The following is a 144,179-nucleotide window of genomic DNA, read 5'->3' on the forward strand; positions in this document are numbered from 1 at the left end:
CAATAATGGGTTTCAAGGCGAGATACGCCAGCTCGAGGGCAGAGTGTCACATTTAGAGGGTGAGCCTGCCCCTCCTAGACAGCCCCCAGCACAGCCACCTTTGCGGCTGTTTTGGTGCAGTGGTGGCTGTCCATGACTGGGGAACTCTGTCCTACTGTTTCCATCTGGGGTCTCATGGGCTTGTGACTGCCGACCAGCCCTCCCTGTCTAAGGTGTATCCCCCCGCATGTGTCATATACTGACCCTGTATGCTGTCTTGTCTGTCATCCTACCCAACCTATCCTCCACGAGCATACCTACTCTCCTTCCCCCACATCTCACTCTCACCCTATGGAAACAAAAGGCCAATCTATTCCTAGAACAATATTTGCCCCATACATAGCTGTCCATTTCACACACATGTCCACTGGACACATGTAACCTTTTTAATTTGCATCACAACATACTCCAGTTGTCCTCACCCCTGTCTCTCAGACACACAATCCTGGTATGCACATGACTCCTAAAGTTTCCGGGTCACGTGATGCAGATGACCCCATTGTACACACAACACTATCGTCCCTCTATGGTTACCCCATTTACCTTTTTCATGATGATGATGTCGCACACAGCACCTTTAAAGAGTACTGTTCTCACATAGTGACTGGACAGGAACTGTTGTGTTAATGCAAATAAAATGCACAGAGTGTATTTGGCCAATGTACAAATGTTTGCGTGTATTAATGACACATGTCTATCTGAGGGAGTCTTGATATTACATAGGACAACACCACTACATAATACAGGTGTTGCAGGTGTTTCCCTTTTCATTCCTTTGTAATGTTTTGTTGTCACATGGGATGTTCTTGATATATCTATTTATGTATGTATCTATATCTGGACATAAACACACACACATACATCTACATTATGGAATACATTTCCTATAATGTTGAATGACTGTGCTGAATGATATGTTTCTGATAACATCCACTGTCTGTATATCTGCCATGGCTTAGTGATAAATCTCATTGGCTGTGGTGTGCAGGGTCCTGGTTTCGAGCCTTGCAGAGGCTGTTTATTTTGTTGCAGGGCAGAACAAGGCCGTTGGATACGGAGTGATTAAGGCACATTAAAGCAGTTGTGAGCTGGTGTGCATGGGTTTGTGTGGAGCTAAGCAATGCTAACCTCCGGTTACAGTTTCTTACACTCAGTTAGCCTCTACATTGCTTCACCAGTGTGATACTTGCATACCGGTGGCCAAACAGGCTTACACCCGCTTGCTCCCACACTTGCAAATGCACTGCATTTGGTGTTTGTATCTGACACTCACACCCCTGGGTGGGTGTGAGGACTACGATACTACAATGCGATGCCTATTAAATCGGATTACATGCCTACAGTATCGGAAATGGCTGCCCATTAGGCGAAAGCATGCCATTCAACTGTACGGAATCTGCGGCCTGTCTAGAGTTTGATTCATATTATTGGTGCATTCCTCCTACAATCTGCACCTGTCTGGCTAATACAGGGGAACTGATGCTCTTCAATACATACAAGTAATTGAGTTTTGGAAACCACATCCTTCAGCTGAGTCATGCTACTGCATAGCTATTATTCTATCATCTTTCTAAGGTTGTAAGTGGAATATGTGCTTTCTGCCCTATCAGACCTCTCAAATGATTGGGGATAAATATCAACTGAATCAGAGACACATCATAACAACATCAGGGACACATTTAAAATATTAGTGCTATTAACCTGACACATTGACAGACTCAGATCATGTGAATTATTACACATTTTCTTAGGTAAATGATGTTTATAACTCTTAATTGTTGTCATTATTCATTACGTGTAATTCACCACCTTTCCTCCAAAAGTCACTAGTTTTTGGAGGGATTAAGTGGGACAGAGTTAGAATTTGAGTCAAAATCAGGGACGTTCCTGGAAATTGGGGACAGTTGAGAGGTACGGTCCCTATTTGTTCCCACAATGGTTTATGTCCTGTCCAGTGGATTTTCTCTTAGGGGTTGAGAGGTATGGGCGTAAGCAATGCCCATTTTGGAATATTACTTACATCCCCGGTGTGGTCCTAATACAACTACACCAGCCAACACCTGTATGCCTAGGCCCATAATTGCATACCATAGTTCCCCCACCTGCACCTCCTCTATAGCACTCATCCTTACTGTGGGTGCAGGTGGGGTATAAACACACCACTACACACTGCCCACTCTCCGTATGTCGGGACACATGTTGTACGTTGTGTCGACCCATGGGTTATCAGGCTTGCACAACCTACTGGTCCGTGTACGTCTACTGCCTGGTTTGATGAATCATTACAGGGACTGACTCCGATGATCAGTAATTTTGGGTGTCCCACAAGGGACATTGATGTCTTTGTTTCAAGATTAGACCTGGCAGGTCTCTCCCACTGGTAGTATCCTGCCGGTGGTCTGGGAAGCAGTGGTGTGTTTACTTTTATTGTGTGTCTGTACGTCTCACCGGCCTAGCTGGGGGAGGGGGTTGATGCTACGTGTTACACGTTTGTTTATTGGACCCCTCACCCCCATATGCACAGCCTTTGAACATATGTAATTCGTAACTGCTGTATCATATCCTAGCTATACACGTGTGTATATTTACAGTCACATATATGTGTATATATATATATATATATATATATATATATATATATATATATATATATATATATATATATATATATATATATATATATAAAACACCATATGGGTTTATGGGCGTATGCATATGTATATATCTATATGTGGGTATGTATATGTATTCTGTCTCTGTATGTATACATTTGTACTACAAAGAGGGAGAGGTTTATCTCTATGTCGCTATTGGTAGATATACACACACATACCTCTACATGTATACATTTACATCTGGTTATTCCATTCCTTGCCATATAGATTACACTTAGCTGCAGTGGGACTCGTAGTGGGTGCGGCTGCTCATTGGGCGATGTCCACTCTCTACTTCATGGGACCCATGTCATACAGTTGTCTCGCCCCATTGGTCATCAGGCTTTCCCACCCTTGTATTCTGGGTATGTAGACACCCCTGTCAGAATGCTCAGTGTATCACCTTCTTTTGATCTTGTCAATTTTTGGGGCGTCCCGCCAGGGATGCTCCTGTGTTCCAAGATTAGATTTCATGGGTGCACTGTGTAACCCCCCCTCCCCGGTTGCATCCTCCCTGTGGTCTGGGGAGCAGTGGACTATTTACATTGTTTGCGGGTTGTGTGTATGTTTCCTGTGTCCGGCTGGGGGGGTGTGGAAGGTCATGCTATGTGTTTCATGTTTTTTGCTTGGGCCCCTCACTTCCATTGGCATAGCCTGTGAACATATGTCATTCTTTGTGCTGTTTCCTATCATAGCTGTGTATCTGTGTATATCTACGCACATATACACACACACACACACGCACACACACATATATATATATATATATATATATATATATATATATATATATATATATATATATATATATATATATATACCTGTATATATATATATATATATATATATATATATATATATATATATATATGTATATATATATAGTTATTTATATATATATATATATATATATATATATATATGTGTGTGTGCGTGTGTGTGTGTGTGTATGTGTGTGTCTGTAAAGCAATGCATACCCAGCGCAAATGCACTTGCACAAGCTTACTGATGTTTATATATGCTTAAACCTGCTTACTAGTGCCTTATTCATTATGTAACTGACACTTCGTTTCAGTTCACTTTTAATTGTTATTTTGCAGGATATACAGCAGACAAATGTTGAAATATGTTCATGTACAGATTACTGATGGTAAATGGTATGTGAAGCAGTGGGATTTGGAACGGGAAGTCTGTTCGTTAGGAGGTTGCTCTAACCAATACACAATTGCTGTGCTGCTTCATTTGCATATATACCCATATACTCATGACTCCTGGATCCCAAACTCCCACCCCAACGCCTCCCTAGCACTGCAGTCATCCATTCTCTAGTTGGATTTGTGGTGTATCCACACCATTACACATTGGCTACTCCCTACTCCTGTAGACCGATCCCATTGGTTGACTCACTCGATGTATCCTCAGAACTCCCAAACTTTTAGTCCACAAACATTGATGACATGAGTGGCCAAAAGGACACTATTCGCAATTTTTGGGTTGTCCCACATGGGACATGCATGTCTTTATGTCAAGATTCGACTCTATACTTCATTACATCCTTACTCCCGTTAACATGACACTACAATAAATTAATAAGTATGACTATGTGGTAACACACACGTTACACATGAGAGCCTAATTAAATACATGTTTGGTGTATTTCTTTTACAAATACACCGGTTTAGTAATTGGCGTTGCCATAGCAGGCAGATCACAGGAATGATTCCATGTGTGAGAAAGTCCTCAGATTTGATTTTTTTAGCACAGCACTGACTTCGGACATTGTACACACTTCTGCGTTTTAGCAGTTTCGTTCCTTCCCTCTTATGCACAACCTCTTATTCTATCTGCTGTCGAGGTTTGTAAGGGCACATTCATGTTATTTATGTTTGCAAATGGAATGAATGTGTTACAGAGAATGTACGTCTACATATAGATGTCTGCATGTGTGTATGCATATACTTATAATGAACTCGCTGGCCTCCACGAGGTGGTCCAATTAGAACCAGCCCATCCAACCCTGGCACGCCTGGATCCATAATTTCATACCCATAGTTCCTCCACCCCACCGAGTTCAACATACACGCATACCATCCAATGTCCAGTTGCTATCACAGCCATGACACACCTCCACACATTGCCCTCTCCCGAGCATTAGGGGCCCTACACGTATGTTGTCCCAACCCATGTATTCTCAGGGTCTCCCACCATTTAGTCCTTGAACATACCTGCCATTGATTGTGTAATGGTCAGATGGCCAAACATTCTATCAATTTTTGGGTAGTCCCACCAGGGACTACCCTCTGATTTCGACAATGTTACTCCCACTGGTAATATCCTGCCTGTGGTGTGAGCAGCAGTGCTTTGATCACTCCTGCCCAGCTTGATATGACATATGCTGACAGTGCTATATAATACTGGGGGTGCTCTTGATTCCCTTCTCATTCCTTTTGTATGCTTTATGTTACGTCGTTCATTCCTTATATATATATAGTTCCCCTTCACAAGATCGAATGGATGGAAGCCCGAAACCAGAATCTGGAACTTCCATTCACTCGAAATTGTGAATGGTAGCCTGAGGTTTAAAAAAATAAAAATTTAACTTCTTATTGCAGGGGGCCAGGTCCCCCTGTACCCTAGCAGTTTAAATGTGAATGTTCCGTGATCGCGATCGCACTATAGCGGAGGAATGGAAAATCTTCCGTTTTGCGCTTACACGAATAGCGTGGAATGGGAGATTTCCCTTTCCTTCACTATAGTGCGATCTCGGAGTAGGCATATTTAAGTAGGGAGTGGGGGGCACAGGGGGGTGAAGCCCCCCTGTCAAAACATTTGAAAGGTGTTAATTTTTTTTTGCCCCTTTTATATGTTCGAGTTTCTCTAAATTCGAGATTCTGGTTTCGAGTTTATGACTTTCGAGTTTAGAGAAATTCAGTCATATGAAGGGGAACCATATATATATATATAGATATATATATATTATATATCTGTACATACTTATATACATTTCCTATGCTGGGCACTGCTTAGACACACACAAGCGCACTCAGACTTGCTTACTTGTACTTATATATGTTTACTGCTGCTTATTTGTGCTTACACCTGCTTACTAGTGCCTTATTCATAATGACAGTGCCACTTTGATTGAATGACATTTAGTTAAACATCTCATGTGATACTCATGTCGGTTTTACAGCAAATGACATTCATTCCACATGGAAAATAATATCTGCTATTGTTGGGCTCGAACTGTGAATGTCTGTTCTTTAGGCAGATACTCTAAACACTACACTATTGACGTTTACATTGCTTCCGCATGTTTTTTTCTATTTGAATGATTTTGATGTGTAAGCTATGCTCGGCGGGGGGCAGCAATGTGCAAACACACTCTGCTTTTCTTACGCCTTTGATATTACAGCAATACAAATGTATAATAGGGACACGGGGAATCTAATTGTGAAAGTTCAAGGGACGGGGCTCAACATTCCACTACGTGCTTGTGTGTTTACTACTTCGATTGTATTTCACTGCTCATGGACACTTTTGTATGCTTAGTATACATTTCGGTATCCACTGACACTGAATTACTTACTTAGTATTAGAGGCGTGCTCTAATAGTAAGCATAGTAGGTTGTGCAACTGTCGGGGCATGTTTACGACTCCATAGAGCACTTGTACACAGCCCCTGCACTCGCATACATTTCCTGTGCACGTTGAGGGTGCGGCGGCACACCCTCATACAAATTCATATGGCGCTGCTGCACCATCTGTACTGAGAACACTCAGTGCAAGGCTAAAACCGTCCTTGCACCAAGCTTCTTGAATCCCGGGGAGGGTCTTGGTTGAGGCCTGTCTGAATGCCAGAAGTTTACAAGTGACAATATGGAAGAGAGAAAGAGGGAGGGATATGAAACCAGATGAAAATAAAACCACACAGATCTATTGTTATGGTGAGTACATAACTTTTGTATCTGATGTTGTCTATTTTCATCTGATTCAGCTTGTGGGACAGATTGCCAAGCTGCCTAAAATGAACCCAGGTGGTATCAAGGAAGAACATTCCTAAGAATGGTCGAACCAATGGAAGTGTGAGCTCTGGATTGCACATCCAGTTTGAAGTAAGATATAAATGCAAGGACCTTTGCCCAAGTTCCTGCTGCACAAAAGTCAGCAATGGGAATGCTTTTTTATGAATGCTGTAGAGACAGCCATTGATCTAGTGAAATTTGCTTTTGGTATTGAATGTAGGGTTAAACCCCAATCCTAAGGTTGTTTGTTTGCAATAACTTGTTGAAGTTAAACTCTTTTTTCTAGAGGCTCTTTTAGCTGTTTAAAACTTTCATTTAAATGCTCACTGCTGCTTTTCAGGTGTGAGAAACATTTCTGCAGTTTGTTTCCTACCCTCCCTCCTTGTTGGTATAGTGTTTTTATAGTTGGTGGCTTTGCAGTTGCCCGCCCCTAGTGTAAATTTGATCTGGGACCCTCCTCCCAGTCTAGTGTCATTACCTCATTCTACCCAGTGCAGGGAGAACATTTGAGAAGGCCAATCAGCTTAGTTTCTGCTACTCCTTTCTCTCTTTCCACTAAAAAAAAAAATTGTATCTGCTTTTACTGTATTTGTGTTTCTTCCTACTTTATTTTGCTTTTGCGTCATCTTAAAAGTACTCAATTGTATTTATTACTGCTTGGTGTAACTCATTCTAAGCATTTTCATTAAAGCACTTGGGCTTCAGACCAGTTGTTTTACATTAAGAAGGTTTGTGGCCTGCACTGTGGTGGCAGGACTGGTAGCTTACATCCTTCTAAGTTGGGAACTGCTGATTGAGGGCTCAGTGTCTGTTATTCTAAAAGTGTATTAGTTCTGGTTTAAGCACTTGGGCTTCAGGCCAGTTATTTTACATTAAGAAGGTTCGTGGTCTGCACTGTTGTGGGAGGAGAGGCTGGACTCTGCCCTTATGAGCTGGGAATTTCTGGTTAAAAGCTTATAGTGCCTGCATATTTGAACTGTTTCTTACTGAAATTGGTACACCTTGTTTGCTGTAGTATAGACTAGATCCAAGCCTGCTGAATCTAGCTTTGTTTGTATGCTTGTTGTTTGTTTGCTTATTTCCCTGAAATGCTAATTTCACCTAAAACAAAGCTTTTCAGCGTGTCTGTGGATCCCTAGTGATATCTGCATTGCTTACTGAACTTATTTCCTTGTTTCACTTGAAAGAAAGTTACTGTTTGTCATTTTTGCATTTAAGTTTCCTGTAACACATTGCATTTAAGTTACCTGGCACTTGCTCACTAAGTCAGCACTAATAAATTAAAAGAACTACACCCTCACAATCTCCCCTTGAGTACCTTGTTCCCCATTGGCCCTTTTTTTCAATTATAAAGGAATTCCCAATACTATTCTAGCATGTCCAAAGGTCAGTTGTCAATCTCCTCTCCGTTCCAGCTGGTGAATCTTGGAATCTTGAGGCAATGTTACAACTGCCTCATGTACACAGACAACCCTCTCCTCCTCCCAACAAATTCCAGCACATCTGAGAGATGCAACCATATAGCCAAACTGGAGGCTAAGCTCTCTCAACTCAGTACTGGTGTAACCAGTCAGGAGGAGAAGGAAACCACACTCACTACTATTCCAGTCTCACATAGACCTACCACGACAGCAAACCAAACACATAAACACACAAAAACATACTCGGAGGCTCTAAATAAAAATCTGCCTAAGCAGCAGAGACCTCCAAAGCAGACACCTAAGCAACCGCTACCCCAAAACAAAACGCGTGCAACACATAGCTCACAAAGCCAGTGTGCCGAGCAGTCACAGCCCTTAAGGCTAAACAACACACCTGATACACTTGTAATAGGTGACTCTATCATCAGGCACACTGATGTCCTGCTCACCAGGCTGAACAAGGAGAAGGTCACAGTGAGCTGCCTGTCGGGCACTAGGATCCGCCACATAACACAAGCACACAGGTCACTCCAAGGCAAGTAAAAATATGACTCAGTCATTGTCCATGCTGGTGTGAATGACCTGAGACGTACCTCCCTGAACTACATGAAAAGAGACATAGAGGAGCTCTCTGAGCATGTAACCCAGGCCGGTATGACCCTGATCTTGAGTAGCATCTTACCCTCACCAAGAATGATGCCACAATATGAAGACAAGGTGATCAATTTCAACAACTGGCTAAAGTATTGGTGTCATTCAAAGGGGATCCAATGAATGTCAGCCTGGGATGACATGCTCGACAAGCCACGATGCTTCGCTAGGGATGGCTTGCACCTGTCACCCCTGGGCTTTCAGATATTGGCAAAGGCTCTTGCTACCCCCATAGTGCCTTTGCTAGGCAAGGCTCAAAAGACAAACCCACCTCTATAGGTATCACAAGGGATAAGAAACTAAGAGTAATGCTACTCAACGCCAGAAGTCTAAACCTCAAGATGCACGCACTCGAAACTCTCCTTAGCATGGAGAACATCGATATCTGTGCAGCAACAGAAACCTGGTTCAAGGCTCCCAAGAGCACCCCAGCACTACCAGGTTATACCTCATACCATGCTTTTCATCCCCAAAACTTGGACCGAACCCCAAAGGAGGGGGAGTATCAATATTCGTCAAAGATACCCACACCTCCAGGTTGGTGGCACAGCACGAAGCATCAGAGACTATCCATGTGCAACTAACAGTGGGTAAAACTGCCTTCCAGTTTATAGCCTGCTACAGACCACCCTCCCAAACCCAGGAACCCCACTCGGCCTTCCTGAGAACACTGAAAAATATGAAGGTCTCTCCAAACACCATTATATTGAGCAACTTCAACTACCCAAACATAGACTGGGAGCATTACTCTAGCTCCAACACCCTAGCCCAAAGGTTCCTAGAATTTATAAACTCAAATGCTGTGGAACAACTTGAACCATATGAACCACAAGAGGGGAAAACATACTGGACCTGATCATCACCAACATGGGGACTCTATGCTCCAGACCAGAAGTGTATCCCTCACTGGTAAGATAAGACCATAAACTAATCTCACTGGATATTCACATCTCGACCCCACCCCCTGCCCAGAAAACCACAGTGAAAAACTTCTCTAAAGCAAATTTCACACTCCTCAAAACCGAGGTGGAATCCTTCAAAGCCCCAGGGGAAAATACGGCCCATACTGCAGAATCCTCTATAAACGCATTCTATGAACACCTTCAGGAATGCATGGATCTTGCAATCCCAAATAAAACCAAGACCCAATCCTCCAAAGGCAGACATCCTGTCTGGTGGACTTCAGCCATAAACAAACTATACAATAGAAGGAGGAAGCTACTACATGATAGAGCAAAATCCCAAAAAGGGAAGGCATCTCTGATCAGTATTAGCAAAAAACTACGGGCACTCATAAAATCGTCTAAGGCCAGCTTCAAGAGAAAAATTGCACAGGACACTAAGGATAATCACAAGGCTTTCTTTAGTTATGTTAGGAACCTGGGTGGGAATTCCCAGATATGCTCAGAATTAGTCCAAAATGACAAAAAATACACAGAACCCACAGACATTGCCAACATCCTAGCTGACAGGTTCAGCGCAAACTTCTCCCCCCTCCCACCAAAGGGCAAATATCTATCCCAGCAGAGTGCTGCCCCCCTGACATCTCAGATGCTCAGGTAAGAGCTGCCCTCTCCAAAGCAAAAAACACAGCATCAATGAGACCAGACAGTGTCCTGGGCTGCATCCTACATGAACTCCAACATAAAACTACTGTTCAATCTCAACCTTACTACAGGATATGTACCCAAAGAGTGGCATACAGCAACAGTGGTCCCTCTCCACAAAGGTGGTGCCTCAACAGATCCTGGATACTATTGCCCCATAAGCCTGACTAGCTTGGTCTGCAAAGCTATGGAAAGGATGATCATGGACCTCATAAATAAAGATATTGGGGACCTACAGACACTGGATCCTACGCAGTTCGGCTTTGTTAAGGGCAGATCCTGCCTCTTAAACCTGGTTGATTTCTTTGAAACAGTCACCAAGGCCATTGACGAGGGGAAGGTGGTCCACACAGCCTACCTGTACCTCGCAAAAGCCTTCGATACAATACCCCACTCGGGCATTATAGATAAGCTCACCAGCTTAAATATAAACCCCTATGTCACTAGATGGGTTGCAAACTGGCTCAAGGACAGAACCCACATGGTTAGAATTGCTGGAGCCATGTCAGACTCCAAACCAGTTACAAGTGGCATCCCACAAGGCTCAGTCCTGGGACCTCTCTTGTTCGGTATATATTTCTCGGAGGTACAGGCCAACACGGAAGGACTGTGGCTGATCAAGTTCACAGATGACTGCAAACTGGCCGCCATAATCGACTCTCCAGCTGACACAAGCATCCTCCAAAAGGCCCTCATAGAAACAGACAACTGGTGCCAGAGCCATGGCCTTAAGCTAAATGCCAAAAAGTGTATAGTCATCCCCTTTGGCAAAAACAAAGTGCCCACAAATTACCACATAGGTGGTAATCCATTAAGTACAGAAGAAGTAATTAGGGACCTGGGGACCCAAGTTGATAGCAATCTCTCATTTGACAACCACGTGGCCAAAGTGGTTAGAAGAACATTTTATATAGCCCAACTAATCATGAAGGGATTCACATCTAGATCAGGGGAGGTCATCGTGCCTCTTTACTCATCCCTCATCTGGCCCATAATTGAGTACAATGCCCCTTTTGGGATGCACCTTACCAGACACCTGCAGCAACTGGAAAGACCCCAAAAGTACCTCACCAAGAGGATCAAAGGACTCAAACAGATGCCATATGCTGCCCAGTTAAAGAAACTCCAGCTCTACTCAGTGGCATAATGCCTGCTCAGAGGCGATCTGCACCTGACGTATAAAGCCATGTCCAGCTTGGAATTACTGGACATGCTGCACCTCAGAAAATCCAAATCCCATTGAGCTACGCGCTCGAGAGACTTGAACCTCAGCACTGAAATAAATAGGACATGCTGGAGGGACAGATTCATAACCCAGAGGCTCCCTTCACTCTGGAATAAAATCCCAGTCCAGGTTAGGCAGAGTCCCTCATTGACTCTCTTCAAGAGGAATCTTGATGAGTGGATGGGAGATCGTAGGTTTACCCTGGGTATCACTTCTGTGCCACTGTTAGACAGAGGCACAGTATACTAACCTCGAAAAAGGGCATAACAAAATTAATTTAAAATGGGTGGCGAAAGCCAAACACACTCTGGCTAGGCTTATAAATGCCCTAGGGCAGATAACCTAGTATGAACCTATGAACCTATGAACCTAATATATAAAGGAAATACAGTCTGAAATCGACGTAGAAGTTGTAAGTTTTGGCACATGACATCCCAACTGTGCTTTAGAAAAGGAGACAAACAGTTTGTCTGACTTTCTAATATCTTTGGTATGGTGTAAGTAAAATCTGATTTGTTTGCAAACATCTAGGGTATGGAGCAGGTGCTCACCTTTGTTAGAGAAATTGGGAAAGAAGACTGACAAACCAATGCTTTGATTTAAAGTTGCTTTAGATGATACTTTTGTGAGAAATGTAGGATTTGGTCTCATTGACACTGTCTTTGTGAAAAATGGGGAAAGCTAGCTTGCATGAAAGCTCTTGTAATTCAGAAATTCATTTAGTGTATAGAACAGCGAGTAGAAAAACAGTTTTCCAAGAAAGATATTTAAGATCTGCTGATGCTGCTGGTCCAAAGCTTCTGATTTAAAGACTGAAGCATGTTTGTGACATCCCATGGGAAATGGATCCTTGGCTGGAAACCTCTGCAAAAAGGCTCCTTTGAGGAAAGTTTTAGAGACTCTAAGTGAAGCAATAGAAGTGTTATTATGACCTATGTGAATATATAATATAACAGCCATTTGTACTTTGATGATAGAAAAACTAGATCCTTGATGAAAAAGTTCTGAAAAAAAATCCAAAACTGATGGAAGGGGAATAAAAAAGTGATCCAATCCCTTTGATAAGGCCAAAATAAAAAATCTTTTCTACTTACTTTTCTAAATTTTTTTAGTTAACTGTTTTTGAGAAGAAGTAATTATGTGAACTTCTGGTGAGGACAGCCTGGCATATTTGGCTATCATTAAAATTGGGGAAGCCGTGCAGTCAGTTTTACGGCTTGTAGATCTGGTAGAGGCACCCTGGATGGATGAATCAGAAAATCCAGTCTGGTTTCCAGCTCAAAAGGTGGATGTAGCAAATTATGCCACAGGAAGTGGAACAAACCCGGAAGGGTCAGAATGGAGCAATGAAGATCATCTTGGTCTTATGCATCATTGCTTACTGCATGAATTTTGTCAGGAGGGGTATTGGTGGGAATGTATAGAGGAAACCTGGTGGCCAGTTGTGGACTAGAGCATCTCCAGGTGACTGTCTCTGTGGAGGGATGAGGGAATAGTAAATGCTAAATTTGTTTAGGTAACAGGCAAAGAGATCACAGTAAGGTTTTCTTCAGCAGTTGAAAATCTCCATTGCCACTATCTGGTTGAGAGACCATGCATGATAAAATAGCATTGACCATCTCAATTTGTCTGCTAATATATTTGCGTTATAAAATGCTGGGAAGACATTGCCCACTACCATACTCTCATGGACTCATGGCAAAGAGGGTATGATTGTGTTCCCCCTTGTTTGTTGATGTACCATACCACTGAAATATTGCCTGTCTGGATGGATATCACACAGTTGGGTAGACATTCCTAAAAAGCCTGCAATGCAAGGAAAACTACTCTCATCTCTAAGACACTAATGTGAAGATTGACCTCTACAGCTGACCAAGTCCATAGTTACTATGCCTTCTGGAGCTGGTGGAGAAAAGGATCTCCCCTCTTTTAATGACAGTGAGATTATCCACCACTTTATATGTTCTTTGCAGACTAGAGTGAGATAAATTTTGGTATGGAGGAGTTGAAGACTCTGTAACCACTACACTAGACTGAGATAGACCACTGTAACACTCTCATGTTCATCTCATTAGTGGAGCTAAATTGATGGTAGAAGCTATCAGACCTAACAAACAGATATTAACTTTGCTTGTGGATGTGGCTGATTTATTACCTGCAAAGCCACCAGTCTTAAGACGTGCACCCTTGCTTCTGGGAGTTTGTCAAGTTGTAGAGCAATGAAAGTATGATAACCTATAAATTCTATCTGTTGAGAAGAAACAGCTGGGTCTTTGCAGGATTCATTGTGATTCCCAACAGGTCTGCAAGAGAGAATAGTAGTGCCTTTTGTTGTAGCAATAGATACCTGGAAGTAGCAATCAGAAGCCAATAGTCCAGGTATGGGAATACCTCTATACCTTGCAGCTAGAGATGAGCTACTACAACCACCGTGCACTTGGTGAATACACTGGTAGCTGTAGTGAGACCGAATGACAGTGCTCTGAACTGACTGGATCATAGTTGGAAATGGAGACATTTCCTGGATTGTCTCAAAATCATTGTATGATAGTAGGCATCCTGGAGATCTATAGAGCACATGTTCTCATCCTTCCTCAACAGAGGTAGTGTGGACTGTACCATCTTGAGCTTCATCTGTCTCACAAATTGATTGAGATGGCTGAGATATAATACTGGCCTGAGATCCCCTGTCTTCTTTGGAGCTAAAAAGAACCTGGAGTAGACTCTGGATTCTAACTGGTCTTGGGGAACCAATTGGATGACTCTTTTTTCTAACAACTTTGAAACTTCTGTTGCTGCAGATTCCAAATGATCAGGTGGAATGTCGGTAATCTTTAATATTTTCTTTGGAGGATACTGAAAGTGAATGGTATAGCCTCTGGTGATTATACATAACACCCAGAAATTTGAAGTAATATTTTGCCAGGCTTGGGTGTGTAAGGTTAAACACTCCCAAACTGCCACTGGAGTGTGACAGTTGGGCAACCCTTCAAGGGTATTGATCGGGTTTCTTGGTGAAAGGTCCACAGAAACACTAATTATGCATTTCACCTCTGCCTCTAAGGCAGTGTTCATTTGAGTCCACCCCACCTTAGGGAGGGGTCTTCCCCAGGAGTGCCATGATGAAAACCATGTGATTTTCTGAAACACATTTTCTTACCACCTCTTTGACTCCTGGAAAGGGATCTTTGTAGGGTGGCAAAATGGATTCCTATGGCTAACAGGGTCTTACCATCTTGCTTACTCTTAGTAAGAATCTCTTTAACTTTGGATCCAGCTAGAGTGGAACCATCAAAGGGGGCATTAATAAAGGACACCTTGAAGCTTTCCCCATAATTTCATGCAGTGTCCAGGCATGGTGATGCTTGATAATGCCTGTGCCAGCTGTTGCTTTGGATAGCATGTGCATGACTACATTAGAGGGTAGACATTTGGGTGCCCACTGTGTTTTGAACATCTGAAGACAAGTTACCTGAAAGGGACTTGGGAATCTCCTTGGTAAGGTTCCTCTGAAAATGAGTTAAATGTGTAAGGTAGTTCAGCACACTGAGTGTAAAAGTTGCTGAAGCATAAACTCATTTCACTAATCTGTCAAATCCACTTATGCCCCTTTTAGGGGGATGGACAGAACAACTCTTCTCAGATAGTTCTTTCTTCGTGACTACTGCTTCTACTACCATGCATCTACTAGGGGTCTTTTTGTCCAGTGCTTTCTATCTTTTGGGGTCTACTAAAATCTTGTCACGTTTTTTGGGAATTGGTTTTGTAACATTAGGGTCCTTCCATGCCATCAGTGCCATACGATCAGTGAGACCATCTGGAAGGGAAAACACCCAGGATGCATATAAGCCAGTTGTGAAAGCTTTGAGAAGCACAGATTCATCTGAGAAAGGAGTTTCACCAGACCATCCCCACTTCTGCTTCATCAATTTGTGTTCCTTATTCCAAAGGTGACATTTTCTAGAGGGGATCCTTCACCCCCATCCAAATCTGTGTCCTAAGGAGAGGAGTCTATGTGGTTTTTTTTGCACATCTGCTTCCTTGGAACATGCCTCTGGGGTTCTGGTGGAGACAAGTCAGAATCAGAACTGGGAACTCCAGTGCTGAGTAGTTGCAAAGCTTATGGGCTCTGACTGTCCCTATTGATCCAAATGAGAGGTATAAAGAACAGGTTTTAGTGGGTGTCAGTACATGTCTGCACTTGGTGAATGCACCTGCCTTCCTGATCCAGCCAATGTTCTTTCCATAGCCTAGAAAGCCAATGCTGCAAGTGAAGCTGAGGAAGCATTCCCTGTGTCAACTGAATCAGGAAGTCTCTCCGCTCCAATCAATGTTGGTTCTGAGGAAGGCCTCAGAACAAGACTGTTGAGTGCAGAGGCCCCGAGAGGAAGAAATGGCTTCAAGAACCTCAGAGTTGATTCCACCACCAGGAACCCCACACTAGTGCTTTGACTTTGGGACTTGTCTCTATCTGACAGCATCAGAGTTAAGAGAGTAAAGGACAGAGTTGATACCAACATACCCTGAACTGTCAGATCTGACTGAGGTGAACTGGAAGGGTTTGGACCCATGGGAACTGGATCTGAAAACTTAACTGGCATTGGAGAAAAATGTGATGGGTTGATGGGTCTGTGCCTGGACCTCTCTTAAGGGATGGCACCAGGATGACTTCCAGTTCAGTCTGTATCCTCAAGAATTTCCTCATCATTTGGTCATCATCCATGCCAGAAGACTTCTGGTGAATCAGAGTGACCTAGATGATGATGCTATAGAAGAGGATCTGGAAGGGTGTTTGTCTTGTAAGATTGGTGAGTGGATCCAAGGGCTCACTGGTTATGGAGAAAAGGTCTCTCAAGTGGAGGGAGTTGATTAACAGGTGGATCCAAGTGCCTCAATGTTTTGGGTACTGGAAACAAGATGGATCTGGAGACCTTTTCCTCAACTTTTTGAATCATTGTTCTTCTAATTTCTTTTCCTCAGACCTTCTTTCTGAAGACTTATCCTTCATTTTGTGTGTCTCTTTAGGTTTATCCTTATCCTTCTCTTTTCTGTTTTCTGTGCTGGGAGAAGCTGATGGTGGCCTGGACTCAAAAGACAATAGCTGAAACAGAAGACCCTGTCTGTGGGAGAAGCAAACCTTTTATAATTAGTTTCCTCTTTCTTCCTTGTATAGCTCAAGAACCAAAAAACACCACAATTGTCACAATTTACCTGTGCAACACCTGTGCAGTACACACAAAGGGAGGGTGGGTCTTAGGGATGGATCTTGTGTCCACAAGATGAATACTTTTTAAAACCTATAAGTTTGTCTGAGATCAAAAGGCTATCAATAATTCACATTATTGACTACATAGCAATTCAGATAACACACTTCTATGAAAACTATCAGTAAACTGTTATCGGTAAGTCACATTATTACTACATTGACGTAATTATGCTAATAAGAAAACTATAAAAATATCTAGAAACACACAAGAACACTCAAGTTAACTATGAGAAGAAAGTAATAAAACCTTAAACACCACAGTAGTCTAGCTTTAACAACTAAAACTTTATTATACAATGCTACAAAAACTTAAGAGGAAGAGGCGCAAGAAGGATAATATTGAAATTCTTTCACTTATTGTGAGTGATTTGTGAGAGCCCTCAGATGCACATCTGGATGGGACAGGTGGCAAACAAGAACTGATGTAAATTAGGTAGAAGGAGGGAATTATGGGTAGGGGAGGAGTCAGAGCACTGGATCTAAAGCTCTGGAGGGAGGTGCTGAAGTCAGATTTGATGGGATCTGACAACTCACAAGCTGAATTGGATAAGAATAGATAACATAGATCAGTTATTATGCTGAAGCCTGGGCAGATAAAAGGGTTGGGGAAAATGGACAGCCTATTAAGTCTGCCCTTTAAAAGCATTGATCATTCTACCTTCTCTCTATTCATATCTTTCCACTTTCTCTTTTCCATCAATCTTAATCTCTTGAATTCCTTCATGGCCGATCTCTCCAGCACATTATTATATTTTGGTAGTCCACTCTATGGGTCTTCTGTGAAAAAGTAATTTCTGAATTTCCATGACATAGTTAGTCCCTAGAGTCTTCTGACTGTCACTCTCTTCTTCCTGCTGTAGTCTTTCTGTTCAGAATGACACTTTCACATCTTCACTCAGTCTGAAAGCTGTAGTTAGGGTAAGGTGACGGTGGGCAGGTGCTCTCGGCTCATCCTTTTAGGGAGCATTATCAGCAATGTAAAAGAGGTGCAGATCAGTCTCTCTGAGTCAGTTGCTAGAACAAATCTGTTAAGTACAAGTACCAATGACCATTTCTTCAGAGCTGCTTAAATAATTGATAGACTGCCTGCCTGTTAACAGCTATACCAGGGAGCCTAATCGGGAATTGCCCAGGGTAATGGTTGTTACAGCTCTGTCCAGTCTCTTCTGCTTTGAAGTAAGAAGAGCACCAAGTCCTCTAGTCTCTGGTTACTACCCAATAAAACAATAGCCATGGAAAAAGTATCAAGTATAAAAGGTGATACAGGATTTATGATGTTAGCACTGGTAAAACAGCTGATGGCTCTCACCATAGTAATGTAAGATTTAGAGATATGGCTAATGACATACTGCTAATCATGACACTAGATAAAGACTGCAGTTAATGTTTAATTATAGCATAACTCATTATAGGTTCCAACTTTGTAAGCATTGATTACCTTACTGACTTTCAATTACATGAGCTGAGAATGTCAATAGCCAGAAACATACTGTATGTTTTAAATGCAAACATACACAATTCTGAGGAGGGACGTTCCCTTTTCCCTAAGGATATACAAGCAAAAGTTAGAATATTTAAATAAGGTAAGATGTGGTGGCAAACTGTTCATATGTTTGGCGCAGGGAACTTGCCATCATGACAAAAAAAATAAAAAAATAAAATTCTGTCTTGTTTCCATTTGTTGACTTTCGTAATTCATTCAGAATCATCAATGCATTGATCAACAACTATATAAACAGCACATTATTAGAGCTGAAGATTGCTGATTGACCAAATTCGTGAAACAGGGTTACTCATCCTTCATCTGCCGACCATGGTGCAATACTCAATTAATAAGCAAATGATAGAATAAGTATTACAGAAAGTACTTTTTCAGGAAGAGTTTTATGGACCCAAAGCATGGACTACCAGAATGTATGCTGGAGAGAAAAGTTACAAATGATTTCAAGAGATTATGAGACAAATGGAAAAAGAGAAAGCAGAAAGATAGGAATAGAGAGTAGGTGGACTGGTTCAATATTCTGATTGCCCAGTCACAAGCTGTGCACATGTGCTTTTGCAAGCAAATGGCAGTTGACTGTGTTGTCATTATGAATGCAGCTTTGTCCAGATCTTATTGGCAACAAATTCAGGGTAGAGTGTCTATGGTGAAAGGGATTTATAGCGGTCCAAAAGATGGAGGATTTATTGTGTGACCTGGTTACTGTTGGTTTTTACAATTAATGTGATAAGGATAGAATCAAACCATATAATAACACCAAATATGTGCTTCGTGGATACATTTGGGGAATGTATGTAACACAAAATGTAACTTTTGTACTAAGCACACATAGAATATTTTAGTAGTGCCAGGGCTGCACATGTAAGGGTTGAGTCAGCATATTGACCAATGCTAATGAGCTGGGCAGCAGTATGAAGTTTATTTACAAAAATATTGAATAAGAGGGGGCCTAAAACTGATCCTTGTGGGACACTGACAATGACAGGAAGGAGTAGAAATGTTGCATTGGACTTCTTGCTGCCTGTCAGTCAGTCAGTCAGTCAGTCAGCTATGGAAGCATGAGAGTGTGAGGGCTTTGGTGAGGCAGGGGGGAGAAAGGTCAGCAAGAAGATGTTGGTGGGATATGGTGCTAAACACGTCTGATAAATCTAAGCATTGTGAGGTTCCTGTCATTCCTGTGTTGGTTTAAGATATTGGTGAAGTTGAGGAGAGCAGTGTTGCTGTGGTGAGGTCTAAAACCATGCAGGTTTGGGAGAACGGGTAGCTAGAGTTAACGTTCTGCCTACATTGAGAGTGCATGCATTTTTTTAATATTTTTGACAGAGGTGACATGATAGCAGTAGATGTATAGCTGGAAAAGTCTGCTGATCTGCCACATTTGTAGAGTAGCATTACACAGGATATTTTTTCAGATGAATGAAACATATCTCTCAGATATAGATCAGTTTATCAGTATGGATACAGGAAAACCCATGGCATCAGCTGAGATTTTTAAGTATTACATATTAAAATAGATGGCAGAAAGTTTAATTTAGTTATGATAACCTGCAATATAATGTACTAGTGACAAATAGTACATTGATTAATAGAACCAAAATAGAGGGGTGCGATACTGAAATGTTCTGTCTTGCTACTTTCTGGGAGGTTGCAATACCTCAGCATGAATGGAATAGCTGGACTTCCACCCACATTTTTCATATACAAGACAACATGATCTCCAAGATAATCTTCTTCTTTCAGTTTTTCCAGGTTATGGGTCACCACAGCAGATCACCTGTCCACTCATGATTGGCAGTGGAGTTTTATGGTGTTGAGTTGCCAGGCGGTGTCCAACCTTCCACAGAAGGCACACACATGCACACACTCACACCTAGGGCCAATATGAAAGTATCCAATCCACCTACAGCATGTCTTTGGGAGGAAACCGGAGCACCTGGAGGAAACCCATGTGACCACAGGGAGAACATGCAGACTCCACACAGAAGGCACCTCAGCTGAGGATTGAACCAGAAAACCTCTTGCTGTAAGGTGTCAGTGCTAACTGCTGCACCACCATGGCCACCCATAATCTCCAAGATAATACATTTTAGTATTCAGAGGTGTGACAAGTGAGGTTGCAAATTCCTTAAAGATGCATCCATATAATCATAATAGTATCTAGTTTTATGCTTTATAAACTATTTTGAAAATTTGAGGTTTGTAACTTTAATAATATGGATTCAGGTATACACAGTTCAAAATTGCAGGTCTCATTTACCTCATAGTCATCCAGACTGTGTTTTATGTAATAGCTGTTCCCATCCAGCAGTTCTATACCCCTGCTCCTGCTGCTGTGGAGTCACATCAGACACTTTGTAAGGAACAAGAAAGCAAACAGTCAGATAAATAGACAGATAGAGGGATAGATTACCCTCCCACCCAGTTACAGTTGTCTTGTTAAATACCACTGTCTTTCTAGTTGCCTGCCTCTTATGTTAATCTGACCATATATCTCATTTCCTCTCTGCTTTCACTGGCTTGTGTGAGTAATCACAAAATCATCATTTTAGAAATCCCTCCCCTTCAACTATTTAAATTTATTGGCCATCCTACTCTATTCCATAGTACCAGAATACAAAAGTGACCAGCCCTTTCAATCCATCTTGCTGTTTTAAAAATATTAACTCTCCACTAAACCTTAACTTTTTAAACAGGTAAAACTTAAGTTACTTACTTTCACATCTAACTTCTCTAGTGCACACTACAGTGTGCATTTTTTTCATCTTACCTTTAAGCATCCCTGTGACTAGCACTTGCTCTAATACCTGCTGGAAAGCACTAGGAAGCCTTAAACTGATACAAGCACTCAACTCTCCTTGTTAATAAGGAGAAATTAATCGTAGGCATTAAACAGCCTATAATTGCAAAGTACTTTGCTAAAGTAAGGGAAAACAGCTCCTGTACTTTACAAAAAAAAAAAAAAAGCACCAAACCAGGCATGTCCAAGGGTCAGCTTCCAGTGATTTCTCCTGTCCACCTGCTGAATCAGGGCATACTGGGGCAATGCAGCAATTGCCTCATGTACACAGACAACCGTCTCCTCCTACGACCCAACACTACAACCTGTGAGAGATGCACTTACATAGCCAAAATGGAAGCAAAGCTCTCTCCACCCAAGATTGTGCTAGGCAGTCAAGAGGAGAAGGTTAACACCCACACTACACATCAAGCAACACATAGCCCTTCTAAACCCACACCACCAACACCCACATATAGCAACACTAAATCCAAATATGCAGAGGCCCTTAACTGTAACCTGCCCAAGCAACAAGGACCTCTGAAGCTGAAATGCAAACAAACACCAATCACAACCAAAGTGTCACATAGCTCACAACACCAGTGTGCCACCCAGCAACAGCCCCTATGGCAAGACAATGTACCTAACACTTTAGTTATAGGTGACTCTATAGTCTGGCACACTGATGTCCCACTCACCAGGTTGAACAAGGAGAAAATTACAGTCAGCTGCCTGTTGGGTGCCAGGATCCGCCACATAACACATGCACTCAAGTCACTCTACAACAAGTACAAATATGACTCTGTCATTGTCCATGTTGGAGTGAATGACTTGATATGTACTTCACTGGACTACATGAAAAGAGAAATGGAAGAGCTCTCGGATCATGTGGCCCAGGCAGGTATGACCCTAGCCCTGAGTAGCATCCTGCCTTCGCCCAGAATGATACCACAATATAAGGACAAAATGATTGACTTCAACAATTGGCTAAGCTTCTGGTGTCTTTCAAATGAGATCCAGTATCTGTCTGCCTGGGATGACATGATCGACAGACCACAATGCTTTGCCAGAGATGGTCCGCATCTGTCGCCCCTGGGATTCAGGTTACTGGCTAAGGCTCTTGCCACCCCTATAGTGCTTTTTTAGGCAAAGTTCAATGGACAAAACCACCACTGTAACAGGTACAAGCATGCACAATCTGAAGGTAATGCTACTCAATGCTAGAAGTCTAAACCTCAAAATGCACTCTCTCAAGGCACTCCTAAAAATGGAAAACATTGATATCTGTGCAGTAACTGAGACCTGGTTCAAGGCTCCAGAGAGCACCCCTGCAATACCAGGCTACAACTCTTACCACACTTTTCGGCTACCAAGCCAGGACCAAAACACTAAAGGTGGAGGAGTGGCAATATTCACCAAGAATATTTACACCACCAGACTAGTTGCCCAACACAATGTGTCTGAAATTCTCCAGGTGCAACTAACACTAGGTAAGACTGCAATCCAAATTATAGCTTGCTACAGATCCCCCACCATGCCCCAAGATTCTCACTACACCTTTCTAAACATACTGGAAAATATTAAGATAGAACCAAACACCCTAATACTGGGTAATTTTAACTACCCTGCCATTAACTGGGAAAACTACTCATGTACCAACACCTTTGCCCAACGGTTCTTGGAATTCATAAATTCCAATGCCCTGGATCAACTAATCCATATTCCCACCAGGGTTCCAATATCCTAGACCTGGTCATTACCAACATGGGAATTTGATGCTCCGCACCTATGGTCACCCCCTCGTTAGTCAGGTCTGACCATAAGCTAATCACCCTTAACATCCACATCCCACCCCCACCCCCAGTAAGGAAACCTCCATAAAAACCTTCTCCAAAGTCAACTTCATGCTACTCAAGTCAGAAGTGACAAACTTCATGACACCCATGCAGATGGGAACTGAAAGTTCAACTGCTGAATCCTACACTAAGGCACTGTATGAGCACATCTACTCATGCATGAATCGTGCCATCCCAAATAGAACCAAGATGCTCTCATCCAAAAAAAGGAAGCCAATCTAGTGGTCCCCTGCCATAAACAAACTTTACAACAAAAGGAAAAAACTGTTGCAGAAAAGAGGAAAATCCCAGGATGCAAAAAACTCCCTTACCAGCCTCAGTAAGAAACTGAGATCCCTCATAAAATCCTCCAAAGCTAGTTACGAAAATAAAATTGCCAAAGACTCCAAAGACAACCACAAGGCATTCTATAACTATGTCAAGAATCTAAATGGCAAAGCTCAGATCTGCTCTGAGCTAAAACAGAATGGCATTAAATATACTGATCCTAAGGATATTGCCAATATCCTGGAAGGTCGATTCAGTGCCAACTTCACCCCCTCTCACCCCCTAAATGGCCCATCTCAATACCAGAAGATTGCCAAATTCCGGTAATAACGGCCACACAGGTAAAAAACGCACTCTCCAAAGCTAAGAATACAGCATCCATGGGACCAGATGACATCCCAGGCTGTGTACTACATGAACTACAATATGAACTGGCACCTCACCTAAGTGTCATGTTTAATCATAGCCTCACCTCAAGTTTTGTGCCCACTGAGTGGCGCAGAGCTACAGTTATCCCACTCCACAAGGGGGGATCCACCTTGGATCCCAGAAACTACCGTCCCATCAGTCTGACGAGCCTTATCTGCAAGGCCATGGAGCGTATTATCATGGAACTTATAAACAAAGACATTGGCAACCATAAGACACTGGACCCCACCCAGTTTGGGTCCGTGAAGGGCCGATCTTGTCTCCTGAACCTGATTGACTTCTTTGAATCACTCTCCAGAGCCATGGACAAGGGTAAGGTGGTTCACACAGCCTATCTAGACCTTGTCAAGGCCTTTGACACCACCCCCCACTCTGGAATCATAGATAAACTTACTAAGCTGGGCATTAATCCCTACATCACCTAATGGGTTGCTAACTGGCTTACTGATAGAACCCACACTGTAAAAGTAGCCGACTCCAAATCCAGCTCCAGACAAGTGACAAGTGGAGTACCTCAGGGTTCAGTCCTGGGACCGCTCTTGTTTGGCATCTACTTCTCTGAAATACAGGCCAGCACTAAGGGACTCTGGCTAACAAAGTTCGCAGATGACTGCAAACTGGGAGCCGTTATTGAATCCCCAAATGATGTGGATACTCTGCAAAAGGGCCTTACAGAAACAGATACTTGGTGCCAGAGCCATGGTCTCAAGCTCAATGCCAAGAAATGTATAGTTATCCCCTTTGGGAAAAAACATGTACCTGTGAATTACCATATAGGTGGCATTACACTAAACACTGAAAGTGTGATAAGAGACTTAGGGACACAGGTGGACAGTAGTCTCACCTTCGATAACCACATCACCACAACAGTCAGGAAATCCTTCTACGTAGCACACCTTAACACTAAGGGCTTTTCATCCAGAAAAAAGGAGGTTATTGTCCCACTGTACTCATCCCTCATTAGACCCATTATAGAATACAACGCCTCTTTTGGTATGTACCTCTCAAGACATCTGCAACAACTGGAAAGCTGCAGAAATACCTCAAAAGAATCACAGGCCTAACACAGATGCCCTACACTGACCGCCTTAAAAAACTCCAGCTATACTCTGTCGCATATCGTCTACTCAGAGGCAATCTTTGCTTAACATACAAGGCCATGTCAAACCCAGAGCTGTTGGACATGCTACACTTAAAGAAATCCCAATCCCTCAGAGCCACACGCTCCAGGGATCTAAACCTTGTCATCACAATAAACAAAACATGCTGGAGGGATAGGTTCCTGACCCAGAGACTCCCCAGACTCTGGAATAGATTGCCCATACATGTCAAGCAGAGTGCCTGTTTGGCCCTCTTCAAAAGGAACCTTGACGATTAGATGGGAGAAAGGAAATTCACCCCGGGGATCACGTCAGTTGCTCTGCTAGACAGGGGTCCAGGGAAGTAAATAGTGTGGGAAGAAATAGCCAGGGAATTGTTATGGCTAGGTTTGTATAGGCCCTAGGGCTGATAGCCTAGTACCAACCTATGAACCTATGAACCGGTTTAATTTCCAAGAAGTGCGTCACAATAATCTACTGCACTGAAATCCTTACCAGATAGGCATAACTCTTAAAAGTCAAAGTGAAACAGCACCCTCTATCATGTGTAGCATAATCATAGACCAACAAATAAATAAGAGTCTGCACATTAACAGTAGTAAATGGACCAAGTTGAACACACACACACAGTGTACTTGATTGATGGAAGCCATAATATTTCAAAATTATCATAATTTCAAATGTTGTTCTCTCTCTGTCAACAGCTGCTATCCATTTCTTTCTTAGAAATATGACAGGAACATCACACCTACTCACAATTCTCACAGGCAATTTATCTGTGCACATTATTTTATGCCATCAAATCCTCCCCTCCCCTGTCCATATTCCTATTAATATGCCGCTGTGAAAGAGTAATGTTCAATCACTTCACTCAAGTATTTTCGCTTCTTTTGAAATAAATATCATGATTTTATCTGCTACAGTTCTCATCATTACTGTTGTCATTGGATTCAAGGCCTGGCTTATTAATCTGTTGTCTAGTTCTATAACTCTGTAGAAATCAAACAAACTTTCCTTTTTAGATGTGGACCACAAGCCTATAAGTGTTATGTGATTTGGTATAATTCTGACTGTGCACTGAACATGTTTTCTTGATTTAAGTCATATTGCTTTACTAGACTTGAAATCCTAAAAACAATACAAATATGCAAAATGAAGAGAAAAACAAAATGTGGGTTGCAGTGTTGCACTTTATCTCTCTGTTTCAAATTTCCAGAATGTAGTTTATATACATTTCTCATCAACGTTTAACGTTTTCACTTCTCCCATCGTAACTTAATACCCTTTCACTTTTTGAGAACACCCACTTTTATTTTATTTTGCTCTTTTCCATGGTGATTTGTTTACAAACTTCCACTGCTGTTTTTCTTTCCATTATCTGTGTTTTTTGCCTTTAACCATCACATTTAACCTCTCAGGTTGATCATTTCCAGCCTCATCCACAGTTCCATCTTGTGAAACACTACAAGGATGACAAAATTTGTACTTGTTCCTATCTCCTTGCCCTCCCATCATGTTTAAAGTAGGACCTTTATGACCATTGTTTTAATTGCTTCAACATTCCTCCTGCATATCCTTGATAATGTCTCTAAACTGAATTCTTAGTTCATCAATACTGAATGTTTCTCTGTACCTATAATGTAATATAATATAAAATAATTTAGAGAATGGGTGACCTGTACATCAGCACCCTGACTGGAGCATGAACGTTCTCTAGCAGGGTGTTAATGCACAGGAAATGCCCACTGAAAAGCAAGTCTGCTGCTTCATGGCAGCATATTAAGCTGCTGTATAGCTCAGACTGAATGAAATGCTAATGGCAACCATATTTTACACTCACTAAGCAGCAGTTTTGCTGTTTAGTGGGTGGAAAGAAATAGAAAAGTGTGCATGTGTGTTTATGTCTGTATGTGTGTGTATGCATGCATGAAAGTGAGAGCGAGACCAATCGAGCTCATTTCATACTCACAAAGGAGTACTTTTGCTGTTTAGTTAGTGAAAAATTAAATGAAACATAAAAAGGAATAAAAGAAAAGTGTGTGTGTGTATGTGCATGTGTATGTGTGTTTATGTTCCTGTCTGCATGTGTGAGCGTATGAGTGCTTGTGTGCATGAAAGCAGGTGTGTGTGTGTGTGTGTGTGTGTGTGTGTGTGTGTGTGTGTGTGTGTGTGTGTGTCTGCGTGAGCATGTGCGTGTGTGCACATGTATGTGTATGTGTGTTTATGTTTCTGTCTGCATGTGTGAGCGTATGAGTGCTTGTGTGCATGAAAGCAGAAGGGTGTGTGTGTGTGTGTGTGTGTGTGTGTGTGTGTGTGTGTGTGTGTGTGTGTGTGTGAGTGAGACAGAGAGAGAGAGAGAGAAATCAAGAAGTGGCATCAGCAATTAATGGGTTTGCATATCTCTTGACTTCGTACCTCAAGAAATCTGGATAAAATCTTAATAAAAGGGGGAAACCAAGCCTCAAAAATAGGAACAGATTTTAAATATTGCTCTTATAAAACTAGAATGTTGCTTGAATAACAGGTTTTGCGTTACCTTGCATTTTCTGAAGGAAATAAAGTCTGAAACTTAAATGTATGTCATTATTTAGTGCCGTCAACCCCAAAAATTGCCAAAAAAAAACAAATGTTAAGAGAAAGGGGCCAAAAAATGAAGCAAATATCTGCATATTTTTTGAAAATGTTATATTTTGGATGCAAAATATTTCCTCTAACATTTACATATTACAGCAAGTTTGAACTATTATGAGAAGAAATATTTTACATCAAAAATATATTAAAAAATAATGTAGTAATAAAAAAATAAGTAAGTAAAGCAACAATTTTACAGACAGCGCATTCTCTAAACACAGTAATGTCCTCCAGGGTATGTAAAATAATACCCTTCCAGGGGTGTAGAGACCTGATGTTGCAAGCGTTGGTCTTCATAACACCCCTGGACAGGCATTATTTATTTATTTATGTATTGCATTTGTTTACCGGGATGGTCCACTGGGCCAGAAGTGCCCATTTTCAGTGGAAGCCTAGGGAGAAAAGCTTCACATTTAAGACAGTACACATACTATATAGAGTATATAAATGAGAAAAAGTTGGTACATATTTATAGCAATTTACAAATATAATCACACTTAACATACAGTACACATAGTTACATCTAGCACAATATACATGTTATACAGAGTCTATAGATGAACAGTCATTTTATATAATTATTAGCTTACATGTGTTTATGCTGGCCTTTTTGCAGTGGGAGTAGTGCAGTCACATAAGTCATTAATAGAGGCTAAACATTATAACATGTTTATGTGGAGATCAGAGATTTGGGCTAAATGTTTAATGTACACAGTAACACACATCCTGTTATGCATTATTGCTTGCATAACATGCTGAAATACATTGTGCACTGAGATTATGTTCTGAATTTGAGGAAAAGATAATTTTGTTAAGCACCTTTCTGATGTAAGAAAAGTACTGAAGGTTTTGTTAAGCACCTCTCAGTACTGTTAAGCTACATGATAACAAGCAAAGAGGTTGACATAATGTCTAAGCTCTTTATCTCACAGATACAAAGTACAGAGTCTAATTCTTAGTTTGAGTTTAATTGTTGACTAGCCTTGAAATTGTCTATAGGCTCATATCCTCATATGAACCTATACAACAAATCCTTTTTCTACTTTCTTCTTTTACAATTCCACTTCTCAGTTTAAACAGTAGTAATATGTGACATACCCTACTAATACTGTTCTCTCTGTGAACTATAATGCATACAGATTGTACTTACTTGCACTATTCTTTTATATAAAACTGTGAAATGTTAATTAATTGTCTTCTTGTTGCACTTATTTGTATTCTGACAATGTAAATATTGATGTACACATGTTTATTGCGCATGTTTATGCAACTTAAACCATGCTCTACCTCTGCTGATAACCTTCGACCTACTTACCTAAAACTAGCAGGTTACTCTATTGCTTACTCTGTCAGCATCCTGATAAATCGATCCATAGCCGAATCTAAAGTACCTAACATCTGGAAAATGTCCCATATCATTCCCATTCACAAAGGTGGTAATTTCACAGAACTTACAAATTTTCATCCCATTGCCATACTTTCTCCTTTATCAAAAATAAAGGAAAAAGGTATCCATATTCAACTTTTGAAATACTTACAAGTTAGCAAACTTCCTACTAATACACAACATGGCTTCCATCCTTGTCACAGTACTACTACAGCCCTCTTAGCCTTCACCAATCACATAAACAAAGCTAGAGACTCAGGACGCTACTTCTCTGCTGTCAAAGGTTTTTGATACCGTGTCACATTCTTTACTTTTGGACATGTTATCTAACCTAGGAGTTTCCCCCTGACACACTAATTGGTTCCATAGCTACTTAGATAATTGTAAACAGGCTGTAAATTGGTCTAATGTTATTTCCCCATTTCTTGCTAACCCTATCGATGTACCTCAGAGATCAGTTTTAGGACTCCTACATTTTAATATCTGTTTACAAATGATCCACACTTTGCTGCCACTAGTGAAACTCTCATTCAGTATGAAGACAACTCCACGATAGTCAGTACCTGTAACACACTACCCCAACTTCTCTCCAATATTCAGTTAACTTTTTCCTCTGTTGAATTCTGGATCACTGAATTTCAACTTTTTCCAAACCCTAAAAAGAGCAATCTACTTCTCTTTCTATCTAGAACTGTTCTACTAATCAAAACATCTTCAAAATTCTCTCATCTGATAACATTACCACTGAAATTGTCGATCACACTAAGCTACTTTGATCTCCACATTTATTTTATTTATTTATTTATTTTTTATTTTATTTTACATTTGTTGACCGGGCTAGTATAACTGGATATATGTCCATTTTCAGTAGAGGCCCGGGGAGAAAAGCTCCAAGACATATGCAAAAATACAATGTAAAAAGAAGTACAGTAAAGATACATACAAACTGAAATATAGAAAGTAGTAGCAGTTAGGAAATAAAACAAAAAAGAAAAACCTTTTTTTTTTTTTTGTAATAGCAATAGATAAACATTCTTATAACAATACTAACTTCAATAATAGCAATAGATAAACATTCTTATAACAATACTAACTTCAATACTACAACTCGCTTCACAAGGACCGTAAGGAGGTATACATACATAAAGATGAATGGTTGTTATTAATGAGACATAGGAAAGTTAGTCTGGATTACTACAGGAACATAACCAGTGTGTATTGAGATATAATTTGAGTTTCTTTTTAAATAATGTAAGAGACGACAGAGAAGTGAGATCAGTAGGTAGCAAATTCCATAGCTTTCCAACAGTATTAGAGAATAGGGTATCACCTGCTGAGTTGTTGGATCTGCAAGTGTTAAAAAGAAGTTTGTTGGATGAGTGTAAGTTTATAGGATTACTGTAGGGGGTGAAAAGACTTGAGAGTATTGGAGTATTTGAGGGTTGATAGAGGGTCTTGTGGACTATAGTAAGCTGGAGAAATTGTAGATGGTGCAGAAACTCTAGCCAGCCAAGTTGTTTTAGATTAAGGCAGTGATGAGTTCTGAAAGGAGAGGCAGTAGCAAATCTGGCAATATTGTTATAGGATACTACTAGTTTGTTGAGGTTGTTTTTAGAAAGATTTGTATAAATGGGTGAGGCATAGAGTAGAGTAGAGATTAGGTGAGTTCTAGTTATAGCAGCCCTAGCTACTGGTATAAGAAAGGGTTTGATTCTATAGAGGGATCCAAGTTTCTTGTTGACTGTTTTTATAGTATTGTTAATATGCATGTCAAAATTGAGGTTATGGTCAATTGTTATTCCTAGGAGTTTAGTAGTGGGTCGGGAGAAATAAGAGTACCATTGTTAGATGTGAGTGTGAAATGTGTGGGTGTGGACTTACGGGTTGGTGAGAAGAGTAGCATTTTAGTTTTTTTGGGGTTTAGGAGGAGGCAACGGTGTGTGAACCAATGTTCAACAGTATTAAATGCTATCTGGGTAAGGGTTTGTATTATAGTTTGAGAAGTAGCTGAGCAGATGATAGTAGAGCCATCCGCATATTGAATGCATGTAGTATGTGGAATTGCTAACTGAAGAGCATTAATATAAATGTAAAATTGCAGTGGACCTAATATGGAGCCCTGAGGGACACCAAGGGAGATGGGAAGGAGATTAGATAGGTTGTTGTGCCAGAGTACTGCCTGCTGTCTGTTTTCAAGGTAAGATTTAAACCAATTAATGGCTAAGGGAACAAGTGATAGAGATTTCATTATATGTAAGAGGAGTTGCTGATTAACCATGTCAAAAGCTTTGGATAAATCAAGGAATACTGCAGAGGAAAGAATACTTTTGTTGCATTTTTTGTTAATACAATCTGTGAATGATAACAGGGCAGTGGTGGTACTGTGATATGGTCTAAAGCTGTGTTGACAGTTGGCAAGTAAGTCATTTTGGAGAAGGTGATTAAGCAGTTGCTTATGGATACACTTTTCCATGATTTTTGCCAAAGGAGATAGCAGAGCTATAGGACGGTAGTTAGAGAAGTCATAAGAATTACCACCTTTGTGTAATGGAATAATGTGAGAGATTTTCCAGATGGGTGAGATATTTCCTTTGTTTATTGTTCTATTGATTAGAATGGATATGGGGTAGGCAATGGCTTTAGCACCTTTTTGAAGGTATTCTGCTGGGAGTCGGTCAGCTGAGGGGGTGGTAGGTTTTAGTTTTAGGAGAAGGGAGCATATAGTGGAAGTAGAGACAGGTTGTAACTGAAATGAAGGGGTAGTGATTGAAGATGAAGTAGGAATATTAGAGGTATCAGGAGATAGGTGGCTGGCAAGAGACTGGATGGCATTAGTGAAGAAGGAATTAAAGGCATTGGCAATGTGAGTGGGATTGTCGGGGATGGAGCCTAGTGGGTTAGGAGTGATAGATTGTCCTGGGTAAAGAAGTTTGTTAATGTTGTTCCAAAACTTTTGTAGTTTATTATGATAAGTCTGCTGTGCTTGGTGGTAGAAGTTTTTTTTGTCTAGTACAATGGCTTTTTTTAGTACTGTTTCTAAGTTGCCTAAAGGTTTGGTGATCTAATGGATTCTTCGTAGTTTGCCATTTTGTCCATGATTTGTTTCTCAGAAGAATTTTTTGCTTAGTGTCATTAGAGAGCCAGGGGGCTGATTTAGTTTTACATCTAACAGAGCGTGCTGGGGCATGGTGGTTCAGGATAGCTAAGAACGTGGTATTGAAATAGGCTACTGCTTCATCTAGTGGGAGAGATTTTAGTGGTGACCAGTTACATTGAAACAGTTCTGTCTGGAAATGTTCAGGATTAAATTTCTTACTGTTGCGTACACTTCTGACAGTGTTAGGGTAAGCTAGGTTAGTTTTATATCTAATAATATAGGTGAGGGTGTGGTCACTTAGGTCATCAGGGAGGGTTTCTACTTTGTACGTTTGATGAGGATTATTAGTAAGTATCCAGTCCAGGGTGCTTTCTTTGTTGTTAGGTTTATTAGTTCTGGTGGGGGAGATGATAGTTTGTGAAAAGCCGTATAAGTTAATATGGGTGATGGGGTGTACATTACTACAGGTCTGCCAGTCTATGTTAAAGTCTCCTAGGATTATGGTTTCTTGTGGGTGATTAAAAGATGTCCAGTTAAGAATATTTTCAATGGTATTTATGTTATTTCCTGTGGACAAGTATAAACAAATAACATTTATGGCTTTGCAAGTGTTGATTTGAAGTTTGGAGATAAGTATTTCAGCTCTATTGTCTAAAGGTGGATTAAGGTCTATAGTGCTAACTTGCAGTTCTGTTTTATATAGGATTGTGACCCCTTCTCCCTTTTTGGTAGTGCAGTCTTTTCTTATGATATTATAACCCGGAGGGGTTAATTCATTGTCTTTAACAGTAGGTTTTAGCCAAGTTTCAGATAAGCATAGAAGATCAAATTGGTGGACATCTAAGAGGGCGTGGAGGTGAGGAATTTTATTGTTAATGCTACGTATATTGAGATGTGCTATGAGGAGAGAGTTCTTAGGCTTTGAAGGGGCTATGGATCTAATGGTGTAAGTATTACATTTTCCAGAGGTGGGGATATCGTTTGGGCCAGGGTTAGGATGTATGTCTCCATCTAGTAGGGAGTGAAGGTATGTTATGTGTTTAGGGTAAAGGTGTTTACTAAAATTGCCAGGTAGGATTATGATATTTAGATAGGTATATTTGATGAGTGTAAGTCTATGATATTTAGGAAGAAGGTAGCTGGGTTTGTATAAGATATTTAGGAAGTTTAGAGCGGTAGCTAGTGGAGGTGTGGAAGTGTATTTGGAGGGGAAGAGAAAGGAGGAGTGTAATGGTTGTTCAAAGGAGGTTAGGAGATATGTAGTTGTGAGAGAAGGAAAAAGTAAGAGCAAGAGAAGTGAAAGGAAAAGGTATGGGGTTGGTGATGTGGACATGGTGGGAATAATAAGTGGGAGGAGAATTAAAGGTGGGGAAAATAGGCAGGTATAGGGAAGAATGTGTTGGAGGTAATTTGTAGGAGGAGGAATGGGAGGTGTGGTTTGGTAATTAGATGATTAATGTGATTGGAGAAAGTGTTGTGGGGGTGTAGCCTTGGAGGAATAAAGCTAGGAGTACTGGGGGCAGGTGGAATTTGGGGGCAGGGTAGGGGAGCAGAGTGAGCCCGCAGGGTGAACGGAGCGGGAAGAGACTGAGTAGTAGTTTGTCAAGGAAGACAATCAGTGAAGTGAGGAGAGTGCAGGTTAGTCTGAAGGTAGGAGGTATGGGAGAGAGATAAGAGTCTTAAGAAGAGTGGATTTTGGATGTTAGAGGAATAGACGGTGATTTAAGATGCCTTAGGACAGAGAAGATAGGGAAGCCAGTGAGTCAAATGAAGCTGGGAACTTGGTTGGGGAGATAGAACAAGGAGGGTATGATAAAGATCAGAAAGCCTATTTAAAGAAATATGGAAGAGAAAGGTGTAGAATAAAAGGGCAGAAAGCTAGTATAGAGGTGCCACCTAGTGGTCAGCTACCTAATTGCAATAAGTAAGTCAGCTAAGGGGATATCTGGTTGAGGGAGAAGGGAGATAAACTGGTGTGTAAAAGAAGGGTAAGAAATGAACTAGAGTGGGGAAAGTATGGGGAAAGAAAGATAAGGAAAAGAATATATAAGTAGGGGTTAGAGGAATGCTAGAAGAGAGAGGTAGTTTGGCTGCTGGCTGACCTGACTGGGGTCTTGCCTAACCTAGCAGTATATTAAAAATGCGTTACGGATACAGTCTTTCAAGTAGCAGAGGCACCACATACTTTCACTGTCTTTTTCAGGGAGGTCACACAGGGAGTTGGTAGTGAAATACTTTGCACAGGATTAATTCCTTGGGCAACAAGCAGAGTACATTCAGATGGTCAGGCGTAGGGATGTGCAGGAACACAAAGGTTTCACTGTCTTTTTCAGGGAGGTCACACAGGGAGCTGATAGTGAAATACTTTGCACAGGATTAATTCCTTGGGCAACAAGCAGAGTACATTCAGTTGGTCAGGCGCAGGGATGTGCAGGAACACAAAGGTTTGACTGTCTTTTTCAGGGAGGTCACACAGGGAGCTGGTAGTGAAATACTTTGCACAGGATTAATTCCTTGGGCAACAAGCAGAGTACATTCAGTTGATCAGGCCCAGGGATGTGCAGGAACACAAAGGTGTAGCGGGAAGCTCCGGAGCAGGGTGCACAGCAGCCAGGTACGGGGTGAAAGAAGAAATATAACATAAAGAAAACCTATCAGAAACTTGGCCCATTATATAGAAATAAACACAGTCTCACCTCATCTTCCAAAGTCATGCTCACCAAAACTTTCCTTCTCCCCTCACTTATGTACGGAGCACCAATACTCACCAATTTAGAGGGCACTTCCAGATCCAAAATGGAACAATACTTTAATAAGATTGCTAAGTTTGTCACCAACTCAAAAAACTAAAACCTGTCACTGGCTCTAAAAAAAATAAACTGGATAGAATTCCCTAACTACTTACTCTATACCCAACTTATAACATTCCATAGGAAGGTCTACAACCCCTAGTCTGCCCAGCTCTAAACAACATCATCAAGCCTTATAAACCAAACAGATCACTTAGGTCCACAGACAAAGATCTTCTCACTATATCCAAAACCTCTAAGTCAGCTGGACTAAGCCTCTACTCCTACTATGTTGCAAAAGCCTGGAATTCTCTCCCACTAACTGTGAGAGCTACTAGTAACTCACTTGCCTTTAAATCCATACTGAAACAACACATGATTAACTCCTGGCTCTGCCATTGTGACAATCCAGGCTTACCTTTTTATCCAGATTAGGCCATATGGAATGCCTTTGTAGTCTTATGAACTTCATCAAACTGTGGGGGAAATTTAATAAAAACTACACAGTCTTTTTTACCATGTAGGCATTGTGCCGCACTGCTTACATGAAAGTAAGCAGGTTTTTAAATTCAGTAAACACTGCTGACTGGCCCACATCCACTCACCAACACAGGAAGTTCCACGGCAAGCAAATCACCTCATAAGCAGGTGAATCTCATGCAAATGAGGCAGGTAGAGTGATCCAGCAAGCAGAAAGGCAGCTCTGCAGACCCCATGTCAGTGTCCATAGTGTACATGGAAAAATTCCATGTACAGGAATGTAGACAGACAAAAGGGGCTGTAAAAATATAGACAGAGGGACAGAAATGGCATACAACATGCAGATATGAGCAAAACCATCCTCTGTGTGTCTGAAAAATTAAAGGAAATAAGTTAAATTACATTTTTTTAATAATCTGGGTATGTTTGAGCCATGCACCACAGTGCACAAACATGCTTTATAAAAAAAGAAAAAAGAAAAAAAAAAGAAAAAACAAAAGTAATATTATGTGACAGAAATGTATTACAGGACCCTGCACGTAGTATCTGCAATGGTGCATTGGTGCTGTTGCTAATGTGGTAGGGCTTTGAGGCATGTAGTTTCCAGGTTGTGAGCATAGATCCTTATGCAAATAAGGTAGAGTTACTGAATAGAATAAATGGGTAATCATATCCGAATATCACTTCCATGTAGGCAGAGAACCATGTTGGTGTTTACAGAGAAGGTAGCTGACATCAGGGGAGAGTGTGTCCAATAACTTCTAAGCTTATTTCAGCTTAGCTGAGCCTGTTTGTCTGGTGTGCACCTGTGCTGAGCGTGCCCTTTCAGGGGGGTGTGTGCACTATCTTCTAAGCATTATTTAAATAAGGGGAGCATGTTTCCATGGGTTTACATGGTGCACCACTATGCTAAGCATGGAAATCTAGGGGCTGTGGGTGCTAAGTGCTAAGCTTTGTTTACCTACGGGGCACGTGTTTGCAGTGCTGAGCATATCTAAAAGCCAATAACATATTAATAAGTTCTGACCCCTGTTGAACTTAAATTATGGCCATTAAATGATGTTAATGATATACTAGGCAGATGCAATGCATCATAGATAGCCCATCACACAGTCAGCACCTACAGTAGAGTACTGTAAAGTATGCGTACACCTTACAATCTGACTCCCCCCATACTCGGCACCATTAGAGTACAGACTTGGGAATGTTAACTGAGAGAATGCTAGGGGCTGCTGCAGGTCTGCTACATCTGTATGTGCTAGATGCTGAAGTCAGTGCTGCTGCTGCTGACAGTAGGCCTAGACAGAAAAGGAGAAGAGTGTTCAGGCCCAGGGTAACTTTCCAGGGGCTACATGAGCTGGAGATTGTCGAGTCCTACAGGGTGGACAGGGACATACTACAAGAACTCACTGAGCTCTGCCACCCACAGCTCAGACCCACAGCCGAACGAGGGGAATCCATCCCAGTGGAAACAAAGGTGCGTGTAGCTCTTAGGATACTAGTTACAGATCCCTTCCAAATACCAACTGGGGACATGATGTGGGTCTCTCAGGCATCAGCATCCAGGGTACTTCACCAGTACCTAGCTGCCATGCTACCACATGCCAGTGAGCACATTTCTTTACACCTCACCTTTCAGATCAGGGCCAGCAATATGCAACACTTCTACCATGTCGCACACTACCCTGAGTTACTGGTACCATAGACTGCACTCATGTACACATCAAGTCACCACCTGGAGAGGAGGGTAGAATCTATGTCAAATGCAGGGGGTACCACTCCATTACTGGCAGGTATTGTGCAATGCCCAGAGCATTATCATGAATGTGTGCGGTGGCAGCCCTGGCAGTTATCATGACTCTCATATCTGGCATGCATCACAGCTGTACCAGATGTTTGCTAGGGGGGGCATCCCACATGGCCATTTACTGAGGGATACTGGCTAGCTAAAGTGTCTTCTGTGTGGAGACATGCGTGAATGGGCGTACCTGCATTGAAGGTTGTGCATCAGAGCTGGCAACTCGGCACGTAAAAATCTACTGCCAATCATTAGCAGACAGGAGTTCTGCTGTGGTGACCCCTAACTGGGAAAAGCCAAAAGACACAACAACAACAACAACAACAACAACAACTGGCTATGCACTGAAATGGTGGATGATGACACCCATCAGAAATGCACACACACCAATGGAAGAACGCCATAATGAGGCACAGGTAAAAACTAGGAACATCACAGAGCATATGTTTGGGCTTCTGAAGTCATGAGTCTGGTGCCTCGATATATCTGGAGGAGCCCTCCAGTACCCTCCAGCCACATGTGCACAGATATTCACAGTATGTGCCATGCTACACAATATGATCCTGCAGAAACAGATGCATCAGGATCAGCAAAGGGAAGGGATACACAGCCCCACACCAGTGTCTAAGTCACCATAGGCACACTCACAGGAGGACTTGGAGGAGGATCTCCCTGATGATGTCCCTGTAGGCAGACGTAGGTGTACCCAGTGCACCCTGGCTTTGGCTAAGAGACAACACGTAGCACATTCACTGACAACCTAGGGCCCTAGGGACTGACACCTTATTCCTATTCACATACATATAGTAAAGTTGTTGATGCCAGGTGACCCACACAACCTGTACATATCCATGTATTCACTGTGTACTTCTTGCATCACACAGAGTCAACCCTGAACTACAGTTCTGTCAACTGCTGCATTTGCAAAGTAAGTCTCTAACCGATATACTACTTGTCAGGATTAATATAATAAATTATCATATGTACGGATGTGTCGTATTTATGAAAGGAAATATAGTGGGCTATTTGGACAGCTGTAACATCCACATGGGACTACAGATACCCAGTCCAATAGTATGTGTCCCCTAATAATCACTAGGCCTCATGGTTGGAATATTCACTATATCACTAAGGGAGATGTTAAACACTGGGGTCACATGATATTCAGACTAGTGTCTATCCCAGAAGATCATGTGCTGTTGTTCTCCCACACCCAACACAGCAGTGTTCCCATATACCTGCTTTAACAGTAAGTCAGCAATGGTATATCAGCAGACCAGGCAATCTTTGGGCAGTAACATAGTTCTCTAACACACATTGTATGTCCCACATAAAACAGAAATAACACTGTACATATTGATGCTGTTGACTGTGTGATGAATGATTCCTTTCTTGTCCGGAAGCCTGTGTGCCTCAGTAGATTAGGGAAGTTAGCATGGGTAATGGTGCAGATGGTTCTGATATGGCAGTATTCACATTTTTTGCACATGAGGTATTATTATGTTGGTGTTTTCACATACTGTCATTCTGTTTGTGGTGTAACATTATGAACCTCAGTCACATATTAAGCACAGCAGACAGCTGGGGAGTGTCGTAGAAATTTTGAGTGAAGTGCAGTATTGCAGAAACAGGGACAGATGTCAATGTCTGCAACATACCTCTCAACCTCCTAGTGCAAGAAATCTGGGCAAAGCCAGACAAAATGGGGGGACAAAGGTCCACAAATAGGGGCATATTTTAAATACTCCTCTCATAAACTTAGTCAGAAATTCAAATATATGTCATTATTTAGTGACTTCAATCCTCAGTTTATCCAAGTGATTTGCCAGAAAACCATACATTTTATGTGGAACAGACCAAAATTATGAGCCAAAACTCTGGGCATTCTATGAAACTCTGGACAGTTGAGAGGCATGGTCTGTAACATACCAAATCCCTGACTGGTGTACAGGTAGGTGTGGCCTGGAGTCACTGTATAATTACTGACAGTCCCACTGGGCATGCCCAGACACTTAGTTAAAATGAGCACAATTCTGTTGACCTGTCATCAGAATGACCTGTTATGGTCGATATGTCTATACATACAGACATATACATATACATATCCGTTTGTCACTATCTCTATCTCAAATACATAGTATTTGTATCACTATGTAGTGTCAAATAGATATATACTGATGTATATAGCTATATATATCACAATGATACATAGACTCTCTCCATATATCTACATAACACATATACATATCATACACACACACACACATCTACATTTATATATACATCCCTGTTAATTACATAAACATGTGTGTGAATGTCTCTATTGTCCTACATACTCTAATAATGGTGAGTAAATCTGCACTATTACACATTCATACTGTTGCTCAAAGGATCCACACTAAGGGCCCAACAGTACATAATCCACTTACCTACTGATTCTGTGCCTGCTGAATGTCACCACATAGAGAGACGCAGGTGGACAGGTAGTGTAATGTGTATTGTTGTCAACACATGCATGAACAGGGCACATTGCTCCTGCCCACAGGTTTGCCTATTTAATTGCAAGCAGCTACATATGACCATACTGGTAACTGTACACACATTGCTAAGATAATAACAGTTATCCCACTGCTAGGATACTATATGCAGAAAACAGTATGAAGAAGTATCACTCTGCAGGCCACAAATGCTGTTCAACACAAGCCAGATTTGTGTATTGCACAAGTACTGTGCCTGCAAATACATATACAACAGATTCAATCTGTGGTGTGTGTGATAAGTACTGTGATCTATACTGACTAAGACTAAATAGGTTACTTGTTGCACATCTGTATGTGTTTGGTGCATTGCCCTGCAGAACAACTGATGTGCTCTCCTGGGCTATCCACCTGCAATAGTTATAGGTTCATAGGTTCATAGGTTCATAGGTAGGTACTAGGCTATTGGCCCTAGGGCCTATATAAGCCTAGCCAAAAAATGTACCCTGGCTTTTGCCACCCAAGAAAATTATTTTCCTGTGCCCCTGTCAAGCAGAGCCACAGAAGTGATCCCTGGGGTAAATTTCCCATTTCCCATCCAATCAAGATTTTTCTTGAAGTGTGCTAATGAGGAGCCCTGTTTGACATAGATAGGTAGTCTGTTCCAGAGTATGGGAAGTCTCTGGGACAGAAATCTATCCTTCCAGCATGTTCTGTTTATTGTGGTGACAAGGTTTAGGTCCCTAGAGCATGTAGCTCAGAGGGATTGGGATTTCTTTAAGTGGAGCATGTCCAACAGCTCTGGGTTTGACATAGCTTTGTATGTTAGACAGAAATCGCCCCTGAGTAGGTGATATGCAATGGAGTAAAGCTGTAGTTTTTTGAGACGGTCTGCGTAGGGCATTTGTTTGAGGCCAATAATCCTCTTTGTGAGGTATTTCTGTGTTTTTTCCAGTTGTTGTAGATGTCTTGTGAGGTACATACCAAAAGGGGCTTGTACTCTATAATGGGTCTAATGAGTGTAAGTAGAGGGGAACAATGACCTCTTTTTTTTGGATGAGAATCCTTTTGTGATGAGATGAGCCACATAGAAGGATTTGCTGACCAATGTGGCGATGTGATTATCAAAGGAGAGACTACTGTCCACCTGTGTCCCAAGGTCTCTTATCACATTTTCAGTATTAAGTAGACTACCAGCTATGTGGTAGTTCATGGGTACAGAGTTTTTACCAAAGGGGATGACAATACACTTTTTGGCATTGAGCTTCAGGCCATGGCTTTGACACCAGGTATCTGTCTCAGTGCACTTCTTGGCCCTGTAACTTGCTGCTAGCTTCCAAACTGCCCTCTTCTACAAGGCCTGATGATGTCATCCACCTTTAAGACTAGCAGCTGACAGCATAGTATCAGACTTAAGTTGTGGCATGTGTGATGTATACTGTGAGCTACTGTGTAAAGCTAGATAGGTAGGGGTTCAAATTTAACTCCAGGCTACTTGGTGTGTGTATGTGTGTATACCACTGCAAAAACACTGCCATGCCCTCAAGGTCTATCTACCTTCGATGGTTATGCACATTTTGGTCCCATAACTTGCTGCTGGGTTCCAAACTGTCCTCTTCTACAAGGCCTGATGATGTCATCCACCTTAAGACATAGGTAGGGGTTCTAATCTCACTCCAGACTACTTGGTGTGTGTGTGTGTGTGTGTGTGTGTGTGTGTGTGTGTGTGTGTGTGTGTGTGTGTGTGTGTGTGTGTGTGTGGGTGTGTGTGTGTGTGTGTGTGTGTGTGTGTGTGTGTGTGTGTGTGTGTGTGTGTGTGTGTGTGTGTGTGTGTGTGTGTGCATATGTGCATGCCAAATAGCATAAATATGCTCATTTTGGAAATTGGTAGGGTTTTGCAGTATTTTATTTGTAGCATGTGATGTGGCCCCTCCCAAAGGACTGATCACAACAAGGCCTGCTGATGTCATCAAGCATAATATGTCCTGAACTGATAGTATTATTATACATGAGGTGTGTTGCGGGCATCACATACTGTGATCTGTAGGGTGTACCACTGCATAGGTAAGTGTTCTCATCTACATACAGTCAACTGTGTCCTTGCATATCCTGTATGCAGTGATTGGAAATGGTGCGAGCCTCAATGTAGCCATGTTTGTATGTGAGCTTGTTAGAGCAGTTTACATCATGTTATGGAATCATAGGATATTTGAACTTTACTAGCATAATGGGCACACAGCCCTCACAATCATAGACATCTTTATACCCACAGTTACAGGATCAGCACATACTGCCCCAGTCCAAAAGGGACATGGGAAGATGCCCTGTGTTGAGATGATTGTCACCCAGCCAGTCATACAGATGGCACGTGCTGAGGTGCACTGAGGTGCTCTGTGTGCCATTAGGCATGGTTCTGTTTCAAGAGTATATTTAGGTCTGCTAGACAAATCTCTCCAGAAAAATGTAGTACTAATGTCACATATAAGGTCAATGCCCTCACAGTGAGTTAGCCATTTACTATGCCTCCAACAGATAGTCAGCATATGCAATCAAGCACAGTCACACATTACCCCATATGCAAGACAAAAATCACCTCTGAGTACTCTATATGCCACAGGTGACAATGACACTCATTGCAGATGATCCCCATTGAACACATACTGAAGATGTGAAGTGCCATTGTAAGAGACCATACTGTTGTGTGCAATTGCCAGTACTGCTTGGAAAGGTACATCACCAAATGGCCATTGCACTCAGATAATGGCATGCTGAGGGAAGAATACTTGGAGGTTATGAGAATGCCACTTACAGGTGACTGTGGCCTCAACTATGCTGTATGATTCCTGCCATACCACTGTAAAGACATGGTGATCTGAGGCACATTATGTGTAAACCTGTGTGGCCAAGTCTGTGTCCCAAGTTCGTTCACCCCTTGTATGTACATTACATGCTGTGACTGATGTGCTACATACCAGGTACAGAGGTCTAACTGATGGAAATGATACTACATATATATTTCCATGGAGCTTATGGCCATTAGTATGCCAACAGGCATATGCTCGTAATACCCTCTTGCAAGATAGTGACATACCACAGAGACTCTATCAGTGCTCACAATTTGCAGGCATCAGCCAACATTGGTAGCCACACTTGGTCAGTAGTCACGTGTATTGTGGTTGAATGAATTCCAAGCAGTAGAGGACCCAGGACTGCACCCTGTTGATCACTGCTATTCACAGTTCAGCTATTGGAGGTGAATGTCCCTATGCTGAGTATGTGTGTCGGCAATAGGTCACTTAATGAGCCCTACAATGACAGTATTTTTGATGCCTAAGTGGGTGCTTTGTAAATGTTGCCTGAGCGTGGGATATAGTCAGATGGATTGGCTTAGTCTAGGGGTTTGTATGCCCTGATGTACCCTCACCCAGGTCCTTGGTGACTGCCTTGGAAATGTCCACCACATGTAACAGTCATGCTCCTCCTGTCACACATCCAAACTGTATGCAGTCAACTTTGTGTAGAACACATATATGTGTGTTGATCAGCTCCATGATGATTGTCCCTATGGGCATACATATATGGATAATCCAATAAAGAGGTGTATAGTTATATTGGTCAGTAGATGCACCACCTCTGTGCAAGGATATAACAGTTGCTATTGTCCACTCAGCGGGTATGCATCCAGTAGTTTTGGTATGATTGCAAGGGTTTCCCAGTGGTATTAGTCATCCTTGTAAGATCACATGTGGGATGTGGCCTGGAATGTTATCATGTGCAATAGATACTGTGTATCTTCAAATGAGAGGCCAGTTATGAACTGCTCTGTAAATATGGAAGTATTGGGGCAGGTTGTATTAATGTCATGTGTCACATGAGGTGGGGACAAGGGAGTGTAGTTGATGCAGACAATGTGCATGTACAGGTTAGGTATGAGTACAGACCCATCATATGTGGCATCATGATGTACGAGGTCACTGACAATCTGGACCTGTCCTTTGAGGTCACACATGTAACTACACTATGTGTTGTGGTTCTGCTTTGTGTGGGTGGCTACTTTTATCATTTACCATGTCTACACAACATCACAACAACACTATGTGCTTCTTTTAGTTGAGGAGGTAGTTCCTCCATGTTAGGGGGAGCACCCTCAACCCAACTATTGCACAGCACTGTCTACCTGTTATTGTACAGACTGCTAATGGCAATTGTCCACTAGTCAGGTTTCATGATAAGAATTAGCATGGATACGAGCAATGACACTGCTATACACTTACTAACACAGGACCAAACACTGTTACTTTTGCTCCAGACCAGATCATGCCTACTGACTGTATCCAGTGGAGCCCATTGACTGTTACACTATGCAATGGATATCGGACATATGTCTCACTCCACCAACCATGGCCTGACAAGGTGTATGACAATATTAGGCCAGCAGGCCTTGCTGGAAACTGTGTACATCATGTACAGAGTGTTATGTCAGCTGATGGATAGGCAAGTGTCTGGCAATCATACTCTGTGAAGATAGCATTGGGAGATCTATGCCACAATGATGCCAGTCACCAGTGGAATTCACCATCCTTCGTTACTGGCATACCCCATCTACTTATTCCCTCTGTGCAGTCACAGCCACTGTCAGTGACCTCTGACCGAGTACATTAGCAGGTGATTGCATATCAAGAGCTGTCATAGAAGCCCACACAGAACCAACACTTATCCAGGATGGCCTAAGACACAGTCAGTTGTACTCTGAGGCACTGACAAAGACTAATTGCCAACAACTGCACAATACTATCCTATGGAAAATCATCCATCCCTGCAAATTAATGTGTTGTCTAAGCACCACACACAGTTGAGCCATTACACATGGGGTTATGGACACAGACAGTAATGTAGCCTTTGACTCTCACTGATCGGTAAGATGTGGGGATGCATTCACTGTTGTATAACCTATACCAACAGGTTTGGGAATTACATCCCAGTCTGTCACTGCTATATTGAATATGGCAGTCATCACACCTACCATTGTGTGCAATGGCATCCTTGCTATGTTACTACACAGGCATAGCGTACACCTGTAGCAGCCACACAGGTCTCATGGTACACCAATACACAGTGTATATAACCTGTCCTATGGAGTCCATGTCTTGATCATACATGTGTAGTCTGTCTCCTAAATGATTTGGTGAGGATGTGATGTGTATGGCTCCATAGAGGGAGGTGTCAGATTCCACTGTCTACCTCCCGCATATCCATGACAGGATTAACACATGTCTCACCTGTTCTACACACCTACAACATCACTGTCGTATACATAGTACATGATGGAGAGACAGGTATGTAACACAGACAGTACAGCCTACATGAAACAGGACCTCACATGCATATGAAGCACACATCTGCTGTGACACAACATGTGTAGGTTACAAAATGGGATGCAGAGCAAACCAAACATAACTGGTTTTAGGCAACTGTTTGTACTGGGCACAGGATATTTGTAGTTGGGCCATCTCTGTCAGCACAGCTAGTAGCTGTGTCTGTTCCCCAAACCCTGGTGACACTTATCAAGGGTAGCAGACCTGTTCACAGATTAGGGATGCACAAGTACACCTGAATGCCGCCATTGTCCTTGTTAGCCTGCTATACACTTATGAACCTATGGAGCCATGTATTTATAGTGCTGTACCTTGCTGAAGATGTATTTGTGCTGTGCTGATATGCCATGCTGTGCTACTTTATTGCCACTGTGTATCCATAGGGTATCCCAACAAACTCCTGAAACAGAAACATAAACAGATCCATGACACACCTATCATTGTGTAACTATGCAGCCATTAGAACATAATACAATATAAGGTACACAAGAGTATGTGGTGTACTCAAGATGAATGGCAGCATCCAGTATCTGTCATTAACTACTACATGTGGCATGTCAAAACAACACTACATTACACAAGTATATTTTACCTAATGCAGTCATCCTGTGCATCAAACACATAGCTTCATTTCCCTGCATTGATGGCGAGGATGACAGGGATGTGGCACTGGTATCATCACTTGCACAGGGTGCTGTCTGGGGGTGCATGAGGCTTATACTGACCCAAAATGTTGACAGCATTTGTGTGAGTCAGGAAGGGAAGCAGGTAAGATGGACCATGGAAAGGTGCTGTATGCGTTTGTAGGTGACCTGCATTTGACACGGATGTATGAGTGCATGCATGTACACAGACAAGCTCAGTGCTAGCCCTACATGTATGTGTGTTGCACAGCTTCGCACCGTACATAGTAGAATTGACAACTCACTTTCTCCAGACCGGAACATGGGAACTGGCTCTGCCAGAGTTGCACTGCCACCTCCATGTCCAAAGTCAGAAGCAGTGCTAGCACCTGATGGTGAATGCTTTCTGCTGGGGACCATGTCCTCCATGGGGTCACCCAGGATCACGAGCCCATAACCTGCCTCATCATGGTGTGGACAGCACCGCCATCTGTAGCACTGGATAAACTGCCGCTATGGGAGCATCACTCTGCACAGCCATGTAGACTCTCAGCAGATGGGGTTGCTGACCTACATCCATGAGTCTGACTCTCAACTCAAACCACATGTTCCAGCACAAACAATGTGCAGTCCAAGAGAGACACTGTCTCTGCTTACCTTCTGTCCACTGCATCAGTCAACCATTCCAGGGTGTGCCCAAAGCGGTAGAGGAAGTCATGAATGTTAGACTGTGCTGCAACCATAACTTTAAGCATATATCTGGTGTTCCATACAGAATGTACCTGTGCCTCCATGATGCCCCGAAACATGTGCCAAGTGACCTGTAATGTAACACCTGCAAAAGGTGGTGGATGGACAGCATGCCTCCTACAAGCACCCTTGTCAATCCAACTGTGTGGGCCCTTACCAGCTCTCTGGCTATGGCCAGTGTCTACACTCACTTGAGTCATAGTTGCCACACCTTCCTGTTCAATGTCCCCACCCTCTGACTGTCCAATATCTGTGGCCTCTAGTGACAGGGTATGTGTGGGCATACTGACTGTGTGCTGTGACAATGAAAGCAGAAGAGGGATGTCTACCTCTGGGACAGATTCAGCCCCTGACACCCACACATGTGCCTCACTGTGGCCACCATCATCATCAGAGTCCAGAGAAACACTGACATCAGGTTGTGTAGGAGACAGACATCAACCCCCCTGTCACCTGTGATAAGAAAGAAAGAAAAAAAAACAGTACATGAATACCTGCACTATTGTGTATGCAAAATCCAACAATACTCATAACAAAGACCCACAACGGGATTAGCTGTAAAACATTTTTCTTTTCCGCTTTCACCCAAAATAGACTTCCTCAGAGCAAAATACATGCTCAACTCAAGACCTTTATAACAATCACTTCAAGTAAATTAAGTAAAACGTGACCAGTAAAATTTGCCTTTTAATTAATCAGTATGAAACTATGCTTAATAAAACAGCACATAAACACCCAGTACACCTATCTTAACAAGTATATTGAAATACACGTTCCACTGCCTAATTTATTTTCCTTTCAACCTTTTTGTTGTTTAAAAGACATTTTAGAATAATTACATCATTTACACCAAGAGGCTTATCTGCTCTTAACTGTCACTGCCAAGGGGATTCATTTTGTTCAGCTACACTCTCGTGATTACCCCCTCTAAGATCCTTAGGTAATGTTCCAGACTGGAAAATAAAAAACATTCTACTCTGTTTACACATGAATGTATGTTTAAAAGGGACATTATTCTGACCCTTAACTTTAACAGAATATAAATGTTCCTTAACAAAACAGTGTCATGCTTACCAGGAGCAGGAACACAGCCATGGCCAATACCTGACGGACCTGTGAAAAGTTGAGGGTACAGTAATGTCAGTACCCATGCATGTTGCAGCACAGTAAGGTAATACACCCATATATCTAACATTTACAGTAGTTACTGTGTTACTCTTTATATTGGTCACATTCTGAGTATGAGAGTACAAGTCAGGTTAACCCCCCCCCCAAAGAACAAAGACCTGACACTCTCATAAAAGTATGCACAGCCTGACACACTGTTACAGTATTACAATGCTGATAACAGTAAGCCTACCTGCATGCTCCTCTGCTGTGGAAAATGTGGCACCCACCTCCATGATGTATGGTGTGATGGATGCCTGGGTGCTGCCGTGTTTGCCTGGGTTCACCAGGAATTCCTCAGTGGCCAAGAGTAGTTGTTCCACTGCAGGGCCTCCACTGGTGATGGCACAATCCCTGGCTACAGCTGTTGCCTTTTGTCGTGCAGCATTGATCATGTCTGTTGCATGGTGTTGAACTGCTCATAAGTCCTGCCTGATGGCTCATGCCATTCACATCACATACAAGGTCTGCCCACAGTGCACCCCACTGTTCCCTGTTTTGCCTCTTCTAGACAGTAGGATGTGATGATGTTGCCTTAGTCCTTCCAGTATAATTTCATTTTCTGCATCAGAGAAGGGTGCATGGCATCTAGGGTACATGATTCCTGTGAGACAACAAAAGGGGAAGACATTACAGGATCACATACGTGGAAGTACACTATGTAGATATACAGCAAGGACAAAATGGCTGTCAGTATGCATTGCTTGCTCACACATGTCATACTCCACAGTGTGCAAGCATACTAAGTGTATGGATACAACTGAGATAGTAGCAATATTGAGGTATTCCCATGTGTGTCATGACCAATACTGCTATAAGATCATACACCCAACACTTGAATCTTCTGTGATGTGTCCCCTATGGGCAACCCCCAGATAATATGCCATACGAACAGTGCCAGACAAATAGAGGTGTGCTATTACAACCACTATAAAGGGACAGTCCAACGAGACCAGTATGTCACAATGACAAATGACAATGCCCCCTTGATGTATTCTACATCTGGTGTAGGTGTAAGACAACAGGATATCAATGACATGTCATTATCACAAGTATAAGACAGGCTTAATGCTGTAGTACCTATTCCCTGTAAGTCTGTTCACCCATCTGCATCCTGATGTACATACCTGATGGAGTGCAATACTCCTGTGTTGATATGTGGTGACAGTAAAGTATTCTCAAGGGTGTGCTCTGTGTGAGGAAAGTCTCATACAGAATGATTCCTTATAGCCAGATGCTTCCTTCTAAACATACTTCTCATCAGCAGGTGATTGCCTCTAAACCAATCTGTGGGTCTCAAACGCTAATTGCAGGCAACACAGTTGATTTGGAGTATCATCAGCCAATGACATGCAACCACTGTATAATATATAAGACCTTCATGTAGATTACGGCCCCTTTCTGATATGTTGTGCTGGACATTACTGGGGGGAGGAGACTACATCATCGCAGAGGGTAGGTCTGTAGAAAAAAACCTTTACATAGAGATGTGTATGCTACAGGCTGCAGCTGCTGCTGCAGGTAATAGATATAGGCAGAGAGTGTGAACACTTTGGAGGACAACAAGCTATAAGACTATCTGTGGGAGCTCTGTCAGCCTTGTTGTAGAGACAGAGGTAGAGTGAGGCTACCCTTTCCACTCCAATTAAGGCATATGTTTAAGGTAGGTATGTTAGTTAAAGGTATCACTAATATAGTACTAGGCAACATGTTTGGTGTGTCCTTGAGTAAGATGCAGTATAAATATAAGAATATGTCCACCATTTAGACAACTGCCAGGCCATGTGTTACAATCCGGTAGTAATTTGCAGCATGTATGAGGGCAGGTCTTGTTACAAGTAGGGACTTCCAATGTGAATGTTAGCTGTGCAGCTGTGATAATCTGCACAGTGACTTTGGAAGGATCGCATGGTGGACTCTGATATTAGTGACCCTGATTTGCACTACCTGCATTCAATTTCTCTGTGATTGCATATCAATGCATGGTGTGGCACTTTATGCGCATATAGTTTTGCTATAGGGATATGCAAAGTGTGTTCCTACCTGCAGGCCTATGACTTCCATCAGTGAAAAGCAGACATGTCATTTGAAATGCATTGTGTGGATAAAGAGTGCTTGACTCCGTCATTAATTGCTGCCTTCACAATACTGTACATTCACTTCTACACATCACTAGATTTGAACCCAGGACTGTGTGTGACAAAATACACTGTTTGCAAAGCAATTAACAGACTTAGCTACTGCTACATCAGGCGTATTTTTAAGCTATATGTGCACTCATACAAGCTGTGACATACATTTTCTACAAGCAACAGTGTGTGCACGGCTTTATATGGATGTATGTGTGCACCAGGATCCCAGTTGAACATGTATTTTGCCATTAATGCCTTAGCAGGTGTCTTTCTACATATTGCTGCTGAAGGGCACATTTACCTGCTATCACAGTCCTCACTTACTTCCATTATTATGTCTTTGGCTTTCTAGTGGTGTACTATTGCACCAGGGTCCAATGTACACTTTAATTTTTTTCCATTACTATTTAATCAAGTTTGTGCGGCACGTACATCGCACAGCTCTGCTGAAACATGCTTAATGACTGTAACTGGCAATTACAATGTTTTGTTTAAACCATCTGTTTGAATTAAGAGTTGTGCAGTATGGCAAGTTAATGCAATCATCTGCAAGTGCAATGGTCTTGGGTTCAATATATGGGACAGGTGTTTATTTTGTAAGTGTGTATTACAAGTTTAGTTTAAAAATACATAGTCAATTCTTCTTCTTTCAGCTTTTCCCAGTTAGGGGTCGCCACTGCAGATCACCTGTCCGCTCATAATTGGCAGTGGAGTTTTTTTTTACGGTGTCGAGTTGCCAGCGCAGCACCCAACCTTCCACGGAAGGCACACACACATACACACACACACACACACACACACACACACACACACACACACACACACACACACACACACACACATACGTACTCACACTTAGGGCCAATTTAGAGTATCCAATCCACCTACAGCATGTCTTTGGGATGTGGGAGGAAACTGGATCACCCAGAGGAAACCCACACAACCACAGGGAGGACATGCAAACTCTGCACAGAAGGCACCCCAGCTGAGGATCAAACCGGAGAACCTCTTGATGTGAGGTGGCAATGCTAACCACTGCACCACCGTGGCCACCCAAAAACACATATAGTCAATATACCTCTATTTAGCTGAGCGTCATGAAGCAGAGCGAAGAACACATTGTGTAGCAAACCACTAAAAATTATAAAGATAAGAAAAGTGGTGAGATAGGAAAGTGGTGAAATGGGGTGCAAGCAGGTGGAAAAACATAGTGAAAGGCAGGTAGGGGTGTGTAGAAAGGGTGTAGGAAAGAACCATAACTATCCATTTCTTGTACAGCAACAACTGTGTACTTTGACAGAATTTGTACATGACTTTCAAGTCTCAACTCCAGAGAGAGGGGTAAGGACAACATAACTCCAATGTCAAGCCAATTGGACAAAATTACGTGTCTCCAATGAACACATGTGTGAAATGGGGAGTTATGTATGGGACAATATTTTTTTTTTGGGATAGGTGCCCATTTTTTTAAGGTGAGAGTGGAATATTGAGGAAGGGGCATAGGTACGTGAGGTGGAGGTAAGTTGGGTAGGTGAGAATGCATTTGCAGACAGACAGGGGTGATGTGTGACACATGTGGGGGTGAACACCTTGGATAGGGAGGGTGTTGTGGAATCCAAGTCCCATGTGCCTCCAGATGGCATCAGCGTCACTCACATTCCCACCCACGGGACTGTCAGCACTGCTCCTTCTTTGCCCTGGGGGTGGCAGTGCTGGAGGCTGGGCACCTGGGCAAGGCTGCCCCACAAGGGCAGCCAGCATACCCTCAATTCAATGCAGGTGGTGGCCAAACCCACTGTAGACTGTCCTGTGCACCAAGACTGGCAGCTCATCCTGGGTGACAACACCCCCTCCAACTCTGCTCCAAGAGGGGTCCAGACCACTCCCGTGGGGCCGTACTACCTGACACCATAAGTAGTGCAGGAGTAGTAGAGGGGGTATCACCTGTCAGGGTCCCAGATGTGCTACGACCCGATGCCATGGGCAGTTGAGGCAAAGAAGGTGGATCAGACGGAACCGGCCTACCTTGACGTGCCGTGGTAAATGAGGTAGAGCAATAAGTTACAGTTAGTAATAACCAAACCACTGTTAGTATTAGCAGAGAGTAAAACATTATTTTAATTAATCCAAATACATATTAATGTACATTATGTGTAACACAACAGTAAATAACATAACAATCATTATGTTAACAGCATGTCAGTAAGAATTAAACCATAAGCCCAACAAAACAGTTAATTGAACAAAATATTTATTTAGTTATTTAGTTATTTATTTATTTATTTATTTATTTATTTATTTATTTACATTTGTTGACTGCTTAACACTTTATTGGTATTGCTGATAAGAGTCTGTGAAATGTTAGCACAATCATATCTGTTCATAACATGGGCTACCTCAACCGTATATCATTTGTTCCTCGAGTGGGAGAAAAAGACAGCATTATGTGACTGAATTTGTTTTGCATTCCAGAACTATTACAGTGCTATACTTGAATGCAGTGACAGTAGAAAACACATGCATGGAATACAGCCATACTGCATTTATTAAAACACATTTCTGTGGGAATCAACAATGCTGGTTAACACTGTATTGATATTGCTGATAAATGTCAATGAAGTCCACACAATATCTGCTCATAGAGTTTGCTACCTCACCCATATACCTTTATTACCTGAAGTAGGAGGAAGAGAGAGCATTATGCGACCAATAATGGGCTGGAGACAGGTTTGGACCATACTATGAGTTAAACAATGCAGTCTGCAGGCCATTAGTTTAGCATTCTACAGCTATTACAGTGTTACTCTTGACTGCAGCAGCCTTACCATAGACAAGCAATACATATAGCTCTACTGCAATGGTTATGACAACACAACCCTACTGCACACCATTTTGCTTACTGTTATTGGTATTGTTTATTGCAATATAGTTGTTATTGCTCATTTATTGCACTACATAATTGACCATTTATTGCACTACAATTCTACTTGCCCATTTATTGCTCTATAGTTTTTATTATGTATTTATTATTGCAGTAAATGCTTTACTCTTTCTTTCTTATTGCACTACAGTTAGCATAATAAATCTGTACATACAACACTCACGGCACAACCTAGCCAGGCACCTGGCATGGGAATCAACATTGTGAGCCCTCTCAGCTGCAGCTGTTGGGAGAGAAGCACACTATTTTTCATACCAGTTTTGCAGACATTCAGCTTGCATATTGGTAAAACAGAGGAAAACATACTTACATATTTGTGGGGCATTCCCAGCTCTGGCTTCTTGGACCCAGGTGTCCAAGGTTCCCCTCTCCTCTTCAGGTCATCATAATACTGACAACACTGGTCACCTGTGTGGGGGATACCAATAACACTGGTGAGTTCCCTGGGCAAAGAGTCCCAGGCCTCCACATTACACTCCGAGCCCTGGAAACTGCCCTGTAGCAGCCTGGGTTCATGATTTTTTACCAGGAGCCCAGCAAAGACCCTGGACTCCTGAACATCCCATCTTTGCACAAGAAAGTGTGCAGCTTCACCAGCACCACCTGCCATATCATCAGTTGATCAGACTCTAAAGATGTTGCAGAATATCCATCTATTGTGCCTAATATAGGCTGTTTTCCTGCCCTTACATGTCACTCAGCAACATTCAAACAAGCACCGCATCACTTAGCATCATATAAACCAGCTAGACAGAGCTTAGCAGTGTAAATATGCGCACAACTGAGGTTTTAGCTAAGCTTAGCACTGCACAAACAAAAGTAGCCATTAGGATGTTTAAGCAGTGTTCAGCACAGCACAGCAGTGCCATACTTCACAAATTTGTTTTTAAAACTAAACATATATGAACAATTATATTATAGACAACTTATCACTGCTACAGACTCAAACCCAGGAACTACTAAGCATTAGGCTGTATCTCTACCCAGTTAGTTACTTGGATATTATGAAAAGTAATATACCTTCACATATACTACTGGGCTACCTGTTAGCATTTGTAAGCACCACGGTGCACTGCCCAAACAGGCTTAACTAGAACCAGACATAAATAATTAATTACATCCGGTTTCTATTTTTAGATGCCTAGCAACTGTCATTTATGCATGTATGAGGGCTACTCTGCTCTGCAATGCTCTGTGCTGCACCACGCAAACAGCAATTTAAAAAAATGAAAAAAACACCCCACTTAAAATAAGAAAAATATGTAATTAATATAATTAATGACATCTGGTTTCTATTTTTAGATTTCTGGAAGGTATCAGCTGCATATGTGAGCACTGTTATTGCTGCACTCTGAGATGCAAGGCACCATGCAAACAAACAAAAAATGGAAAAAAAATTAAAATAAAATATTACACATTTGACTCAATGGATTTCAACAGTAGCGGGGAGCAGTACAGGGAGCATCACCATGTACGCATCCACAACCATGGGTAGCTTCTACACTTCTCCCTACTGGGATTCAATATCCATGTTCCTATTCTCTCCCTCGGCAGCGTGCCATCATTAATAAGCATGGCGTGCTGCTGAGGGGTGGCCGTGGCCATATATACAGATACATTTCATGTAGGCTCTCCACGGTGCCTACACAGATTTTATTAAATCCTTGGATGTATCTTTTCTCTTGTACGTATTAATAATTTTGACTAGCTTCCAAACACTCACAGTAATTTACTTTTACTTACTGTATAACTTTCACTTTATTTGTAATTCTGTTTTATGCTTCTTAAAACCCTGCATCAATGTTTATTTTGTTTTTTGCTCAAAGTCTGTATATCTTTGTAATATGGAGCTTATCTCCCCAAGCATCCACTGAAAATGGGTTCTTCTGACCAGTCAGATTATCCCAGTAAACAAATGTCAAATAACTAAATAAATAAATAAATAATCCAAGTACAACACAAGCAGTGAATGAATCACGAAGTACACATGGTGAATAAAACAGAAAACTGTTTAATATTGGTAAGCGCTTTCACTGTGAGATTCCTCAAACCATAGATGAACAGTAATGCAGGGTAAAAATCATACTTAAGTAGTGAGCACTATCCAATAATAATCCATAACTACCTAAAAGGTACCAATCACTATATAAAATACATATATAAAAATCACAAAACATCATACTAATTTCATTAACCATACAGGTCAAATGCATTAAAAGCTTAACCAAATTAAAAGTATAAAATGAACCTTAAATATAATGCAAAGCTTGTGAATAATAACATATTTAAAATATATGTAATTTAATAGAAAGCCCCCAGGACTTAAGCACTGGCTTACAGATGCCTTTTCATTAAGTCCTTTGCCTCTATCAGACCTAAACCTCAAGATCCACTTAACCTCCTTACTTCTAGTGCGGTTCCTGATGTCACCCCCTGAATGTTAGGTATAACAATATTTATTACCATAAATTTAAAAGTGTGGTCATTCCCTTCTAATACTGTATGTTTAGAGAGGGACTATGTTGTGATTTAACTCTAATACTGTAGCAATGCTCTCTGATTCTGTCCATCAGTGCTCTGTCAGTTTTTCCTACATAGAAGAATGCATGTTGCTAAATAAACAACATGCTGTGTTCCACAATCCACAAATATCTTGAAAGAATAGAACTGTCCAGTATCTGGATGGACAAACCTCCCAGTATCATCTAAATAAATGCAAAAATTACACTGCCCACATCTGTAGGTGCAATTATCACTACCACAATGCTGAATAGCCTTAACAGTGGGTGGCACAACCATCTCTTTGGGATTTCCAACAAATATATTCAGAGGGATGTACGACCCAAGGTCCCTCAAGTACAAAGTATGGTTATCTCAGAGGAAAATCCGATGTTGGCAAGTGGTTTAGGCACACAATTCCCTTTAACAATCAGTGGGGAGAAAAGGTTGAAGGGGGCTCGATCCATGAGTCGAGGGAGACAGAAATGCAAATTCTCTACCGAGAGCCAGTCGAGCCAATCTCTCAAGAAGATGTGGAGTGAAGTGGTGACTCATTAGTATGGAATATATACAGACATAATTTGAGTGTGAATGAACTATCAGTATTGAATAAAGGGCTGATGTTCATTCCTACCAGGGCAAGTGACTTGACTGATACTGTCTTGGACTTGAAATTGTTCAGTAGAAATGTTATGCTGAAATTAGAATTTGGGGAGTTGATTAATAATGATGCTCGACCTTTTAGAAAACTGAGTTTGTATATGCCCAAGCCCCACCATTTAGTTGAGGCATTTAATAAAATGGTTGCGGACTATTTCAATAAGCTGTATGATGATAAGAGAGCACTAAGAGATGGTAGGTATACGAAATATAACTTAAAATATAAAGAACACTTGGCATTGGAACATCTATGGGCTGACAACACTATCATGATTAGACGAGTGGACAAGGGGGGTCCAATTGTCATCATGGATAGGGAAGACTATGTTTCGTCTATGACCACTATACTGGGAGATAGTCAATACTATACAAAAAGAGATATAAATGAGGTACATCTGTTACGGAAAAAAATATTGGATATGTTAGAGGATCTGTTAAAGAGGGCACTGCTTAGACCTGATTTGTGTAGATTTCTGAAATGTGAGCACCCATTGTTGCCCATTATACAAGGCCTATCAAAGATCCATAAAAATGGGCTTAAACCTCCAGTGAGACCTATAGTGGCCAGAAGGGGCTGGATTACTGAGCCCTTTTCACTCTATATAGAGAAATTCCTACGTCTGGTCCTAGATGATAATCCTTATGACCTAAGAGACACTAAACAGTTCTTAATTGATCTGTACAGTTTCACCAATGTATTGAATAGTGATAGTGTGCTTTATTTTGTTACTCTGGATGTACAATCATTATTTACCATCATACCTAATGAGATAGGTATTGAATCTTTACAACGATATCTCAACAGACATAGTGTGTATGAAGACAGACAGACTTGTTCTGCCTATATTTAGAAGTAGTACTTGAAAATAACATGTTCTTATTTGATGGGAATATATATATATATATATATATATATATATATATATATATATATATATATATATATATACAGAAAGATGGCGTAGCTATGGGCACCTCATGTACCAATAGCTATGTCAACATGTTCCTAGCTCTCTGGGAGGAAGATACCCTCTTTAAAATGGAGGCATTTATGAGGTTCCTGCCTTTCTATCATCATTTTGTAGACAATTTCTTTTTTATTTGGATGGGTACACAAAGAAATCTGGACCTATTCTTGGTTCAGCTGAATGGTATGACAAGTTATTTACAGTTTACTATGACATATTCCATGCATAAAATCATCTATCTTGATGTTTATGTTGAAAGATTAAATAATGGCCTAGTGAATACGGGGATATATAGAAAAAGCTGCTATAAGAACACTCTGTTACATAGGTGTAGCATGCACCCCCAATACGTGTTTAGAAATGTCATAAGAGGCCAATAAATGAGAGCCTCTAGACTTAATGCCTCAGACAAAGGTTTCAATCACGAACTGTTAGAATTGAAAGGGAAACTAATTGATAGAGGATATAATGTCATGGAAATCGACAGGGGTTTCCATGACCTGCACGACCTCAGAAAGGATAGAGCGAGCCCATATTACTCCAGTAGAGGAGGAAATGGAGAGAATAACAGGGTTGGTTTTAAAATGGGAGGAATAAAAATCCCCTTGTATTATACAACTGATGTTAATGCCATTATGGACGTAATTAAGAAAAAGTGGGGTATCCTTACTGTAGACCCTGCAGTCCTAAGGATAGTAGAGACTGACCCCACATTTAGGTTTAAAAACAAATTTAATTTGAAGAGATTGTTGTGCCACCCCACTGTTAAGGCTATTCAGCATTGCGGTAATGATAATTGCACCCACGGATGTGAGCAGTGTAATTTTTGCATTTATTTAGATGATACTGGGAGGTTTGTCCATCCAGATACAGGACAGTTCTATTCTTTCAAGATATCTGTGGATTATGGAACCCATCATGTTGTTTATTAAGCCACAAGCTTGCTGTGTTGATCATTCTATTTAGGAAAAAACAACAGAGAGTTGACCAACGAATCAGACAGCACTGCTACAGTATTAGAGTTAAATCACAACATAGTACCTCTCTAAACATACAATATTAGAAGGGAATGACCACACTTTTAAATTTATGGTAATAGATATTGTTATACCTAACATTTGGGGGGGTGACATCGGGAACCACACTGAAAGTAAGGAGGTTAAGTGGATTTTGATGTTTAGGGCTGATAGAGACAAGGGACTTAATGAAAAGGCATCTTTAAAGCCAGTGCTTAAGTCCTAGGGCCTTTCTGTTAAATGACATGTACTTTATATATGTTATTATTCACAAGCTCTGCATTATATTTAAAGTTCTTTTTATATCTTAAATTTGGTTAAGCTTTTAATGCATTTGACCTGTATGGTTAATGGAATTAGTATGATGTTTTGTGATTTTTATATATGTATTTTATATAGTGTCTGGTACCTTTTAGGTAGTTATGTATTTTGATTGGATAGTGCTCACTACTTAAGTGTGATTTTTATCCTGCATTACTGTTTGTCTATAGTCTGAGGAAGTTCATAGTGGAAGTACTAATATTAAACAGTTTTATGTTTTATCCTCTGTGTGTACTGCGTGGTTCGTTCACTGGTTGTGTTGTACTTGGATTATTTATCATCGTGGTTCTGAGCAGTGAAATGTTTGCCCCATGTAGTCTAGCATTGCTGTTTTTTCATTATAAATAAATAAATAATTTTGGTTACTATGATTTCAACTCTGTAATTAATTGCTTGCACTTGGGTCATAGCTGAAAAGAGTCCGAGGACCAATCCACCCATCTGGTTAACAAATACAATAATGAATACAAATGCAAAATCAAACATAGAAAGACAGAAAGAAAGAAAGAAAGAAAGAAAGAAACATAGCAGACTCCACAGAAATCAGCAAGAAGCTAAAACAGCATTAAAAGCTGTTATATAGTACTTCACTATCACACAAATGTGTGGCAGAGTAAAGGGACTAGCAGTTTTTAAAATGTTGACACCTAAATTTGGTTCTCTCTCTCTCTCTGTGACAGCACTAATTTTTTTTTGCCTTTCAATGCCACAAAACACTGTTCACTGTAATACACTTTTTCCCTATAACTAGTAGTGCTCTGGGGTAGCTAAACCTCCATGTACTTGAAAAAATTATGATTGGATCTCTCTGATCATAATTGTCACTGTACGTTTTTGACATGACTACCACAATTTATCTCTCGATCTTCGCTTCTCTCTGCTAAGGTGAGTCACTTGAAATCCATGTGACAGAACAACTTGGCTACAATCTGGGACCCAATCATAATCCACAAAATATATAATATACTATAATATAATATAATATAATATAATATAATATAATATAATATAATATAATATAATATAATATAATACAGTACAACATATGCCTGTTTACATCTGACATAGCATCTGCTTCTTGTTATTTTTTATTTTTATATTTCTTTGTACTGGGTTTATTTTTAAGTCATGTATTAGTTTGCTGAGACCAGTTAACCACAAGCATTTCTTCTGATGAGTGACCTAAGAACATTGTTTAATTGTTGAATGTCACATGTTACACAACTGGAGACTGAGGACATAAAGCTCTGATGTACAGGATAAAATCTGCCTGCAGTTCATTGCCTGAAATATAAACATAATATTGCCAAAAATCCATATAATACTTTTGTCATGAAATATATGTTATAGGAATGCTTAATGTTGATGCAAAAGTATTCTACTGACTCATTTTACAGCAGTAACTCAGTAAAGAACTCCCAGATTTGTGCAACAAAGTGATTTCAGCTTTTTTTTTACTTATGTCTTCCTTTACTAAATCATATTTGGTATGGTGTTCACTAAATTATAAGTAATACATTATGTACTGTACAACCATATAACTCACATTCACACACACATACACAAACATACACACACACGCGCGCGCACGGACGCGCACATACACACACATGCACTCACATACATGCATACTCAAATATACAGAGACACACACACACACACTCTCACATACATGCATACACAAATATACAAATAGACACACACACACACACATGCACACAAAGCATTGTACAAGGATGTACAGATGCCCAGTGTATCAGATATGTCACATTGTACAAGGATGTACAGATGCCCAGTGCATGACACACATGTCTATGCTTCTTTTTTCAGAGACATATATGGGAAAGACATCCATTACACACTGGAGTTATTTTAAAAAAGGTAAGACACATATTTGTAAAATAACTCTTCTGCATAGTAACGGAGTGGTATAAGACTTACATATCACATCCAAAATGTAGTCCTTTGAGCTTCAGTCTTGAGAGTAAATCTTGCTGCTTGTGTGTAAATCCTGTATCATCCATGGATGAGTGCTGATTATTAATATAATATGGCTGGTATGGTTTCACTCTAGCTCATTTTCCCCAATTCATCCCACTAACCATTTTTTCATTCTTTTTTGTATTTATTTTTGCCTACCAGGCTTCCACTCCAAGCTCATCTAGATAGCTGACTACAATACGTTTGTAATGTCAGCATTTGCGCTTTTGAGTTATACTGGCTCTGTAGATAGTTTACATGACTGGTCTGTGTCCATGTGGAAATTTATTAAGATGTTTTTACTCCTATTACATCCAAAAGCCATGTGGATAGGTCAATGGATAATCATCTAAATAACCTATAGGTGTGTGTGTGTGTGTGTGTGTGTGTGTGTGTGTGTGTGTGTGTGTGTGTGTGTGTGTGTGTGTGTGTGTGTGTGTGTGTGTGTGTGTGTGTGTGTGTGTGTGTGTGCGCTAAGCCCGAAAGGCCATAAATAGTATAAAATGAGTGTCAGAAAAAGAATGAATGAATGAATGAATGAACGAATGAATGAGAAATATAGATTTTCCTTTGAATATGGTCAAATCCTTATCTTGCATCATTCTCTGAGCATTAATGACCACTTTTTAGAGTTTGTACTTTGACCATGCAAGAATACTGAAGCACAGTATTTAAACTTCTACCACAGTTCCAGCTTGAATAATTATCATAATATCAGAACCCCCCACCTGCTACATGGCTATCTTCCTTTGCTGCATTTGTTAGCTGTGGGGGAACAGATCCTCCCCTTTTCCATCTATTTGTCATTTGTTACCCTTCATGCCTTTTAATAAACTGGGTTCCTTCCTGAAACAGGTCCGTGACATAGTGTGAAGTTAGCTAACACAGTGGTAGCAGGCCCTTGCAAGACTGTAACTGTCGCATGAGAAACCATAGTCGGTATATAGTTTCACTTTCAATATTCATTCTGTAGCTTGCAGACATTGTAAATAGCATTCTATACAAGCCTCAAAGAAGCTATAACATTGGCTAATTGTCTTTTCTACCAAAGTTAGGACTGTATTCACTAGAAGGGAGGGGTGGGTCTGTCTGTCTGGGAGGGGCACTCACTTATGCATTCTCTGAAGGGAGCTGTAGTCCATAGAGGCAGAGTAGCCCTCAGATGGAATAGATGAATGTAGGAGAGGAAATGGGAAAAAATAGTAGGTAATTAAAAATAAAAAATCCCTCTGCCAGAAATAGTAGCCAGCATAACTCCCCAGGATGATCTTAAGATCCATGATGGTTCCAGCCCAAAGTAGAAGTCCATAGCTAGATGGAGGAGCTGGTAGACCTGGCTATAGATGGGGGAACTGGGACAACTGGAAAGTATGCAGCAAAAAGGGGACAAAAACTCAGGTTTACAAAATGGACATCAATGAAGAATGTTTGAGTAGTGTATCCACTGGCCTCCACAGGTTTCTAAGTTTACCATTCTATGAATGATCAATACCAACAAGAGAAGGTCACTACACCGTCAAAGAAAATATATTATGGCACTCTTAACATTCTTAAGAAAATAAACAGAGCAATAGTCACAAAGTTTATCAGTTAAATCTAGAAAGTTATTGTTTTACTGCCTAAAATAAATACAGAGATACGGAGATGCAGGTCACCAGTAGTATATGGCATTAGGTTAGTCTTGGAGGGCAGAGTTATCTGTCTTAAAAATGATTTGAGGCACAGAGGAACAATGGCTGCAATTATTATACTTTTCTTTTGTACAAAGCATGGTATACAGTGGATTGTGCTGTCTGAATCCCCCCTCCAAATCCCACAAAAATTATATAACCAACTTTGTAGGCACTCTACCTCAGGAAAGAAGTGAGATTTATATTAGATATCCTTATTCTAGTCAAAACTAGACCTCTCAATTGTCCATGTTTTGAAGGTATGTATCTATTTTCAGACCTGATATATCCCTTCATGCAATTTTTCTCAGTCCCCCTCATCACAACTGTTTTTTGAAGCTGTCTAGTACACAGCAAACTACTCTACATCACCAACATTCTAGTGACACCAATAATTTAATAAAAGATGACAGACATCGCACTTCTGCTTTTTTCAGAAGCAAAAATAAATTAACTTGTATGGCAAAATTTTGCAATACAGTTCATTAAAGTTTACAGATTTTGTGGTGTCACTTTAATATGTGTATATTGTTTCACTTTATTTTTTTAATGTGTTTCAGAGTACTATCTTACATTTCTACTGGAAGTGGGAAGATTTATATGCTATGGTATTCAAATGTTATAATAATTAGATGTCCAGATTTTGCGCTGAATGTACCTACTTTACAAGGGCCTTTGTACCTATTTTCAATGTCTGCAGTTTGAGATACACGAATACAACTGTAATTTTGGTTGAGTAGCCACTATCAACAGCAGTAAGTATTGGGTCTATATTAAATTAGTGAATGCTTAGAAAAGCGAACGCCAATTCATCGACCTCTTTTACGTGAAAGCTTAAAATCTCGAACACCCAGAACAGCAAATTTTTTCCCTGGGAAGAAATTTGCTGTTCCGAGAAACACACACACAACACAAGCACACCAAAAAAACAGCAATCCACATACATACACTTAAAATCCTACATCTGCCCTACACTAAACTGTACATACACTACTATCTATTCACTTACCTTAACCCAAACCCTAACCCTAAGGTCTGTCACTAACGCACACTCACCTGACCCGCGCCCTAACCCTAACTCACCTACCCAGCCCTAACCCTAATGTCTGTCACTATTGCACACTCACCTCACTCGCGCCCTATCCCTAACTCACCTAACCCGTGCCCCAACCCTAACGTCTGCACAATCACACACTTACCTGAACCCAACCCGTAACTTTCCACCACAGTGTTGAAAATAGTGAAGCCACAGAAACTGCCAACTGAATTCTTTCCCTAGGAAAAAATTCGGAGTTTTGCAGCTTCGCTATTTTCAGCATTCGCTGTTTTAGGGTTGATATTAGAACATTCGAAGTTTTAAAACTTCGATGTTCTAATATAGACCTGTAAGTATTCTAAAGTCAAGTTCATGGAATATTTAAGATGTTAGCTTTCTGCATGTTTTTTTTTTGGGGGGGCTGATATTTATAAATAACAACATACAGTTTTGGAGGTATAGCTCATGCAAATAGCACTTAATGAGATGAAGGGTGAATGTATGTATGTGCCATGTATACTCTATTTCTTTTTTTTTATTTCTTTCCACTAGTTGACATACTGCTTGTTGAAATTACATATTTGGACTTTTCAGTGTTATTCTGAATTCTGTAGGTGATTGCATCATGCAACACTGCAGCTGTCCTGCAAAGCTTGCATAGCATCCTTTTCACAGATGCATTGCAACTTGCTGCAGTATTCAAATACACATATTACACAGTGCAATGCTGTTCTGGAACAATAACAAAATCAGAATTTTTTTATTCTGTTCCATAGCTAGGAATTCCATAACATTCTGAATATGACCTAAATTATATATCTTTCACATATGGTCAGTGAAAAGCTAGTGTACATGGGAAGACAATATAACTAAATTAGGTTAACTGAAAAAGTTTCATATTTCAGTGCATTGCTTTGAAAAAAAATGCTTTCATATTTCAGCACATTGTTTTGGCAAAGTTTACATGTATGCCATTTTTATTTCTGATAAACTTTCATATCCTCCCTGTAGAAGATACTTACTGACTTCCACACAATTATTTCTGACTACTTTACTGACTATGGAGGAAAAGATTCACTCTATAATTTTGCAGTTTCATGTCAAATGGACAGAGTATGGATGAAAATCCATGATCCTACTTTCTATGTACCTAAAGGTGCCATTTTCATCCTACATGAAAAGTGGAAGTAATTGTCTGGACAGTAATTTCTCTTTTCTGCTGAAGGATAAAGGCATTAATCATGGAGCCTAAAGGGTCTCCTCCCAGCCATCACACCCCCACATTCCTGGCTTGTTATTGAACTTGGATCATTAGACTCGTAAGAGCTAACCCTGCTGATGTGACAGTGAGATGGCGCTGATGTTTATTTAACCCCTTTTTCTATGTCTTCAGACACTGTGTCAAAGTTGGAGGTACACTCCCTAATGATTAATTGCCTGTTCTAAAACCATCAAAAATTGAAATCTCACTTAAGTGTGATACTGTCTCAGATTATTAAGACTGTTAATTATTTTTTTAAGGTTTGGTCACAATGTGTTGTATAACAATTTTGCTTTGAATTTTAGTAAAACAGCAGAATGCTAATGCTTTGTTTTTCCTGGCATTCTGCTATTATGATCTAATTCACATGCGATGAAGCATCAGTATTTTTTTAACTAATGCACAATAGGACCTTTGGCTGCATCTGTTGCTAAAGTAAATAACGTAATGGAAAAGTTGTTTTATTCTAGAGATACAAAGAAATCTGTTTTCTTTTTTCACTGTTACTACTAACAGGAAGTTTTTTTGTAAGTGAGCCAAAAGGCATGCATCTGGGCATATTGTTTAAAGTACCATGTGTGCCAGCGTTTTTAATAATACTCACCACAAGCTTCCCTCTCACAGGTGGTCTGCATTTGCTTATAGCTGTCCTGTAAGCAGATTTAATATTTCATAAGCACCGCTCCATCTCATGCCTACATTATTGACACCACATGGATGTCAGGAAATTGGTTCTTTCTGGGAACAGTTTGCAGAAATATGCAGCCTGTCAGCTCCTTTCTCATGGGGTGCATTAACAGAGAGGCTCAGGATTACAAGTAATGAACCTTCACCAGATGTTAGCAGCAGCTCACTCCAACTTCATCTTCAGCCCTTAAGAATGACTTGACAAGATGGATTATTTGCGGATATATTATAATAACTTTGCAGAACTGGAACTCCCAATTATTGTAATGGTGGATAAATAAGCAGTAGCTGAAGGTTGAACTTACACTACCAACAAGCAACAGATCTTAAACAAAATAATTTATGACATTCTGAGTCCCAAAGCTCCTTTTTTATTATGCTAATTTTGTTTCCTGCTTTAGTGTAATAAGCAGCTATATAAAAGGAATCCCAGTGGTACCAGGATCGTAATTACTGACAGGCTGATACTGATAGTAACAGATAACATTAAATACTGAATGTCTTTTTTCACTGTGGTGGGCCAGACTGTAATCCCTTGATTCAGCTTCTATTTTTGGAGTCTTGGTCACATTAGACAATCATTGCTCCTAATTGTTGACTATACTTTCTCGGTAATGAAAACAGTCTCTAGTAAAATGAATTCAAAATATGTAAAATAAAAACAAACAAACAAAAAAAAACAGTAAATGTAAATTCTTGCATATGAGAGAATGCTAGGTAGAGTGATGTTGGTTAAAATATTTACTGACTGGCAACAGAATTAATGGAACCCAACAAAAGTCACTTCCACAAAATGAAGAGAAATATATTAAAAAAATGTGGGTTCTGCAAAAGAAGGTTCTTGTGTACTTATAAACCAAAAAATATACTAACATCAAGATGGTATAGCCTCAGTGAAAACAAAAATACTTGATATGACAAATAATTCAAGTCTTTCCATTTCTATACTGCTGTGCAAACTAGGCCAAAAATTGGCATTGATTGAATTGCAATTATAGAATCTGAACTTCCATAAATTTGTAGTTTCATGAATATACATTACACACAAACAAATGAATATAGGCCATTTAGAACACAGAAGGACTCCTCAGAAACAAATGCTACATAACCATTAGGACCTAGTCAATGTTTTTCTAGTTGAGAGTTTTGTATGTCTTGCATTGTACCTAGGTATGTCTTATTACCATTAATTTGAATATACAATACTGTTTTGTTACATTTCAAGTTGCATGGCAAAATGCTCCTTTTCATGTAAAAAGATTGGCATTTTCATTCAAACATTCAGCTATTTGTATGTGTCCATACCTCTCAAGTTTTGCTCAAGAATTCTGTACAAAATCAAAAATGATGGAGGGGGCAAAACCAGGGGTTATTTTTAAATATTGCTCTAATTCACATAAAAAAGTGAATAGATCAACATGTTTGCATAAACATGCTTTTCTGAGTAACAAGAAATATGAAACTCAAATGGCTAACATTACTGACTAACTGAAATCCTCAGTGATTTATCAAAAAATTAAAATTTGTATGATGGACAGGAGAAAATGAAAAAAAATGTGTTATATCTTGACCTGACTAAGGCCTTTGAGACCATTCCTCATGATGGAATCATATAAAAGCTAAATGCTTTAAAAATCAAGTCATATGTGGTAAGATGAATAACAACAGACTGAAAGATAAAACCCTCATGGTGTGACTTGCAGGTGCCTCATCAGAAAGTATGAAATTGACCAATTGTGTCTCTCTGTGGGCTTGGTGATAGGACCTATCCTATAAATTCAAGATGAAGTTGTTTCATTACCTTTGCTACAAAAAACACAGTCTACATAGAGGCCCAGCAATTAGTGAAGACTAAAACTCTAAATTGTTATTGAGCTAATCCCTGTACTAAAGGTACAAGGTTATTTCCACCTTGATTGGCCTATAATGTAATCGTGAGCAAGTCACATTAAGCAGAGAATGCCTTGGGGCAACTGGGAATTCGGGCTAGGCTCATTAATGGTCTTCTCTGCTATATGCTGAATAACTATCCATGAACATTCAAATATTGTCCAAAAATCTTTACTTGAAATATCAGTCTGTTTTTATTAATGTAGTCCTGTAGTTCTGGAGACACCAATAAGCCTTTAGGGCACTTAGAATGTTCCAAACTAGCATGTTACTTTATACAGAAAATTAAAAGAATGATTTTAAGTAGTACATTGACAAAATCAAGTGGGATGTCTTATTTGTGGTATGATTTTATCATTTTTATTTTTTTGTCATTAAAAAAAAGTTTATAACAGGACACAATATCATGTTACGATTATCATGTGATGTTAGAGGAAGTTATTTAAGAAGGTATGTTTGACAGTAAAGTTATTCTAATTAAGTCTTAGTCATTGAGTAAAGAAGTTCAAAGTGCGTAACTGCAGCACTGTTACATTGTCATTTCTTATTTCCTGTGGGTGTTTTTTGTCTTTTTAGTTTTGAGTTTTATGTCTGTTTGCTGGCCTTTCAAATTGGAGTTACTTCATGCAGAGTTTTTGTAAGGGGAAGATAAACGCCATCACTTCAAGCTGCAGTACTTAATGCAGGTCCAGACCATGCTCAAATGCACGTCCAGAATATATCTGTATTTGGCTGGCATTATAACAAAAATAAAAAAAAAAATCTATATTTTTCCATGAAAGCAACATTATGGTTCCTAGAAGTATGCTGCCAAAACTAGAAATATCCATGCTTTCCTAGACAAAATGGCTTAGCTAAATGTAATGGTGATCAAACTTTAAATCCTTAAGAGGAAAGCTGGCTCCATGTTGTGGGAAGATAAAGCTTTGACTATGACCCACATGACTCAGTATCAGTGACAGTATCAGTTAACACTGGAAAAGCCAGTGAGGGGAGTTGAAAGAGAGAGTGGCTCACTTATTTCAGGGAATATGATGCAACTAATCTGTTACTGTAATGAACCTAGAGCTGAAGATGGGACAGCAGTATAGTCTGGAGCTTTACATATTTATGTAGCATTCACTTGATCATTTCATGCATAGGTCAATATTGTGCATTGTCACTTTGGAGGTATGCATGCCAGGTCTGCAAGGATCAGTACTTAGGATAAAACAAAAACCCAGTAAATTGTTACATATGATGCCACACCAGAAGGGTTTGCTGTTAGCTCATGCAACGAAGTATAAAAGGCTTAGTTTACATGTTTGCCCTGTGAATTATAGAATAAAATCTGGAAGCAAACTAAATATATTGACATTTATAGGTAGGATCAAGTTAAGCTGAAAATGCATTTAGAAACTGACATGGCACACTGCAGTATTTCCAAAATACTCTGTATAGAATAAAGAGTAATTATAATATGGAAACCTTAGAAGAAATCTAGCACAAATAATCTGGAAAGAGTGCAATAATAATATGGAAACCTCAGAAGAAAACTAGCATGAGTAATCTGTAAAGAGTACAACAGCATATACCAAGGGCATCCATGGATGTGAAAGTTCAAGTTAGTATGAAAGATTAAAACATCTGAACCTGTACAGTATCTCATACAGATATTTAAGAGAAGACCTTATCAAGTATATAGGACATTTAGAAGCAATTACTTCTGGGAGTGTTTGGAGTTGTCAAGAGATTAAAAGTATCATCAGACAGCCTGTGTTGGATATTATATAGGAATAAGAAATGTACTAATTGGTTCTCTGAGAAAGAGAGAGAGAGGTTAAGGGGGTGATACCTGGACAAGACTGCCAAATTATATTAAAACAGACACTAGTTTATATATTTTTATGAACAAATTGGACATTTATTATAGGGTGACTGCTTTTGGTATATTGAATGGCTAGAAGGGCATTACTGCCTGTGCTTGAAATATGTTTTTATACATGTGTGCATCTATGTATGTATGCCATGAGTAGGCCCCTATCCAATATAATGCTGTAAATATAAATACTTTTATTTGACTTTAAGACCAATACTTTCACTCATTGCTGATACAGACATAGTAATAAATAAGGTCTGCACTTAAGTTAAAATTGGCTACTCCATTTGTAACTATCTTCTCCCACAACCCATACATGCCCACATTTTCTGATTCCTTGACTAGAATATATCATTCCATTCACTGACTTTTATTCACCTTTGATACCCTGTGATGAATAGGCATAAAATCACTCTCAGTGCCACAAAATACCTTGGGCTAAACAGTAGTATTGCCACTTGCTCTACAACAATGCAAGCTAAATCATTTGTGAGGGGCAACTGACATTAAGAGCATATGCTAAATGTGTACTGCTGTATTGATTGCCATTTAATACCTACCAAACCTAAATAAGCTTCCCACTTTGCACCTGTAGATGAAAGATTATTCCTGTATCCCCAGGAGTTTATTCACCTTAGAGTCAGCTCATTGTCTTTCAAAGCAGTCATACCAAAAGTAATTTAACTCATCCAATATTATTTTGTATAAAACCAATATATTTTCCAGAAAGAAGTAATTGGTAACTCTTCAGTGCCTAAACCCTTTCCTCATTTTATTTTAATATTGTTACTATTCAGACTACCCTGCCCAAACCTATGTAAAAAAATTACTGTATACCCTTAAAATAAACCAGCCTTCAAATATATGAATGGTCACATTTAACTCTAAAAATATACTCTTCAATAGGTTAATACCAATCATTAGTCACTAAGCCAGACTCAATATATATTCTATTAAGCTAACAAATAAATAAATCATCACAACCACAAATATTTAAAACTTGAACTGTACAATACCTTGCTTGAAAACATTTCACTTGAAAACTAAATATGCAGTTGGGAATAATGTTGCACAATAATTTTAAAATGAAAATTCTGAATAAACAGATAACTTATAGCTAACTCTGTCTGCTAGTCTGCACATTAACTGATCTTAGCTAACAATATTATTGTGGCATATCTGTCATAAGATTCTATATTAGAATAGAATCTACAACATTCTTACAAGTACCTCTGTCTCTGAGTTTATTCCAGCAAAAAATCCCAACAATTCCTCTTAGCTAATCTGTGTCTCTGTATGGCGGCTTGCAGGACTTTCTACTGGCTTTGAATCTGAATTTTAGAAGATGTTTTCTTGTATCTGTAATTGCACATTCCTTGCACATAAGGTAAAATCTTTTGACTGAGCCTTAGCTTCAAGAAGATAGGCTTCAAAGCATTTTGGAGGTGTAGATAGTAGAGCTGGTGTCACTTCTGAATTATACTGCTATAGCACAGTAGACAACCTAGTAGTCATTGTTTACACACTTATTTTTAAAATTACATATTTTTTGAAATAGCAACTTCCTTTAATTTTATCTTTTAAATAATTGATTACATTTTTTTAATTCAATATGACTTTAGTATAACTTATTTAGTTTCTCCTGCATTTCCTTAATAAGTAACAGTTGTTTTGTTTTGTTTTTTCAGTTTGGTGCATCCTTAAACACACTCATAAAATTCTAGCTGATACTAATAACATATAAAGGTTCATCTACACATCTTCAAGATCATGACATCACTGTTACCACCTATAATTGGCCAATTAGTTCCTAGACATAATTAGATTTGTGTATTACCTTGTTCGTCCCAGCTTAAAAATCATGTCCATAAAGGTTTTTCAAAAAGAACTATTGGATCATTTCTAAATAACTTGTAAATGAAACCCCTTTAATGATAAAGGCTAAACTCATCTAACCCCCTAAATTTACTTACATCTTCAGCTTGTGCTAGACTATTTCATTTCTCGGATAGCCATAATAGTAAGTGGATAGATAAGTCTTAATTACCTACAATTATAGCAAGAGATCTTGATTTGAATGATAGAATGACTAGCGTGTTTAAAAAGTCTGATGAAGTGTCTTTAAATTTATGAATTTTAGTGTATCTACTGCGGTGGTGGTGTTGCGGTAGCGTTGTCGCCTCACAGTTAGACGTTGCCCATTCGATCCTCAGTTAGAGCATCTTCTGTGTGGCAACATGCGTGAACGAGCGTTCCTCCATTGAAGGTTGTGTGTTAGGCCCGGCAAGCCAGCACGTAAAACTCTACTGCCAATCATTAGCGGACCGGAGTTCCGCTGTGGCGACCCCTAACCAGGAAAAGCCGAAAGACATTCTTAGTGTAGTAATGCTACTGACATCAAAAAATTGCGTTTTTTACTGTCAGCTGGAATTTGCATACTAATGTAATATATTCACTATATTGTTAAATATAAAAACTTTCTCTCTTGTATGTGTATATGTTGGTAATTCTTTTTATTACTCATTGTGTGATTTGCCATTCTGCCTACACCATTGCTGAAAAGACATTTTGGACCAATCCACCTACCATGTTAACAAAGTAAATACATATATAAATAAACAATTTAACAACATTCCTGTTACAGATTTTCAGACTTCTATTAGATTCAGTTTAAAACAAACAGGCATATTTCCCCATGAGAGTAAGATCAAAAAAGAGTAATCATATTAGGTTATTAGAATATTAGGGCTAAAATCAGCATATTATTTTCCCTCCAATTAATGCTTTTATACATTATAAGTGTTTAGACAGGAAATAAAATACAAATTACACTCACTTCCCATAATGTCTCTGGCTGAGGAAATAACTATGGAGAAAACCTTTACAGATTTGCTGAACAAATGTCAATATTTGTATATTGCTTCCATGTTATAATTGAATGCATGGTCTTGAAAATGTTAACTAGTTGTCTTATAAATCTGTTGTATGTACATAACTGCATTCTAGTAAATAATATCTGTAAATGATGCCCTGTCTTTGTGTAACTGAATGCATACATGCTAACTTGCTAATTTGATTATTCATATGATATGCTAATCATAAGACCCTGATTGTCCCAGATTTTAATATCCTTTGTCTCTTGATTATTTCATCTGAAGCTTGAGGTGAAAGAAAGAGAAATATGGGAGGTGACAGAGAAGCTCTCTTTTACAGGCAGTCAGAGAATATTTTGCAAAATAAAACCGTGATAATCTGTCTGACTGAAGGGGACATGATCCTGCATATTCTCTCCCGAGTACTTTGAAAGGTAAATAAGTTCACAGTTGAGGCAACAGAAATTAGTGTCTATCTAGGAAGTTGTCAACAAAGCAGTTTGTATTGCAATTAACATCATGACACATACCAGATAAGAGTATTTGTATAACTTGATGTTGGAGCTTTTCTCCCCGCATCCGCTGAAAATGGACCTGGTCCAGAGACGGAATTTCCAAAAATAAAATAAATAAATAAATAAATAATAAATAATAAATGAATAGGACTTTATAGGGGTCGATTATTGAAAAATGAGAACGTGCCTTACAAAAAGATCACTCTAGAGGGAGAGGTGAAAGAAATCTTGGGTAAAAAAATGCCATTAAAGAAATAAAAACCTGTGCTTGAAGTAAATCAGAAAAGAAAAATGTTGGAAAAGACACTATGGTTTATTTAGTTACTTATGATTTATATACATGTGCATGTTTGCCTGTATGTAAGCAAATATGTATTTGTAAGCAAATATGTATTTATATATTTGTTGACTGGAGTAATGTTCTGAACTCAATTCACCATTTTCAGGCTCTGCTGAGGATAAGAAACTAACAGTAGTAAGACAGTTAAACATCAACATGAGCTATAATAAGCAGATTATTTAAATGATCTCAAAATAGGGGGTTGAGAAACTGAAGAGAAAAATAAATCACTTATTAAACTAACCAATTACTGGCATAGCATGGAAGAATTGTGACATGTAAAGTAGGATGACAAAGTAAAGTATTCAAGGCAATTGAGATCCAGGCTGATGAAAATATGAAAAAAAATCTTACAAGAATTCTAAGAAAACCTTTATAGTTATTTTAGAGAGGGACATTATAACTAAATGAGGCATGACAACAGGATGGCAGAGAGATTTCTGGGAAAAGAATATGAATTTCCCATTAATATTATCAAAAGGGTACTGGAAGGTCATGAAGAAAAATATAAGAAATATTATAGACACAAAGCTGATATTGGTCCATTCAAACAAGAAAAGGATTCTGAATGAACTCATAAAACTGAATATGGACAAAACAAAATGCACAGTAGAATTCCCTTCAAAATTATGATAACATTATATCCTGAACTAATTCTTCCAGCTGCTCTTTTATCAGATCCTGTGAGGTTCTGCAAGATGGCTGACTGATTCATTTTCAATTATTTGGATGAAATGATGAATATAGGTAGAAGGGTGAAGCAGATAAATATCTTCAGTTAGCTTCTTGTCAGCTGAATAATTTATACAATAGCTTAAAAAAGATAAAATGGATTCAGAGCTGTAATATCATATCAAATCAATCTATAATATTTCATCTATTAGTTTATCAATGTAGTAGACATTGGAATGTCTGTAGATGGGGCCTGCAAATATTTTAGTATCACTTCCTTCAAAGTCCTTCATAAAAAAGCATAATATGCAATTTAGCCAGTCTTAGAGCAGTCCTTGGGTTTCTGGTTTAAAGCTGGCAGAGTAATATGACATGGGCAATACCAGCAAATTCTACCCATGGTGAAATTTAAACAGTTACAAGTGGAGTGATTTATGCAGGAGGTCTTGGTCAAATCCTAGTCAATCTATATGTCATGGAAAGTGTGGCAATTTGTATCAGATCAGTTTAAATGGAGAAGGTGGAAATAGAATGAAAAGTGATTTAACAAAGTTAGAGGAATAAACAAACATATATCTGTACAGCTGATTAAATTAAATGCAAAATTATACAATAATTGCCAGAATAGGAAACACCTAAGAAAATATTATGCATTGGAGATGAGCTTCTAACAGCACCAATACATGGGACTGGACATAGGTGAAACTGTACTGAATGATCTAAAATTGAGCAGTCAATGCAAAATGGAACTAAAAAAGCTTGGTAACTAAACAGACAATTTCCTAAATTTCTACAGAAAATGGTCTTAGCTCCCCTTGGACTGTCTCATTATTAGAAGTATGAGAACAAATAGCGTAAGTCTCAACATTTTTGTAGGAGGATTTTTCACCCTTGCACGTCCCAAAATGTTGTGCTGTGCCCTGGGATACCACCAATACTTATATACACTGACCTCAAAATTGCTGTACCATAAAGTAAAGGGAATACTCCATGATACAACATCAGACATACCCCAGAATTTAGTAAAATCCATATAAGCATCGTGTAGAGCCTACACGGAATGTTTCTGTGTACACAGTCATGGCCCCCTCAGCAGTGCGCCATGCATATTAATGATGGCATGCTGCTGAGGGAGAGTATAGGAACATGGAATTTGAATCAGTGTAGGGAAAAGTGCACAGGCTACCCATAGTTGGAGATGCTTACAGTGTGAGGCTTGCTACTGTTGAAATGCTATGAATTGTGTCAAATGTGTAATATTTTTTTTTTCTGCTTTTTTCTGTTTGTGTGGTATGGCATGGAGTGCAACAATGCCAAGCTCTGCTCATATATAAAGAGTTGACACCTGTCAGACATCTAAAAATAGAAACCGGATGTTATTAATTATCATAATTATATATTTTTCTTATTTTTAATTTTTTTAATTGCTGTTTGCATGGTGCGGCCAGAGCTCCACAGAGCCGAGTGGTGCTCATACATACATATCCAACAGTTGCTAGACATCTAAAAATAGAAACTGGATGTAATTATTTATGTCAGGATCTATTTAAGCCCATTTGAATGGCATGCCGCAGTGCTTAGCAATGCTAACAGGTAGCCCAGTAGTATATCTGAAGGTATACTACTTTAAATAATATCCATGTACCTAATGGGTAGAGATATAGCCTAATACTTAGTAGGTCCTGGGTTCAACTCCGTAGCAGTGATAAGATGTTGTAATTTAATTTATTATATATGTTTAATTTTAAAAACAAATCTGTGAAATATGACATTGCTGTGATGTGCTGAACACTGCTTAAACAAGTTAACAGCTACTTTTATTTGTGTGGTGCTAAGCTTAGCTAAACCCTTGGCTTTGTAAGTTTTCACACTGCTTAGCTGCCCTTAGCTGGCTTGTGTGATGCTAAGCAATGCAATGTTTTTTTGAGTGTTGCTCAGTGACATGTAAGCATGGAAAAACAGCCTATATTAGAAGCAATAGGCAGGAATTCTTCAACAGTCTTTGGAGTCTGATCAACTGGTGATATGGCAGGGGGCGCTGGTGAAGGTGCGAGCTTTCAGGTGCAGAGATGGGGTGTTCAGGAGTCCAGGGTCTTTGTTGGGCTCCTGGTAAAAAATCAAGAGACTAGGCTGCTGCAGGGAGGTTTCCAGGGCTCGGACTATAAGGCTGAGACCTGGTACCGGATGGCCAGGGAACTCACCAGTGTTATCGGTATCCCCCACACAGGTGAGCAATGCTATTACCATTATGAAGTCCTAAAGAGGATAAAGAGGGGAATCTTGGACACCTGGGTCCAATAAGCCAGAGCTGGGAATGCCCCTCAAATATGTAAGTATGTTTCCACTGTTTTACCAATATGCAAGCTGAATGTCTGCAAAACTAGTATGCATAATGGTGTGATTCCCTCCCAACAGCTGCAGCTGAGAGGGCTCACAATGTCGAGTCCCATGCTGGGTGCCTGGCCAGGTTGCACTGGGAGTGTGGTATGTATGGATTTATTATAATAACTGTAGTGCAATAAGCAAGAAAGAGTAAAGCATTTACTGCAATAAAGTATACACAATAAAAACTGCAGTGCAATAAATGGGCAATTAGAGCTGTAGTGCAATAAATGAACAATAACAACTATATTGCAATCAACAATAAACAATACCAATAACAGTAAGCAAAATGGTGTACAGCAGGATTGTGTTATCATAACCATTACAGTAGAGCTGTATACATTGTTTATCTATAATAAGCTTTCTGCAGACAAGTGTAACACTGTAATAGCTGTAGAATGCTAAATTAATAGCCTGCAAACTGTATAGTTTAAATCATAGTACGGTCCAAGCCTGTCTCCAGGCCAATATTGGTCACATAATGTTCCCTGTTCCTCCTACTTCAAGTAATAAAGGTATATGTGAGATAGCCCACTCTATGAGCAGATATTGTGTGGACTTCACAGACATCAGCAGTACCAATAAGGTGTTAAGCAGCATTGCTTATTCTACAGAAATGTGTCTTAATAAATGCAGTATGGCTGTATAACATGCATGTGTGCTCTACTATCACTGCAGTCAAGTATAGCACTGTAATAGTTATTGAATGCAAAATTAATTCAGTCACATAATTCTGTATTTTTCTCCCACTCCAGGAAGAAAAGTTAGATGAGTGAGGTAGCCCATGTTATGAACAGATATGATTGTAGTTACATTTCACAGACACTTATCAGCGATACCAATAAAGTGTTAAGCAGCATTGTTGATTCCTACAGAAATGTGTTTTAATAAATGCAGTATGGCTGTATTCCATGCATGTATGTTATACTGTCACTGCAGTCAAGTATAGCACTGTAATAGTTCTGGAATGAAAAATGAATTCAGTCACATAATGCTGTCTTTTTCTGCCACTTCAGGAACAAAAGGTATATATTTGAGGTAGCCCATGTTATGAGCAGATATGATTGTGCTTACATTTCACAGACACTTATCAGAAATACCAATAAAGTATTAAGCAGCATTGTTGATTCCAAAATAAATTTGTCTACATATTCCCGGAATGGATGTATTCCTTGCATGTCTGTACTAAGCTGCTGCAGTCAGTTACCTTTTTGGCAGATGTATATAACAAAAGAAATGGGCAGGATGAAAAATAAAAAGCTGCTCGACCAAAAACACAATAGTTTAATAAAGAAACGAACAATGTTAAGCGCTTTCAACTGATAATCCAGTTACATAAAAAGCGCGCCAAAAAATAAAAGCTGTACAACATATCTAATGAAAATAATACAAGCTGTACAACATATCTAATAAAAAAAAAAATCAGCATTAAACCATTTTTGGCCTTAGCTTAAGATTGTATTGGTAGGATATAATCATTTGAAATAATTTTTATGAAATTTTTATGAAATCATTTTTATGAAATCATTTTCATGAAATAGTATTTATTTAATTATTGTATTACTTGGGAACTTCACGTGGTACAATTGATTATGTGCACCACATTATATATTATATATCATATCATATTTTATATCTAGAGTTAATATGGGATGTATTTATAGTACATATATGTTTATTTATTTTTACATTTTAGTGATGTATCAGATTTGTATTTTTTATTAGATATGTTGTACAGCTTGTATTATTTTCATTAGATATGTTGTTCAGCTTTTATTTTTTGGCGCGCTTTTTATGTAATTAAGTAGAGTTTATATAAAACTGTGTTCTATCTTCACTATTGTGTTCTGATGAAGACTGGATTATCAGTTGAAAGCGCTTAACATTGTTCGTTTCTTTATTAAACTATTGTGTTTTTGGTCGAGCGGCTTTTTATTTTTCATCCTGCCCATCTCTTTTGTTATATTTTTGGCAGATGTCTCCTATAGTCACAGCTATTGGATTATATTCCCATACCTGCCAACTAAGGCATGATGCATGTCTAGTTTATGTACTATACACATACATGGCTCGTCACAGTTTCACAGAATGTAATTAAAACTGCCTAATCCATCTGTCACAGGATTAACCAGAAAAATGATTACCAGGAATGCAATGTTATTATCAAATCCGCTTATAGAACATCTTGGTAGTTATGGAAGTCCATATTATGTGAAAGTGTTCTGTGTAGTTGTGTACCTGTATTTGTTATTACTTGGCCCATACTGACCCAAGCTTCAGAGGTATGTACATGCTACATTAGTTTTAGGAGAATTATAGTCACTGTACTCAGAACTAACACTACACACCTGTAGAGTATTTATTATGAGTGTTTTCAGGGATATAGTCTGCATTGGCAATAATGAATTGTTTCTCTCCCCCTCTTATTTTCATTTATTATTATTTGTTATTATGATTTAATATTAATGCATTTTGTTAAACTAACTGTATTTTTGCAAAATGTGACGTATTATTGTTATGTGTTATTATGATTCAGTATTAACATATTTTGTTACACTAACTGCTTTGTTGGCCTTATGGTTTACTTCTTACTGACATGCTGTTAACATACTGACTGTTATAATGTTATTTACTGTTGTATTACACATAATAAACAATAATATGTATTTGGATTAATTAAAATGGTGTTCCATTCTGTTAATACTAACAATGGTTTGGTTATTACTAACCTTAACTTATTGCTATACCTCATTTACCACAGCACATCAAGGTAGGCCAGTTCGAGCTGATCCACCTACCTTGCCTCAACAGACCATGCCAGTAGTTCCCAGCGCTGCTGAGATGCAGACCACTGGTGCCTCCTCTGTTGCCCCTGCACTACCTGTGGCATCAGGTAGTATCACCCCATGGGACAAGGCCAGGTGATGGAGGGGGTGTTATCAATCAGGACGAGCTGCTGGTATTGGTGCACAGGATAGTCTACTGTTGGTTTGACTGCTGCCTGTACCCAATTGAGGGCATGCTGGCTGACCTGGTGAGGCAGCCTCACCCCAGTGCCCAGCCTTGAACACTGCCACCCCCAGGGCAGTGAAGGAGCAATGCTGACAGTCCAGTGGGTGGGGATGTGAGTTACCCTGCTGCGATCTGAAGGCAGATAGGACTTTGATTTCCACAACACCCTCCCTATCCAAGGTGTTCATCCCCTCATGTATCACACCCCCTGTCTGCTATCTTGTTTGCCTTGTCTGTTTGCAAATACATCCTCAATTGCCTAACATACCTCCCCCACACATACCTATTTCCCTTCCCCAGCATTCCACTCTCACATTAAAAAAATGGGCACATGCCCCCACCCAAAAAAATACTGTCCCATACATACCTCTCCATTTTGCACGTGTCCACTGGACACACATAATTTGGTTCAATTGGCTTGACAATGCAGTTATGTTGTCCTCACCCCTCTCTCTGGGGTTGAGAGTCCAAATTCATCTACAAATTCTGTCAAAGTGCACATTTGTTTCCATACAAGAAATGGATAGCTATGGTTCTTTCCTACACCCTTCCTGCACACCACTACCTGCCTTTCACTATGTTTTTTCCCCTGCTTGCACCCTATTTCATCACTTTCCTAGCTTCCCATTTTTCTTTATATTTTTTAGCAAGTTGCTGCATGAGGCACAGCATCGCTCAGCTTCAGTGAACTCAACTAAATAGATCATGTGTTTTTAAACTTGTAATACACACTTACAAAAAAAATCTGTCCCATATTTTGAACCCACAACTATCACACTTACAGACCACTGTATTAACCTTCCATAAAACTCAATTAAAACAGATGGTTTAAACACAACATACTAATTGCCAGTTACAGTCATTAAGCATGTATCAGCAGAGCTGTACACCTCACTGCGCAAACTTTATTAAAAAGTAATAGAAAAAATATGAGTGTACCTTGGACTCTTGTGCAATAGTACACCACTAGAAAGCCAAAGACATAATAATGTATGTAAGTGAGGCCTGTGATGGAAGGTAAATGCGCCCTTCAGCAGCTACATGTAGAAAGACTCTTGCTAAGGCATTAATTGCAAAATACATGTTCAACTGGGACCCTGGTGCATACTTACATCCATATAAAGCCATGCACATACTGATGGATATAAAAATGTCGCAGCCTGTGTGTGTGCACGTACATCTTGCAAATAAACCTGCTGTAGCAGTGACTCAGTAGCTCAGTCTTTTAATTGCTTTTCAAACAGTACATTTTGCAACACACTGTCCTAGGTTTAAATTCAGTGGTGTGTAGAAGTGAATGTACAATATTGTGAAAGCAGCAATTATTGCTGGAGTCATGCACTCTTTATCCACACAATGCATTTCAAATGACATGCTGCTTTTCACTGATGGAAGTCACAGGCCTGCAGGCAGGCACACACTTCACATATCCCTATAGCAAAACTATATGTACATAAAGTGTCACGTCATCCATTAAAATGCATTCACACAGAATGTCAATGCAGGTACTGCAAATGAGGGCCACTAATATCAGAGTGCACCACACAATCCTTCCAAAGTCACTGTGCAGATTATCACAGCTGCACAGCTAACATGCACATTGGAAGTCCCTACTTGAAACAAGGCCTGTCGTCATACATGTTGCAAATTACTACTTGACTGTAACACATGGCTTGGCAGTTGCCCAAATAGTGGATATATTCTTATATTTATTCCCCATCTTGCCCAAGGACACACCAAACATGTTGCATAGTACTCTGTTAGTGATACCATTAACATACCTTAAACACATGCCTTAATCAAAGGTGTAAAGGGTAGCCTAACTCTAGCTCTGCCTCTACAACAAGGCTAACACAGCTTCCACAGTTACTCCTACAGTCTATAGTCCTCTAAAGTGTTCACACTCTCTGCCTACGTCTATTACCTGCAGCAGCAGCTGAAGCCTGTAGCACACACATCTCTTTGTAAAGGTGTCTGCTACAGACTTATCCTCTGTGACAATGTAGTCTCCTCACCCCAGTAATATCCAGCACAACATATCAGAAAAGGGTCCTAATTTTCATGAAGGCTTTATATCTTGTACAGTGGTTGCATGTCATTGACTGATGATAGTACAAATTAGCATTTCAGACCCACAGATTGGTTTAGAGGCAATAACTTGCTGATGAGAAGCATGTTTAAAAGGCAAGCAGCTGGCTATGGGAAACCCTTATTATTTATTTATTTATTTATGTATTTATTTTTTTATTTCAGTTTGATTACCGGGGAAGTCCACTGGGCCAGAATGTGCCCATTTTCAGTGGAGGCCTGGGGAGAAAAGCTCCATAAGAAACACAATTAGAGGTTACAAAAATGCCAAATACAAAGGTAAAATACATGTATGAATTCATAGAAAGCAGGTATAGTAAAATAATAAATTGTCATTGTACATGCAATGAGACAAAGGTTGCAGGTTTTTACATTCAGAGCAATAAGAATCAATTGTCAAGAAATAGGCATCAGTGATTACTGGATAGTTGCGTTATATACATGCTAAGAGTTGAGAGAGAAATTGAATGATCAGAAGGTGATGGATTAGGTTTGTGTTAGGTAAATAGAAAAGGAGAGGATGTGGTGAAGTTAGGAGCAGGAGTTTAGTAGGCTCTATGGGGAAATTTATTTGTATTTATGTAGGGTGAAAGCAGGAGCATTTGCGTTTGGAAGATCAAAATGAGAAAAGTTGTGTCTTGAAAGATTCGGGGTCAGGTATCATCCTAAGTGAGGGAGGAAGAGAGTTCCATTTTTTGAATCATTTTTTTCCTTCTGTATGAGACTTTCTTCACACAGAGCATGCCTTTGTGAAAACTTTATTATCAGCAGATATCAGCTGAGGAGTACTGCACTCCATCAGGTATGTAAATGATTTTGTGTGCAACAAGATGCAGATGGGTGAATATACTTATGGTTAATAGGGATTACAGCATTAAACATGTCTCAGACCTGTGATAATGACAAGTCATTGATCTCTTGCTGTCTTACACATACTCATGATGCATAATACATCAAGGGTGCATTGTCATTTGTCATTGTGGCACACTGGTCTTGTTGGACTGTCCCTTTACAGTGGTTAAAATAGCACACTTCCATTTGTGTGGCACTGTTCTTATGACATATTATCAGGGGGTTGCCTGTAGGGGCACACCACAGTAGACATAAGTGTTGGGTGTACAATCATACAGCAGTATCTGTCATGGTACACATGGGAATACCTGACTATTGCCACCATCTCAGTTGTATCCATACACTTAGTATGTTTGCACACTGTGAAGTATGACATGTGTGGGCAAGCAGTGGATAGTGCCAGCCATTTTTTCCTTGATGTGTCTCTACATAGTGTACTTTCATGTATGTGATCCTGTAATGTGTTCCCCTTTTGTTGTCTTTCAGGAATCATATACCCTAGACACCATCCACCCTTCTCTGATGTGAAAAATGAAATTATACTGGAAGGACTAAGGCAACTTCATCACATCCTACTGTCCAAGGAGACCTGAAACAGGGAACAGTGGGCTGCATTGTAGGCAGACCTTGTCCATGATGTGAATGACATGGGCCATCAGGGCAGGACATATAAGCAGGTTCAACACCGTGCAATGGACATGGTCAGTGCTGCACGATGAAGGGCAGAAGATGTAGCCAGGGATCATGCCATCACTGGTGGAGGCCCTGCAGTGGAATAACCACTCTTGGCCACTGAAGAATTCCTGCCAAACCTAGGAACACACAACAGCTCCCAGGCATCCATCATACCATACATTGTGGAGGTGGGTGCCACAGTTTCCTCAGCAGGGGAGCTTGCAGGTAGGCTTACTGTTCTCAGCACTGGAATACTGTAGCAGTCAGTGTGTCAGGCTGTACATACTTTTACATGGGTGTCAGGTCTTTGTTCTTTGGGAGGGAATGTTTAACGTCAGTTGTACTCTCATACTCAGAATGTGACCAATACAACAAGTAACACAGCTACTGTAAATGCGAGATATATAGCTGTATTACCTTGTTGTGCTACAACATGCATTGGCACTGACATTGCTGCACCCTCAGCTTTTCACAGGTCCATCAGGTATTGGTCAAGGCTGTGGTCCTGCTCCTGGGTAGCATGACAATGTTTTGTTAAGGAACATTTATATTCTTTTAAAGTTAAGGGGCAGAATAATGACCTATTTAAACATAATGTTGTGTGTAAACATGGTAGAATGTTTTTATTTTCCAGTCTGGAACAGGTACCTAAGGATCTTAGAGGGAGTAATCACAGGAGTGTAATTGAACAAAATGAAACACTTTGGCAGTAACAGTTAAGAGCAGATAAGTCTCCTGGTTTAAATGAGGCAATTAGTCTAAAATGCCTTTTGAAAAATAAAAGGTTGAAAGGAAAATAAATTAGGCAGTGAAATGTTTATTTCAATATATTTGTTAAGACAGCTATACTGGGTTTTTATGTGTTGTTTTATCAAGTATAGGTTCATATTGATTAATTAAAAGGTAAATTTTACTGATCAAGTTTTACTTGTTTTACTTGAAGTGATTGTTATAAAAGTCTTGAGTTGAGTGTGTATTTTGTTCTGAGGGAGTCTTTTTTGGTCAAAAGCAGAGAAGAAAAATGTTAGACACTAATCTAGTTGTGGGTCTTTGTTATTATGGGTATTGATGGATTTTTCCTCCAAAACAGTGCAAGTATTCATGCACCACTTTTTTCTTTCTTATCACAGGTGACCGTGGGGGGGGGGGTTGTTGTCTGCCATCTACACAACCTGATGTCAGTGTCTCTTTGGACTCTGATGATGGTGGCCACAATGAGGCACAGGAGGGGGTGTCAGGGACTGAATCTGTCCCAGTGGCAGACATAACTCTTCTGCCTCTATTGTCATGGCACACAATCAGTATGCCCACACATACCCAGTCCCCAGAAGCCACAGATATTGGACAGTCAGAGGTGGGGGCATTGAGCAGGAAAGTGTGGCATCTATAGATCCAGTGAGTGTAGACAATGGCCATAGCCAGAAAGCTGGTGAGGTCCATCACAGACAGATTGACAGGGGTGCTTGTAGGAGTCCTGCTGTCTGTCTACTACCTGTGGCAGGTGTCACATCATGGGTCACTCAGCATATGTTTTGGGCTGTCATGGAGGCACAGGCATGTTCTTAATGGAACATCAGATGTATGCTTAGGGTTATGGGTGCAACAAATTCTGACATCCATGAATGCCTCAACTGCACTGGGGACACCCTGGATTGGTTGACTGGTGCAGTGGACAGAAGGTGGGCTGAGATAGTGTCTTTCTTGGACCACACATTGACTGTGCTGGAACGTGTGGTTGGAGTTAACTATTGGACTTGTGGATGTAGGTCAGCAACCCCATCTGCTGAGAGTCCATGTAGCCATGCACACTCACAGTCCCATAGTGGCAGTACATCCAGTGCTGAAGAGGGGAGTGTGCTGTTCACACCATGACATGGCAGGTCATGGGCTTGTGTACCTGGGCATTCCCATGGGAGACACAGTCCCATCAGACATCAGTCACTATCAGGTACTAACACCACTTCTGACCTTGGACATGGAGGTGCCAGTGCAACTCCTGGCAGAGCCAGTTCCTGTTTTTGGGGCCAGAGAAGGTGAACTGTCAACTCTACCATGTACAATCCAAAGCTGTCCAATACACACCCATGAATGGCTAGCACTGAGCTTGACTGTGTACACGCACACACTCACACACCACTGTCAAATGCAGGTCACGTACTGACACACACGGCACCTTTCCATGGTTCATCTTACCTGCTTCTCTTCCTGACTGACATACATGTTGTTAACCATTTGGATCAGCCTTGACCTCATGCACCCCCACACAACACCCTGTGCAAGTGATGATACCTGTGCCACATCCCTGTCTTCCTTGCTATTGATGCAGGGAAATGAAGCTATGTGTCTGATGCACAGGGTGACTATATTAGTTAACATGTACTTGTGTAATGTAGTGTTGTTTTGACATGCCACATGTAATGGTTAACGACAGGTACTGTATGCTGACATTCATCATGAGTATGCCACATACTCTTGTGTATCTTATATTGTATGATGTTCTAATGGCTGTATAGTTACACAATGATAGGTGTGTCATTAATCTGTTTATGTTTCTGTTTTAGGAGTCTTTTGGGATAACCTATGAATACACAGTGGCAAAAAAGTAGCACAGCACAAATATATCTTCAGCAAAGTATAGCATTATAAGTGCATGGCTCCATAGGTTCATATGTGTATAGCAGGCTAATAAGGACAATGGTGGCATTCAGTGTACTCATGCAGCCCTAATCTGTAAACAGGTCTGCTACCCTTGATAAGTGTCACCAGAGTTTTGGGAACACTCACATCTACAAGCTGTCCTGACAGAGATGACCCATCTAGAAATAGCCTGTGTCCAGTACAGACAGTTGCTAGACACTAGCTATGAGTGCTGTGCTCTGCATCCCATTTTGTCACCTGCACATGCTGTATCACAGTAGATGTGTGCTTCACATGCATGGAGGGGCCTGTTTCATGTAAGGCGTACTGTCTGTGTTACATACCTTTCTCTCCAGCATGTACTATGTATACCACAGTGATGTTGTAGGTGAGTAGAACAGGTGAGATGTGTTAGTCCTCTCATGGATATGTGAGCGGTACACAGTGGGATCTGACACCTTCCTGTATGGAGCCATAAGATACACATCCCCTCCAAAGCATTTAGGATACAGACTACATATGTATGGATGTGATACAGACTCCATAGGACAGGTTATCTACACTGTGTATTGGTGTAGCATGGAACCTGTGTGGCTGCTACAGGTGTACAATATGCCTATGAAGTGACATAGCAAGGGTGCCATTACACACAGTGATAGGAGTGATGACTGTCACATTTAGTATAGCAGTGACAGTCTGGGATGTACATCCCAAACCTGTCAGTATAGGTTGTGCAACAGTGATTGCATCTGCACATCTTACCGACCATTGAGAATCAAAGGCTGTATTACTGCCTGTGTCCATAACCTCATGTGTAATGGCACTGTGTGCTGTGTGTGGACATTACAATAATTTGCAGGGGTGGATGATTTCCCACAGGATAATATTGTGCAATCATTGGCAGTTAGTCTTTGTCAGTGGCTCAGAGTACAACTGACTGTGTCTTAGGCCATCCTGGATAATTGTTGGTACTGTGTGGGATTCTTTGACAACTCCCAATATACAATCACCTGCTAATGTACTCATTCAGAAGTCACTGACAGTGGCTGTGACTGCAGAGAAGGAATAGATAGATGGGGTACACCAATAATGGTGGATAGTGCCCTCCACTGATGACTTGCATCATTGCGGCCTAGGTCTTCCAATGCTATCTTCCCAGAGTATGACTGTCAGACACTTACCTATCCACCAGCTGCCATAACACTCTGTACATGACATACACAGTTTCCAGCAAGAACTGCTGGCTTAATATTGTCATACACCTTGTAAGGCCATGGTTGGTGGAGTGAGACATACATCTGACATCCATTCCATACTGTAACAGTCATTGGGCTCCGCCGGTTGCAGTCAGTACGTATGATCTGGCCTGGAGCAAAAGTAACAGTGTTTGGTCCAGGGTCAGTAGGTGTATGACAGTGTCAGTGCTCATATCCATGGTAACTCCTATTGTGGCATTTGAGGTGACATGACTCAAAGATATGGGGACACTGCTTGGCAGTACATGCTAGTTATCCTCTGTGCAGGTAAGTATGGCAGTTACTTCCAGCATGTTGCAAGAAGAGAGTCATGCAAGATGTCTGTACAGAGCATAGACAAACACATTAGGGAAGTGTAATATGTACACACTGTGTTGCTTAGTCTTGCTGCATCTCACTTGCCAAAAGGATGGTCCAGGTCCTTACCTACAATGCCCTACAGCAGTGCCATGACATCCGCACTCAGGAAATCAAAGTAGTGCATCATGTGTTTACCACTATGGGTGACCAGTACAGCCTCCAATGTGAGGTCCTCTCTGGTGGGTTCTGGCCACAGATCAGTCTCCTTAGAACTGTTGGCACATACCCACCCCTTGCAGACAATACAGACATATATGTGAAGACAGCTATTTATTACCTCCTGTGGGATGGTTGACATAGCGTGACTGCACCTCTCCCTTCAGATAGGACAGGCAAGTATGCAGAGCTCTACACCCATGCATTATGACAGTAGCATTAAAACTGCCTGAACTCGACTGTATGTGACAGGCGGGACACAGGCTTGTCATGGCTCAGCAAATCAGACTGGTGGACACCTGCCATTAGCAGGCCATACAATCACAGGTGGACAGTGCTGTGTGACAGTTGTAGTGAGGGTGCCCCCCTAACATGGAGGCACTATCTCCTCAGCTAAAAGAAGCACATAGTGTTGTGATGTTGTGTAGACATGATAAGTGACAAAATTAGCCACCCACACAAAGGAGAACCACAACACACAGTGTAGTTACATGTGTAACCTCAAGAGACAGGCCCAGATTCTCAGTGGCCTCATACTTGATGGTGTCACATATGATGGGTCCATACTCATACGTAACCTGAACACCCACACTATCTACGTCAACTACACTCCCTTGTCCCCACCACAAGTGACACATGACATTCCTACAACCTGTCCCATGACTTTCATATTTACAGAGCAGTTCATAACTGACCTCTCACTGGAAGATACACAAAATCTATTGCACATGCTAACATTCCAGACTGCACCCTACATGTGATCTCACATGGATAACTAGCACCATTGGGAAACCCTTGCAATCATACCGATACTACTGGCTGCATGCTCCCTGAGTGGACAACAGCAACTGTTATACCCTTTTATATAGGTGGTGCATCCACTGATCAACATAACTATACACCTCTTTGTCTGAGTATCCATATCTGTATGCCCACTGGGGAAATCATCATGGAGCTGATCGGCAGACATATATGTGTTCTCCACACAGTTGACTGTACACAGTTTGGATATGTGACAGAGGTAGCATGACTGTTACACATGGCGGACATTTACGAGGTAGTCACCATGGACCTGGGTGAGGGTACATCAGGGCATACAACCCCCTAGACTGAGCCAAGCCATCTGACTCTATCACCCACTCAGGCAACATTTACAAACACCTACTTAGGCATCCACAATACTGTCATTGTAGGGGTCACTTAGTGGCCCACTGCTGGCACATGTATGCAACACAGGGACAACCACCTTCAATAGCTGATCTGTAAGCAACAGTGTTCAACAGGACTCAGTCTTGGGTCCTCTACTGCTTGGAATCCAATCAACCACAATACATGTGACTACTGATTAAGTGTGGCTAACAATGTTGGTTCATGCCTGCAAATTGTGAGCACTCATAGTGTCTCTGTGGTATGTCACTATCCTGCAAGAGGGTATTGTGAACACATGCCTGTTGACATACTAATGGCCATAAACTCTATGCATATATATATATATATATATATATATATATATATATATATATATATAGTATCATTTCCATCGGTTAGACCTATGTACCTGGTAAGTAGCACATCATTTGCAACATGTGATGTACATACTCAGGGGTGAACAAACTGGGCACACAGACCTGGCCACATGGGTTTACACCTAATGTGCCTCAGATCACCAGTGATATGGCAGGAATCATGTGGCATAGTTGAGGCCACAGTCACCTGTAAGTTACATACTCATAGCCTCCAAGTACTGTTCTATCAGCATGCCAATATCTGAGTGCAATCATCATTTAGTGATGTACCTTTCCAAGCAGCACTGGCAATTGCACACAGCAGTATGGTCCCTCACAAGGACATGTCACATCTTCAATGTGTTCAATGAGGATTATATGCAATGAGTGCCATTGTCACCTGTGGCATATAGAGTACTCAGAGGTGATCTGTGTCTTACATATGGGCAATGTGTGACTCTGCTTGATTGCATATGCTGCCTATCTGTAGGAGGCATAGTAGATGGATAACTCACTGTAAGAACATTAACAGCGTATGTGACATTAGTACTACCTGCTTGTGGGAGAGATTTGTCTAGCAGACTTAAACACACCCTTGAACCAGAACCTCTGTGAACAAATGCCAAGGCTTCTTAATGCTTAATTTGAGAGGCATAGGCAGGTGGTAAAGGAGAAGTCCTCTATGTTGTATGTGTGTGTGTGTGTGTGTGTGTGTGTGTGTGTGTGTGTGTGTGTGTGTGTGTGTGTGATTTGTGTGTTCTGAGGTGAGTAGGTACTTTCCAAGTTCAATACGTACTTTCTCCTCACACATTGTATTATTTTGAGATAGCAATAAAGAGTTTTTTGGGAAACACGAGTCAGTTGCTACACTGTCTGAAGGTAACTAGTGCTATCAAATTGGCTAAGGGGCAAGAACTGACTGAATTTCCATAACAATGAATGCAAATGAAAGGGTATGAGAGAAACATCCTACATTTGATGTAAGGAATAATGGATTAGATTAGTAAATGGTGATAATTTAGGATTTGGCTAGGTATGCAAGAATATGAAATGTGTCTGCAGTAGTATTTACAAATGCAGTACATGAAACTGTAAAATTTACAGCAGTATGTAGAAGCAAAAAGGTACTCGGCAACAAGGGAAAGTTCAGATCAGATAGCTTTACCCAACAGATAGTGGTAGGGTTGTCAGTTTTTCATGTCAACAACTCTGGACATGTACGTGAAGGCAAAATGCGTGCAGAATAGAAGTGTGCATTAACCTCCCCTCGAGGGGACTGTCATACAATATTACTGTGCTCAATCAAACATTTTCTTGTGTTCTTTAATGTCAGTGACAGTGTTCCTTAATTCTGGACTGTGCAGAAACATTCTGGACAGTTGGTAATCCTATGAGTAACCTTTTAACACAGAGGAAATGGATGCATGAAATGTGCAGCAATGGCTAAAATAATCTAAATGAATGCTCCAGTGCTGTAATTGCGAAGCAATTACTTAAAAGCAGTTTCAGAAGAACAGTTTGAACAATCAGTAAATGTGTATCGGGCAAGTAATCTAATACTTTCTAGTCTAGTACTGCAGACATGTAGTTTTAAATGTCAGTAAAGCAGAATGATAAGTAATAAAAAGAAATGCAGTAGTATCAATGGTGAAAAAGTGCAATCAGTAACTGTAAAGCACAATGATAAGTAACAAAACGAAATGCAGTGGTATCCGTGGTGAAAAAGTGCAATCAGTAACTGCAAAGCAGAATAAGTAACAAAAAGAAATGCAGTAGTATCAATGGTGAAAAGGTGCAATCAGGAACTGTAAAGCACAATGATAAGTAACAAAACGAAATGCAGTGGTATCCGTGGTGAAAAAGTGCAATCAGTAACTGCAAAGCAGAATAAGTAACAAAAAGAAATGCAGTAGTATCAATGGTGAAAAGGTGCATTCAGGAACTGTAAAGCAGAATGATAAGTAACAAAAAGAAATGCAGTAATATCAATGGTGAAAAGGTGCAATCAGTAACTGTAAAGCACAATGATAAGTAACAAAATGAAATGCAGTGGTATCCGTGGTGAAATAGTGCAATCAGTAACTGCAAAGCAGAATAAGTAACAAATAGAAATGCAGTAGTATCAATGGTGAAAAGGTGCAATCAGTAACTGTAAAGCACAATGATAAGTAACAAAAAGAAATGCAGTAGTATCAATGGTGAAAAGGTGCAATCAGTAACTGTAAAGCACAATGATAAGTAACAAAATGAAATGCAGTGGTATCCATGGTGAAATAGTGCAATCAGTAACTGCAAAGCAGAATAAGTAACAAAAAGAAATGCAGTAGTATCAATGGTGAAAAGGTGCAATCAGGAACTGTAAAGCAGAATGATAAGTAACAAAAAGAAATGCAGTAGTATCAGTGGTGAAAAAGTGCAATCAGTAACTGAAATAAGTCACTTGGGTTTCCACCTACCCAGTATCAGTAACTGTCTACACAGCAGTATTAACTTAAATATTACCAGTAGTGAGAAACAAGAACAACAAGGAGCAATGGTGCAATATTATTTAGTAGAAAAAAGGATATCTGACACTAAACTTTATAATAGCATGGCCACCCTTTATTTCTTTCTTCCTTTACTTTACAGGTTCAGAAGGCTTTATTTTAAAACATGTTGCTTGCTTTACCACTAGATGAAATAATAACATGCTGCCAGTGGATTTAACATCCTGATCAAAGCTTTTGGATGTGTTTGCAACTTGAATAGTGCTTTCATACTCACCAAGTGACCTTTTATGGATTAAATGCCTCACAAGATAGAAGTGTTCAGCAGAAATCAGTGAGGCTACAATCTTCAGCTCCAGTATGGCCTGGGGCAGTTTGCAGAATAGTTAAATAGTGGTCCAGGAATATCAAAAGAAGGCATATATGTGTACAGGTATCACTTTGATGGACCTAAATAAAGAAAGATGATGATGATGATGACGATGAAGATATTTCTTCTTTAATTCCATAACACTAGTCTGTCCCCAGAGCTGTAATAAATCAGACTCGTATCTCCCATTTTCCATTGTTCCTTTGGGGTATATTTTGTTACTACATCCTACTTTTTGTACTTTTCTCAACAACATCTTTTATTACTTCTTCATTTTTAACTTGGTAAGACCTGCTAGACACAACTGACACTTTCCAATTATAACAAATGTGCTACTATACAATGATTCAAATAGAGGTATGCAGCTTTAAATGATTAGCAGCTCATTAACCTGATTATACTGCACTTAATTTCCCTTTTCTTGATAAAGGTATATTTTTGAATGCATACATGGGCCATAGTAGAAACCTGTTGTTTAGACGGTACTGCACTGATTAGTTTACACAGTACAAAGTTTAGAAGGTACTGTATTGCTTGGATTAGACACCATGTAGTTCAGAACGTACTGTATTGCTTGGATTAAACACCATGTATTGTACAAGGTAGTGTTTTGCTTGAATTAGACACTAAGTAATTTAGAAGGGATTGGGTTAATTGAATTAGATACTGTGCAATGGTATTAGGTTATGTCAATGACCTATGGATTTCATCTCAACATACATTCAGTAACTACAGCTGCTGCCTACTGAGATGTGTGCTTATTCATTGCATTGTTATCCTGTTACTCAACTTTATTATGGTGGAATGTATTATTTAAATCTGAATAAGTCCAGTTTAGTAATTGAAATGTATCTGTTTTCTTTCATTTTTCCCAGATCTGTTGGTATGCCCATATAATTTAATTAGGTCCTTGCATTTCACAGTAAACAGAACCACTTGTGCCAGCATGTTGACTTATGCTTTGTTAAATTCTAAACCCAGAGGGTAGATTGTTTTATGTTCTGCAGATACAGGAAAAACATTCCCAGGTGTATATTTCAAAAGGATATGTTGGTTACTTGAATTGTCGCCCCACTCAGTCGGACTTTTCAAAGTAGAACTCGTATAGAAACTTAAAAAGACATTTTAATACTATTGCTGTCATCTTTTTGTTTAATAAACATGTACTGCTATTTTCAAACCAGCAACAGTAATTTGCAGAAGCTTGCTCTTCTCTAAGTTGTAACACCTATTTTGAAGATTATTTATTTCCAGTTCAAATAATATTTGCCTTGCACAATGTGGTATGTTTAAGCCCTGAAGTGTACATTAGGGATCAAATCATAGAAAGAGATATTTTTGAGACCTTCTTTTCTTAGTAAAATAACAACTTTAGTTGTGTTCATCTACACCATTTTCTGCTATTCCGCTTTACAACAATGTCCATTTTCGATAACTATCCCATGTGTTCTTTTAACTACACAAATGTTCCTATGATTTCATGGCTACTATATCAATTTATTATTACGATGGCTGAATTTCATCTCATGATCCTGACACTGAATAACAGGCAGGATATTTTGTCACTACAAAGTAGGAATATGCAGAACATAGTCAAAGTGATATAAAACAAATACATACAGGAAAATTGTACTTAAAATGTTATTTTAAGTGTTAGAGCTCATCTGAAATGTATTGTTTTCCGAGCTTTCAGTTCAAGGATCTAAAAGGTAAAAATACTTATCCAGACTTCATTTTATACACATACTCCAGGATTCAATAAAATCCATGTAGGCTCCGTGTAGAGCCTACATGGAATGTATCTGTGTACATGGTCACATTTCCTCACCAACAGTGTGCCACACATCTTAATTATGGTGCTCTGCTGAGGAAGATGGCAGTAACACGGATATTGAATCCATGCAGCAGTAGTGTAGATGCTGTCCTGTACATGTGGACTGTCCTGAAAATGTCTGCACAGATGGTAAGCACAGGACAATATAAATATTTTTTTTACTGTTAAGTGTTGTTTGCGTGGTGCAGCTCGGAGATATATATATATATATAGATATATATATATATATATATATATATATATATATATATATATATATATATATATATATAGATATATATATATATATATATATATATATATATATATATGAAAAAAATACTTCCAGCAGCTCACAGCAGACTCTCTAAATAACACCAGGCAGGGTAACTTATAAAACATTTTAACAGGTAAGCGCTTTCACAAACAATACATTTGCTTCCTCAGACCTTAATAACATAAAAAGCACTCAACACTATTTAAATGCACCATTCAGTTCAAATACACCAATCATAAAATATTTCTCATTACATCATATTCAACCCTAATTTAACCCTTTAGTTACTAAATAACATAAAAAACATAAAAAATAATGATTTCAATATAAACATATATATATATATATATATATATATATATATATATATATATATATATATATATATATATCTGACATCTGCTATATATCTAAAAATAGAAATAGAATGTAATAAATTATGTTTTTTTTTTGTCTGCCCTGTTTGTGTGGAGTGGAGCAGTGCATAGCAATGCCATCAGACAACTAAGAATAGAAACTGGATGCATTTGATTGTTGTAGTTGTGTTGTGCTTAGCAACACACAAACCCACACAGCTTTGCTGTACAATGCTAAGAAGAATCTTATTAGTATATCTAAGGATATTATACTTTCCTTTATGATATGAGATAGCTAGATAGGCTGAGTCATGACTTAAAGAGTAATAAGTCTTAGGTTTGAGTCCCGACCAGTCATATGTTTTACATTTATTGCTGTGAAAATGTGTCAGGTGACTGAAACATCACTTTAATTTAAAATTAAAAAATTGTTACATTTAGAAAAGCTGTGCAATGCTAACCACCACTTAAACAGGGTCATCTGTCTGCAATGTTTGTGCTTTGCTAAGCTACACTTAAATATGGCTTGTGTGAGTTAGTGCGATGCTCAGCTTCACAGAAATGGTTTATGTGAGTTTGCGTGAAGCTAAGCGAAGAGGCACTTTTTTTTAAAAATTACAGTATAACGTGTAGAGGCGGGAATGCAAGCTATATAAAGTCCAATAGGTGGAAATTTCACACTATTCATTGGAGTCTTCACTTGGCTGTTGATATGCCTGGTTGTGTTAGAGAGGCAATGTGTTTTCGGGCACAAAGGTGGGATTTGTTGGTGTCCAGCGTGTTTGTTTGACTCCTGATGAAACAACTATAAACCCTGGCTGCTACAGGGTGAGTACCAGGGCTCGGAATATTAGTCTGAGGTCTGGGATCAGTTGGCTAGAGAACTTAACCAGTGCTACTGGTATCCCCCGCACTGGCAATCAGCGTCGCCATCACTACCATGATTTGAAGTGGAGGAAGAGAGAAACCTTGGACACCTGCGTCCAAGTAGCTCAGGCTAGGCAGACACTACAGATATGTAAGTATGTTTGCCAGTACTTTAAAAATATACAAGCTGAATCTGTGCAAAACTGGATTGCATAATGGTTTGCTTCTCTTTCAACAGCTGCAGAGGAGAGGGCTCACAATGTCCAATCCCATGCAAACCGCCTGGCCAGGATGAGGCAAAAGTGTGGTAAGTAGGAAAACATTGAAGTTATAATGTAATGCATTACGTAATTTTATAATAAATTAGTTATAGAGTTTGCAGTCTTAATAGTCAGGTATGACATACCTGGGACATGTAAGATGTTTAGTAATATGTCACTGCCTATGTGAAATGGTACAGCAACATAAATCAGGTAAACATGCAGTAATGTGTAGTATAGCTTCCAAACATCAGTTAATGTTGTGGTCTACTAACATCAAGAGTCACTGTTCTGGTCTTGTCATTCTCTGAAATATGCTTTAAATATGCTGTAGGTTGTACTCAGTTAAAGGACAAGGTATATGGGTTATCTATTAGAAACCTTTCACAGCTATCCATGGTCTACATGGCAGACTTGAAGCAACATTAATCAATAAAATCTAAAGGGTGATGGTCCTTTGATATGTATTTTTTCAAATAAAACTTCTTCACTATTCCTGCTTTCACTGCATGTGTGTTTGAATCTGACACAAGTCAATTGTGAAAGGTAAATGAATAAAGAATGCAGCAAACACTGTCTGAAATAAATGTAGTGCATTACCCAGAGTAAGGTTCAAGCCTCAAGCCTGTGTTCTGTTCATTTTGTCTGACATAATGCTGTATATTCCACCCAGGCAATGAACACATTAGATGGGTAAGGTTACTGGCATCCTGGACTGCTATCCATGTGTCTAAATGGCAGATATTAGGGAAGATTTTCAATACAGTTTAACTCAGGAGTGTGCTTTGATAAGTAAGCTTTGCAAATAAGCGTTCATTATTCCTGTAATTACTGCATGTGTGTGTTCTAATCTGACACCAGTCAACTGTTAAATGTTAATGAATAAAGAACGTAGCCACAAATATCTGAAATGCATATAGTACGATAAACAGAGTAAGGTTTAAGCCTGTGTTACACTCATTCTGTCTGAAATAATGCAGTATATTCCACCCAGGCAATGAATATGGTATATGAGTAAGGTAACTGTAGTCCTGGACTACCATCTATGTGTTTAAATGCCAGGTTGAAAGGAACATTATCAATAAAGTTTAAAACAGGATTGTGGTTTGATAACTACTGTATTCAACTAAAGTGCTCATTATTCACGTGTTCACTGCATTTGGTTTTCATTGTGATACCACACACAGCTATGCATGTGTGTAAATGTAGGATGTCACAAAATGTTGTAATAAAAGTCGTAAAGGAGAATAGTGCTTTGAAAATTCATGATATTGAAATAAAGTGGACATAATTCCTGCAGTCACTGCTTGTAGGTTCTAACCCCACATTAGCCAGCTGTAAAATAACCAGCTGTCTAGTGTACTTAGTGTACATGAACATACCTCTCAACTGTCATGCTTTTGGAGAATGTAATGACTAGTGCCCCATATGACTGACCATTGATTAGCAGATACATGACATTATTTGAAATGCAATTTATTGGCAAATCCATTTACAGAACAGCTTGGTAGTAATGTATGAAGACACTATGTAAAACAGTTCCCTCTAGTTGCGCCTGTATACCAGCATTTGTTAGTGATTGGCCCAAACTGTCCCTTGCTAACAGGCTGACAGGTATGTACGTGCAACATCATCTATAAAAGAATTGCAGTCACTATACTCACAACTGAAATTGCACATCTGTAGAAGTAGGTATTAGTAGTTTGTTTAGTAATATTACCTGCAAAGTTAAAAATGATATGTTTTCCTCTCTCCCCACCCCTTATCTTCTTTAATTTATTAATGTTATTTATTATTATGATTTGAGATTAATATATAATTTGTAATTAACTGTTATGTTGGACTTATGTATTATTTCATACTAGCTTGATGTTAGCATACTATCCTTACTGTTATTTATTATTGTGTGTCTTATAATATTCCTTTATATGTCATTTGATTAATCAATATTATCTTCCATTATGTTAACAGTAACATTTGTTTGGTTATTTCTTTTATTAACATATTTTTATAATTAATTTACTACAGTGTGACAAGGCAGGCCAGTTCCTGGTGAGCCACCTACCTTGGCTCCCCTACTTTGGCACCCCCGGGCTGTGATACCAGGGCCCAGCACATCTGGGCCTCAGCCTGGTGATGCCACCTCTGCTGCCCCTACACTACCTACAGCATCAGGTAGTTCTGCCCACAGGGTGGGACTTGGACCCCTCTGAGAACGGAGGTGCATGGGGAGATTTTGTCACCTGTGAGGAACTGTCAGGTATGGTACATGGGTTGCTGCGCCAAACTGTCTGTTCATGCCTATCCAAGATAGATAGCATGCTGGTCATCCTGGTGGGGCAGCCCTCCCCGGACACCAGGGTCCACCACTGACACCACAGGGGCAGTAAAGGGGCAGTGCTGACAGTCCCATGGGTGAGGACTTGAGTCACACTGCTGCCGTGTGTGATGCTAATGGAACTGGGATTCCACAACACCTTCCCAATCCAAGGTGTAAACCCCCCCATTGTGTCACATACTAACCCTGTCTGATGTCTTGTTTGTCTTGTCTTTTTGCAAAAGCTTCCTCACGTACTCAACTTACCTCCCCCACACATACCTATGCTTCTTCCCCAACATTCCACTCTCACTTTAAAAAAAAAATGTGCACCTGTCCCAAAAAACAAATTGTCCCATACATAATTCTCCATTCCGCACATGTCCACTGAACACATGTGATTTGGTCCAATTGGCTTGACAATGCACTTATGTTGTCATCTCCCCTTTCTGGGAGGGGGGGGTGACATTCCAAGTTCAGCTAAAAAGTCTGTGAAAGTGCACAGTTGTTGCTGTTGAAGAAATGGATAGCTATGCTTTTGTCCTACACCCGTCCTGCACATCCCTACCTGCATTTCACTGTTTTCCCCTGCATGCACCCCATTGCACCACTGCCCTATTGTCCCATTTTTCTTTTCTTTAAAGATATTTTTGCATGACATGGTGCAGTGCACTGTGTTGCTTAGCTATGCTAAATAGTGGTACATTGATATATGCTTTTGAAAAAATATTACCTATGTTCAAAAAGTACACTTGCACCCTATTTTGAACCCAGGACCATTGCACCTGCAAAGTGGTGGATCAACCCACTAAGTCACACAGCTGCTAAGTAACACAGGTGTTTTAATCGAAACATAGTAATGCTAAAGTTCTCATCATTAAGCATGTTGAAGTGATGCTGCTCATTGCACTCCACCAAGCAAGTCAGATAAGAGTAAGAGAAAATAGTACTGTAGTTGGCACTCTAGTAGAGAAATACATCACTATAAAGCAACACACCTAAGCTTAGACATAAGTGAGATATCTAATAGCAGGTAACCCTGCAATTATATGGACAACATGTAAGAATACACTTGCAAAAACATTAATGGGAAATAAGATTTTAACTGGGACTCTGATGTACAAATACAGCACTCTAAAGCCATACACATAATGATAGATGTAAGTGTGGTATTTAACAGTAGATAACTGTGGAATGATAACTAGAACTTGTAAAACTACACCTGCTATAACAGTGACTCTGTAGTTCAGTCTATAAAATGCATTGAGAACATTACCTTTTGGTACAAATGGTCCTGGGTTCAATTACAGCTGTGTCTAGCAATGAAAATGCATGTATGTAAACATCAACATTATAAACAGTGATATATAGGTTCTGCCCAAGGGCATTTATAAGCCTAGCCTAGAGTTTATGGCTTTCGCTCCATCCATTGGTTGGAGGATACTATGCCATTTTTTTTGCTATGCCTCTGCTCACAAAGTACTGAGATTTTAATCCCTGGGATATATCTCCCATCCCCCATCATTTCCAAGGATTTTCGAACAAAGTCAGCGAGGTGCTCTGTGTCACATGTATAGGTATTTTGTCCCACAGTATAGGGTCATGAATCTGTCTCCAGCACATCCTATTTATAACCATGTCAAGGTTTAAGTCTCCCGCTTCTGTAGTCTCTAAGGATAGATTTTTTTGAGGTGAAGCATGTTCATCAGTTCTGTTGGGTTGGGCCTGGTGTTGTATGTCAGGCAAAGGTCTCTGAGCAGCAGTAAGCGACTGAGTAGAGTGAGTTTTCCTTCAGTCGGGCAGCATAGGATATTTTTTTTGAGACCCTTTTCCTTTTGGTGAGGAACTTTTGGGGCCTTTCCAGTTGCTACAGGTGTCAGGGGATACATTTATATTGGGGGGCATTGTACAATGATGATCTGATGAGTGATGAGAGATGTGTACGGACGACGATGACTCTAGATGAGAATCCTCATGATTCATGGGCAGGGTAGAAGGTCTTCTAACTACTGTTTAACTACTGAGGAACACGAATGTTAAAAATGTGTACCTGGGTACCCCTGTACCCCTCCTCCTCTTAGTGGGCTGCTTAGCTCATTGCCACTAGTATAGTTAGGGTAGCTTTTGTTTTTCCCAATTTTATTGTTTTTAACTTTTTGGCATGGCTCTTTTTGGCATGGCTCTGGCACCAGTTTTTTTCTTCTATAAGACCTTCTGATATCTATCTCAGTGTCAGATGTGTTTATCTGTGTCTTGCAATAGTTTGCTGCATTTTGCAAATTTTGTCAGCTCCTGTCCTTTTGTGTTTGAATTTGCTTGGCTGAAGGCCCAGGACCTGAAGAGGAGAGGGGACCAGGTGGGACCAGGACTTGACACTGGCTTGGACAGGCTTCCAGCAACTCTGCATCTGTGGTGTCACTTGCCAATGTTGCAAACATTTGCAAACCATCTTGTCTTGTTGGGAAGCTATTTTTATTGTTTGAATTTTTCTGATTCCTGAGTGGGTGTCAAAAGTATTGTGTCAGCCCAGGTTGAGGTAGGCTGTAGGTTTTCTGGACTTCCTTTCCTCTGTTTTGAAAAGTCAACCAGGTTTAAAAGGCATGATCTGCCCTTGACAAACAAAACTGGGTCGGATCCAAAGTCTGCAAGTCTCCTATGTCTTTATATTTGAGTTCCCCATATCCCTCCTCTCCCTTTTTGCAGACAGATTGTCAAGCTGATGGGACGGGGACGGCCGGGTTGGTGGAGGCAGTGGCCTGAAGTGGGTGGGACAGTGTGGGGACAGCGCCACCGTCACGACATCCTGATGTGAGATGAGGCTTAAAGGTTAAACAGCTGCCCTAACCGTTTTCATTTCTCATTGAGTTTTCACACATTCATCAGGACACACATCATCTGGACATCTGGGTTTGCCATTTTTTGCCTTTGAGCTCACCTGAGCTCACCTTGAGAGCATGTGATGGGGCTATGATTCTCTGGTATAGATATCTCACCTTTGGGGGGAGGGGGGAGTTTTGGGAACTGACATGTCTTCATGTCATATTTTGGCAATGTCTTTCATCTAATTTTTTCACATCATTTTGAACTAATGAGCATATCTGGGAATTTCCTCCTCCTTTCTTTCTATCCCAGAAGGCCTTATTATTGTCCTTTTGAGTCCTTAAGTCTACTCTTTTGCTTTGGATTTTTTGATTTTAGATTTATCTTTTTTTTATGATTTTACTTATAATCTTTAAGTTTCCCTTTTTTCAAGTTTCCTTTTTGTTTTTTAGCTTTTTGTTGTTTATGCTTTGTTTCCTTTGTTGTGTAGCTTGGGTTTGTAAAGGGGTCCTTTTGTTTGGGATTGCATTACAGTTCAAATATCTGCATCTAAATAATAGAGGTCAAAGGCCTACAGACAGGAGCACTCTTAACTTGTCCCAGCCCACAATGACACAATGATTTGCTGGCGATATCACAGACAACCACAGCTGCACAAGCAACATACATATATGGAGGTTGAGATAGACGCAGGGGTTGCCAGCAAACACTTAACAGGGGACTACCATGACATAACATGTGACTTGGCAGTTGTTAAACTGAGTGACATCATGGTTAATGTACCCCCTACCTTTTTCTAGGACACACCAACCATTTTGCCTTCTATTCTATTACTGATACCATTGGCTGACAGGTTTACTATCGTATCTATGAAACTGCATTAGTCAAGTGATCACAATGTCGACATGAAATTCTGAATACTGATCATTGATATGGCAGCCAGGTCAATAGTGAATACATCGACACCCATAGTTTGATGTATTCAACATTGCAGGAGGTGATGTCAGTCACCCATGCTAGGCACCCAAGTGTACTGTTACACTCTACAGTGAACAGTACATTTACTTTACTATTTTATAGGTGGACAAGCCCCCCTGTACCCCCCCCCAGCTGTGCACCCCACACCCCCTGCAAAATATATATACCGACTCTGAGATCTCACTACAGTGAGGTAATTGGTTAATTCCCTGTTCCTCAATGTACTGCGATCTCCACTGAGAATTCTGAACTCAGATAATCGAAGTACACTACTGATTTGCTATAGTGTATTCAATGTAACCTGATTTGGCATTCTGCCTCCTGGGAAAACTGCCTTTTGACTAACCCATGATTAATCGCCTGCAGTTTGCAGATACAATAGTAAACCAGCTGACATACTTACCTGAAACACATACCCTAATTGCCAGTGGGATGGGTACCCTCAATCTGGCTTTGCCTATACAACAAGGCTGCCACAGGTCCCAAACTTAGTCTTAAAGCTTGTTGTCCTGCAAAGTGTTCAACCTCTCTGCCTATGCCTATAGTCTGCAGCATGAGCTTCAGCTTCAGCCTGTAGCACATACGTTTGTATGTAAAAAATAGCTGCTACAGACATTCTCTCTGCCATAATGTAGTATCTGTACCACAGTAATTTCCAACCTAACATATGAGAAAGGGGTTGTGATCTACATTGAGGCCTTATATCCTGTTCAGTGGTTGCATGGGATTGACTGATTATACTGCAAATCAGCTGTGTTGGCTGCAATTATCATTTCAGAAGCAAAGACTGGTTAAGAGCCCAATCACTTGCTAATGAGAACCATGTTCAAAAGGCAGACAGCTAGTTAAGTTATCCATTGTGTATGAGAGTTACTTTGCAGGGTGAAGTCGTTGGCACATTTATGTATCTGTACCTTTCAACAGAAGAGTACTGTACACCATCAGGTATGTAACCATTTTGCTTCCAACATGCTGCATATGTTTAAATATGCTTAGAGGGATTGTGGATTGGATCATTAAACCTTTCTTAGAACTGTTCTGATGACATGTCATTGAGCTCCACATGTTATACCTACAGAAGAATTAGAGTACAGTAAGGGTAGAATGCTTTTTGCTAATTAGGTACACCAGTCTCCTGGAAATTTCCCTTGATTTGTTTGTAATACTACACTGCTATTTGTCTGGCACTGTTGCTTTGTATATTATAAGGGGGGGGGGGAGGTTTTACACCTAGAGGGTCACACTTTAATGGACTCCTGTATTGGGTGTGTGATCATACATCAGTATCTGTCATGCCACAAACAGGAATAGCTGCCTATTGGTACTATCCTAGTTGCATCCTCACCCTTACTATGTTTGCATAGTGTTGAATATGAAATGTGTAATCAAGCAGTGAATACTGATAGCCATCCATTATTGCTATATCTCTACATACTGTACTCCCACATATGTGATCCTGACACGTGTTCCCATTGTGTTGTCTTTCAGTAAATATGTATCCCCGATGCTGGGCCCCTTTTACAGATACTGAAAATGACATTATTCTGGAGGCCTTGCAACAACATCATCAACTCCTGCTGTCCAGGGGGAGGTCAAACAGGGATGAGCGGGCAGCATTGTGAGCTGACTTGGTTTGTGATATGAATGCTATCGGTTACCAGAGCAGGACAGATGAGCAGGTGTGACACTGTGCCACCGATATGATCAATGCTACATGCAGAAGAGCAGCAGACATGGCCAGGGACTGTGGTATCACTGGTGGAGGGCCTGTGGCAGAGCAACCACTGCCAGCCACTGAGGAATTCCTGGCAAACCTAGGAACACAGGACAGCTCCCAGGTATCCATCACACGGTATGTCATGGATGTGGGTGGCACCATTTCCTTGCAAGAGGAGCATCCAGGTATGCTTAGTTGGATCGGCAGTGGAATACAATGGCATTCAGTGTGTCAGGGTGTACATAATTTTATTTGGGTGTCAAGTATTTTTTGCAGGTAGTTAGTTGCTGTTTGAATCTCATGCTCAGATTGTGACCAACATACCAGTTAACATATTAGCTACTGTAAATTTGAGATATTTTGACATATTAGTCTGTTATAGTGCAACATGTGGTGCTGTGTACATTACCTATCCCTCAAATTTTCACAGGGCTGTCAGGAATCAGACACAGCCATGCACCTGCTCCTGGTAATCACAATACTGCTTTATTAGAGATGTAGATTTAGTGCAATTTATTCACTAAATTGTCATCCCAGGCCTGCTGGCTGGATTCATGTACTGTCTGCATGATTGCCAACCGCACAGATATTTTCCAACTGCACACAGTTTACAGTCATACCTATGCCTTGTAGGTGTGACCACACTGATAGATTTGACAGTATTTTCAGGACATTACAGATTGCCATGTGTGTCAGCTATGCAGAGTTTTGCCAAATGTCAACAGTGTATATCATTGTTGGTCATGAGATTCTTGATTAAAGAGCTTTTTATTTACAAGTAACTAGAGATGTTTGTTAGAAAATGATGTCCTCATGTTCTAGTATCACGGCCAACCTTAGGCATAGGTGAACTAGGCGACCGCCTAGGGCGCTGTAAAGGCCAGCCTCTTAAAGGGCGCAGTTTTTATTTATGCATGTATTCATTTTAATTACAAAAGTGTGCACTCTTCTCTGCTTTACAGCCCTCCCACTCAAAGCACCTACAGCCCGGACGACACTAAAACTGGATAGGGCTAAATTAAGTTACTTTTGGATTTTCAAAATAAAACTTTGGGAAAAAAATAGTTGTCAGTAAGTTTCGAGGCTTTTATTTATTCATTTATTTTTTTGCCCTGAATCCCTTGGTAACCACCAGCATGCGATAGTTGCTTTTTAAATGCTTCACTATTGTGCAGTGGGTTAGCGCTGCTATGATGAGGTAAATAAACATTTAACAGACAAAAAAAAAAAAAGACACGGCACTGAGTACCACTGGGGTTGCTACTTCAAAACTCTTTGTTTACTTTAAAGAAGTGAGAGACTTGGTCTCATTCTGTGACAGATTACCGCAGTGCTAATCACAAGCTTCATTATCTTTTTCTCCTAAACAGGTATAGACGTACATTCATGCATGTTGTTGTTTGTCTTTTCGGCTTTTCCCGGTTAGGGGTCGCCACAACGGAACTCCGGTCCACAATCATACATATGTACATAAAATGTCACATCTTACGGAAGAGCAGATGGATTGGATACATTTAGTCTGTGGTCCGTGCTCTTAGTCATTAGAGCCTAAAATTTAATCTCCAAATTGGGTGTAGATAGGTACATAGGTGGCCCTGCTAAATGCTCAGGCCTCTAAAATGGAGTGCTCATGGCCTTAGTTATGCATATATATTATAGCTCTAACACTTTCTTTAAAATGTGCCACTGCTCAAACTGTAATAGTTTAAGGAGCTGCAAAATTGCATATTAGTGTGCATCCCTTCCTAAATAGGATTTCCTTAAAGTGTAGTGCTGATGTGCCAGGGTCACTGATGCCCACCTAAGGGGAGTTTTTATGCCCCATCAACAAAACAGGAGAGGCCTGTGTACTGCAGTTGGCCTTCTCATACATTACATGTTACTCATATATAAGGCTATTCTGGGAAGCAAGCAAACAAGGAATACAGAGCCTTAGGAATGTGTTTTGTTGAATGTATATTTATAATTTTGTGTGTGCGTGCGCGCATGTGTGTGTTTATACAGTTATGTAGCTGTGTCACACATCAGTGAACCCAGTGATATTATCAAGATGCAGATACTGCCCCTAAACATACACAGTCCATTTATTTATGTATGGCGTGTGTGTGTGTGTGTGTGTGTGTGTGTGTGTGTGTGTGTGTGTGTGTGTGTGTGTGTGTGTGTGTGTGTGTGTTTCAGACACACATGGGCAGTGTAGTAGACATTTTGGGATGAATGGGACAAAACAGGCTTTGCAGATTACAATATACACTGCTCATACCAACAGACTACAAACAGCTGTTTCCACTCCAAGGCATAGCAAGTTTCATAACAGAAAATGGGGTAATTATAATACATGTGGACTGAAAATCACAACAGTTTAAGAAACATTCTAGATATGTAGATCACTCATTTAAATCTAACTTGAAAAGTTATTGTTGGAGGTATCATTCCCATCTCTTTTTGTGATGACTTATATTTTGGTGTTTCAACCAGATAAATGTTATATATATAAATAGATGTAAATGGCATCCTGGTATGTGACATTTCATAAACAGACAACAAGCAAATGGGCCTGCTGAGATCTGTCTTCCACTCCCTCCCAATGAAGTGGTGATGTCATGTTTGGATGTATTTAGGTGCTATAGCTATAGTACTGGATACAAAAACATATGCAACCAAGGAAATAAGTAACTCCTATACAGACAAATTAAATCAGGTAAAACAAAGGAACAGAAAAGATCACCCAGGACAGGTGACAACATTTAGTAAAATCAACTAAAATAAAACAGAAAAGTCATCCCATGTTGTCAAATGTAAGCTCAAATAAATTAGTTTTAACCGTCTCATAGATGCTGGTTAAGGTACGCTGGACTCTGAAGCCACCAAGGCAGTAGATTCCATAGGTTGGTACTAGGCTATTGGCCCTAGGGCCTATACAAGCCTAGCCATAACAATTCCCTGGCTATTTCTTCCCACAATATTTACTCAGTGTATTCAGATGAGTACATTTTTTGGACCATCTACTGGAAACCAAAATACTCAAAAAAGCACAGATTTTGAGTTGTGTAAACGAATATTCACAGTACAGAGGAATAGAAATGTCTCTCTGTGAAAGGAACACACTTCTAAAAATAGCCCTGTTTATGGGTATAAATGCTAACAGTTAAAAATAACATGTCCCCTTTCTATATGTCTTGGGGTAGCATTTTAAGGGTTGAGTATATTTTCAAAATGATACAAGGGTGGTGGTAGTGGTGGGGGACTGGGTCTGAGTACTGTATGTAAATTTCTGTCTACACCTCCCCTAATGGATCACCTGGCACTGCTTTTCATAACATGGAACAAACAGACAAAAGTGTAACACAAACAGCTTACTTAACAGCCTCATCTAGGAAGCTCACAAGATGGTTACAATTATTAAAGTTATTGTTTAATTCATGTGATTCACTATTATTTACAGTGGATATCAATTAAAAAAAAAAATTAACAGTGATTGTGCTGCCATAATATTTCAATGTGGAACAATAAGGAACCTGGACTCATAACGGGTACACTTGAGCAGTATGGGTAAGCCTGATATGATGATTGCAAATGAGTAATTAGATAAAATAATTTAAACAAGAAGAAGAAGGAGAACTCTGCAACATTGTTCGTGTTTCAACTGCATCAAGAGCCATCCAAGTTAAGGTAAGAATATTTTACTGTATTACTACAGTTGTATTTGCTTTAAACAGCCAGTAATCACTACTATTTTTGGGCATTTTTATTGCATTTATTTAATTTTATGGCAAAAAATAGTCATTTGTCTGTCTGCTGGCTTTTCTAGTTCTGCTTGCCTCCAAATCACCCTGCAGAAGGGTGCATTAGCCTGGAACTTTAATTGCTTGGTAATTTGTTGTTGTTCATAGTTGCTAGGCATTTCATACAAAGGATGACATACTTAGGAGTGTAGAACCCTTATCCGCACTTATAATGCACCAAATAATCAGTAATCAAATGGGTACTGCAATATCAATACTCCATCAATACTCCATCTATGTGGTGTCGGAGCAGAATACATAGCCTTCTGCATCAAAGCCAATTATGCTACTAACACTGCTTTCAAATTCTACAACACAGTGTATCATTTGATAAACAAAACAGTTTTAGTCATTTCGTATTGCAATATTACCAGTTTACCAATTTCTTAATGTAATATAGGCAATTAATTCTTCAAGGGCAACAGGCACTGAATTTGTAGATGAAACATTGAGATGTAAAGTTGTTTGCCAGTGGCAATCTCTTCATAAGTTACAGATTTCTTTAATGTGGAATTGTTCAGATGATTTCTCTTCTGCAGAGATTGTTTGAATTGAGTGATATTGGTGGATTGTAATGACAGAAGTCTGAATGGCCTTTTATGGTTGACATTTTCTGAAATGGGTAGTTTTGTCATTATTGGTTTATATATTTTGTTTCTTTGCTTATTAAAAGAATACTTAAAACTACAAATTTAAAACATTGTAACAAGTGGTGCTGTAATACATAGGGAATATAAGTTAATGCAATCAGGAAGTTGAATTAAAGAGCAAATACATGTATGCATGGCCGTAAAAATGTGTGCAAAGAGTCTGTCTTGAAAACAGCCCAAATGTAAACTTAATCCTCCACTGACTATAAGCATTTTCTATAAATATGGGTTTTCATGCATTTCAGTGGCAGAGAATTTTACCGTTCATGCTAAGCATGTTTTCATTGTGAGATTGTATTGTTTAGCAAATGGCTATCTGTGATGTTCTTCGTGTTTCACTGTTGCAGTCATTACAATTGGGTTATCCTGCTGGCAGGCTACCCTCAGTCGGCCTGAATTCCAAATTCTAGGTCCAGCGTTGGTTGCTGTTGCCTCTTCCCTGACGTCAGTGCACCAGGAGTATAAAAGTTGCAGCCGACGCCATTTTCTTCAGTCTTTCTTGCCACGTGGTGCCCGAAGCAAAAGCAGTTCGCAAGTGCCGGTTGGCCGACTACTGAGTTTTTCAAATTCGAATTTCAGATCCGAAGTCTTCATTAAAGCTAAGTACCCCATTGGGGAAACTTTTTTCTTGCTCCAGACTGATGTCAGAAAAAGTTAATAATTGTATTTCCTGTGGGAAGCAAATACCTCATAAGGATTTTCATTCTTACTGTATTCCTTGCCTAGGCCCTGACCATAACGTAGCTAGTTGTCGGTTTTGTGCTAGATTTAACCATTGCACTATTAAGCATTGGTACGATTTTGCATTCCATTACTTTGGCAGAAGATTTAATTACATAATGCCGTCGGAACAGCCGACTACCGGAGTTTATAAAAAGCGCAAAGAAAAAGAAAAGGACAGGCATCCGAGATCCAAACAGCGAGGCTTCTACTAGGCCTGTCGCCAGTTCGCCGGTTCTCAGTGAGCTGCTTTCGCAGCCCCTGACGCCTGCTACCTTAGAGCCACCGGCCGCTTCCGACTTCCACGTGAAGTCGACAAGGCCACTGGATACTCAAGGTATTGGACACTCGGAAACTATTCCCTCAGATGGGTCCGGAGCCACTGAGCAGGCATCGGCTTCTGAGGGTGTTTTCAGGCCTACACAGTTATATGTAAAACTTACTTCAGCTTCAAAGGCAAAGACTAAAGCATCTCTAAAGACAAAGAAAGAAGTACAGCATTCTCCTAGACAGGCCTCCATGCCTAAAAAACAGATGCTTAAAATGGCTGAAGACCTAATTACTTTGATCAGGGGTTCCCATCCCCCTCCTGATAAGAGACCTAGGCAAGAGTTAGAATACGAATCTTCAGACCAGGTTTCCATTTCCTCTGATTCCTCCTCTGAACAGGAATATTCTCTTCCTCCCTATGAGGATTCTTATGCTGAAGAATCTATCCCTTCAGCCTCCCCTCCTGAGGATTATTCTTTTGGGGAGGCACTGCATTCTATGAGGGAGCATTTTCACTGGGAGAGCCAAGATTACTCAGAATCCAAGAAAAGGCTCAGAGACTTCCTTTTATTGGCTCAGCACAGGCCCCTTGCTATCCCACCTGTTTTAGACATTGTAGATGATGTATTTTCAGAGTCCAGCCTACCAGACAGATACTATAGGGTTCCTGATTAACATAAATTTCTTTATAAAAACCCTGCTGCTGACCCAGAAACCATCTCTTAGGGTCCCAAAGGGGGGTCAAGGTTTCTACTGCAGAAAACTCTATCTCCTCTGATAGGGATTCTAGGGCCCTAGACAGATGGGATAAAAAGATTTATACTTCTGCTACCTTGGCTGTAAGAGCCTTAAATTGCCAATTTCTTATGCTTAAATATCAGCGATATCTTACGTCATTGCTTAAACAGAAAATGTCAACAAATTCAGAATGTGCAGACAGAATGTGCAGACAACAAAGAAATGGATTTATTGCATGGAGCTGAACAAGTTGGAAAACATACTTTGCAATGTGGTTTTGATTCTCTAGAGGCCTCCTACAGGGCCACTGTTACAGGTTCTGTCATTAGGAGGAATGCCTGGTTAAAAGAACAGAATCTGCCTGATCATGTTAAAGTAAAACTATTAGATGCTCCATTACAACATGATACTTTGGTGTTAAAGCAGAAGAGGTGTTGAAGAAAATGGAGGATAAAGCTAAATCTATGCAAACAGTCAAGGATTTATTGCAGGTACAGCCTCCCAGATTTAGCAGGAGCTGGCCTACAAAGAATTGGTCCTTTCCACTGTCCGATAGGCCACAAAGAGGCAGATACAGACACCCCAGAGGCAGATCACAGCCCAAAGGCTCATACAGGCCTAAACAATCAGGTGCTTCTACCTCCAAGAGCAGAGAGGAAAAATCACAGCCATAAAGGAAACAGTCTCAATGACTTTCCCCTTCCAGCACCAAGCACTTATCTTTTGGCAGCCCCTTTGGGGGGGAAACTAGCACTTTTTTCACAAAATTGGCACATGATCACCCAGGACAAATGGGTTCTAAATATAGTATCACAAGACTACAGGTTCCACTTTCACACTCTGCCAAGGCCAAACGATATGCCAGACTGCCATGCAATCAATGGGCAGAGGCACAAAAACAAGTTTCATCCATCATGGACATGAGGGCCATTCAACAAGTACCAGAGCAAGAGCAGGGACAAGGATTCTATTCAAGACTGTTCTTTGTACCCAGAAAGGACAAAGCCTGGAGACCAATACTGGATCTATCTATTCTAAACATATACCTGGATATTTCAAAATTCAAAATGTTGACTCTACAGCAGCTTCTGCCCATGTTGCGCAAGAAGGCTTGGCTTGTGACTTTAGATCTAAAAGAGGCATACCTGCATGTCCCAATCAGACAAACATGCAGAAGATACCTCAGATTCAAAGCTGGCTCAATGCACTACCAATTCTCTGCACTACCCTTTGGCTTATCTACTGTGCCCAGGGTCTTCACAAAGTGCCTGGCACCAGTAATTGCATACTGCAGACAAAGAGGAATACAAATATATCCTTACTTGGATGACTGCCTCATTCAAGCAGAGAACAGGGACATTCTACTACAGCATCTGGCATTTGTAAAGAGATTACTACCATGCCTAGGGTACACAGTCAATGAACAGAAATCAAAACTAGTACCCTCTCAGGAGATAACATTCTTGGGTGCAAGCTTAAATACAACTGCCCAGATGGCTTATCTCACGCCAGACAAACGAAGACAACTGGCTACCTATTTCAAACTGTTGGCAACAAAGGCCCAGTTATCTGCAAGAAAACTTCTGCAGGCTTTGGGCTTCATGGCATCCTGCATTCTACTAATACCATATGCAAGACTGCATATGAGGAAACTTCAATGGTACCTAAAAAGTGTTTGGACTCAACATTGCCACAGCCTGGAAACAATAGTTACTATCATTCCCTGCCTACAACAGGAGTTTCGATGGTGGGTGAAAGCCTGTCACCAGAACAAGGGACAGCCATTCACTCTACCCCCAGCCACACAGACATTAACAACAGATGCATCAGATTATGCCTGGGGAGTCCACATGGCAGGAAGATGTATTCAAGGCACATGGTCCACAAACCAAATGCATCTACATATCAATCAAAAAGAGATGCTAGCTGTTCAAAATGCCCTGACAGCCTTCAAGGACCTATTTCATCCAGGACAACTATTGATAAAGACAGACAATACCATGGTCATGTGGTATATAAACAAGCAGGGAGGCACTCATTCCTACCACCTTTGCAGACTAGCCATGACTTTGTGGGACACAGCATTGACTTACCAAGTACATCTGCAGGCACAATTCCTGCCAGGAAAGATAAATACTCTGGTAGACAAACTAAGCAGAAACCTCATGGATCCCCATGAGTGGAAATTGGATCCACAAGTCTTCAGCATGATAACAAGGAAATGGGGATGCCCGGACATAGATCTATTTGCCTCACCTCAAAACTGCCAACTAAAGAGATTCTGCACAAGGACTTATCACAGACAAGCATGGAAAGTGGATGCCCTATCTTTCAGCTGGAAAAACTTAACAGTATATGCCTTTCCTCTTCTGCCTCTCCTCCCCAAGGTACTCCTAAAGGTCAGACAGGAAAAGCCGAAAATGATACTGATTGCCCCAGACTGGCCACGCCAGTACTGGTATCCAATCCTAAGGAACTTGTCTCAATGCCCAGCCTGGACCTTACCTCAAGTGCCTCATCTACTGTCCCAGCAGAACAATCAGATCCTGCACAGCCAACTCAAGACCTTAAATCTGGCAGCATGGTGGATAATGTAGTCATACAAAACACACCTCTCACTAAAGCGGTGATGGATGTCATTTTGGAGGCCAGGAGGCCTAGTACTAGAAAATCCTATACTAGAAAATGGAAGAGATTCTGTGCTTGGAACCAGGCACAAGGAATTGACACAGCTGTACAAAACATTCCTCAGATTTTGCAATACTTGACTGAGATGATGGACAAAGGCCTATCTTTTTCATCTATAAAAATTCATGCCTCTGCCATTTCAGCTCATTACAATACAGAGCCACCAATCTTTTCTCATCCTTTATTAAGGCAGTACCTCAGAGGGGCCAAAAATGTAAGGCCTCCAAGAAGATCACCAATACCTGCATGGGACCTCAATTATGTCTTGGAAAAACTCACCCTGCCTCCTTTCAAGCCAGCTGCTGCAGCTAATATAAAGTTTTTATCTTGGAAAACAGCTCTGCTCCTAGCAATAACTTCTGCAAGATGAGTCTCAGAGCTACAGGCACTCATGGCTGTGAAACCTTTTATCATTTTTTATCCAGATAGGGTTTCTCTGAGGACAAACCCGACATTTATGCCTAAGGTAGTGTCCAGTGTGGCCCTTAACCAAACTATTCATCTGCCTACTTTTTATCCAAACCCACAGAATAAGGGGGAAAGAATTCTCCATTCTTTGGACATACACAGACAGCTATGCTTCTATTTGAACAGAACCAAAACTTTCAGAAAGACAGAGCAATTACTAGTGGCATATGCTGCAGGATCACAGGGAAAGGCTATCTCAAAGCAGACTATTTCAAAGTGGATAGGCCACTGCATTCATTTCTGCTATTCACAACATGGCAAGCCAATACCTAAGGGCATTAGGCCACATTCAACCAGAGCAGCAGCCACTTCAGCAGCCTTCCTCAGGGGAGTACCAACCAAAGACATTTTAGAGGCTGCTACTTGGAGTTCAGTGCATACCTTCACAAAGCACTATCACTTACCAATCTACTCTAAATCCAGGGCAGGCTTTGCCACTGCAGCTCTGCATGGCCTTATAGCCGCCCCTAATGCTATTTAGCTCCAGCCTCCCAACCTTAGCTTTGGAATTCAACCCAATTGTAATGACTGCAACAGAGAAACATGAAGAACATAGTACAGTTGTGTACACTTACCATAAATGTAGATGTTCGAGTGTATTCACTGTTGCAGTTCAGGTTACCCACCCGCCACCCCCCATTTCTTTGCTGGAACTTATCTGTACTTCTCTATTCTATACAACCTATGTGGTGTATTTGCTTGTAGATGAAGGCAAAATATATACTTTAGTGCATGCATGTTTTATTGACATATTTTTAGCCTACCCTTTTGGGGGCACCTGACATCTGGGGCAAGAAAAACTGAAGAAAATGGCTTTGGCTGCAACTTTTATACCCCTGGCGCACTGACGTCAGGGAAGAGGTGACAGCAACCAACGCCAGACCTAGACTTTGGAATTCAGGCTGACTGAGGGTAACCTGCCAGCAGGATAACCCATTTGTAATGACTGCAACAGTGAATACATTCAAACATCTACATTTATGGTAAGTGTATACAACTGTACTTTTGTGCTACTCTACCTTAAGCTTCTGTACACAGGGAGGAGAGAGGTCACTATTCTACTTTCACAGAGCTGTAAGGCTTGCTTGCCTATCCCAGAGTAAATTAAACTATTTAGATTAACCTAAGCAACCCTTTGAACCAAGGCTCACGGGCTTCTATTTTCTGAAGACATGACTTTTATAGTAAAGTATGTGTGAAGGAGAAACAGATTAAAGTAGGTTTATTAAAGGAAATTTCCACCTTCACTTGCAGTTTAAACTACATTACAAGGTATCCTTTCTTCTATGCATTTAAATAATGAAAGGAAATGACTGGACTGGCTTTTTTGGGGAATGAATGACTGGAGTGGCTTTTTTGGGGAGTGACCTACCTGTGGGCATGGCTCATAGGGGTGTTTCATGAGTATGGTGTGGGTGGGGCTTAAGGGGCGCCGGAGCACTGTTTCACCTAGGGCGCCATATCAGTTAAGGCCGTCCCTGTCTAGTATATGAGGTTGGGGTTTAAACAAGTCTGTAATATTACAAAAAACTGCCAAAAATCTCAAAATGTGTAACAAATTGCGACTCCTTAACAAACACAAAAACAAGTAGAGCCACTGAGAATTCCTTTGTGAAAAACTTTAATCCGTAGGTTAAGCGCTTCTGGGCAAAAACTTAGGCCTTCTTCAGAACAAAAAAAAAAGCTTTTCTCCATTATTATATAACCAATGAAAAACAGCATGACCAATCAACTACTAAAAACAATTAACACTTCTAAAACAAGCGTGTTACCCTACCTACTGGTGTCAAGTTAACTATAAGAATAATAAATAAAAATCAATGAAAATCAGTAAAAAATATTTAAACTTATCATAAACAGCTTTTTCCTTAGAACAGCTAAAAGTGTTTAAAAAAGGCTTTAGTTTTATTCCCTCAAGGAGGGCAGACATTGTAGAGACTGTCATTGATTTAAAAAGTTATACACGGAAATTGAATTTAAAGTTGCTTTTGGGGAATAAGGGAAGTGATAATATTAGAAGTGATTTTGTGGTTCACAGTGTTTTTAATTCACCATAATAATAATAATGGAGAAAATCTTTTTTGTTTGTTGTGAAGAAGGCCTAAGTTTTTGGCCGAAAGTGTTTAACCTATGGATTAAAGTTTTTCACAAAGGTATTCTCAGTTGCGTTTGAAGAAATGTGTGAAATGGAAATTAGGTGTTTATTATATGTCAAGAGTAAAGTGAAATTTCACAACCTGTCTAAAGTTGAACACTATAGTTTTAATTCAATTAAGAATGACAATTCTATTAGAGTGATGCATGCAGATAAAGAAGATTCAATGGTGATAGTGGATGTAGTTGATTATGTCAAAGGTATGGAGGAAGTATTGGTAGATAGTGCATCATACAAAAAAGTCTCTAAAGGAGAAGTTACAAGAGCATACAAGCATATAGATTCTTCGCTTATGGATAGTTTGTAGGAAGGTGTGATTTCTGAGAACATGTTTAATTGCTTCAGTGTAGCCAAACCAAGAATAGGTGTTTTATTTGGTATCCCCAAATTGCACAAAAATTAGCAGAAGCCACCATATAGACCCATTGTCTCAGCACCAGCCTCAAAATTGGAGCCGTGTTCCAAGTTTATAGACAGGGTGTTACTAAGGTTAGTTCAGAAAACGGAATCATTTATTAGGGATTCATTTGATTTTTTTTAACCAAAATCAAAAAATAGAAGGTAGAAGTTACAGATCTACTGGTGACAGTAGATGTTAAGTCCCTGTATACATGGATTTCCCAGAAAGTGGGTTTGGAATGGGTGAGAAACATATTAATTAATAGTGGCGAGTTTGATGCAGATGAATGCAGGTTTATGCTGGAGTGTATTGACAATGTACTTTCGTGTAATTTTTTTGTGTTTGAAAAAGAATATTATTTGCAAAGAAAAGGGATGGAGATGGGAGCCAGGATGGCCCCAAATTATGCTAATTTAGTTATGGCATTCTGGGAAACCAATATTTTGTCCAGAATTGCAGGTAGGGATAAGATTATATGCTATCATAGGTTTACTGATGACCTGTTTTTTTTTGTGTAGAAAGGTACAAAGTTAGAATTTAACAGGTTTTTAGAAGAAATGAACAAGAGCACACCATTTCTAATTTTTACGGGGTGCTATAGTTGCCAAAAAATATGTTTTTTGGATTTGGAGGTTTTCAAAGACAAAGAGACAGATAGTTTAGGCTCTGTCATTAGTTACAAAAATGTAGCAAGCAATAGTTTTTTACATTATACTAGTATGCATCCAACTTATGTTAAGCACAAGATCGTCAAGGGTCAGTTGGTTAGGATCAATAAGCTCACGAGTGACGTAACTAAATTAAACAGTCTTGTCAATGAATTACATTACAGGTATAAAAATAGGGGGTAGCCATCAGTAGTAGTCAACATGAATTTAGATATAGAGGGAGTACTGGAACATGAGAAAGAGAAGGTTTTGGATACTAGGGATTGGGCTACATCCATGCCTTTGACTTTTTCTACAGACAGTTAGGCCATTAAGAATATAGTACAAAATAATTGGAGGATTTTAGAAATTAATAATGATATTATTCAAGCAGTCGGAGATGTACCCGCCTTTATCAATAAAAGGGCAAAGAATTTTAAAGATTTGCTTGAAAAAGGGCATCACCAGGAAGTAATAGGACAGGGGGGAATATTTAAGTGCCAGAAGTGTCACAATTTGAAGTTAGTACAGTTAACAAAACTTGGTAGGTGCCAGGGGTTTTCATTTGTGCATCTAATTTTGTGTTTTATTTCGCTTAATGTTCAGTCTGTCCTTCATTTTATGTCGGAAAGACAGACAATTGAGAAATAGGATTTACAAACATTATTATGCTATGAAAAGGAAGAATTTGGACAATGCTTTATATAAGCACACTTTAGTATGCTCAGAAAACCAACAATTTCATTTTACAGTTATTGACCATGTTTCCAGTGATTTCAATGGAAAAAGAGAAGGGGAACTTGATTACAGAGAGTTAAAGTGGCAAATTTTGCTAAATGCTTTTAAGACACCAGGTATTAACAACGGAGTTAATTACAAAGCTGTTTTAAGGAAAAAGCTGTTTATGATAAGTGTAAATATTTTCTACTGATTTTCATTGATTTTTATTTATTATTCTTATAGTTAACTTGACACCAGTAGGTAGGGCAACAATCAGCTTGTTTTAGAAGTGTTAATTGTTTTTAGTAGTTGATTGGTCATGCTATTTTTCATTGGTTACATAATAATGGAGAAAAGCTTTTTTTTGTTTGTTCTGAAGAAGGCCTAGAATTTTGGCCGATAGCGCTTAACCTATGGATTTAAGTTTTTCACAAAGGAATTCTCAGTGGCTCCACTTGCTTTTGTATCTGTTAAGAAGTCTGTAATATGGACGGCATTGGTTACAGCTTAACATATATTGCAAGATAGTACCACAGAGCACAGTAGTGCAGGTATTAATGTACTGCTTCTTCCTTTTTATCACAGGTGACCAGGGGGTGGTCTTTGTCCCCTTCACAACCTGATGTCAGTTTCACTTCAGACTCTGATGGTAGCCAAACTGAGGCACAAGTGGAGGTTATAGGGGCTGAATCTGTCACAGAGGTTGACACCCCTCATCTGCCCTCATTATCACAGTACAAAGTCAGCATGCCTGCACATATCAAGTCCCCTGAGGCCAAAGATATTTGACAGACAGAGGTTGTGGACATTGAACAGGAAAGTGTGGCTACTATGGCTCAACTGAGTGTTGATACTGGCCATAGCCAAAGAGATGATGAGGTTCCACACAGGCTGATTGATAGGGGTGCTTGTAGGAGGCCTGCTGTCCTTCCACCACCTGTCGTGGGTGTCTCATCACGTGTGACTCAGTGTATGTTTAGGGCCATCATGGAGGCACAGACACATTCTAAAATGACCTCCAGATAAATGCTAAGAGTTATGGATGCAGTACAGTCTGCCATCTGTGATTGCCTCCACTGGGTTGCTCATACCCTGGATTGGTTGATGGATGCAGTGGAATAATTTTGGTCTGCAACAGATCACAGAACATCTGTCTTGGAATGCACATTGTCTGCGATGGGACATCTGGTTGGAGTTGAGTGTCAGAATCATGGACATAGGTCAGTGACTGCATCTGCTGAGAGTCCATGTGGCTGTGCACAGTTATGGTCCAGTAGTGACAGTACATCAAGCATTCCAGGGGGAGTGTGCTGTCCACACCAAGATGTGGCAGGCCATGGGCTTGTGGTCCTGGGATTTCTGTGGAGGACGTCGTCCCAGCAGACAGCAGTCACCCTCAGGTAGTAGCCCAGCATTGAATCTTGAGCATGAATGTTCTGGTGTAACTCCTGGCAGAGACAGTTCCCGTGTTCGGGGGGGGGCAGTGAACTATCAGCTCTTCCATGCATGGTTCAAAGCTGTCAAACATACTGACACATAGGGCTAGCACTGAGCTTAACTGTGTTTACGCAGACACTCCTACACCACTGTCACAATCAGGTCACCTACAAACACACACGGCACATTTCCATGTCCATTTTGCCTACTTCCTTTACTGACTCACACACTTGCTTGCCAACCTATTGGGTCACCATAGGCCTCCTGCACCCTATGCAAGTGACGATACCTGTGTTACATCCCTGTCATCCTTATCATTGATGCTGGGAAATGAAACTATTTGTCTGATGTACAGGGTGACTATCTAAACTACTATTGATTTGATTCATCCATTGTTGCCTTTGACATGCCACTTATACTGCTCACTGACAGATATTGTTTATTGCCATTTGTAATGAGTAAACTACATTATTTTGTGTGCATTACATTGGATGATGTTGTAATGGGTGTATACTTACACAATGAAAGGTGTCTCATGAGACTGTTTATGTTACAGTATCAGGATTGTGTAGGACACACCTATGGGTACACAGGTACAATAAACCTATAAACATCAGAACACAGGATGGCATGTCAGCACAGAAAAAAATGTCTTCAGAAAGGTAAAGTGGTATAGGTGCATGGCTCCATAGGTTCATATGTGTATAACAAGATAACAAGAACAATGCCTTCTTTCAGCTAGTCATGCATCCTTAATCTCTGACAAGGTCTGGTACTCTTGATAAATGTAAGCAGGGTTTTGGGAGCTGACACATCTATAAGCTGTGATGTACAAGATGAACCACCTTAAATTTCCCTGTATCCATTACAGACATTTGTCCTAAACCAGTTATAATTTTCTTGTTGTTGCATCCCATTGTTTAACTTGCACATGATGTGCGTTACAGTGGAAATGCACCTCACATGGATGGGGAACCTGTTACATATAGGGTGCATTGTGTGGGTTACATACCTGTCTCTCCAGCTTGTTGTATTTATACCACAGTCAAGGTGTGGCTGTGTAAAACAGGTAAGTCTCAGGCTAGTCCTTTCTTGGATATGGAGTAGGCACACAGTGTGATCTGACACCTCCCTGTATGGTAGTCTTACACCTCCCCGCCAAAGCATGTAGGAGATAGAATACACAGTTACTGCCTTGACACAGTCTGCATAGGACATGTTATGTACACTGTGTATTGGTTTGCTATGGAATCTCTGTGGCTATTACAGTTGTCAGATATGCCTGTGTAGCTACATAGCAAAGGTGCCATTGCACTCCATGATAGGTGTGATGAGTGCCAAATACAGTGTAACAATGACATTATGGGATTTACATGCCATACCTTTCAATATATGTTGTGCAATGTTGAATGAATCCGCACACATCTTACTGACCAATGAAAGTCAAAGGCTACATCACTCTCTGTGTCCATAAGGCCCTGACTAATGGATCAACTGTTGGAGTTGTACGGACAATACAATAGTTTTCAGGGATGGATGACTTCCAAAAGTATAATATTGTGCATTCCTTGGCATTTAGTATTTGATAATGTATCTGACAACAACTGAATGTGTGTGTCAGCCCATCCTGGATAACTGCTGGTTCTGTGTGGGATTCAGTGACAGCTCCTAATGTGCAATCATCTGCAAATGTACTCATTCTGATGTCACTGACAGTGGCCATGACTGCAGAGATGGGTATATCTAGGAGGAGTAATCCCAGGAATGATGTGTGAGGGAAGTCCACTTGTGACTGGCTTCATTGTAGCAGTGGACTACCCAATGCTATCTTCCCAGATAATGACTGTCAGACACTTGGCTATCCACTGGTTGACATACCACTTTGTAAATAACCTGTACAGTGTTTCAACAATGCCTGATAGCCTAATCTTATCAAATTCCTTCTCAGGCCATGGTAGGTGGAATGGGTCATTTCCCTTCATCCATTGCATAGTTTAACACTCAATAAGGTCCACTGGTTAGGGTAGACATGATCTGACATTGAACAAAACAAACTGGGTTTGGGCCAGTCTCTGCAGGTTTTCTACATTGTTACTTGATCATTTCCATGATAACTGTTTTAATGGCTTTAAATAGAAGAATAATGAGACATCTGGGGGCAGTGCTTGTCATTGGATGCTAGTTGTCCTGTGTGCATCTAAGTATTGCAGCTAATTCCATCATGGTTTCCAAAAAGATAGTCATCCAAGATGCCAAGATGTCTGTGTCTGTACAGAGCACAGGCAAACAATGGAGGGGAAAGTCATACGTACACCCTGTGAAGGTAAGGAGGGCATGTTTACACAGTTATTGTGCAGTTGGACACTACTCAAACAGTGTGTACTGAAATGACACAGTTACCTTGTGAGGAATGCTGACAACAGGGGAGTCCCCTGCAATGCTGGTGCCTGGCTACTATTACAGTTGGTCTCACCACAAGCACTCACTCTGGTATACCATGCTCCTATACTTTGTTACCAGAAGCAAAATGTTAGTACCAAGTTCAACATGAGCAGCAGACTGCAGCCTGTTTGTTCATCCACATAGTTGTTCTATGTCATGCAAGGCTCTGCAGGCTTCACATACCCTTTTCCAGGGAGATGCCTTAATTAGCAACCAGAGCACTCATTTGAGTTTGGCATATATTATGCCTTGTATGACAGGGCTGTTTGGATTTCACTAAAGTATTGACCAGATGGTGATTAGGAGCACAGCTGCAGCATCACAATATAATGCTCAATGTCCAGTGACATAGATGTCCAAGGTTGCTCGAACAAGCACCACAGTGGAAGTAATCTGTGTTGGTGGCAACTTCATAGCAGTTCATGCAGCCTGACCTTCAAAAGCTTCATGGTTCACATCTGCGTGACATGGATCTGAGGTCTACTGCAGAGGACTGGTCATCTTTGGCCAAAGTGTGTACCTCACACATGTTCTAGGTATGTCATACTGTACATTTATGTAACTGGTACACATGTCTGTGTTCCCACATCATGTCACATGACATCCAGTTTGCTGTCTGGTTGCTTGAGAGGCACTGTAGACTAGCAAGGCCAAACTAATGACTACAAAGTTGAACAAGGTCTCTGTGCATGCACATATATCCATATCTCCACTGCAAGGAGTGCCTACAGACAGTGTGTTTGAGGTGGTCTACCCCAAGGGTGTAGTAGCATGACTCTAACTTGGTTTACCTTTACATGTGTATATTGCACAAGGGCGAACAGCAATTTTCCGAAAGGGAGTTTGCAAAGTTTGCAAACACAGAAAGGAAAAAGTTTTGAATGTGCAATGAGCGAATGCATAGTGAGATTCGCTCATTGCACATTTGAAATACTGGGGCAGATTGCACTATAGTGGGGATCAGAAAATGGTTCCTTTCCCCACTGTAGTGCAATCTCAGAGTTAGAATAATAAAATAGGGGGATGTGGGGGGTGCAGGGGGGCTTGCCCCCCTGCATTACACTTTATCTAATTTTCTTTTCGACATTAATGTTTGAAAATCAGCGAATCGGCTTTTCGATTTGCTGATTTTCGAACATTTACAACTGTTGCTGTTGTAAGTTTCATGGTTACGATTCGCTCATATGAACAATCGCACCACTGTGTTTCGCTATTATGAAGGTACACCCCCTAACTTAGCTGGAGTTGTACATTGTCACATTTGTAGGTATGCTATTGTGACCATGCCTAATAACAGGATTAAGGTTAATCCAAGGGCCACATGCCTAGCAAAGCATTGTACTCACTCAACCATGTTATGCCACACTGTCAGTTGCTGTGTTATCTTAGGAGAACTACATAAAGGTGATGGATGACATGTTACAGTTCAGCATGTGTCAGGCCACTGCCTAATGATGGCCTGCTGTGACGTACACACAAGCAAGACTCTATTCCTAATTGCATTATCAATGACCTGTTGAGATGTGAAAAGTGGCCCCACCCCTACAATCCTATGCCACACACATACAACATTTGGGAGATGTGACTATATTACAAACCTTGATTTGATGCTACCTCAAACACCAGTCAGTACATAAGACAATGAGCAGTTTGCCAACATGTACACCTTACCACATACTCCACCTACACCCACATCACAAACACCTGCATGTGTGGAGCTCCTTACCAGGCACATACTACACTAAGAACAGACACCTCAGAAACACAATTGCAAGCTCACTGCATATAATCATACATCTGCAGAACACAGTGCACATAACAGCACATGCACCACTGTCTCAATGGTCAAACACCTGAGGCAAAACACAAACTCAAACTCATTATTCATAGATGATTACATCATGAGACACACTGATGTCCTTCTCACCAGGCTACACATGTGAAAGGTCCCATTTAGCTGTCTGTGAGGTGGCAGGATATGTCATACCAGACATGCACAAAGGGTCTGTCAACATCAGGTAATGTTATGACAATGTCATAGTTCCTGTTGGCATGTACAACCTGAGGCATACCTCAATGGACTGTATGCAGACATATGACTGAGCTTACAGACTGTGTGTCTCTGGTTGGTATGCTCATAGCCTTCAGTTGCATTTCTCCTTCACCGAGGATGATGGCTCAATACACACAGAAAATGACAGAAGTCAATAATTAGCTTATTGTGTGGTGTCATTGCAAGGGAAATCAGTGCTTGTCAGCCGGGGATAACTTACTGAACAGACCTCTATGCTTTGCCACAGATGGTGTTCATCTGTCTATCCAGGGAGCTTGTGTACTGGCCAAGGCTGCTGGCATCCCCATCATGTATGTTATAGGTGTTGTCTCAAGGGAAAACTTTCCAATCAGGAAATGCCATCTTCACACAATATCACAGTTATGCTGCTACACACTAGGAATGCCAAAACTACACACCACCCAATAGAAGGTGTCCCCACCTTGGAAGATGCAGCCATTTGCACAGTCACACACACCTGGTTCAAGGCTGTGGACAGCACCACAGCCATGCCAGGCTACACAACCTTCCACATGTTCAAACCTCAAACTGAATGTGTCCCAGGTAATGCAGGCATTGTATTTATATTTGTTATAGATACACATCCAGATTGGTTAAATGGTGTGATCCCTGGAGACAATGCAGGAGGTATTCACTGCTGGTAGGGCACCTAATCAAGCCATTGCCATCTACAGGAGCAACTCCATGAATCCTGACACCCATTGTGCCTATTTGAATCTAGTTGTGTCTATCAAGATACATCACAGCACCATGGAGTGGGGTGACTTTCACTAGCCACCAACTGTGTTGGTTACCCATGCTCAAACTCACTTGTCCAAAGGTTAGTCCACATCATTAACTACAATGCCCTGAACCAGTTGAGTAATATCCCCACAACGGGAACCAATGTACTGCATCAGGTGCTTACCAATATGGGTTACTACAGTAGCACCTCCACTGTGAAGTCCTCCCTGGTGAGATTTGACCACAAATAGGTCTTCTTAAAAAAAGACTTATACCTGAACCCCTTCTTGTAGCAAACACAGTAATAAACTTCACCAAAGCAAATTATAACCTCCTATGGGATGGTGCGAACAACTTGACTGCATCTTCCCCTTCCGATGGACAGGCAACAATGCTGAGCTCTACACTAGTGCTTTATGCAAAAAACTGTACAATTGCCTAGACTCGGCTGTTCCTAACAAGAGGTAAAAATGCTCCTCATGGCACAGCAAACTGGGAGTGGTCATACAATTCTCCAGTCATGTCAATATCCTACAAGAGGTTCATCATGAACAAACGCTTGTTGACATACTAGTGGCTGCAAACCCGATGCAAATGTGTATGTAGTATAATTTCCATCAGTAAAATCAGTGTTCCTGGTAAGTAGCACATCAGTAGCAGCACCTGATGTACATACTGGTGGATGATAGACCTGGCCACAGAGGTTTATACCTAGTTTATCATGCATCACCATGTCTCCTCAGTGGGAAGAAGGGAAGTATATCATGATCATGTCATTACTTAAGGCACTGTAACCCAATAATGATGTAGTTATAAACTCCATGTACTCTTCCCTTAGCATGGCAATATTTGAATGCAATGGCATTTTTGTCATATATCTTTCCAAGCACCAGTGGTAATTCCACACAACACAAAGGTTCCTCACAGTGGAACTTTAAGTCTCCAGTATCTGTTCTAAAGGGATTGTCTGAAATAATTGTCATTGTAGCTTGTGTCATATAGACTACACAGATGTGATCTCTGCCTTGCAGACACGGCAATGCGTGACCCTGCTGTATTGGAAATGCATATCTATCAGTGGAATGGTACATGCATTACTCACTGCAAGGACATTAACCCGGTATGTGACATTACTAATACATGCTGGTGGGGGAGATATGTCTACCATAGTTTAACATACCTTTGCAACAGACACCCACCTAATGACAAACAGTGCACCTCATGGCCCTCTACAGATGCCATCTGTATGATTGCCTGGATGACTGTCATTTCAACATAGGGCTTCTGCCTGTGTCCCTCGTGGATGAGCAATATGTGCCAATCATGTAAATAAGGGTAAGAACCTGACTAGGATTTTAAGGGACCTAGGGCCTTTGGCTACTGATAGCCAATGATCCCATGATCACATATGCTGATGTAAAATTGTGTAACATCCACAAACCAGGCTACAGTGAAAATAGTACCACTACCAATTAATGTTTTCAGAACACACTCACGCACACCCTAAGTTGGCTGTAATTAGGTTAGAATCCCTACTAATCTCATGGTACACTAAAGATCACAGTACTTAACACATGCAGTACACCTCAAGTCTACTCTGAACACCTCTTTACATAATGTAATGCTAGCTGACATCAGCAGGCCTTGTTGTGGTTAGGAATTTGGAGGTCCACATCACCTGCTACAACTAAAAACTGCAAAACCATAGCTTTTTCCAAGTCACTGTGATGATCATATTTATTTTGGAGGGAGATGCACACACATGGCCTGCAGTAAGATTAGAACCCCTACTTATCTAGTTTTACCCACTACAGATCATAGCATTTGTTGTACATGCCACAGTTGAAGTCTTACATTAGAATGGCAGTTGGTAATCTTAAGGTACATGCCATCAGCATGCATCTGGAAGACAGCATTTCTCCCCGGCCTCCGCTGAAAACAGGGGAACCTAGTCGGACATCAACAAATGTAAAATAAAGGGCCAAAAATGCAAATCATATTTATTTTGGAGGGAGATGCACACACATGGCCTGCAGTAAGATTAGAACACACACACACACACACACACACACAGCACACACACACACAGTTGAAGTCTTACATTAGAATGGCAGTCTTAACACACATGCACATCACAGGCCTTGTGGAAGACAGGAGTTTGAAGCCAGCATCACTCACAAGCAAAAAAGAAAAAACAAAACCATTTTTACTACTGTTAGATTTTATTTATTTCACAGAGAGATGCACACACACACACACACACACACACACACACACACACACACACACACACACACACACACACACCACACACACACACACACGCACACACGCCACACACCACACATACACACACACCACACACACCACACACACACCCCACACACACCACACCACACACACACGCACACACACGCACACACACACGCTCACACACGCACACACACACACAAACACACACACCAAGTGGGCTAGAGTGAGATTAGAACCCCTGCCTGTCTAGTCTTATACACTACAGATCATAATTTATTGCATGCGCTACACCTGAAGCTTGCTTCATACATGACTGCAGGTGACTACTTGTGGAGTACATAAACTTGGCTTGTGTTGAAGAACATGTGTGGCCTACAGAGTGACATTGCTTCTCACTGGTCTCTGCATTCAGTAGCCTAGTAGTCAGATAACTGTTTTTTATCCTAGCTATGTGGCTACAGTACCCATTTTGGCCATATGTAGGTGTTTGCTTTTGGATGGGCAAGCCTGGCATCAAAAACAATGTGCCCTATCAATGTGTGAGTACACAACATGATACATAACGCCATCAGTTCACCTGTTGGTGTATATGGGGTGACATCCAGCAGGCACAGGGGGCTGTAAGTAAGTGCATTATCAACTGTTGAGCCCTTACTTTTGGTCCTTTGACTATGTCTTATTTACATTTCATATGTGATTGGCCAATGCTTTTATACTAGAACCAATGTCTTGGAAGTGCCTGTATGTTTTTTATTGGCCATTTAATTTTATAGTGACCAATGAAGAAGGAATAGCCTTTTTATCATATAAAAGTCATGACTGGCTGTAGTTTTTTGATCAGCCAGTAGAGTTTTAGAGAAAACTATGACTTGTTTACATTTTTATGTGACTGGTTAAGAGACACTTTTTAAGAGAACATGAACTGTTGAAGTTTTAAGACTTGAAAAAGGGATTATACCTGAAAGCACTTGTCTTTTTATTTGTGTAATAGCAACTTATTTTGCTTTATTAAAGTATTTGTTGTATGCCTATTGCTGTGGTGGTTTCAGTACTTTGTTTTTACATATTTATACACAAGTTTCAGTACCTACCTTTAGTGGTCAGGATCTTTGTTTTGGTTCTGTGTATGTATATATTTATATATGCATATAGAGATAGCTAATATATCTATAGGGAGAGAAAGATACATATATGTATGTATCTGTAGACATATCTTTATATGAGCAGGGAACAACTGAATTGGGCTCTGCTTAACGAAGTATATGAGCATGCCCAGTGGGATTTTCACTAGTTATAACCTGACTCCAGCTCACACCTACTTGTACTCTAGTCTGGGATTTATGTGTTACACAACATTACATCTGTCCATGTTTCTTTAGTGCTGCACGTCACTGACATTACAACTTTCTAAAATTGTCTGATGTAATTAATATGTGACAGAGGTTAATAACATTACACCATACACAGAGTGGCAGTCTGTAAAACACAAAATAATGATATCTCATATCCAAAATAAGTGGTACTTTTAGATTAGAACCATGAACACCATCACACAAGCTAATTGCCCAAGTTCTTTGAGGCACACAAGGTACTTGATAGACATGAATCATTCATCACACAATCAGCTGCATAAATATGTACATTGTTATTCCTGTGTAAAGTAAGATATACAATGTATAGTCAATTTCTATGTTACTGTCCTGAGACTGCCTAAAACACTGATATGTCATTGATGAGTTTCTGTTACAGTAGTTTCAAGGGGACACTACTGTGTTGGGAGGTGTAACACCACCACATGTTCTGCTGGGATACACAGTAGTGTGACTGTCATGTTCCCCACTGTCTAACATCTCCCTTGATTGATGTACTAGTAATCTGTTGCAGTAGGACTGCATGAATACTCCATGCATGAGGCCTAGTGAATACTAATTGAAACATGAGAGTGGAATGGGTATCTGTTGTCCCATGCAGATGTTATTTGTGTCCAAGTAGCCCACTATATTTACTTGCATAATGTAGCAGATCAAAACACACAATGCCATATCACAATAATCCTTACAGGTACTGTGTAGGTTATGGACTTACCTTGCAAATGCAGCAGGTGACACAACTGTAGTTCATGGCTGACTCTGTCATTGTGCAAGCAGTACACAGCCAATCGATGGATAGGTGCAGGATGTGTGGGATGCCTACCATCATTTTTAATTGCTGTATGTGAATAGGAGTAAGGTGTCAGTCCCTAGGGCACTAGGTTGTCAGTGAATGTGCTATGCATTGCCTCTTAGCAAAAGCCAGGGCATACTGAGCCCTACATCTGCCTACAGGGACATCTGCAAGGGGCTCCTCCTCCGAGTCCTCCTGTGATTGTGGCTGAGTTGAGCTAGGCACTGTTGGGGGGCTGTGTATCCCTTCCCTTTGCTAATCCTGCTGCGCCTGGTTCAACATGATCATATTGTGTAGCATAGCACATAGTATGCATATATGTGCACATGTGGCTGGAGAATACTGCAGGGCTCCACCAGATATATACAGGCACTGGAACTGTGACTTCAAAACCCAAATGCACACTTTATGATGATCCTAGTTTGTGAATGGGTATGTTGTGCATTTCTGATGGGTGTCACCATTCATGGTTCCAGGGCATAGCCATCATCCCCCAGTAAATGGCTGAGTAGTATGTTTTCCTAGCAAACATCCGGTAAAGCTGTGATGCATGCCAGATATGGGAGTCTTGATAACTGCCAGGACTGCCAGCACACACATTCAGAATAATCCCCTGGACATTGCACAAGACTTCGCAGTTTATTGCAGTTAATGTAGATTCTACCCTGCTCACCAGGTGGTACCTTGATGTGTGCATAGGTTCATAAGTGTACTAGGCTAATGGCCCTAGAGCCTATATATGCCTAGCCCAAGAAGATTCCCTAGCATCATGCCACTCAAAGTTAGATCCCAGATACATGACACATACAGATACATGAGTGCAATCTATGGCACCCAGTACTTCAGGGCAGTGTGCTATATGGTAGAAGTGTTGCATATTGCTGGCCCTCACCTCAGGGGAGAGGGGGAAAAGATATGTGCTCACTGGCATGTGGTAGCATTGCATCCAGGAACTAGTGGAGTATCCTGGATGCAGATGCCTGTGACACCCTCATCATGTCCCTAGTTGGCCTTTGAAAAGTACCTGTGGATAATATCCTAAGGGATACGCATACCTTTGTTTCCACTGGGATGGGTTCCCCTCTGTTGACTCTGGCTCTAACTTGAGGGCAGCAGAGCTCAGTGAGTTCTTATAATATGTCCCTGTCCACCCTGTAGTGCTTTACAATCTCCAGCTCATGTAGCTCCTGGAAGGTTACCCAGGGATTGAACACTCTTCTCCTTCTCAGCTTAGGTCTATCACAAGCAGCAATGACTTCAGCATGTAGCACATACAGATCTAGCAGACCTGCAGCAGCTCCTAGCATTATCTCTGTTAAAATTCCCAGGTCTGTACTCCAATGGTCCAGACTATTGGGGAAAAATCAGAATGTAGGATGCATGCATACTTAATACAGGTCTGCTGTAGGTCCAGCATATGTGATTGGCTAATTATTATGTCCTTCTGCTTGATGGATTGCCCCACTAGGGTAATTTGCATAATATTTACTTGCTTATTAGGTAATTTTCATTACATGTAACTTTTCTTGTTTACTCATGCTTGCACGTCACTAAGCAGTGCTTATTGAAACTAAAAATGTTTGCGCTCATTTACGCATCATGGCACGGTGCGTACACACAAAAAAAATCATGTAGGCTTTACTGAATTCCCCTATAGTTAAGAAACATACTTAAATTGAAGATTTACAAGAAAACAGAAAAGCCATAATTCATAATATCTGATATTGTATATAAAAGGCCAAGTTCAACTGAAATTAGTGTACAGTGTACCATATGCTCATGTATCATATATGATGGTACTTACAAATCCTTAAGTGACACAGATGATCTCTGTAACCATTTCTAATTACAGTGGCTCACTCTACCACTAAATGTTTAATCCGAAAGAGGATAATGTGTAAATGCTTACTAACGTAACTGGATGGTCAATCAAAATCCAATAGCTCCATCACTTATTCATGTATGAAGCAGATAACAAACTCCAAACCCACATACATTGTCATTTACTCAACAACAGCTTTAAGCCCACAGGTACTAATTCTCTCTCTATCTCTCTCTCTCTCTTTCTCAGTCTCACAGACACACACACACACACACACACACACACACACACACACACACACACACACACACACACACACTTATTGCTGATCTCCATCTCTCAACTTTCCCTCTCTGAAACATGAAATACTACCTCTTATAATAAGGAACAAATGAGCAAATTGAAGAACACTTACTAACAACATAGTTAAAATGTATTACTTTTTACATACAAAAAAGGCCCTTTTTATAATTAATATGATTCAATATTATTTACTTTGAAAATTTGTTTAAAAAATTAACATTGTGTGTGTAACAAGCCAGCTCTGTGGAATAGCTGGATAAAGCCCTGATTGTAACACAGGTGACCCAAATTCAAACTAACAGCTCTGGTGTCTGTAGTAGATGTTTGTGGAGAATGGAAGTAAGGAATTGCAAACCCCCCTATCAGTTGGTGGGTGGAGGAGTGGCAAATGGCCCTGGCTCACCACATGGGAGATACCTCATTTTTGGGTGTTTATCTAGAAGAGTTCAAGCATGGCTGAACCCAAGCTGTCTATAGTCATGTTACACTGGAAATTTGGTTTTTCAGATGCATGCTTCCAATTAGGAGACAGTGACCACAGAGTTTAGATGACCTGTTGAAGAAGGGGGTTTGGTCCTAGTGGGACAAAGTAAGCCAGCCACCAGGGTCAGAAAGTTGACCTGCTCCATACCACCTGACTCTCACTGGTAAATGGAGGACCAATCAGGATGCCTGGGCAGGAAAGAATGGGTCATAAGGTTCTCACCTAATGCAGGACTATTTGGCTGTTGTATATACAGAATGAAAGGGCCACTTGGATGCAGGTAGATGAATCACTGTGCAGGATAATGTGGGGTAGCAAATAAATAAATAACAAAGAATGTGACACAGACCCCTCCAATGTGGCACAACACAGAACATGGAATTCTTAAGACTCAAACTGAGACTCATAATCTTACTCTTAAGAGAATGAAAGGAAAAGATACATAATCAACTGAAATTTGAATTGTAATGCTCACAACATTAATATGTGAGCTTGGCCGATCCATAGATCTGCCTGTAAACCCTACCTTACTGTTTAACATTTCTTACAATGTATTCCTGTATTCACAGTCATATCCTTTTCTCAAGTCCATTAAACATGTGGGCATACAAGGAAATTGCCACAATCCCTGCAAAGTCTGTGCAAGGACAAAGAGTCAATTCACTACCTCTTGACTGGAATGGATTCTGTACTGATCCTATGTGTCGTGGGATTAAGTACCAGATAATTTCTTTTCCAGCAACCTGGCATTTTCTTTACCAGGGAGACAAAGGAGTGTCTTCTATAACTGGAAATTACCCTTCTGTTTTCAATTTTGAAAATGTGGACCACTACTCTAGTTTGTCAGTCCAGAGATACTGTTCTAAGACACCACATAATATTAAGAAGGCATGTGGCAGAGCTAGCCAACCGGCAATGTAAACCTTAGCTCTAGATGATTGTCACTGTTGAAGTGATACCCTGGCCCCATGTGCAAAATGGGAAAAGAGATTGTGGATGGATGGATGGATGGATGGATGGACTGATGGATGGAAGGATTGATGGTTAAATCATGGCACACCAACAATGTCCAGTATCTCTAGTAGCTCTGTACATATTTCACCCTCACCCAAGCATTACTGTTTAGTGACTGTCATTACCTTGTCAATATAAATAATTCTCATTCCACTATCTGCTTCTGGCATTGCCTCCTTTACTGGAAGGGATGTACAGTAGATTCAAGATATGAAGTATTCTTTCCATTTTTTAAGGATGAAGTTAGCATTTCTCCGCAGCTGCTAATGAAGCCTTGGCAATGCCCTGTTCCTCCTACTGAGTTACTTGATTGCATAAAATAACCTCTTCAAGGCCATCTGAATGCCATTCCCATTGGCTTTGCCAAACCTCTTTCACATTAAGGCCTTTACTTTGAGCACTGTCACAAATGCTATTTCCCTAACTTTGGAGACCTCCACCCACTAGCACTTCATGGAATGCATCCTTCTTTTATTGAATGGTTTTGTTCATCACTGGCATCGACTAGTGAGTCCAGAGTTTCCATCATGACAAACACTGACTACATTTCAGTCAAAGCTTCTTGCTGTAGCCTCAGACATTAATGTCTTGACAAACCCATATGTCTCTCACTTCTTCAGATATACAGAAGATGCCCTTTTGGAGTTGAAAGTTGAAACTTTCCTGCACAAAAGAGTTATCTATGAGTTCTCAAGGCACTCCAACTAGAATTTTAGGTTTTCCAGATGTAACTAACCACCACCTTGTCTATCATTTCAAACTCTCAACTAAGTGGAGATCATCTGACATCTAGGCAAATGTCTTGATTTAAGTGTCCAGAATGTATGTCTTTGCTACAAAGTTGATCATCATTCTTTAGCTGCAGATGCACTGGTACCAATTACAGATATGATTACCCTTGCATTCCAACACGGTATTTATTATGGACAATCCATGACTAGCAGAGAAGACCAAAAGCAATTCAGCACTCGGGTTCCTCCCACTCACACTTGTCCACATAACTTTGTGATTCCACGTGTCAGTTCTAAAGTCTGTAAAAGTACAAAATCAGTATTGTAGGCTGTTCCAGTGGTGTAGAAGGATAAAGCCTTAACTATGTCCCAGTCAACCTTGGTTTGATTTGCAGCTCAGCATACTTCCAGAGCAGCAGGGAGGATTTAGCCATGCCCATCCTTGGGTGGGGGGGGGGGGTGTTCATTGACAATGTTCCATTAGGGGATGCATGGTCCATTAACAGGACCTCTGCAAATTGCCCTTGAATGATCCAATGAACATGGGAGATGGGTAAGGGAAAGTGTTGGATATTTAAACAAACACCACTAGGATGGAAGCAAAAACAGCTGAGCCCCCAAGACAGCTTTGGGATCCACAACCGTCCCCACAGACATTAAAAGTAAATAAGGGGGGCAGGAGATGAGCTAATAGATTCCAGTGTGGATATGGGGCACTGGACATTGGAATGGGAAATGATGATGTCCAAAGGGAACTGAAAAAAATAGGTAGTGCTTTAACTATCACATGGTTTATAATAAGGCCAAATATCCTGAAAACTGTTAAGTGCATATCTAAAAACAACAAAGTTTTCCATTTTGAAACACACAATCATACTGAGGTGACATTGTTATCTACTGACATAAACTGCAACTGGATGACAGAGCCATGATAAGGGCTGGGAAAAGGAGGTGATGATAAGCAGTTGCCAGTGAGGTGAAAGTGCAGTACCAGCATTCATCTAAAAAGCTGTGGGTGATATTGTGGCTTCTTAAATGAATGTTGCTATTGCATTTGCACTTGTATCTTGCATTCAGTAGCACATTATTTTAGTAACTACAACAAAGAGCTTGCTACAGCTACAGTTCATTTTTTTTTTGTGATCCATAACTTTAGAAAGCAGAAGAAACAAAACCCTCTGCAGGTATGGCGCCTGCAAGGACTCAAAACAGACAAATTCCAAAACACAAATAAGACCAGCAGCTGTAGCACCAAAGTTACTTTATTCAAATGTAGTAAAAACTACATATAGAAAAAACGAGTATAGATCTATACTCATTTTTTCTATATGTAGTTTATACTACATTTGAATAAAGTAACTTTGGTGCTACAGCTGCTGGTCTTATTTATGTTTTCCATAACTTTAGAAAGACTTTTTTTTTTTCCTAAACTTTGGGTTGAGTAGGGATCTGCCTAGTGAATTGCATCAGGTGCAACATGATCTAGCTGTGGTTTTATTGCATGGCAATGTGCTGGAACTTTTTGAGTATTAAAATAAGCACTAAAGATCTATCCTGAGGTGCACCTCTAGAGAAGCACAGAGACCATCTCAAGAAGCTTGAATACAAAACTAATGCTGTGTGTAGAAGAGATGCCAACTAAATTTAGCTGGTACTTTTCAAATTCCTATATAAGCTTCAGCTCCCTCCTCAGTAATGAAATGACACTTCATATCTTAAGATCCAGTTTTTATCATCAGGATCTACTCATCTTAATGTGTCACACTTTTGAGTGTCACTAGGCTGGCATTGTACTGAACCCCCAATTCCTTCATTTTGGGGTAATAAATTCACATGGTGGCTCCATGCATTTTTTTTTAAATGAGACTAACTAGGCTACATGAGTCATGAGGCCACCAGATACTCAAAGTGAATAACACCTTAAATCTTGGCTTTGGGGGCAGGGGGGGGGGTCGCAGTATTTATGTTCTGAGGAAAGAGGTTGCTTGACTCTTTAATTAAACCATCATTAGGGAAATGTGTTGGGTCACTCTTTAGCTGCTTTACTCAGGCCATTTTTCTCAGAGTGACCTGCCTGAAGCAATTAGCTCCAGTCAACATAACTGTGAGGATCAAAGGGGCACACAAACCCTTATACCATGGTATATCAGTGCAGGGTTTTGGTCTAACAGGTGCAGTTAAGTGAGCCATTAAACACAACCAGGTTAACAGACAATGAGTTTACATTTCAGATTATTATTACAGATAAATTTATATATGGGTATATGCATAATACATCCCTTCCTGAGCAACATGTGTATCTTGGAAGCAGCATTTATTTACTGCAGCTATTAGTGAATATCTGGCTACTCAGTGGCAGGATCTTTGCAGGTAACAGTCCCTAATAGTATTCTTCAACAGTTTTTTCATCTTAAATTCTTCTTGTTTGCCATCTGCTTCATGTTTTTTTTTGCAGATCTCACTTTATTATATTAATTTATATTTATATTTTAACATCATTCCTCCATCAAGCTAAAGTTACATGTGCAAATAAAAGTTTGCGATAGAAGCTTTGCAGTACAATCATATATTATGCTTATTTGTATAATTTTTTAGCCCTTATATTTTGCATATGAATAATCCAGAGATGGGCAGAACAAGGATGTGGTGGAACAAATTACATTTGAACATGGAAGGCAATTCCTTAGAAGTGGTATTCTCTGTGAACCATACTGATCCCAGAGATCCCTTGTATTAAACTTGTAAATGTGTAAATGGTCTGGCGGCATTATACTAAATGATCAGCCTAGTGGGAGTTTAGTATGTCAACAAGTTTGCAGTCATCTACAGACTTGGTCACAGGGTACACTTTTAGTCTTGAGCCCACACACACACACACACACACACATATATATATATATATATATATATATACACATATATATAAATAAATATATATATATATATATATATATATATACATGTCCCCTTCATAACATTGACCCACAGCTCATCAACTGCCAAAATGGTGAGATGAAAACACCATAATTTTACAAGCACTAACTTCCTGAACACTGTATATCCTCTCCAAGAAAGTAACCACCATGGTGAATTGTGCCCTTTCTCTGCTGTAGTGTGAACCCAGAGTTGGTATATTTAAGTAGGGGGGTGTGGGGTGAAGACTCCAAATTTGGTGGGTGTAATTTGCTACCGTTTGTGATTTTATCATTGGCCAAGTTGTTACTTTACCGGAGAGGATATACAATGTTCCAGATGTTCATGCCTGTAAAATTGTGGTGTTTTCATCTCGCCATTTTGACAATCGATGAACTGTGGATTGACGTTATGAAGTAGACCTGTACATATATATATTTATATATATATATATATATATATATATATATATATATATATATATATGTGTGTGTGTGTGTGTGTGTGTGCGTGCGTGTGTGTATTCGTCTTGACATTTGGATGTTGATAGTGGGATGGTATCAAACACTTTTGCAATGTTTTGATATGTGGTGTGCACTGTTTTGCCTGCTTCCATTGTGTCAATAACGTTTTTGAAGAGGCTGAGTAGGTCAAGTAGACAGGGCCTTCCCTTGATGAATCCCATTTAGATTGGTTCAAAAGACTGTAGATTACCTATATCCTTATTTATTAATTCTATAATGATCTTCTCCATATCCCTACAGATGAAACTGGTTAGACTTATGGGACTATAATTGCTCTTTTCTTTAAGGTCCCTCATTTCCACAAAGGAATGACTGTTGTTGTCCTCCATTCATCCAACATGAAGCCTGTTTTGAGGCTGATATTGAATAGCTTCTGTAGAGTTTCAGACAAGTCATGTTTCAGGCTGACCAGTAGCTAACCTGTATATTATCTGGCACCAAAGACATGCTCGTGGCATTAAATAGCACCTTGAGAACTTCTTATTATGAAATTTGAGGAGATTGTATTTGTGGGTATAAGATCTAGGAATATTGGAGTGAAGAAGGGGCCAAAGTTTGAATGAAATATGTTCACTAGCAGACTGGCTATATTCCCTGGTTCAGCATATATGATAGAGGTTCATAGGTTCATAGGTGTGTACTAGACTAATGGCCCTGGAGCCTTTACAAGCCTAGCCCATAGACGTGCCCTGGCATTATGCTGCCTGATTTTAGTTCCCAGTGCCTCTATCAAGTAGAGCCACTGAAGCGATCCCCAGGGTGAACTTTCTGTTTCCCATCCACTCATCAAGATTTCTCTTGAAGAGGGACAGTGAGGTGTTCTGTTTGACATGTATGAGAAGTCTATTCCAGAACATGAACAGTCTCTGGGTGAGGAACCTGTCCCTCCAGCATGTTCTGTTAATTGTGGTAATGAGGTTGAGCTCTCTGGAGCGTGTGGTGTGGAGGGATTGGGCTTTCTTTAGATGTACCATTTCTAACAGAGTTGGGTCAGACATGGCTTTGTAAGTCAAGCAGAGATCATCTCTATGTAGGTGATATGAGACTGAGAATAGCTGGAGTCTTTTGAGTCTGTCCATGTAGGATGTGTTTAAGGCCTAGGATCCTCTTTGTGAGGTACTTCTCTGGCCTCTCCAGCTGTTGCAGGTGTCTAGTGAGGTACATGCCAAATGGGGCATTATACTCGATGATTGGTCTAATGAGGGAAGAGAAGAGAAAGACAATGACCTCTTTCTTCTTGGATGCAAAACCCTTGGTAATGAGATGTGCTACATAAAAGGACTTTCTGACCACAGCTGCAATGTGGTTGTCGAAGGAGAGGTTGTTGTCAACCTGTGTCTCCAGATCTCTTATAATGCCTTCAGTGTTCAGTGGGCTCCCATCAATGTGGTAATTTGTGGGAACTGAATTTTTTCCAAAGGGGACGACAATGCATTTTTTTGAGTTAAGCTTAAGGCCATGGTTTCGACACCAGTTATTGGCCTCAGTGAAGCCTTTCTGTAGGATGTCTGCATCACTTGGGGAGTTAATAAGGGCTCCCAGCTTGCAGTCATCTGCAAACTTGGTCAGCCAGAGTCCCTTTGTGTTGACCTGGACTTCTGAGAAGTAGATGCCAAACAGGAGAGGACCCAGGACCGATCCCTGTGGAACTCCACTCATGACTATCATTTACTATTAGCCCCACATAGTGCTGGATACTCTTTCTGAGATTTTTAACATAATTACAGAAGGCTTTGTGGTTATCTTTCTACTATGTGGCAATTTTTACTTCATGTCTGGCTTTGGTTGAATTGACTAGGCTCTGCATTTCATTGTTTAATTTAATAAGACTGCTTTTGGCATCTTGAGTTAGATTTATTTTTTGTGAGCAATGAGTTTTTTTATTGAGTGTTTATATTTGGGGTTCCACCTCCTACAGGGCTTGTTTTGAATTTGCCATTGTACGTATTTCTGAGACGACATGTGTGCATATCCTGCTATTTACTTGAGCATAGAATTTGGCAGTAAAGGATTCCACATGACCACTGGGATCATCAATATAGAAGGGGCTTTTGAATTTAGTCAGGCTATATTACTCAGTTTTAGTATATTAGCTTTCCCCCTTATTTTTCCTTTGAAGCAGTTTATTTTAATCATTGACATATCTTTGTATTTTGTGTTGAACTATAGTGAGTTAGTTACATGTATGATTGTTTAGCATTGTTTTGTACTAATTTAAGATTAAAAAAAATATAAAGTTGCCTCTAACTGTTTTTATAACAGACCTTTTTGGTAAAGTTGGAGGATTGTATGGCACCCAAAAGGGTCTGGCACATGAACATACTTATATTGAAAGATCACAGATTGGTTGTGCCATTCAAAGTAGTGTGACCTATTATATGCAGGCCAGCCAGAGTGTGGGTTTGCCTCACTTGATATGGTAGAAATCTGTTAAGTGGAGAATAAAGGTGGTTTGTCATTGGGATAGGTCCATGATGATGGGCAAGTGAGACTCTGAGATTAGGGATCTAGAAAGGGAAATGGTGCCACTTTGGTAGCAGTGTAATGATTGTAGATTTAGAAATTGTGAAGTTCTTCAGGCTTACAAAATGTTACAGAAGTCAGTGAGCATTTTAAAGAGGAATAAAGCTCAACTTTACTTGAAAATGGTGTATACAAGGACATCGGCAGATGGTAGTAAACCAGGTAAAGTGCTGGTGCATAGGATTAAGGTGCATAGACAGCAGATGACCATAGTGGGTATTAAGGCCACCGGTGAGAATGGCATCATTATGGGGGAGGAGAGAATGAATGTGGAGTTCTGCTGTTTTTATGAGAAACTTGATTCAGAGAGCCCCTCATCAGAAGGATGAAGGAACAAGCTGTGTGTGTGTGTGTGTGTGTGTGTGTGTGTGTGTGTGTGTGTGTGTGTGTGTGTGTGTGTGTGTGTGTGTGTGTGTGTGTTTGGTTTGTTTGTTTTTTTTTTTTTTTGACAAAGTGAGCTTTCTAAAGCTATCTTTAGAGCAGCAGGTACGGCTTGCATCTCCAATAGTAAGTAAAGAAGAATGTCTCCTTCTCCTAATCTTCACTGGGCTTACCAAATATTTGTTTTTTCAAACTCATAAAATAATTAGTCCTTGTACACCAGCCATAATTGTTTTCCATAGGTCTAGGAAGGATGCCTCTGTAGAGGCAAACTATTGCTCAATTTCCTCATTAATGAGGATCTAAAGATTTATACAGAGTGTATTAAACTTCTGCTACCATCTCTAATCTTACCCACTTAGGCTGCATTTATGGCAGATAAGGGTAGTGTGGACCACTTGAGAACAGCAATTCATTATATATCTGGTCTTCTAGAAGTAGTCAAGCCCACATTGGGAGTCAGACTTGATTTAGAGAAGGTCTTTGACTCTGTAAAATGGTCTTATATATACGGAGAGTTCTGGATGAGACAGCCTTCCTGCCAGTGGCTACCTCATCAAGTCAGGTGCTCTATGATGCCTACTAAGCCTGAGATTTAACTAATGGCTTTTTTTTCTCCAAGGCCTACAGTTTAAATAAAGGCACCCATTAGGGCTGCCACTTGCTCCACTTTGCTTTCTACTTGCTATAAACCCCCTAAACAGCTATTTCAGCACACCTAGTGTCTCACGGAGTTGTCTACATTTTAGGTTGAAATCTGGGCTTTATTCAGTGTAGATGATTCTTTGGTTCAAATGCAGAATGCAAAGCACCTCACTGAGATGGTCATGATATTGAATAGTTTTTCAATTCTTCTGAAATTAAATCTTAACAAATCCAATACTGATCTACTTTCAGCCAACCTGCAGGCTAAGAGCCTGAAGATGAAGGCCTGGATGTCTCTGTGATATGATCACAGTCTCAACAAAAATTTGTAGGCATTCATCTTCATATGACTCTCATGACTGTGTTAGTTCTAAATTTAAAACCAGTTGAAGATAAGATTTTTGTAGGGGTCAATGCTTACAGGAGACTGGGTTTCTCTTTGCTGGGAAAAGAGGTTGTAGTTAAATGGTTGTGGTGACTCTGTTACTTCATGCCTTCCATCACATTCCCACTCCTCACCCTTTATTAAAGGAAATTGTAGCCATTCTTAGTAAGTTTGTCTGAGGAGGTAGGCAAAGGTGGATTCACAGGCATGTTATCGCTACTGGCTCAACAGGAAGTGGTATCTCCATTTGGGGGAAATACACCATATATTTTATGCTAAGACGGTAGCTTGTTCACTAAATCTACTCCCTTATGGGCAAAACTAGAGAGTGAGATTATGAATGCAAAAACTTCCTGGGCTATGTGTGGTATTTAGGACCCTCCCTGAATTATCCAATACCTTATACAAATCTGGCCCTGCAGGCATTGTATAACATTTGGGGGGCTGGGAAACTCTGGGGTTAGGCCTTGCATATATGGGAAATCCCTACTTTTACATAGATGGGAAAGCTCATCAGCATGTAATGTAGGAAGATTGCGGTACAAACTGGTTTTCAAACCTGACAATGCAATGTCAAAGTAAGAGAGTCTTGCCAATTATCTGACAATGCAGTACCACCAAAGACATTCCAAGATGATCGTTTGGGCTTTCTGTGTTTTCATTATATAATAGAATGATCTTTTTTTTCATGGGTACAGCAACCAACTTTTCTGGCATAGATGTTCATTTCAAGTGTAGTGGGATCAGGTGATAGCATTAAACCATTCCAGACTTCCTGCTAGTGAGTGGCAAAAACAACATGTTCAAACAGAACAAATTAAAATACAATCTTCTTCCAGACCCCCAACTGACATGCAGATTTGTTTTGCACCTTGCAAAAACATTCAGCAATTGGATACTCAAGGGCAGAGTTTCAGTAAGTTATGTTATATTATAGATGCAAGATAAAGTCTTTTGTGCAAACAAATGGCAAGCTTTGAGCTACACCTTAAGTCTCTGGCAAACAACTGACCTAGACAACCAAAAGTCTCCAATAACTGTCTTAGGTAGCTAATCTATATAGGACATGAGCCTGCATATAATGCACAAAGCACAAAGGTTGAGCTACAGGTGCAGTGAAACAGGGATCCTCAGAAAAGGACACAGCAGCTGGTGGTCACTCACTTGCAGAATGAAAGAGGGGACTTGCACCAGTAACTCTCTCCACTTATAGTGTGCAAATCACTTCATTTATAAATTGAGCTACAAAAGCAGTGAGACAAGTAGCATCAGGAGTTAAACTATTCGGCTTTCTAAAGTCCACTCTTCAAATTTCCACCACAACCTCAATACACATAAACACACAGAGGAGATAACATACTTGATCAGGGAAACACTCAGCAGTTGATAATTACACATTTACAGAATTAAAGAATGAGACAGCAACAACCCATCAGAACACCAGCATTGGGATCTAATCTATCATCCTCAGACATAGTTGGCATTGTACCTCATTTCAGGGAGAAATAGTCAAATCCTGATAGTAGTACCATATAAAGTATGTGGAAACTGCCGTACAAAACCACCCAGTGCCCACTGAAGCCAATATATTTGTACATGTGGAACATGGCAGCACAGATCTTTGCTATACAAAGAATAGTGTCAGTTCTCGTTGATTGTGCATATGTATCAGCAGAGGAGTTTGTGACCTGCTGAACACAGCATGATCACAAAAGATAAGTGACTTGGAATTCCTAGATGGGTATATGTGATGTGTCATTTTCTTTTTTTCAACCATATTAATGGTTGTAAAAGTGAGAATAGGAAAGAAATGAAAAGGGGAATAAAGCAGAGGGTAGAATAGAAGGTGTGTAGCTTAAGGCATCAGCAAGATAGATGTGCAGAAGGTGGGGTAACATTTTTCTCGAGGACAGGCACCAATTTTTCAAGCAAAAAGAGACAATAAGTTGGGGAAGGAAGCATGGGAAGTAAGAGGAAGGTAAGAAGGTTAGCTTAGGTAGTTGGGAAAGGCAGACATGATTGGTGGCTTGTGGGGAGAGCACAACGGTGAAGAAGACATCATACAATCAGACAGAAGACAAAGGTAAGGGGACGATTGAACAACAGGGGTGGGCAAGGGAAAATGGGGGAGGGTAAAACTAGTAAGAAGAATAGGATGAGGTGATATCAGTTGCAGGCTCTGCCAGTTGTGACCATTGGGAGATTACTTACCACCCTGAGAAAGTCACCGCTGGCTTCTGTGTCAAATGGTGAAGACAGTGCTGGACAAGAGCACAATTCAACAAGTAGCCAGAGGAGTTTCTCCATCTTGCTGATTCACACATACAGTCTTCTGTGGATAATTTCCCCAGCAATGCTTGCCAGCTGCCAATGAGTGACAAAGGTGCCACCTCCACAAGTACTGATAGTGGTGGTTATAACTGTCCCAGCATCTGGTACAGGGCTACTTGAAGTGGGTGGTTCAGGTAGGGCAGGAGCTGTGGAGGTGACTTTGGCAGTCTGGGACCCAAATGTGTTGGCTGCTTCTAGTGGTGGTGGTAGCATTGCTGCTGCCATGAGTGAGGGGACGACAGGCATTGCCAGGGGATAGTTGTAGGTCACAATGCTGCTGCAACTACAGTAGAGAGTCGATTATCCGAACGCCGATTATCTGAAATGTAAGTTATCTGACCACAGCCTTCCAAAGTTTTTGGGTAGCAAAAATCATAATGTCTAAATATGTAAATGTTATATGTATTCACTTGCGCATGTTTTTTTTTTTGAGCTTGTAGCCCGCTTGTGTGTGAAAATTTTTATTTATGTCCACTGGAATCACTGAAAAGTGTATTCCCTGCAAGCAGAAAAAGAAGATTTTAAAAGTTTTTTTTATTTGGTTCTATGTATGTTTGATTATCCAAACAGTTTGATTATCCAAACTATAATAGGTCCCAATTAGTTTGGATAATCGACTATCTACTGTAATAGTAAAAAAAATGAACTGAAACAAAATAATAACAAAATAAATGTATGTTATAGCAAGAATAATAACAAAGTGGGTAAGAGAGAGAGAAATATAAATAAACTGAAAAACTGAAGCTAATATATATTCTGCCTATGATACAATTAAAACTAATATACTTGAAGGACCAAAAATGGTTCTCAGTGTAACACGGCTGTTAACTTATACAGATGAGAGGTTGGGTGACCTGAGCAAACTATCTTCATCACCTAGATTCTGACAGATAGAGGAGTAATGCAGTAAGCTACTTGGATAAACCAACAGCCACTTAGGATTGGCAAATATCCATGACCCTTTTTTGTGAAATCAAGTAATGGCCATCAATTTGCCTTGATAATTATTATTCATGCAAACCTGCAAATAGTCAAAGTAAAGCCCATATCAATAATAATCAATATAGGAATTCCCCAAGAAATTTATACTAACCAAGGCACCCCATTCATATCCTCAGTGACACAAACTTTGACAGTGCTTCAAACAATCAATTAAGGACATATGAATATCACCCTCAAACAGTGTACAAGCTGAACCCTTTAACAAAACTAAAATCTCATGGAAGGCCATCCAGATAAATTGGAACAACTGGGATAATCTGCTACTATATCTTCATTTTGCTATAAGAGAAATAATCTGAGCCACAACTGGATTTGCAGCATTTATATTGTTGTGTGACAGGCATCATTGACGTTTACTAGATATAGCAAAAGAAACAGAGGAGGAAGAAAACATCCCTCAAAAAAATCATAGCACAGGAGAATAGGTACTTCAACAATATTTCATTACATCCTGCATATAAAGTTGGAATAAAGCAATAAAACACAGAGATGCCAACAGTGCACTTACAAGGCCTTTTCATTGCTAAAAAACGTATTCAGTATACAAAATAAGCTGCTATGTTAAGAATCCATACTCTTATCCCCTGACTTTTTGAAATAATTCCTATCTCACATGGATGCCTTAGAGGTTGGAACAGGTACAGCTTTGTTTCAGACTGAAGACAAGACACACCCAATCTGTTCTACTAGTACAAAGACCTTTAATGCCAATAAATGCTAGTTAGTTATTGAAAGAGAGTTAAATGGGCCTTCGTCACATAGAAATACTACCTCTTGGAGAGAGTGAGAGCTTGTTCTGAACACAAATCATGCTCCCCCATGGTTGTTGTGACAAAAGTGCACAAACCCAAAGGTATCTTGGTAGGCAATCACCCTCCAGCCTTTCAACCTCAATATTATCTAATTACCAGGCTGAAGGCAACTTAATGCAGATGGGGTGCATGGGGCACATAGCCTGTCTGCTAAGAGTCAATTGCTCCATGCTATAATGGGCCAAGCAATACAGTGGGAAGTGGTCCTTTTAAATATAGTAACAAAGAAGGGTCATGTAGCATGGAGACCGATGGCCCCTTTAAGTGTTTGCAAAAAATGTAGTTCATATTTGCATGTTTGAATTAATAAAGCAAAAATAAAAAAAACCCGATGTGGACATCCTACAAAAGGGCCTCACTGAGACAGATGCCTGGTGTCAAAGCCATGGTCTCAAGCTCAATGCCAAAAAGTGCATTATCATCCCCTTTGGTAAAAACTCTGTACCCATGAACTACCACATAGGCGGTAGTATACTTAACACTGAAAGTGTGATAAGAGACCTTGGGACACAGGTGGATAGTAGTCTCTCCTTTGATAATCACATCGCCACAGTAGTGAGGAAATCCTTCTACGTGGCTCACCTCATCACAAAAGGTTTCTCATCCAGAAAAAAAGAGGTCATTGTTCCCCTCTACTCATCACTCATTAGACCCATTATAGAGTACAACACCCCTTTTGGTATGTACCTCACAAGACATCTACAACAACTGGAAAGACAACAAAAATACCTCACAAAGAGGATTACTGGCCTCAAACAGATGCCTTACGCAGACTGTCTCAAAAAACTCCAGCTTTACTCCGTTGCATATCGCCTATTCAGAGGTGATCTCTGCCTAACATACAAAGCTATGTCAAACCCAGAGCTGTTGGACATGCTCCACTTAAAGAAATCCCAATCCCTCTGAGCTACAAGCTCTAGGGACCTAAACCTTGTCACCACAATAAACAGAACATGCTGGAGGGATAGATTCCTGTCCTAGAGACTTCCCATACTCTGGAACAGGCTACCTATCTATGTCAAACAGAGCTCTTCATTAGCACTCTTCAAGAAAAATCTTGATGATTGGATGGATAATAGGAAATTCACCCCGGGGATCACTTCTGTGGTTCTACTTGACAGGGGCACAGGAAAATAATTTTCTTGGGAGACGAAAGCCAGGGTATCCTTTTGGTTTGGCTTGTATAGGCCCTAGGGCTAATAGCCTAGTACCTACCTATGAACCTAAAAGAAAAAAAGTGTGATATTGTCTTGTTAGAGGTAGTGTATTCAAGTTGTGTGTATTGGTAAAAGTGAGATTAAAACATGCTGGGTGCTATGAATACATTCTTAGATATACATGCTCTTTTGGTAAAGCAATTATGACTATTTCCTGTATTTTCATAACTGCATTACTTTCCTGAAAGCTATGTGACCTACAGGTGAACAAATGTTTTATTTATCTGAATATTGCATTTCTTTACCAGAGTAGTACAAGTGGCCAGAAAAGAATACCTTTTCAGTAGAGGCCCAGGGAGAAAAGCTCCAGAAGAATTGCAACATTACGTAAATAACATAATTAATACCACCAGCATGAAATGAAACTATACAACTTTATCCAGACAGAACAATTCTGGAAAAAACATTACATAAAGAACGTAGTAAACAGAGGTATGCAAATAATCAGCAGAGGTATGCACGTAATCAATAAATAAACAACATTTACATTTAGTATCATTAATTTACAGCAGCAATCTAAAGAGCTATGAAATATATTTGGAAATGAACTTAAAAGATGAGGAGAAAAGGAGGAAATGTTGAATTCATTTTAAAAGATGAGAAAAAAAATGTTTTAGAATCAGTAGAAGGAAGAAGAGGGAGAGGTATTGGACAAGGAGGAGATTTTTGACCAATAACTAAGGTACAGTGCTTGGAAAGAATAGGGGAAAGTAAGGGGCAGAACATATCATTCATGTAATATGCGTGTGTACAGCCAGGTATCTTTTATGTGTTCTCTTGCTTGTGCCTCAAAAGATTTGGCATTTACTGTGTTTCTTAGAGTGAGAGGAAGGGTTTTGTTGAGGAAAGAGGAGTACAAAGAGTCACC

This window comes from Protopterus annectens, chromosome 10.part0, assembly GCF_019279795.1.
Source record: "Protopterus annectens isolate FY-2018-M chromosome 10.part0, PAN1.0, whole genome shotgun sequence".
NCBI lineage: Eukaryota > Metazoa > Chordata > Ceratodontiformes > Protopteridae > Protopterus > Protopterus annectens.